At 44.7% G+C, this 109,482-nt stretch overlaps 1 protein-coding gene across 4 annotated transcripts; it reads left to right on the top strand.

Moving 5' to 3' along the window:
• Positions 1–1,767: 1,767 nt before the first annotated feature.
• On the top strand, positions 1,768–103,685 carry esrp1 (epithelial splicing regulatory protein 1). Of its 4 annotated transcripts, none has more exons than XM_072251809.1 (15): positions 1,771–2,164; positions 2,727–2,855; positions 17,367–17,474; positions 20,973–21,087; positions 34,889–34,987; positions 35,631–35,685; positions 38,131–38,241; positions 43,525–43,657; positions 51,110–51,152; positions 53,322–53,623; positions 61,526–61,744; positions 65,455–65,641; positions 72,297–72,462; positions 97,008–97,111; positions 100,606–103,685. In XM_072251809.1, exons 1-14 carry the CDS (start codon positions 2,033–2,035, stop codon positions 97,072–97,074), a joined length of 1,866 nt encoding a protein of 621 aa, XP_072107910.1. In that variant the 5' UTR covers positions 1,771–2,032; the 3' UTR covers positions 97,075–97,111; positions 100,606–103,685. The 4 variants fall into 4 exon arrangements, with proteins under 4 accessions (XP_072107926.1, XP_072107917.1, XP_072107910.1 ...); XM_072251802.1 differs by having other exon boundaries at positions 65,455–65,653; XM_072251825.1 differs by lacking the exon at positions 17,367–17,474 and having other exon boundaries at positions 1,768–2,164; positions 65,455–65,653.
• Positions 103,686–109,482: the final 5,797 nt, after the last annotated feature.

The following is a 109,482-nucleotide window of genomic DNA, read 5'->3' as shown; positions in this document are numbered from 1 at the left end:
GGATAATGGTCTGGAGTGACTGAAGTATATTTACCTGACCTGGCAGTACAGCGTTTAGTATAACTCTTTACAGGGCCGGCCATTGGGGTTCTATTCTGACCACTGTCTGTAAGGCGTTTGAATTTTCTCCCAGTAACTGTGCTGATGCTCCATTTCCGAGCTTGCTATGCTGGCAGCAGACCTTGTGGGTCGCCTCCAAGCACATCCTCGGATTGTGTTGGTTGTTGATGCGAACAATGTGTTTCACTGTACCTGTGACAAATAGATGTAATATTTATCTTTTTAAATCTGTACATGCCACACCTCTCTCAGAATTGGTCTCGGTCCCCCAAAGCACCTAAAGGTTCCCTTTATACCACGTGTTAATTTGAATTATCCTCCAAGTTCTGTATGACTTTGGTAGTAATTCTGAGACACTTTCATTCTCAGCTCCATGTGGGCTAGCTCGAATAGTGGCTAGTGTGACACTTCACAGTGCGAGCAATCGGGGTTCAATTCGCACAGCTGCCTGTAAAGAGTTTGTGTGGTCTCCCCTTGACCGCGGGCGTTTGCTCTGGATGTTCCCGTTTCCGTTCACACTGCAAAGACGTACAAATTAAGGCTAGTGAGCTGTGGGCATGTTATTTTGATACAGATAGCATGGAGACACTTGCTCTATATCTATCTTTAAATGTGTGAGTTTAACCTCTCCAATAGCTTGTTACCATGCAGCAGAGGTGAATCTATATCCTCGTTTCCCCTTCCAGATTGAACAACTCACCAATGTAGAATGTTGCACTTAATAATCGTAATAATAATGTTTTAGAATCAGAGTCCTACAAATTATATTACAACTGATCCATTACTCCAGATAGGACATCCCATAATAACAGTCTGGATATAATATTACAGGATAAACAAGCAAGAACAATTTATTTAACAGATATCGCCATTCCAAACACACATAACATACAGATATCAATAAGTGAAAAACACCAGAAATATGCTGATTTAAAAGAGGAAATTGAAAGACTATGGAACATGAAGAGGGTATACATTGTCACAACAGTAATATCTACAACTGGTATCATCCCAAAGTCACTACAAAATAGCATTAAACAATCAGACCTACACAGGAATATCAATGTAAATCTTCAGAAAGCCTCAATACTAAACATGACGAGAATAGTCTGAAAGTTCCCAGCAATTGAGAAATAAGTGTGCTTGGGTTTCATCTCAGGTTTCACCAGCATGAGCTGAGAAAAAAAAAATACAACAATAATAAGAATCTTATTTATAGAGCACTTTTCATACCGACAATGAATTCAAAGTGCTTTAGAATGCAAATATTAAAAAACAAACTAAAAAAATAAAAATATAACATTTAACCTGAAAATAAGAGACAAAAAGATGTTATTTAAAAGCAAGGATAAATAGATAGGTTTTGAGCTGGTGTTTAAAAGTGTCAATTGAGTCTGCATCCCTTATAGCTTTAGGTGCTGTATTGAGTTCCACAGGTTAGGAGCACAGCTCTAAAAAGCTGTCCTGTCAATTATCTTTTGAGGGAAATTGTTTAAATTTAAGAGACTGGCTGAAAAAGTCCTGAGAGCTCGAGCAGGATTATAAGATGAAAACGATTCTGTAATGTAGTCCGGTCCCAGACCATTGAGGCGTTTTAAAAACGAATAAGAGAACTTCAACATCAATCCTAAAAGATCCAGGAAGCTCGGTCGTGCTTGATCACAGTGCCACGTACCTGCACTAAAGCAGCCAATGGTTTTGCCTCTTTTGGGAGCCAGGTATCTGTTTCCAAACTGGCGTAGTGTGTGGGCAGGTAGATGCAAGTGGGGGGAAAAAGTATTAAAAGAAGCTCAATTTATTTGCATGGGTGGCGCGCAAGCTCAAGGTAAAGCGATCGCCTCCTCCAGTGAAGAGGCTTGCAGACTTTCTCGGTGCAGGTGTGGCGTGTCGTTCCTCTCCCGCTGAACAGCGGAAGGTGAACCGCTTGCGCGGGGCTGATTTGCGGACTTGGATTGACTTTGCACGGTGAAACATGACAGCGTCTCTGGACTACCTGGTGGTTTTATTCGGGGCGACGGCCGGGGCGCACGGCAGAAAGCTGGGATCTGACGAGAAAGAACTGGTGCTTTTGTTGTGGCAAGTAGTGGACTTGGTAAACGGAAAGGTAGGGACCAATTCCACTTGCATTCTGGAATGTTGAGGGACCACAAGACACAGGAGTAGAATTGGGCCATTCGGCCCGTCGGGTCTGCTCTGCCATTCCATCATGCCTGATAATAATCCCTCTCAATCCCATTGTCCTGCCTTCTCCCCGTAACCTTTGACACCCCAATCAAGAATATATCAGATTCTGCTTTAAATATACCCAATAACTTGGCCTCCACAGCCGCCTGTGGCAAGAATTCCACAGATTCGCCACCTCTGGCTGAAGAAATTCCTCCTCATCTTTGTTCTAATGGGCGTTCTCTCTATCCCAGGGGCTCTCAGTCTTTTTAATGCCATGGACCAATATCAGTAAGCAAGGGGTTGGTGGGCCCAGGTAGGGAACCCCTGCCCTGTTCTGAGGCTGTGTCCTCTGGTCCTAGAGTTCCCCACTCTCTCCACATCCACTCTATCAGGGCCTTTCAGTATTCGATAGTTTTCGACGGGATCGTTCCAAATGCACAGCGTGCGAATCCGCGGAAGATACTACGTTTAACCAGACATCTGATGCGACCATTTTCCAGGCAGGGGTCATACACAAAACGTTCGTAAAGCCTGGTAATTCGGAGTTAACGGAGCGATACACTGAACATACTGGCATTGCAGTGGAAAATCTGATGACAGCGGAACCTCTGGAAGACGTCCTTCAACAGGTGAGTGGGCGCCTTCCGTGAAAAGTTGCTCAGTTCCTGTTGTCAGCGGAAAAATCCAATTTGATCGGCGCTACGTCCAATCTTTGCCCTCGTTTCACCTCCTTTTCCCTCACCCTTGTTTCTAAAATTATTTCAGAATCAGGTTTTATAGCACGTGAAATTAATGGCATAGGGCGTGAAATTTGTAGTTTAGAGGCAGCAGGACATTGTGATACCTAATAATAAAATACTATAAATTACAATAAAAAAATAAGACCATAACATACAGGAGCAGAATTAGGCCATCTGGCCTATCGAGTCTGTTCTGTCATTTCATCATGGCTGATCCAACTTCTTTTCAGTACCAATCTCCTGACTTCTCCCCAAATCCCTTCATGCCATGACCAGTCAAGAATCTATCAACCTCTGCCATGAATATACCTAACGACTTGGCTTCCAAGCTGCCTGTAGCAAAGAATTCCACAGATTCACCACTCCCTGGCTAAAGAAATTCCTCCTTGTCTCCATTCTAAAAGGACACCCCTCTATTCTGAGGTTGTGTCCTTTTGTCTTAGACTCTCTCACCATAGGAAACATTCCCTCCACATCCCCTCTATCAAGGCCTTTCACCATTCAATGGCTTTCAATGAGGTCACCCCTCACTCTTCTGAATTCTGGTGAATACAGGCCCAGAGCCATCTCTTACTAGCTCTTCTTTCAGTTAGTTCTGACGAAGGGTTTCGGCCGGAAACGTTGACTGTACCTCTTCCTACAGATGCTGCCTGGCCTGCTGCATTCACCAGCATCTTTTATGTGTGTTGCTTGAAATTCCAGCATCTGCAGATTTCCTCGTGCCAGAGCCATCAAACTCTTTTCATACGACAAGCTGTTCAGTCCTGCAGTCATTTGTGTGAACCTCCTTTGAACTCTCTCCAGTTTCAGAACATTCTTTCTAAGGGGCTCAGAACTGCTCACAATACTCCAAGTGAGGCCTCACCAGTGCTTTATAAAGTCTCAACATTACATCCTTACTTTTGTATTCTAGTCCTCTTGAATTGATTGCCTTCCTCACCACAGACTCAACCTGTAAATTAACCTTTAAGGAATCCTGCACAAGGACTCCCAAGTCCCTTTGCACCTCAGTTTTTTGTATTTTCTCCCCAGTAGAAAATAGTCAACCCTATCATTGCTTCAACCAAGGTGCATGACCATGCACTTACCTATACTGTATGCCACCTGCCATTTCTGTGCCCATTCTCCTAATCTATCTAAATCCTTCTGTAATCTCTCTACTTCCTCAAAACTACCTGCCCCTCCACCCATCTTCATATCATCTGCAAATTTTGCAACAAAGCCATCAATTCCATTATCCAAATCATTGACATAAAAACGTAAAAAGAATTGATCCCAACACAGACCCCCGTGGAACACCACTAGTCACTGGCAAACAACCAGATAAAGGCTCCCTTTATTCTCACTCTTTGCTTCCAGTCAATCAGCCTCTGCTTTATCCATGCTAGAATCTTTCCTGTGTTACCATGCGCTTGTAGCTTGTTAAGCAGCCTCATGTGTGGCAACTTGTCAAAGGCTTTCTGAAAATCCAAGTACACAACATTAACTGATTCTCCTTTGACTATCTTGCTTGTTATTTCTTCAAAGAATTCCAACAGATTTGTCAGGCAAGGTTTTCTCTTGAGGAAACCTTGCTGACTATGGCCTATTTTATCATGTGCCTCCAAATACGCTGAGGTCTCAGCCTTGATAATCGACTCCAATATCTTCCCAACCTCTGAGGTCAGACTAACAACAGGCCTATAGTTTTCTTTCTTCTGCCTCTCTCCCTTCTTGAAGAGTGGAATAACATTTGCAATTTTCCAGTCTTCCAGAACCTTTTCAGAATCTAGTAATTCTTGAAAGATCATTACTAATGCCTCCACACTCTCTTAAGCTACCTCTTTCAGAATGCTGGGGTGTACACCATCTAGTCCAGGTGACTTATTAACCTTTCAGTTTCCCAAAAGCCTTCTCTCTAGTTATGATAACTTCACACACTTTATGACCCTTGACACCTGGAATTCCCACCATACTGCTTGTGTCTTCCACAGTGAAGACGGATGCAAAATAATTATTCAGTTCATCCGCCATTTTGTAGTCCACCATTTCTACCTCTCTGGCATCATTTTCCAGCTGTCTGATATCCACTCTTGCCTCTCTTTTACACTTTACTGGCTGGCTTGCTTTTGTATCCCTTCTTTACCTTCTTAATGGATTTTTTTAGTTGACTCCTGTTGGTTTTTAAAAGCTTCCTAAACCTCTAACTTCCCACTATAATTTGCTTTATTATATGCCCTCTCTTTGGCTTTTAAGTTGCTTTTGACTTCTCCTGTTAGCCACGATTGTGTCATCTTTTCTTTAGAATACTTCTTCCTCTTTGGGATGTATATATCATGTGCCTTCCGAATTGCTTTCAGAAATTCTAGCCATTGTGGCTCTGCTGTCATCCCTGCCGGTGTTCTTTTCCAATCAATTCTAGCCAACTCCTTTTTCATGCCTCTCTAATTCCCTTTACTCCTTTGTAATGTTATAATAGTCATGGGAGATTTTAACGTGCAGGTAGATTGGAAAAATCAGATTGGTAATGGATCTCAAGAGAGTGAACTTGTTGAATGCCTATGAGGTGGCTTTTTAGAGCTGCTTTTCCTGGACCCGACTAGGTGATCAGCTATTCTGGATTGGTTGTTATGCAATGAACAGAAGGTGATTAGTGAGCTTAAGGTAATGGAACCTTTAGGAGGCAGTGATTAGAATATGACTGAGTTCAATTTGAAATTTGATAGGGAGAAAGTTAAGTCTCACATAGAAGTATTTCAGTGGAGTAAAGAAAATTACTCTGGTACAAAAGAGGAGTTGGCCAAAGTAAATTGGAAGGAGATGCTGGCAGGGAAGACAGCAGAGTAGCAACTGCTTGAGTTTCTGGGTAAAATGAGAAAGGTGCAGGATAGATGTATTCCAAAAACAAAGAAATACTCAAGTGGCAAAATAATGCAACTGTGGCTGACAAGGGAAGTCAAAGCTAATGTAAAAGCAAATGAGATGGCATACAAGAAAGCAAAAATTACTGGAAAGATAGAGGATTGGGAAGCTTTTAAAAACCCATAGAAAGCAACTAAAGCAGTCATTAGGAGGGAAAAGAAGAATATGAAAGCAAGCTAGCAACCAATATCAAGGTGGATAGTAAAAGCTTTTTCAAGGACGTAAAAAAATAAGAAATATGAGAGTAGATATAGGAGAAATAATAATGGGGGACAAGGAGATGGCAGAAGAACTAAATGAGTACTTTGCCTCAGTCCTCACTGTAGAACCCACTAACAGTGTGCCAGGTGTTCAAAGGTGTGAGGGAAGAGAAGTGAGTGCAGTTACTATTATAAAGGCAAAGACCTGAAAGACCTAAATGTACATACATCACCTGGACAAAATGAACTGAACCCTAGCATTCTGAAAGAAGTAACACTAGAGATTGTGGAGGCACTAGTAATGATCTTTCAAAAATCATTGGACTTTGGCATGGTTCTGGAGGACTGGAAAATTGCAAATGTCACTCCACTTTTTAGGAAAGGGTGGAGGCAGCAGAAAAGAAATTATAGACCAGTTAGCCTGACCTCAGTGTGGTTAAGATGTTGGAGTCAATTGTTGGATGAGGTATATTAAGAGCAAAAGGATTGTAAGGAGTAAAATTGGTCCTCTTGAAGATCAGAGTGGTCGGCTATGTGTGGAACCAAAGGAAATGGGGGAGATCTTAAATAGGTTTTTGTGTCTGTATTTACTAAGGAAACTGGCATGAAGTCTATGGAATTAAGGGAAACAAGTAGTGAGATCATGGAAACTGCACAGATCGAAAAGGAGGAGGTCCTTGCTGTCTTGAGGAAAATTAAAGTAGATAAATCCCTGGGACCTGACAGGAGACTAGTGTTGAAATTGCGGGGGCCCTGGCAGAAATATTTAAAATGTCGCTGTCTACAGGTGAGGTGCCGGAGGATTGGAGAGTGGCTCATGTTGTTCCGTTGTTTAAAAAAGGATCGAAAAGTAATCCGGGAAATTATAGGCCAGTAAGTTTAATGTCGGTAGTAGGTAAGTTATTGGAGGGAGTACTAAGAGACAGAATCTACAAGCATTTGGATAGACAGGGACTTATTAGGGAGAGTCAACATGGCTTTGTGCATGGTAGGTCATGTTTGACCAATCTATTGGAGTTTTTCGAGGAGGTTACCAGGAAAGTGGATGAAGGGAAGGCAGTGGATATTGTCTACATGGATTTCAGTAAGGCCTTTGACAAGGTCCTGCATGGGAGGTTAGTTAGGAAAATTCAGTTGCTAGGTATACATGGAGAGGTGGTAAATTGGATTAGACATTGGCTCAATGGAAGAAGCCAAAGAGTGGTAGTAGAGAATTGCTTCTCCAAGTGGAGGCCTGTGACTAGTGGTGTGCCACAGGGATCATTGCTGGGTCCATTGTTATTTGTCATCTATATCAATGATCTGGATGATAATCTGGTAAATTGGATCAGCAAATTTGCTGATGATACAAAGATTGGAGGTGTAGTAGACAGTGAGGAAGGTTTTCAGAGCCTGCAGAGGGACTTGGACCAGCTGGAAAAATGGGCTAAAAAATGGCAGATGGAGTTTAATACAGGCAAGTGTGAGGTATTGCACGTTGGAAGGACAAACCAAGGTAGAATATACAGCGTTAATGGTAAGGAACTGAGGAGTGCAGTGGAACAGAGGGATCTGGGAATACAGATACAAAATTCCCTAAAAGTAGCATCACAGGTGGATAGGGTTGTAAAGAGAGCTTTTGGTACATTGGCCTTTATTAATCAAAGTATTGAGTATAAGAGCTGGAATGTTATGATGAGGTTGTATAAGGTATTGGTGAGGCCGAATCTGGAGTATTGTGTTCAATTTTGGTCACCAAATTACAGGAAGGATATAAAAAAGGTTGAAAGAGTGCAGAGAAGGTTTACAAGGATGTTGCCGGGACTTGAGAAACTCAGTTACAGAGAAAGGTTGAATAGGTTAGGACTTTATTCCCTGGAGCGTAGAAGAATGAGGGGAGATTTGATAGAGGTATATAAAATTATGGTGGGTATAGATAGAGTGAATGCAAGCAGGCTTTTTCCACTGAGGCAAGGGGAGAATAAAACCAGAGGACATGGGTTAAGGGTGAGGGGGGAAAAGTTTAAAGGGAACATAAGGGGGGGCTTCTTCACACAGAGTGGTGGGAGTATGGAATGAGCTGCCAGACGAGGTGGTAAATGCGGGTTCTTTTTTAACATTTAAGAATAAATTGGACAGATACATGGATGGGAGGTGTATGGAGGGATATGGTCCGTGTGCAGGTCAGTGGGACTAGGCAGAAAATGGTTCGGCATAGCCAATAAGGGCCAAAAGGCCTGTTTCTGTGCTGTAGTTTCTATGGTTCTATGGTTCTATGGAGGTGATGGAGTACTTGGTGACACAGGACAAGACGGGACAAAGCATGGTTTCATTAAGGAAAAATCTTGCCTGATGAACCTGTTGGAGATCTTTGAGGAGATTACAAGTAGGATAGATATAGGGGATGCAATGAATGTTGTATATTTGGATTTTCAGAAGGCCTTTGACAAGGTGCTACACGGTTAAGAGTCCATGGTGTTACAGGAAAGTTACTAGCATGCTTGGAGCATTGGCTAATTGGTAGGAGGCAGCGAATGAGAATAAAAGGATCCTTTTCTGGTTGGCTGCCAGTGACTAGTGGTGATCCACAGTGATTGGTGTTGGGACCGCTTCTTTTTATGCTGTATATAAATGATTTAGATGATGGAATAGATGGCTTTGTTGCCAAATTTGCAGATGATATGAAGGTTGGTGAAGGGGCAGGTAGTGTTGAGGAAACAGGAAGGCTGCAGAAGGACTTAGACAGATTAGGAGAATGGGCAAGAAAGTGGCAAATGAAATACAATGTTGGAAAATGCATGGTCATGCACTTTGATAGAAGAAATAAATGTTCAGACTATTTTCTACACAGGGAGAAAAATCTGAGGTGTAAAGGGACTTGGGAGTCCTTGAGCAGAACACCCTGAAGGTTAACTTGCAGGTTGAGTTGGTGGTGAGGAAGGCAAATGCCATGTTAGCATTCATTTGAAGAGGTCCAGAATACAAGAGCAGGGATGAAATGCTGAGGCTCTATAAGGCACTGGTGAAGCCTCACCTTGAGTATTGTGAAGAATTTTGGGATGCTTATCTAAGAAAAGATGTGCTGGCATTGGAGAGGGTTCAGAGGAGGTTCACAAGGATGATGCCGGGAATGAAAGTGTTATCATATAAAGAACATTTGATGGCTCTGGGTCTGTACTCACTGGAATTCAGAAGAATGAGGGGGAATCTCATTGAAACCTTTCGAATGTTGAAAGACCGAGACAGAGTAGATGTGGAAAGGATATTTCCCTTGGTGGGAGAGTCTAGGACAAGGGGGCACAGATTCAGGATAGAGGGCACACTTTCAAAACAGAGATGCAGAGTAATTTCTTTACCCAGCAGGTGGAGAATTTGTGGAATTTGTTATCACAGGCAGCTGCGGAGGTAGGCCATTGGGTGTATTTAAGGTGGAGATAGAGAGTTTCTTGATTGGGCATAGCACCAAAGGTTATGGGGAGAAGGCCAGAGAGTGGGGCTGAGGAAGGGGAGAAAAAGGATCAGCCATGGTTGAATGGTGGAGCAGACTCGAAGGGCCAAATGGTCTAATTGTACTCCTATGTCTTATGGTCTTATGGTAATACTGATACATTGAACTTTAGCTTCTCCTTCTCAAATTTTAGCGTGAATTCAATCATATTATGATCACTTGCTCCTCAGGGTTCTTTTACCTTAAACTGCCTAATCTCTCACTCTCTCTCTAAATATAAATAAATATGTGTAAGGAATAGGGAGGGTGTGGTGGAGGGCTGTGGTGTGGTATTGGCCCTGAGGGATGTTGCATTGAAAAAGATGGAGTTCTGGTCATCCTCAGATCAATGTAGTCCAGGTTCTGCCACAATGCTCCAAATGCAGCCATGTCTGGGGAATAATGAGGAGTCTTCCTTGTGGCACATGGGTAGTTATGGCTGTGGTGCCCAGTTGGATTTGCAAGAGTTCAGGGAGCGATCATTTCCATTTTGATACATCTATATATCTTTGTATATATATATATATCTGTATTATAAAATAAGTAATGCAAAAAGAGAGGGAAAATAGCAAGGTAGAATACATGTGTAGCCCCCCTGGCCACCCTCAGGGTCGCTCGGCTCGCTGTCGTCTAGGGAAACAGCCTTGGCCCCGCCAAACTGGATAATTCATTCGTGTGGATGCTGTGTGAGGTACCCCACCCCGCCCAAATAACAGACAATACATCAGATGCAATTAAATGATATACAGTTTATAGATATTACTGGAACTATATAATTAAAAGAGAATAAAATATAAAAGGAAAATAAAAGGCGCCACACTTATCAAAGTTCAATCTCTTCGTGCACAAAAACCCGTTGGAGCTCAAGGACCTTCTTCCTCACCCTGTGACCCCCTCGGACCACCTCGACCGGCCGCCTGGGACCAACAACGGTGGTCGACCAGACGCTCCACACGAGTCCGTCTCCGTCTCCTTGCCGAACGTCCCGCTCGGGGTCCGACCCCGTTAGCGGACTCACAGCACCTGGTCCATCCTCTGTCTCTCTCTCTCCCGCCTTCTGCCCCAAAACCCCGCACATACAGTATCTTCAAATACACCAAAACCATAACAACTATCCCAATTGGTTAATAACGTATTTCTTATCACCCTCTAAACCACAACAAGCTGCTAGCGCAAACTTTCTCAGCGCTTAAGACAACAAAGCCGCATTCCCCAGATTAACATAACAAAGACGCCATTTTAATTAGGCTCCGCAGTAACATAAAAATCGAAACCCCCTTACACATGGGTTCAATGTCTATTCAGAAATTGGATGGCAGATGGGAAGAATTTAGTGTTGAAAAGTTGAGTGTGTGTCTTCAGGCTCCTGTACCTCCTTCCTGATAATAGTAATGGGAAGAGTCCATGTTCTGTGTGATGGAGGTCCTTAAAGATGGATGCCATCTTTTTGAGGCATCACCTTTTGAAGATGTCCTTGATGGAGATTAGTGCCCAAGATGGAGCTGGCTGAGTGTACAATTTCTGCTACTTTGTCCAATCTTGTGCAGTGGCCCCTCTATACCAGATGGTGATGTAACCAGTTCAGCTGGTAGCGCCAAATACTGTGGCCAAGAAAACAGCTGATAATACCTCTAGCAAAACACATAAAAGTTGCTGGTGAATGCAGCAGGCCTGGCAGCATCTCTAGGAAGAGGTACAGTCGATGTTTCAGGCCGAGACCCTGAGTCCTGACTCACTTTGGAGGAGCTCGTCAATCATGCTTGGCACTTTTGTACAAGGCTGACTATTTTTTTTAAAGAACAAAACACAAAATGCTGGAGGATCTCAGCAGGTCAGGTAGCATCCATCTATGGACCGTAAGACATAGGAGTAGAATTAGGCCAATCTACCCATCAAGTCTGTTCAAGCATTCCATCGTGGCTGATTTATTATCCCTCTCAACCCCATTCTCCCTGTAACTTTTGGTGTCCTGACTATTCGAGAACCTATCAATCTCTGCTTTAAACATACCCAATGATTTGGTCTCCATAGCCATCTGTGGCAATGAATTCCACGGATTCACCACCCCCGGCAAAAGAGATTGCTCCTCATTTTTGTTCTAAAAGGGTGTCCTTCTATCTGAGGCTGTGCTCTCTGGTCCTAGACCACCCCCTCCCCTCCAACCCCACTATAGGAAATATCCTCTCCATGTCCACTCTATCTAGACCTTTAGATATTTGATAGGTTTCAATGAGATCCCTCCTCATTCTTCGAAATTCCAGTGTGAACAGGCCCAGAGCCATTAAATGCTCCTTTTACATTCACCCCTTCATTTCAACTTAATTGAAATTTAGACCTTGATCTGCAATGGGAGGGGATTAATTGTCAACATGTCAGGCCAAGAATCTTCATCAGGATCATCTGCATCTGCAGAATCTCAACAGAATAGATTCTGCAGATGCTGGAAATCCAGAGCAACACACACAACATGCTGAAGGATCTCAGCAGGTCAGTCAGCATCTGTGGAGAGGAGTAAACAGTTGAAGTCCTGATGTACGATCTCAGCCTGAAACATTGAATGTTTATTCCTCTGCAGAAATGCTGTCTGACCTGCTGAGTTCCTCCAGCATTTTGCATCTGCAGGATCTCTACATCTTTTTAAAAAAGATGGATATTGGGTGGGAAGGAAAAAGTAAACTGTTTAATTTAGTACTGAAACTTAATTTTCAAAGCTCCTGAACCTCAACACTGAACTGATTCCACAGCCACTTTCAAGGAATCTTCAGATCATGTTCTCATTTATTTAAAATTTACATTCCTTTGCATATTGGTTGTTTGTCCGTCGTTGTTTATGTGTAGTTTTTAATTGAATCAGAATCAGGTTTATTATCACCGATGTGACGTGAAATTTGTTAACTTAGCAGCAGCAGTTCAATACAATACATAATCTAACAGAGAAAAAAAATAAAATAAAACATAATAAATAAACAAGTAAATCAATTATGTATATTGAATAAATTATTTAAAAATGTGGAAAAACAGAAATACTGTATATGTAAAAAAAGTGAGGTAGAGTCTAAAGCTTCAAAGTCCATTCAGGAATCGGCTGACAGGTGAAGAAGCTGTTCCTGAATCACTGAGTGTGTGCCTTCAGGCTTCTGTACCTCCTCCCTAATGGTAACAGTGAGAAAAGGGCATGCCCTGGGTGCTGGAGGTCTTTAATAATGGACGCTGCTTTTGAGACACTGCTCCCTAAAGGTGTCCTCGGTACTTCGTCGGCTAGTGCCCAAGATGAAGCTGACTAGATTTACAACCTTCTGCAGTTGCTTTCAGTCCTGTGCAGTAGCCCCTCCATATCAGACAGTGATGCAGACTGTCAGAATGCTCTCCCCGGTACACCTATAGAAGTTTTTGAGTGTATTTGTTGACATGCCAAATCTCTCCAAACTCCTAATAAAGTCCAGCCGCTGTCTTGCCTTCTTTATAACTACATTGATGTGTTGGGACCAGGTTAGATCCTCAGTGATCTTGACACCCAGGAACTTGGAGCTGCTCACTCTCTCCACTTCTGATCCCTCTATGAGGATTGGTATGTGTTCCTTTGTCTTACCCTTCCTGAATTAAGTTTAATATCACCGGCGTACGTCATGAAATCTGTTTTACAGCAGCAGTACATTGCAATACATAATAAAACTGCAAATAACAGTAAAGAAATATATATATTTTGAAAAATTAAGTAAATAGTGCAATAAGAGGGGAAAGTGAGGTAGTGTTCATGGGTTCAATGTCCTTTCAGCAATCTGATGACAGAGGGGAAAAAGCTGTTTCTGAAATTTTCAGGCTCCTGAACCTCCTCCCTGATGGCAGCAGTGAGAAGAGGCATGTCCTGAGTAATGTGGGTTCTTAATGATGGATGCTGCCTTTTTGTGGCATCGACTTCATTGCCCTGAAATGTTCAGTGTGTATTCAGGCTCCTGAACCTCCTCCCTGATGGCAGCAGTGAGAAGAGGCATGTTCTGAGTAATGTGGGTTCTTAATGATGGATGCTGCCTTTTTGTGGCATCGACTTCATTGCCCTGAAATGTTCAGTGTGTATTCAGGCTCCTGAACCTCCTCCCTGATGGCAGCAGTGAGAAGAGGCATGTCCTGAGTAATGTGGGTTCTTAATGATGGATGCTGCCTTTTTGTGGCATCGACTTCATTGCCCTGAAATGTTCAGTGTGTATTCAGGCTCCTGAACCTCCTCCCTGATGGCAGCAGTGAGAAGAGGCATGTTCTGAGTGATGGGGAGCCTCGTGCCCATGACAGAGCCGACTGAGTTCACAAGTTTCTCCAGCTTTTTCCGATCCTTTGCAGTGGCCCCTCCATCCCTGACAGTGATGATTGCTCTCCACAGTGCATCTGTAATCTCTGGTATTTCTTTGTTCCACTGTAAATGCCTGCAAGAAAGTGAATCTCAGGGTAGTATATACATGCTTTGATAATAAATTTACTTTGAACTTTGGTTAACGCTGAAGTTAAGTATGACATCATAACATAACAAACCCTGTCAGCTGCCTTTAACGTTAAAATATTCGATAAGATTAAAGCCTCCTGATCAGTGTTATATGGAGCTCTGTTCCACCCAAAGGCCTGGAACTGTTTTCTTTTGTCTGCTGCAAACACAGCTGTAGTGTACTAACGCAGGAACTAATGGCTTTGGAGGCACCCAACAAATCACCTATGCAAATTCATTGATACCCTGAAAGTTTTATCTGTCCTTTCTGTTGCCTGTATTAGAGTTATCAGCAATTTCTAAATAGAGGAGATTTTGTAGATGCTGGAAATCCGGAGCAATATGCACAAAATGCTGGAGGAACTCAGCAGGTCAAGCTGCATCTATGGAAGTGAATGAACAGTCACCAGCAGAGCTTATTATTTAGTAGAATAATGACTATGTAATAATGTTTATAAGATTCCCATTGAAGATGCATGTGTAGGTACAGTGAAATCAAAAGCAATGCATTGGGCAGAACACCAAGAGTGTTTACTGCTTATCAATGAAGGTACTTACCTGGCTTTAGGGTCATTCGTAAGGCCAGTGATGTTGTGGGGATGGAAATGGACTCTCTGACGGTGGTGTCTGAAAACAGGATGCTGTTCAAGTTGCATGCCGTCTTGGACAATGTCTCCCATCCACTACATAATGTACTGGTTGGGCACAGGGGTACCTTCAGACAGAGACTCATTCCACCGAGATGCAACACAGAGCGTCATAGGAAGTCATTCCTGCCTGTGGGCATCAAACTTTACAACTCCTCCCTTGGAGGGTCAGACACCCTGAGCCAATAGGCTGGTCCTGGACTTATTTCCATCTGGCATAATTTACATATTATTTAATTATTATTTGTTTTATATTGCTATAATTATACTCTATTCTTGGTTGGTGCAACTGTAACAAAACCCAATTTCCCTCGAGATCAATAAAGTATGACTATGACTTATTCCTCTCTATAGATGCTGCCTGACCTGCTGAATTCCTCAAGCATTGCATGTTATTTAGTGCTTTCTAAATGATCCAAACATGGGTTTCCCTCAGCCACAACCTTCCATTGTATCTCTGACATTTCCTGCACATCTGCCCTTTTTCTCTTCTCCTCCTCTCACAGCAAGGAAATAGCTTAAAAGTTGCTCCAGCTTTTTGTCTGTGTTACCTGGTGTTAGTTTCTTAAGGAATGGGAATGGTTCCACAACAAGTAATGAGAACTGCCTTCCAGCTGCCAAGGAGGTATACAGAATACAGAAAGGTGCTGGAAATGTTCCAGTAACATCACAAAGGATCCCATCCACCCTGGTCATGGACCTTGTCCCACTCCCATCAGGGAGGAGGCTACGTAGCATCCACACCAGGACCACCAGACTCAAAAACAGTTACTTTCCCCAAGCAGCAAGGCTGATCAACACCTCCACCCACTAACCCACCCAACCACCACTATGTTATCATTTCCTGTCAGCTACCTTGTAGGATTTTGTGAATAAAACATGCCAGAGTCCTTTTATGTGCTGAACAAAAGCTACAGCCTTTTATTTCCATTACCTGCACACCAAATTTAAGACACCATCTCTTAAAGTGAACGCAATTTAATGTTGGTGTTTTTGAATTATGTAGAAGTGTTTCTATTATGAACAATATATGTTATCTGTCACCATTACATTACCCTAAATCCTTATGTACAGATACTCCTGTACCTAGTGTCACTTCATGGATATGCAATCATAAGACCGTAAGATGTAGGAGCAGAATTGGGCCATTTGGCCCATCAAGTCTGCTCCACCATTTCATCATGGCTGATCCATTTTTCCTCTTAGCCCCAAACTCCTACCTTTCTCCCGTATCTTTTCATGCCCTGACTAATCAGGAATCTATTGACCTCTTCCTGAAATATACATAAAGACTTAACCCCCACAGCTGCCTGTAGCAGAGAATTCCACAGATTCACCACTCTCTGGCTAAAGAAATTCCTCCTCATCTCTGTTCTAAAAGAACACTCCTCTATACTGAGGCTGTGTCCTCTGGTCTTAGACACTCTCACCATAAGAAACAACCTCACCACATCGACTCTATCAAGGCCTTTCACCATTCGATAGGTTTCAATGAGGTCACCCCTCATTCTTCTGAATTCTAGTGAATACAGGTCAAGAGCCGTCAAACGCTTTTCATATGACAAGCTGTTCAATCCTGGAATCATTTTTATGAACCTCCTTTGAATCTTCTCCAGTTTCAGCACATCCTTTCTCAGATAAAGGGCCCAAAACTGCTCACAATACTCTGAGGCCTCACCAGTGCTTTATAAAGTCTCAACATTACATCCTTGCTTTTATATGCTGGTCCTCTTGATATGAATGGTGACATTGCATTTGCCTTCCTCACCAGACTCAAACTGCAAATGAACCTTTAAGGAATCCTGCGCAAGGACTCCCAGGTGCCTTTGTGCCTCAGAGTTTTGTATTTTCTCTCCATTAAGAAAATAGCCAACCCTTTCATTTCTTCTACCAAGGTGCATGACCATATGCTTCCCAACCCTGTATTCTACCTGCCACTTCTTTGCCCATTCTCCCAATTTGTCTAAGTCCTTCTGTAGCCTCTCTACCTCCTCAAAACTACCTGCCCCTCCATCTATCTTCATATCATCTGCAACTTTGCAACAAAGCCATCAATTCCATCATCCCAAGTCATTGACATATAACTTAAAAATAATCGGTCCCAACACAGACCCCTGTGGAACACCCCTGGTCACCAACAGCAAACCAGAAAAGACTCCCTTTACTCCCACTCTTTGCCAAACAGCCACTGCTTTATCCATGCTAGAATCTTTGCTGTAATACCATATTAAGCTGCCTCATTTAAGGCATAGGTTAATAGATTCTGGATTGGTCAGGGCATGAAAGGATATAGGGAGAAGGCAGGAGATTAGGGCTGAGGTAAAAATTGGATCAGCCAAGAAGAAATGGTGGAGCAGGCTTGATGGGTTAAATGGCCTAATTCTGCTCCGATGTCTAATGGTCTTATGTGTGGCACCTTTTCAAAGGCCTTCTGAAAATCCTTTACAGTAAGTCTATGTTTGTAAGCCAGTCTAATGTATTTCTATTTACTGAGTTTTTATTGTGTTCTTTATGCTTATTGTGTTGTTTGCGCTGTGTTGGATCCAGAGTAGCAACCATATTGTTCTTTACATTCGTGTACTGAAGAAAGACGATAAACAATATTCAATTGTGGAAGAACCTTGCGTTGAGTTAGCGTCTTTACTGTTTTAACTTCCTTTCTAAGTCATCTGGAGGAGGCACTGAAAATGATTGCTGATTGTTTTCACACAGTTCAATCAGTCTGTGAGCAATGAGCTGAATGAGGGAACTTCGTTCTGCCTTTGTACTGACAGCCAACTGCATATTCGCCAAGTCTTCCACCCCGAGGCTTCTAGCAAGGTACTCTCTGCATTCCATTTACAAATACCCGCACACCCCTGAGAAAAGAAACACGCGTATCCAACGACTTACAATTGCTTCCCTTTTTGACACAATTTGAACTGAAACTATATGACAGCATGGAGACCAAGTCACTGGGTATATTTAAAGCAGAGGTTGATAGGTTCTTGATTAGTCGATATGTCAAAGAAGGCTGGAGAATGGGGTTGAGAGGGATAGTAAATCAGCTATGATGGAATGGCAGAGCAGACTCAATGGGCCAAATGGCAAAACTTTTGTTCCTCTGTCTTATGGCCTTATCTCATACTTGTTTAATTACTTTTAGGATTGTATTTGGTTTTTAAATAAATCTTGAAAACTTAACATTTAGAAGAGTTTTTTTTAATTATAAGAACTGCAGGAAAATACAGGGGAGATGCCAATGGTTTTTAACACTCAAGAGTGCGGTTGGTGTGGGGAACCCGCTACCGGGGTGAGAGGTGACTTGACGTATCAAATGATATAGAGCGTATATCAAGAGGACATCCTGAGACTTTTCCCAGAGAGTCAATGGCTAAAACAAACCTTCAGGTGGTTGGCAGAACGTATAGGGGGATGTCAGAGGCAGGATTTTTAGACGTCTTGCCGGGGTTGTGGTAGAGACAGATACGTTAGGGATATTTAAGAGACTCAGATAGGCACACGAATGATAGAAAAATGGAGAGCTGAGAACTATGTAAGAGGGAACATCTAGGAGTAAGTTAAAATGTCAGCATAAAATAGAGAGCCAAAGGGCCTGCACAGTGCTATAATGAGACCATAAGACATAAGAGCAGAATTAGGCCATTTGACCTATCGAGTCTGCTCCACCATTCAATCATGGCTGATCTTTTTTTCCCCTCCTCAGCCCCACTCCCCAGACCTCTCCCTGTAACCTTTGATGCCCAGCCCAATCAGGAACCTATCAATCTCTGCCTTAAATACATCCAAGGACCTGGCTGCCACCACTGCCTGTGGTAATAACTTCCACAAATTCACCACCCTCTGGCTAAAGAAATTTCTCCACACCTGTTTTAAATGGACATCCCTCTATCCTGAGGCTGTGCCCTCTTGCCCTAGACTCCCCCACCATGGGAAACAACCTTTCCACATCTCCTCTGTCTAAGCCTTTCAACATTCAAAAGTTTTCAATGAGATCCTCCCTAATCCTTCAAAATTCCAGCAAGTACAGACCCAGAGCTATCAAATGTTCCTCATATGATAATCCTTTCATTCCTGGAATCATCCTTGTGAACTTCCTCTGAACCCTCTCCGATACCAGCACATTGTCTCTTAGATAAGGAGCCCAAATTTGTTCAGAATACTCAAGGTGAGGCCTCACAAGAGCCTTAAAAAGCTTCAGTATCACACCCCTGCTCTTGTATTCTAGATCTCTTGAAATGAATGCTAACATTGCATTTGCCTTCCTCACCACTGACTCAACCTGAAAGCAAACCGTTAGGATGTTCTGCACAAGGACTCTCAAGTCCCTTTGCATCTTGGATTTCAGCATTTTCCAACACAGTATTTCATTAGCCACTCTCTTGCCCATTCCCCTAATCTGTCTAAGTCCTTCTACAGCCTACCTGTTTCCTCAACACTACCTGCCCCTCCACTAATCTCTGTATCATCTGTAAACTTGGCAATAAAGCCATCTATTCCATCATCTAAATCACTGATGTACAGCATAAAAAGAAGTCGTTTCAACACAGCCCCCTGCAGAGCACCACTAGTCACTGGCAGCCAACCAGAAAAGAACCTTTTATTCCCACTCGCTGCCTCCTACCAATCAGCCAATGCTCTAACCATGTTTGTAACTTTCCTGTAATATCATAGGCTCTCAACTTGGTAAGCAGCCTCATGTGTGGCACCTTATCAAAGACATTATGAAACTCCAAATATACAACCCCCACTGCATCCCATTTATCTATCCTATATGTAATCTCCTTAAAGAATTCCAACAGAATTCCAAGATTTTCCCTTAAGAAAACCATGCTGACATTGTCCTATTTAGTCTTGTGTCACCAAGTACTCCATAACCTCATCCTTAACAATTAACTCTAAACCTTCCCAACCACAGAGGTCAGGCTAACTGGTCTATAATTTCCTTTCTGCTACCCTCCTCCTTTCTTAAAGAGTGGAGTGCCATTTGCAATTTTCCAGTCCTCTGACACCATGATTCCAATGATTTTTGAAAGATCATTACTAATGCCTCCACAATCTCCACTGCTATCTCTTTCAGAACCCTAGGGTACAGTTCATCTGGCCCAGGTGACTTATGTACCCTTAGGTCTTTCAGCTTTTTGAGCACCATCTCCCTTGTAATAGTAACTGCACTCACTTCTCTTTCCTCACACCCTTCAAGATCAGGCACACTGCTAGTGTCTTGCACGGTGAAGACTGATGCAAAATATTCATTTAGTTCATCTGCCATCTCCTTGTCCCCTGTCTTATTTCTCCTGCCTCATTTTCTAGTGGTCCTTTATCCACTCTCATCTGTCTTTTGCTATTTATGTACTTGAAAAAGCCTTTACTGTCTACTTTGATATTCTTTACTTGATATTTCTTCTTTTCCCTCTTAATGATTCTTTTAGTTGATCTCTGTAGTGTTTTAGGAGCTTCCCAATCCTCTGTCTTCCCACTATTTTTTTCTTTGTTATATGCTGTCTCTTTTGTTTTTACATTAGCATTGACTTCCTAGTCAGCCACAGTTGTACTATTTTGCCATTTGATTATTTCTTTGTTTTTGGAATATATCTATCCTGCACCTTCCTCATTTTTCCCAGAAACTCACACCATTGTTGCTCTGCTATCATCCCTGCCAGCATCTCCTTCCAATTTACTTTGGCTAACTCCTCTCTGATACCACTGTAATTTCCTTTACTTCACTGAAATGCTGCTATGTCAGACTTGACTTTCTCCCTATCAAATTTCAAGTTGAACTCAATCATATTGTGATCACTGCCTCCTAAGAGTTCTCTTACCTTAAGCTTCCTAATCACCTCCAGTTCATTACATAACATCCAATTCACTATAGCTGATCCCCTACTAGGCTCAACGACAAACTGCTCTAAAAAGCTATCTCTTAGGCATCGAATAAACTCACACTCTTGAGATCCAATACCAACCTGATTTTCCTAATCGACCCGTATGTTGAAATCTTCCATGACTATCATATTGTTCTTTTGACCTGCCTTTTCTATTTCCCATTGTAATCTGTGGTCCACATCCCAGCTATTGTTGGAAGGCCTGTATATAACTGCCATCAGGATCCTTTTACTCTTGCAGTTTCTTAACTCAACCTACTAAGATTCAACATCTTCTGGTCCTATGTCACATGTTTCTGCCATGTTCTAAGTTCGATCAAGAAAAGCAGCCAACTGTTGTTTCTCACTTTTGCACCAACATTAAGGGTAATCTGAAAAATCATAGTCCTGATTAACTTTTGAGATATAAACATGCTTTTCATTTCTCTGACAGAATATTACGTTGCCAGAGTGCTTCTATTCCTTTTTTGATCTGCAAAAAGAATTCAGGAAATGCTGCCCAGATGCTCTGGACCTTCATGAAATTGATCTCAACATTATGTCAAATTGTATCCTTTACAATGTTTTCTTTTCCCCCTTTGTGTGTTTGTGGTTTAAAGTTACCCCTCGAGACCAAAATAATTCCAGTCTAATAATGCAACACCAGTCAATAGGGAGGTTTCTGAAGGTTGTTATAGGTGGGGGTACAATGGGGTTAAGCTCCCGCTACCTATTAAATGCTCCCAATGACGTGTGTCTCAAGTAGCCTCTGACAACCAAGTCCAGTCACTGGCCTTCACATGTGGCTTAGCTACTAAGCCCAGCAGAACTGCTTCTACTGACAGGAGAAGGAGCAAAGTTGGGTTACTGGCACCTTAAAATCAGACACTTTGAGCAGATTGGTCTCATCAGCCTTGGTTGGAACATCAATTAGGAGAAGAAAACTCTGACCTCAAACCTCCTCTGCCTTGCAATATACCCATTCATAGAGGAGGGTTCAGAAGTAAACCCGAAGAAAAATCTTGAGGTGGAATCCCCAAGACAGTCCTATGTTGAGTTCAACATTGACTGTCAGCTCCTGTGACGTTGGTGCTGAACTGTATCGGTCTCTGGCATTTATTTGGATATATCATCTGTGTGGAGAGGGGGAGCCTGCTGCATAGGCAACAGCTTGCTCTCCATATTGTACTGCCCTGGCTTGCATATTGACTGATGGTGACAATGTAGCCAGCTTGGACGACCAATGGAAGGAGCCTTGAAGTCAATAGGGGACAAGGTATGTGATTGTTGTCAATCAGGGGTTGCTGCAATGCAGTAGAATTGGGCATGTATTATTGAAGGTCACATGCTGCTACCGGGAGTCACTAAGGGACGCGGGACATCACAAGGCATCACTGAAGGACACTCTGCGTTAAGGTGAATGTTTATTTTTTGCTTACAAGCAAGTAATGACCTGAAACAAACTTTGTGACCACACATCACCTGACTAAACAAATTTTTCTTGCTCCTTCTCCCATAAACAGTGAAACCAAATCAGACGTACCTTATCTTCATTCTAAATTTATACCACTATGCAAATGTTTGAACTACTGTTTTGCTTGAAGGCAAAATTCACTGAATATTAAATATAATATATATAATGAGTATTCAGTGAAGGGCACGCCACTGGGTTCAGGAAATGTTATTACCCTGCAACCATCAGGCTCCTGAACCAGCGTGGATAACTTCACTCACCTCAACACTGAAACGATTCCACAACCTACACACTCACGTTCAAGGACTCTACAACCCATGTTCTTAGTGTTATTAATTTCTATTTGCTCTCTGGTTTTAGACTCCCTCACTATAGGAAACATCCTCCCTACATCCACTCTATCTAGGCCTTTCACTATTCGATAGGTTTCAATGAGGTTTCGTCTCCCCCATCATTTTTCTAATCTGCAGTGAGTACAGACCCAGAGCTATCAAACACTCCACATACTTACATTCTCAGAATCATTCTCGTCTTACCTGCCTGTCCTAATGCTGCATAAGTTCTTCTCAGGTTTCCAGTCAGGTCAAGGTGTCAATTTTAACCAACGTTTTGATGACAAACCCTGCCATCTTCATCAGGGATGATACCTAGGCATGTCTAGTCTGGTGGTATATATATTCAACTCCCGTCATTTGTCCCTCCTGATTGGTTAGATCTCAACCAATCAGGTTTCCGCTTATTTAAAATCTTATGCCAGTTCTTTCTTACAGCAAGACCTTCGTCTTTATTTTCTTCTTCTTTAGTCTTATTTCAATGGCTTCCTTTACCAGGCGATCCCAAAGCCCCTTGGCTACCGTGCTGATCCCTCTGTTGGGGACGGTGAGCATCACACTTGGCTGACTTTGTGAAAACAATAGCCAACATCCAGCTGACCCTGGAGGATGTCAGTTTCGTTGTGGTGTCCTTGTTCACGAGAGTTCCCATTAAGGACGCTTTGGTCTTCCTGTGGTCAAGGTTTGATAAGGATACCATTGACCTTCTTGAACACACGCTTACATCAACGTACTTCCTCTCAAAGGGGGACTACTATGAACAAACGAGTGGAGTGGCCATGGGGTCGCCCTTGTTGCCGGCTATTGCTAACTTCTACATGGCGGACTTTGAGGAGAGGGCGCTAAGTTCATCACCCTTACGCCCCAAATGCTTCTTCAGATATCTGTGACACCTTTGGTGTGTGGCCACATGGACTCCAGGCACTCCAACAGTTCCATGACCATCTGAAGCTCAAATCCCAGCTATGTGGCTCAAAGATGACCAGGGACTCAGGACGACTGCCGTTTACAGGAGTCCCTGTGAATGCAGAGCAACGTATATCGGCCAGACCGGGCGCACGATGGAAACCTGCATCAAAGAAAGTAAGTGGTGTATTCGCTTGTAGCAGAACATTCCTTCCACAGTGACCACAGGATTGACTTTGACAGCACAGAACTACTGTGCTGTTCCAATGGCTTTTGAGATCACCTGGTGAAGGAAGTCATTGAAATAAGACCAGAGAATAAGAATCTCAACAAAGTCGAAGGTCTCGCTTTAAGGAAGAACTGGAAAATGATTTTAAATAAGGTGGAACAGCAGAGACCTGATTGGTTGAGGACTAACCAATCACGAGGGCCAGGCATCATCCCTGAGGAAGATGGCAGAGTTTGTCATTGAAACATCGGTTAAAATCGACACCTGGACCCGGCTGGAAGCCCAAGACGAGTTTATGCGTTATATGCACCAGGAAAATACTAGATCCTTTTTCTGCTCACAATACTGACAGTGGGGTTGAGAGGGAAAAATAAATCAGCCTGATAGAATGGTGGAGCAGACACAATGGGCCGAATGGCCTGATTGTGTTCCAGGTGGTCTTATGATATATCTCTGAAGTAAAAGTTCAAAAGACAAAAACATTTTCTTAGTTGGCTCAGATTGTAACCAAGTAGTTTTTGGATTACTTAGTAAGACATTAACTGCTTTATGAGCATGGAAAAACAGGTAAAAGTTAATGGGGTAATTTAGAACTCTTAGAGGAGCTTTGCTTGTTTGTAAGTGAATGATTAAGTCTTGCAGATTGCAGTGATGATCAATGTACTTATCACCCATAAACAAGGGGCGGGGGTCGGGGTCAGCAGAGCAACTGAAGGTACATCATTTACTGGCTAAAGACTTTTTTAAGAGAATTCATGTTCTGTCTCGGTAGCTTCCAACCTGATGGCATGAACATTGATTTTTTTTTCAGCTTCCAGTAATTTTCCCCTTGCCCATCCATCTTCTTAAATTTCCCCACTCAGGTCTCTTCCCTCTTCTCCTAACCTGCATATTACCACCACCTCTATCCCCCAGTGCCCCATCTCCTTCCCTTTCTCCCATGATCCATGCTGCTCTCCTATCAGATTCCTTCTTCTCCAGCTCTTTGCCCTTTCCACCTATCACCTCCCAGTTTCTCACTTCATCCCCTTCCTCATCCATCCGGCTCCACCTATCACCTCCCAGTTTCTCACTTCATCCCCTTCCTCATCCATCCGGCTCCACCTATCACCTCCCAGCTTCTCACTTCATCCCCCTCCCTCATCCACCTGGCTCCACCTATCACCTCCCAGCTTCTCACTTCATCCCCTCCCTCATCCACCTGGCTCCACCTATCACCTCCCAGCTTCTCACTTCATCCCCTCCCTCATCCACCTGGCTCCACCTATCACCTCCCAGCTTGCACTCTTCCTTATTACTCTCATTTCAACTCCCTCCCTTCCCAGTCCCGATGAAGGGTCTCAGCCCAGAACATTCGACTGTTTATTCCTCTCCATAGATACTGCCTGACCTGCTGAGTTCCTCCAGCATTTTGCATGTGTTAATCTGGATGCCAGCATCTGCAGAATGCCCTGTGTTTAAGAGAACATATTCATCAGTGCTGAGCCAAGATCTAAAGAAATAACTTTTAATAAAAAATCTCAAGATGCTTCACAGTATTATTGACACAAGGAATTACTTGAGCGAGTGCACAAGCAGAGTGCTGGAGAAAAGTTTAGACTTATTTGGTGAAGCAGTTAAAATCTGAGGCTTTTAAACATCATGAATTAAGCATGACCATGAGTTTAGGAAGTTGAAGTTGGAGCTCAGGTTTAGTTATCATTCGACCATAAATGGATACAGCCAAACGATACAGTGCTCCTCTGAGGCCAAGGTGCAAAACACATTACGAGCAGCACACAGCGCACTGCACGTAACACAAATACCACATATGGGTACAATAGCAGAACACACAGAGTCAGAAAGAAAAAATATATAGCGAGTCTCTAACTGGCATGACTGTAGTTGTTCTGGTCCAGTTTGTTCTTCCACCAAGCGAACAGCGGAGGGGCCAGCTCCCAACCCGGCACCGATTTCTGCATGCCCACAGAGGCCTCTCCACACGCCCTTGGCGCCTCCTTCCCGACAGGTGACTGGAAGACTAGGAATGGTTGGGACTTTGAATTTGGAAATCAAGATCCCAGCTCTGTAAATGAGGGCGACAGGTAACCAAACGCAGAAAAAGTTTTTACCTAATTTGGTGTACCATTGTTTAGTGAGTGCAGTTCAAAGTACGTATCCAGCGTGTTACCATGTATGACCCTGAGCTCCAAGTACTCGTGGGCATTCACTGTAGATGCTAAGGAACACAATGGCATTAATGGAAAACTAACTCATACAGCCAATGTGCAAGAGAAGACAAGCTGCATTGATTGCTGACCATGCAACCTCAGTGCAAGCCACAGCAAGAAAACTGCAGACTCTGGCACAAACTTGCGTCCTCCATCGAGGTCTCAGTTCAGATTTAGTTGTTTCGTTCTTTTTTTTAGGTTTGTAGGGACGGTTTTGGGGACAAAGAGGGGAGTCAGGGATCAGATAAGAGCTTAGGGACTGGGATATGTGGGGAATTAGCAGTCAGGTCGGAGTCCAAGCCTTTGTTCCGGATCGGATTCTAAGTTTAAGCTTCTGGATTGGATGTTGGGCTGACAGATCAGTGCGAACGAGGGCAGGTGCCTTCACCCCCCACCGGGTTGGGGAGTTGTCGGTGAATTCTGGAGTCAGATCTGGACTGACGATTCAGTGACACCGGTGTTTGAGGCCTGGTGGTCGGGGTCCCGCGTTCAGTAATTGAGGCCTAGCATTTGGTGATCGACGCCCGAGGGTAGGATTGGAAGTCGAGGCCTATTGGCTGAAGCCTGAGTCTGTGAATCTCTGCGAGTCCTCTGGGGATGTCTTGGTCCAGTATCTGAGGATCAGAGTCCGATGCTGATGTCAGAGGCTGATGACGGGGTGAAGTTCTGTGTGTGTAGGAACAGGACTTGTTTTGCTGTTGCCATTTTCTTACTTGTTGTTTTGTGGTGTTCTGCCAAGCCTGGTGGGAATGCTCTGCTGACACCATGACGACCCCAGCACAGCTTCGGGTGTGTAGGCTGTTAATACAAACAACGCTTTTCATTGTATGTTTCAATATACACGTCATAACATAAATTCGGGTGTGCAGGCTGCTATTGCAAACAATGCTTTGTATGTTTTAATGTACAGGTGATAGTATACATTTGAATGATAGAAGTACCCAATTCCTTCTACCATCCAGTTCGTATGACATGGGTGATCATGGTCTTTCCATGACCAAGATTGTTCTTGCAATTTTTTCTATAGAAGTGGTTTGCCATTGTCTTCTTCTGGGCAGTGTCTTTACAAGATGGGTGACCCCAGCCATTATCAATACTCCTCAGAGATTGTCTGCCTGGTGTCGGTGGTCACATAACCAGGAATTGTGAGCTGCACCGGCTGCTCATACGACCGTCCACCGCCTGCTCCCACGGCTTCATGTGACCCTGATCAGGGGAGGAGTGGGTTAAGCAGGTGCTACACTTGCTCAAGGAGGACCTGCAGGATGGCGGAGGGAAGGAGCACTTTACATCTGCTTTGGTGGAGATATATCTCCATCCTGCCACCCCTTCCTTGGATAATTTTTAGTTCACTTGCATGAACTAGCTTATTTTTACCATGAATGGTCACTTCCTGTTAATTAATTAAGGCATCCGTTAGTCTTGCGAGACCATGGATCTGCGCCTGGAAAGTATTCACTCTCCAGGGAGCAGGCCTGGGCAAGGTTGTATGGAAGTTGCCCAAGCTGCAAGTCTCCCCTCTCCATGACACCAATGTTGTCCAAGGGAAGGGCATTAGGACCCACACAGCTTGGCAGAGCAATGTGTGATTAAGAGCCTTGCTCAAGGACACAACACACGTTGCCTCAGCTGGGGCTCGAACTCACGACCTTCAGGTTGCTAGTACCAATGCCTTAACCACTTGGCCACGTGTCCACACGTAATCTCTTCCTGTACACTGCAGGATAAACTGAAAGTCCTTTACTTCTTTGACTTGTTAGTACCTTTTCAAGTTCGAGGTTATTGTTATCTGACTGTACATATATACAGACAAATGAAACAATGTTCCTATGCATCACAGAGTACCCACAATACATAGATCTCACACAGCACATAAAACAAAATATTATACTATAAATAAGTTAATGAATTATAATTCAGAATGGATGTGAGAAAGTGCAGCACAGATAAACAGTCAGCAATTCACTGTCCTGGTGACAAGGCCTCAGTTGTGACAGGGCATTCATTAGCCTCACAGCCCAAGGAAAGAAGCTGTTACCCAGGCTGGGGCAGTCCGAGTCCTGATGCTCCTGAGCCTTGTTCCTGATGGTAGTGGGTCCAAGAGGTTGTGGAGTGGGTGGGTGGGGATTCTCAACCATGCTTCGGGTCCTTCATCTGCAACACTCCCAGTAAACCTCTTCATGCCGTATGTTGGAGTCCTGGATCTCCTAGGGAACTACAGCTGCATGAAGTGCATCCGGCTGCAAGAAGACTGTGTTCGGGATCTGGAGCAGAAGCTGGATGACCTTCGGCTTGTACGGGAGAGTGAGGAGATCAGTGATCAGAGTTACAGGGAAGTAGTCATCCTGAAGTTGCAGGGGGTGAGCAGCTGGGTGACTGTCAGGAGAAAAAAATGGGAAGGAGTATAGGCAGTTAGTGCAGAGCACCCCTGTGGCTATTCCCATCAATAATAACTACACCGTTTTGGACAATGCTGAGGGGAATGACCTCCCGGCAGAATGCCATGGAGACCAGGTTACTGGCACTGAGCATGGGTCCATAGTGCAGAAGGGAAAGAGAGAGAAGAGGGGGGCAGTAGTCATAGGGGACTCAAAAGTCAGGGGAACAGCAGGACATTCTGTGGACGTGAACGGGACACCCGGATGGTATGTTGCCTCCCAGGTGCCAGGGTCAGGGACATCTCAGTTCAGGCCCACAGCATTTTGGAGAGGGAGGGACAGCAGCCAGGTGTCTTGGTACATACTGGTGCCAGTGACATGGGAAGGAAAAGCAAAGAGATCTTTGAAGAGAGAATTTAGAGAGCCAGACGGAAAGCTGAGAAGCAGGAACCCCAGGATAGTCATTTCTGGATTGTTGCCTGTGCCACCCACGTGCCAGTGAGGGTAGAAACAGGGTGATTTGGCAGATAAGTGCATGGCTGAGAAGTTGGTGCAGGGGGCAGAGCTTCAGGTTCTTGGATCGATGAGATCTCCTCTGGGGGAAGTATGACCTGTGCAAAAGAGATGGGTTGCACCTGAATCTGAGGGGGACCAATGTTCTCGCAGGCCAAGGGGATAGGAACCAGAATGAAGGGACTCAGGAGAGGAACAACAAAGATATTGTGCAGTCAGGCTGTCAGGAAGGGCAGGTAGTTGACAGGACAGAATTGCAGCCAGCAGGGTGAGTATCAGTGCATTAAGGATGCAGAATCAGAAAGGGTAGCACTCAATGTGTTATATCTCAATTCATGGAGTATAAGAAATAAAGTGGATGATCTTGTTGCAATATTACAGATTGCCAGGTATGATGTCGTGGCCATCACTGAATCGTGCCTGAAGGATGGTTGTAGTTGGGAGCTGAATATCCAAGGTTACACATTGTATCGGAGGGATAGGAAGGTAGGCAGAGGGGCTGGTGTGGCTCTACTGGTAAAGAATGGCATCAAATCAGTAGAAAGATGTGACATAGGATCAGAAGATGTTGAATCCTTGTTGAGTGAGTGAAAAAACTACAAGAGTAAAAGGAATGACGTGGCAGTTATTTTCAGGCCTCCAAAGAGTGGCTGGGATGTGGACTACAGGTAACAATGGGAAGTAGAAAAGGTGAGTGAAAAGTGTAATGTTATGATAGTCAAGCGATTTAACATGAAGGTCGAATGGGAAAATCAGGTTGGCAATGGATCTCAAGAGCCCTTTAGAGTTGACGTGGTTAGACTTTTTCCATTGAGAGTAGGGGAAGATTCAAACAAGAGGACATGGGTTGAGAATTAGAGGACAAAAGTTTAGGGGTAACATGAGGGGGAACTTCTTTACTCAGAGAGTGGTGGCTGTGTGGAACGAGCTTCCAGCAGAAGTGGTTGAGGCAGGTTCGATGTTGTCATTTAAAGTTAAATTGGATAGATATATGGACAGGAAAGGAATGGAGGGTTATGGGCTGAGTGCAGGTCGGTGGGACTAGGATAGGGTAAGAATTCGGCACGGACGAAGAGCTGAGATGGCCTGTTTCCGTGCTGTAATTGTTATATGGTTATATGGTTTAGAGCAGTTTGTTGTTGAGCCTATTAGGGGATCAGCTATACTGGATTGGGTGTTACGTACTGAACCAAAGGTGATTAAGGAGCATAAGGTAAAGGAACCCTTAGGAGACAGTGATTAAATATGATTGAGTTTAACTTGAAATTTGATAGGGAGAAAGTCAAGTCTCACATAGAATTATTTCTATATAAACTATGTAACAGTTTCTTCCCCAAAGCCATCAGACTCCTCAATACCCAGAGCCTGGACTGACACCAACCTACTGCGCTCTACTGTGCCTATGTCTTGTTTATTATTTATGGTAATGCCTGCTCTGTTTAGATTTTTAGATTAGATTATGAGGACACTCAGTCCTCGTTTATTGTCATTTAGAAATGCATGCATTAAAAAATGATACAATGTTCCTCCAGAAAGATATCACAGAAACACAGGACAAACCAAGATTAAAACTGACAAAACCACATAATTATAACATATAGTTACAACAGTGCAAAGCAATACCACAATTTGATAAAGAGCAGACCATGGGCACAGTAAAAAAAGTCTCAAGTCCCGATAGCCCCATCATCTCACGCAGACGGTAGAAGGGAGAAACTCTCCCTGCCATGAACCTCCAAGCGCCGCAAACTTGCTGATGCATTGGAAGCACCCGACCGCAGCCAACTCTGAGTCTGTCTGAAAACTTCGAGCCCCCGACACCGAGCACCGAGCACCGTCTCTGCCGAGCGCTTCAACCCCGCCCCACCCGCCAAGCAACAAGCAAAGCCGAGGACGCGGGGCCTTCAGCAGCAGTGAAGCAGGCATTTCAGAAGTTTCTCCAGATCTTCCTCCGTGCTCTCACATCCGTCTCCATCAAATCAGGATTGTGCACGGCACCCTCCTTGACAAATAACAAATATCATCACCGGAGTGGCTGCTGCAAGCTGCATCGCGCCTCCATCTTCTCCTCCCGCTTTGTTTTGTGCACTTTATGCAGTTCTGGGTAGGTCTGTAGTCTAGTGTAGTTTTTGTGTTGTTTTACGTAGTTCAGTGTAGTTTTTGTATTGTTTCATGTAGCACCCTGGTCCTGAAAAACGTTGTCTCATTTTTACTGTGTACAGTACCAGCAGTTATGGTTGAAATGACAATAAAAAGTGACTTGACTTGACTTGGCTTCAGTGGAGTAAAGAAAATTACTCTGGTATGAGAGAGGAGTTGGCCAAAGAAACTTGGAAGGAGGTGTTGGCAGGGATGACAGCAGAGCAGCAATGGCTTGAGTTTCTGAGAAAACAGGAAGGCATACAACAAAGCAAAAATTAGTGGAAAGATAGAGGATTGGGAAGCTTTTAAAAACCCACAGAAAACAACTAAACAAATCATTAGAAGGGAAAAGATGAAATATGAAAGCAAGCTAGCAAACAATATCAAGGTAGATAGAAAAAGCTTTTTCAAGTATATAAAAATAAAAGAGAGATGAGAGTGGATATGGGACCACTAGAAAATGAGGCCAGAGAAATAATAATGGGGGACAAGGAGATGGCAGATGAAGTAAATGAGTACTTTTTATCAGTCTTCACTGTAGAACACACTAACAGTGTGCCAGGTGTTGAAAGGTGTGAGGGAAGAGAAGTGAGTGCAGTTACTATTACAAAGGAGAAGGTGCTCAAAAAGCTGAAAGACCTGAAGATGCATAAGCCACCCGAATCAGATGAACTACACCCTAGCATTCTGAAAAACATAGTGGTAGAGGCATTAGTAATGATCTTTCAAATATCATTGGACTCTGGCATGGTTCTGGAGGACTGGAAAATTGCAAATGTCATTCCACTCTTTATGAAAGAAGGAAGGCAGCAGTAAAGAAACCAGTTAGCCTGACCCTAAGTGGTTGGGCTGATGTTAGAGTCAATTGTTAAGGATGAGGTGATGGAGTTATTGGTGACACAGGACAAGATAGTACAAAGTCAGCATGGTTTCCTTAAGAGGAAATCTTGCCTGATGAAACTGTTGAAATTCTTTGAGGAGATTACAAGTAGGATAGATAAAGGGGACGTAGTGGACTTTCAGAATGCCTTTGACAAGGTGCCATACATGAAGCTGTTTACCAAGTTAACAGTCCATGATATTGCAGGAAAGTTATTCGCATGGTTAGAGCATTAGCTGATTGATAGAAGGCAGTGAGTGAGAATGAAAGGATCCTTGTCTGGTTGGCTGCCAGTGAATAATGGTATTCTGCAGGGGTCGGTGTTGGGACTACCCTTTTTTATGCTATATATAAATGATTGAGATGATAAAATAGATGACTTTGTTGCCAAGTTTGCAGATGATACAAAGATTGGTGGAGGGGCAAGTAGTGTTGAGGAAATAGGCTGCAGAAGGACTTAGACAGATTAGGAGAATGGGCACAACAGTGGCAAATGAAATACAACATTGGAAAATGCATGGTCATGCACATTAGTAGTAGAAATAAATATGCAAACTATTTTCTAAACAGGGAGAAAATCCAAAAATCTAAGATGCAAAGGGTACTTGGGAGACCTTGTGCAGAACACCCTAAGGTTAACTTGCAGGTTGAGTCAGTGGTGAGGAAGGTAAATGTAATGTTAGCATTCATTTCAAGAGGTCTAGAATACAAGAGGAGGGGTGTGATGCTGAGGCTTTATAAAGCACTGGTGAGGCCTCACGTTGAGTATTGTGAACAGTTTTGGGCTCCTTGTCTAAGAAAAGATGTTCTGACATTGGAGAGGATTCAGAAGAGGTTCACAAGGATGATTCCAGGAATGAAGGGGCTATCATATGAGGAACATTAGATAGTTCTGGGTCTGTACTCACTGGAATTTAGAAGAATGAGGGGGAATCTCATTGAAACCTTTCAAATGTAGAAAGGCATAGACAGAGTAGGTGTGGAAAGGATGTTTCCCATGGTGGGGGAGTCTAGGACAAGAGGGCACAGCCTCAGGATGGAGGGGCATCCATTTAAAACAGAGATGCAGTGAAATTTCTTCAGGCAGATTTGGTAAATTTGTGGAATTTGTTACCATGGGCAGCTGTGGAGGCCAGATCATTGCGTGTACTTAGGTGGAGATCGAAAGGTTTTTGATTGGCCACGGCATCAATGGTTACGGGGAGAAGGCCGGGGAGAGGGGCTTAGTAGGGGAAAAAAGGATCAACCATGATTAAATGGCGGAGAAGACCTGATGGACCAAATGGCCTAATTCTGCTTCTATGTCTTATGGTTTTATGGTCTAAATGTCACAACAGTGTGGATGGAGGCCTTGTTGATCCTCTCAGTAGTTTTTACTTTCATCTGTAGGGTCTCGCAGTTCAATACCTTGCAGCTTCTGTACCATATAATCATTCAGCCAGACAGGAAAGTCTTGATGATGCTACTGTAGGAAGTTGTTAGAATGGGGTGGGGAGACACTGCTGCGTTTTGCTGTCTAGTGAGGAGGTGTTGTGGGTCCAGGTTAGACCGTCTGTTATGTGCACACCAAGAAACTTGGTGCTCTTCACTCTATCCATGTCAGAGCTTTGATGTGCAATGGAAACTGGCTGACCTGTGCCTTCCTGAAGTCCACATCATTAAGACTCTTTCACTTGGTGGAACCTACCTTTATATTGAGTAACTTCTCCTTACAACTGCTGTCACTTTCTCCTAGCCAAAGGTAGAGGTGTGGCCCCAGGTTATACCTGTCTCCAAAAATCCAAAGAATTGTTAGAGACTTTCTCAGGGATGTACCCCCCACCTCCTTTTCACTCATCTCGTACCAAGAAAGGATCAACTTTATTTGCCAATTATATTTACCTGAATTAGGAATTTGCTGTGGTGTTTTGTTCAGGGAGTGACATGTAACAAAATACAGGAACTTTCAACAATCATAAGGAATTATATAATTCAAATTAAATTTCTAATAAATAAAGCTTTACAAACAGTGGTTTAAAGTGTTTGCAGTGCAGTAACTGATAGAGGAGGATGGGGGGAATTGAATTGATTGATCAGATTAACTGCCTGGGGAAGAAACTTTAAAGGTAGATTGAAGTTTTTGTTTTAATAGCCCTATAGCGCTTCCCTGAAAAGGCAAATAAAACTATTACTACATCAATGTTATGTGGACTTCGTTGCCATAGGCGGATGCATTGGGTGCATTTAAAGTGAAGGATGATAGCGTCTTGATTACTCAGAGTGTTAAAGGTTACAGGGAGAAGGCAAGAGAATGGGGTTGAGAGAGATAGTAAATCAGCCATGATGGAATGGCAGAGCAGATATGATGGACCAAATGACATAATTCTCTCCTATGTCTTTTGGTCTCTGTGGGAACCACGTAATTATTTTTCTGTCTGTCTGAGCCATGCGTCTACTTTCTGTCTGTGTTGTATTTTGTGGCACATTTATTATGATGATCTGTCTCATGGGTTGGGGTGTGGTAGAAACAAATGAGTATAGTTACATATTCATGCTTGTGGTTAGTTGTTAGAGGCAGCCGGCGAATTACATTTTTCTGTTGACCACTAAGGACACTTAAATAGACTAACTTTGCTAAATGAAGCACTAATTTAGTTTGGCAACTAACTTCGCTAAGTAACACACATAAAAGTTGCTGGTGAATGCAGCAGGCCAGGCAGCATCTCTAGGAAGAGGTGCAGTAGACGTTTCAGGCCGAGACCCTTCGTCACGACTAACTGAAGGAAGAGTGAGTAAGGGATTTGAAAGTTAGAGGGGGAGGGAGAGATCCAAAGTGATGGATCTCTCCCTCCCTCGTTGTTTGGAAGCGCGTCATACAGTGCTGATTATAGTCTCTTAGCGGTTTTGATTTGTTTTCAAGTAACCGCTTTTTAAATTAAATTAAAGGCATCCGTTAGTCTTGTGAGACCATGGATCTGCGCCTGGAAAGTCTTCACTCTCCAGGGTGCAGGCCTGGGCAAGGTTGTATGGAAGACCAGCAGTTGCCCATGCTGCAAGTCTCCCCTCTCCACGACACCGATGTTGTCCAAGGGAAGGGCATTAGGACCCATACAGCTTGGCACCAGTGTCGTCGCAGAGCAATGTGTGGTTAAGTGCCTTGCTCAAGGACGCAACACGTTCCCTCGGCTGGGGGGGTCAAACTCACGACCTTCAGGTAGCTAGTCCAATGCCTTAACCACTTGGCCACGTGCCCACCTCCGCTAAAGTGTTATTAATAGTATTTTCATCATTAAAGATGTTTTTTCCTTGATGAGTTTAATTTTGCAGATCTACATCTTGAAGATAATTCAGCCCCTTACAGATTTGGTATTTCCGATATTATGACTGCAACCAGCATTATATTAACCATTATTTCTGAACCACACAGTGAGTAATACTATTTATATGCTTTAATATGAATGGGTTTACCATTCTGGTCTATAATAGATGGGGCTGTAAGGAGAGAGCTCTGGGTGGTGGCAGAGGAAGGTTTAGAATACACTCTGACTTAGACGAAATAAACACGACAACACAAGCAATACTCAAAGGCTGAATGACAAGCAGAAGGACTGGGAATGGAACTCTGTGCTCAATCATGCGTGCTCAGCACGAACCCTTTACGTCCATACCGCCCATGAAGGAATGCGGCAGGCAATAATTGGCAGCCTGACCCTTAAAGGGACAGAGGCAGCTAACCACACTCGGGACAATTGGAGCACCGAAACATGGATGCCTGCCGCTGTTCAGTCAGGACCATAACATGGATAGCCCGGTAGCATAGCAGTTAGTGTAAATCTATTATAGCAACAGTGACCTGGGTTCAACTCCACCACAGTCCGTAAGGAGTTTGTGCGTTCTCCCTGTGACCGCGTGGGTTTCCTCTCACGTTCCAAAGACATACCGGTTAGAAGCTTAACTGGTCACATGGGTGTAACTGGGTGGTGAGAGTTCACTGGACTCGTAACGATTGTTACAGTGCTGTATCTCAAAATAAATTTTGAAAATTAAAATAATGTTTTGCACTGTTCAGACCACAGGTTTGTAGATCCAGAAAGGGTGAATCACAAATTTGAAACAGGGACTTGGTAAGTCTTCATGCTTTAATTGTGAAAATCGCTCTCTGTGATTTAAATATTTGCTTGTTTACTCTGTGGTAGTACATTTCCTTCTTTATTGTCTGTGTGCACATTAAACTTTTTTTTAACAAAAAAATGTGTATTTTCTGGAAGTCTCCTGCCTTCTCCCTGTATCTGTGAAGCCCTTAATAATCATGAAGCTATCAACATCGGATTAAAATATACCCAATGATCTGGTCTCCAGAACTGTCTGTGACAAAGTTTATTATCAAAGTACCGGATGCATACTTTATACAAGAGCAGGCTCAATGGGCTCCTATGTCTTATGGTATTGAAGGTAACTAATTAACGTTGGTGATGAATTAGACCATAAGACCACTAGACATAGGAACAGAAATAGGCTGTTTGGCCCATCAAGTCTGCTCCACTATTCCATCATGGCTGATTCATTATCCCTCTCAACCCATTCACTCACCTTCTCCCCGTAACCTTTGATACCCTGACTAATTAGTTAAGCAAGATGCCCAGTTGAGAAATGATGGCAGGATATAATTTCTTGGGATCTGCACTGGGCTCTTGGCTTTGCTGGACAGCTTGATTGGCTTAGTCTGGAGCATAGAGTATCGTACTCAGGATGTTGTCTGGTTCCTGAGCCATCTCTTTATCATGTGGACTGAACTGAACTGGTGGTGGCCTGATTATTCTGCTGGGTATCGCATGAGGAAACCAATAGAGAGGTTTATTACTGTCACATGTACCCAGATGCTGTGAAAAGCTTTTGTTCATGTGCCATTACACTTTTAAATTCACATGTCTGTACATTGTGACGGGGTCCTAATGCAAAGTCTTTTACTCCCTCATGTTGTGGGATGGATGAAAGATTTAAATAAATTCTAAACTCTATTCATCCAGACACATCGTTCCAAATATAGATCATAAGACAGAGAAGCAGAATTACTTCTTCATGAGGCTAAAGGAATTCGGCACATCCCCCTCGGCCCTCACAAACGTTTGTCACGGCACCTTAGAAAACATCCGCTCCGGACACATCACAGCTTGATACGGTACCTGCTCTGCCCATTGCCTCAGGAAACTGTACATCACAGAAACCACAGCATCAACCAATTCTCCTCTGTCTATCCTGCTTCAAAGAATTCCAACCAATTTGTCAGGCAAGACTTTCCCTTGGGGAAACCATGCTGACTGTGGCCTATTTTATCATGTGTCTCCAAGTACCCTGAGACCTCATCCTTGATAATCGACTCCCACATCTTCCCAACCGCTGAGGTCAGACTAACTGGCCAATAACTTCCTTTCTTCTGCCTTCTTGAAGAGTGGAGTGACATTTGCAAAGAACTCTTTTGATTTAGTGTGTTTTTCCCTATTATTATTTTTTGTTGTTGTTTGGGTGTATTTTTTAACATGGGGTTGATGGTTTTCTTTAAGTGAGTTCCATGGTGTTTCTTTATTTTGAGGCTGTCTGTGGGAAGATGAACCTCAGGGTTGTATACTGCATACATATTCTGATAATAAATGCAGTTTGAACATATGAGAAGTGTGAGGTGTTTCTCTTCACCTATGAAAGAGTGTAAGAGAAAAAAAGTATGATTGGAGAAAGCCTCCAATTTATATTTTGATTATCGCAGTAAATTGAATGTAGTGGAATGTTTCCTGAATCCGCCTGAACTTCAATAAAATAATAGTTTAAAAACTTGACTTAAATATTCCTGCAAAAATGTAGGATTAGGATTGAATGGTGAACTCCAAGACATAATTATTTACAACAAAACCAGTCATTCCTTCAGCAGGGATTCTATTTCAATTTGGTAATTTGATTATTTTTCTCTACATCTTAAAATTAGGAAGATTCATTCCCCTCCTTATCCTGGCTCCCCTCTTACTTCTTTCCCCCTCATCTACCAGCACCTCCCCTTTACCTCTTCCTCCTATCACCTCCCAGCTTCTCACTTCATCTCCCTCCCCTCACCTACCCACCGTCCCCCTCACCTGGTCTTACCTATCACTTCCCCTCCCCGCCCTCTTATTCTGGCTTCTTCCCCCTTCCTTTCCCGTCCCAGTGAAGGGTCTCAGCCCAAAACATCGACTCTTTATGGTTGAAGAGTAGTAACTGTTCCCTGAACTTGATGGTGTAGGTTCTGAGGTTCCCGTATCTTCTTCCTGATGGCAGCAGTTGAAGAGAGCATGCCCTGGGTGGTGGGGGTCCCTGACGATGGACGCTGCTTTCCTGTGACAATGCTCTGTGTAGGTGTGCTCGGTGTCGGGGAGGGCTTTACCAGTGATAGACTGGACCTTATCCACTGCCTTTTGTAGGATTTTCCATTGTCCTTCCGGTCTCCTCTTATGAACAGAGGAGTTTGTTCAAAATAAAATCTAACACCTAACATTGTCTGAATGGTGGGTGAAGGAATATAACTGTCTTCTTTTTATTTTCAGCAGCAAGATGGAGATGATTGATGATAATACAGTCATCAGAGCCAGGGGGTTACCCTGGCAGACGTCTGATCAAGACGTCGCTAGATTCTTCAGCGGTCTCAACATAGTTAAGTTAGTATTGGATTTTTTTACTATAATACAACTGGATAATGATAGCATAACAATTTTATTAAATTACAATATATTTAGTTATCAAGTTCAAGTTTATTGTCATACAATCAAATAGAACAAAGTTCCTGCAGATCACAGTGCAGCCACAAAGTATATCACACACAGCACACAGAACTAAATATTACCATAAATAAGTTAGTTAAATATAATTCAAACTGCATGTAGTGCGCAAAAAAAAAGATCATCTGTGCATCCTCTCGTTGGGGAACTGAACCCTTGTTATGCATGTGACAGGCAGGATTACTAACCACTATAATAACAAGGAACCACGATTGTTTACCTTGGCCTGTTTTCTGGGTTATTTATTACTTTTCCCTTCCATTTTAATCACTGTATGTTGTTTACTTCGGGTGTCTATGTACACAGTCTTGCACATGGCTGTTGAGTGAATGCAGTATTTGGCAACTTCTGGTCTAGATGCACATCTATATTCACGTCCTTCTACAGATGTGCAGTAGAGAGCATCCTAACATGCTGCGTCACTGCATGGTATGGAAATTGCACTGCGGCGGACAGGAAGGTTCTACAACAGGAAGTAAAAACTGCCCAATGCACCAGCCAGAAAAGGGCCGGCAACGTGAAGTAGGAGCCCATCCACCCTGCTCATGGACTGTCTGTCCCACTCCCATCAGGGAGGAGGTTACGTAGCATCTACACCAGGACCACCAGACTCAAAAACAATTACTTCCCCCCAAGCAGTGAGGCTGATCAACATCTCCACCCACTAACCCACCCCTCCACACCCCCAACCACCACTAATTTATCATTTCCTGGTAGTCACCTTATATATAGACACTCCTGTGTCACTTTATGGACATACAATCAATCTATGCATATAATCTACATTCTCCATTTATACTTGCAGTTATTGTGTTTTTATCTTTCTGTGTTTTTTTTTATGCTGCATTGAATCCAGGGTTACAATGAAGTAATTCTCCTTTACGCTTGTGTACTGGATATGACACTAAACAATCTTGAATCTTCAATCTTCAAAATAAACTTTTCTAAACTCCACAAGTAACAGCTTCCATGATCTCAAGCTCTGTATTTCCTCTTGAAAATCCCACTTTTATAAATGTTTCTCATGTAAAGGTATGTATTTAACAAAAGCATTAGAAACACAGAATCAGGTTTGTTACATTGATTTATCTGATGTGAAATGAGTTGTTTTACAATGGCAGTACAGTGCAAACTCATTAAATTACAAACAAATAGTGTAAACAAAAGGAATCACAAGGGGCAGTTCAGAGATTCAGAAATATGATGGTGGAGGGGAAGAAGCTGTTGAACTTGAAACAGCTCATTCACATTCAACCATCCCCATGTATACCAGCAAACAAAACAACATCCCTCTGGACCAGGGTGACAACACAGTACATATAACTCACACACAACCATCCCCATGTATATCACCAAACAAAACACCATCCCTCTGGACTAGGGTGACAACACAGTACATATAACTCACACACAACCATCCCCATGTATACCACCAAACAAAACAACATCCCTCTGGACCAGGGTGACAACACAGTACATATAACTCACACACAACCATCCCCATGTATATCACCAAACAAAACACCATCCCTCTGGACTAGGGTGACAACACAGTACATATAACTCACACACAACCATCCCCATGTATACCACCAAACAAAACAACATCCCTCTGGACCAGGGTGACAACACAGTACATATAACTCACACACAACCATTCCCATGTATATCACCAAACAAAACAACATCCCTCTGGACCAGGGTTCACAACACAGTACATATAACTCACATACAACCACCCCCATGTATATCACCAAACAAAACAACATCCCTCTGGACCAGGGTGACAACACAGTACATATAACTCACACACAACCATCCCCATGTATACCACCAAACAAAACAACATCCCTCTGGACCAGGGTACACAACACAGTACATATAACTCACATTCAACCGTCCCCATGTATACCACCAAACAAAACACCATCCCTCTGGACCAGGGTGACGACACGGTACATATAACTCACACACAACCGTCTCCATGTATACCACCAAACAAAACAATGTTCCTCTGGACCAGGGTACACAACACAGTACATATAACTCACATACAACCGTCCCCATGTATACCACCAAACAAAACAATGTTCCTTTGGACCAGGGTGACAACACAGTACATATAACTCACACACAACCATCCCCATATATACCAGCAAATACACACATAACAGAGAAAGCAATATTGCCACTAGTGATTTAACAAATAATAAGATGCATTTACTGTAGAACACAAATTAAAAAGTAAACAGTATAATGCTACTGGTGCATCACACATTGATGAGACCTGGGTGGTGGCAGGAAGTTCAGTAGTCTCACGTCCTGGGGCAAGAAGATGCTTCCCATGCTAACAGTACCTCCTGCCTGATATTAGGGGGTCAAGGAGATTGTTGGATGGACGGGAGGGATCGTTGACAATGTGTGACAGCGTTCCTGATAATGATCTCAGCTGGGTGGACCCGTGTCCCTGATGATCCTCTCAGCAGCAGTCGCAATCCTTGGTGGGGTCTGGCAGTCAGATGCCTTGCAATTTCCCTGCCAGATCGTGTTGCAACTGATCCAGACACTCTCAATGGTGCCCCTGTAAAAATTGGTAAGAATGGAGGTGGGAGCCTTGCTTGCTTCAATCTCCTCAGGAAGTGTTGCTGTGCTTTCTTAACTAAAGAGGAGGTGTTGAGGGACCAGGTGAAATCATCCACTATGAGCACTCCCAAAAACTTGGTGCCCTGACTCGCTCAACGGCCGAGCCGTTTACGTGCGGAGAGAAGTGGCCAGCCTGCATCTTCCTAAAGGCCACAATCACCTCTCTTTCGTCATATGTAGAATAATTCTTTGGTTATAAAATCTTTAAATCAAACAATTATGACTACTGATTGCTTTGCCCTTGACTGTGATGAGGTGATCTACTATAGAAAATAATCACATTTGAATTGAGATACAAATCTGTTTTGCATTGTATGATTTTGCTATTTTTTTGCTAATTGCATGGCCGTTACGATTCAGGGAATGCTCAAACAATTCGGTAAGTTGAGTGACAGTAAATTCTATGACTGCAAATTCTGTACACAAATAGTTTTCAATAGAACCTGCTAGATATTGGTTTTTAGAAACTTACAATGTAGATTTAAACCTTCATGCCTTTACCATCCCTCATTGTTCTACACCCATTATATCACCAACATTTTGTAAGCTCCTTATTCCACAGGTTGTGCATTTAATTCTAGAATTAAAGAAAAACTCCTCTCTGAAACAGTTGTTAATGGACCTTAATCGAATTTGATGTCATTGAACTATTTGCCAAAATCTTCACCTTGATACTCTCTTATATAAGCTAAAATTCAAACTTAATGTAAATTTGTCAGATCTGCAAACTTTATGAGAATTTCTGATCAGTAACTAAATAATTAAATTATTACACCTGTCTAAGTGTGGATACTTTACCCAGTTGTTCTGGGTATTTCCTTTCAATTAATTACTTTATATTCTCCACATAAATTATAAACCATGGAACATGGACCAGTACAGCACAGCGCAGGGATTTCAGCTCAAGACGTTGTGCTGATCTCTTATCCGACTCTAAGATCAATCTAATCCCTTCCCTCTCACATAACCCTCAATGTTTCTGTCATCCGTGTGCCTATCTAAGAGTCTCTTAAATATCCTTCATGTACCTGCCTCTACCACCACCCCTGGCAGGGTGTTACACGCACAAGCCTCTCTGTGTGTAAAACAAGAGACCTCGGACATCTCCCCTATATTTTCCTCCGTCACCATAAAATTACGCTGTCTCACATTAGCCATTTCTACCCCGGGGAAAAGTCTCTGACGATCCACTCTATCTGTGCCAAGTCAAGTCAAGTCACTTTTTATTGTCATTTCGACCATAACTGCTGGCACAGTACACAGTAAAAACGAGACAATGTTTTTCAGGACCATGGTTCGACATGAAACAATGCAAAATCTACACTGAACTACGTAAAACAACACTAAACTACACTAGACTACAGACCTACCCAGGACTGCATAAAATGCACAAAACAGTGCAGGCATTACAATAAATAAACAAGACAATATTCACAGTAGAGGGCAGTAGGTTGGTGTTACTCCAGGCTCTGGATATTGAGGAGTCTAATGCCTTGGGGGAAGAAACTGTTACATAGTCTGGTCGTGAGAGCCTGAATGCTTCAGTGCCTTTTGCCAGATAGCAGGAGGGAGAAGAGTTTGTATGAGGGGTGCGTGGGGTCCTTCGTAATGCTGTTTGCTTTACGGATGCAGCGTGTGGTGTAAATGTCTTTACTGGCGGGAAGAGAGACCCTGATGATCTTCTCAGCTGACCTCACTATCTGCTGCAGGGTCTTGTGATCCGAGACGGTACAATTTCTGAACCAGGCAGTGATGCAGCTGCTCAGGATGCTCTCAATACAACCTCTGTAGAATGTGGTGAGGATGGGGGGTGGGAGATGGACTTTTCTCAGCCTTCACAGAAAGTAGAGACGCCTCTGGGTTTCTTGGCTATGGAGCTGGTGTTGGGGGACCAGGTGAGATTCTCCACCAGGTGAACACCAAGAAATTTGGTGCTCTTAACGATCTCTATGGAGGAGTCATTGATGTTCAGCGGAGAGTGGTCGCTCTGTGTCCTCTTTTACACCTCTTGTACTCCTCATCTTGAAAATCTCTACCTTATCATCTCTTGGATAAGCTAAAATTCATACTTAATGTAGGTTTGTCAGAGCTGCAAACCTTTCAAGAATTTTCAATCGGTAACTGAAGAGGAATACAGCCCGCCAGCAGTGTAGTGGTATCTGTACCGGACCTCGAGGTGAGTGGTCCAGGCTTCAAATCTGGCCGGCTCCTTGCACGCTTTCCATCCGTGCTGGGTTGAGCATCAAGCTAGCAACTCGACCTCATAAAAACAGACAAAGGCTAAAGAACCAGCAAGGTTGCCACCCGATGTGCCAGTGAGGTGCAGATGGATATTTTGTATTATACTATAACTGATGAAGAAATTTTTGGTTATTACAGGTACCTAAGTAAAAAACGTTTTACCTAATTGGATTGGCTATTCATTTCCAATTAAATATTTTATATTCTTATATTTCTAATATTTGTAAATGTTGTTGTCATTGCTTTTTAAGTATCAATGATGTTTTCTTAATTTTGAAGAGGTGGTGTAGCACTTTGCCTGAATTCTCAGGGACGACGGAATGGAGAAGCGCTTGTGAGGTTCATCGATAGTGAACACAGAGACCTGGCACTACAGAGGCATAAACATCACATGGGCAATCGATACATTGAGGTATGCCAACATCTTAGCTTGCTTGAGTTTGAATTGCCAGTCAGGGAAAACTACTTTCAGGAAAATATGGCTGCAGGCTGTTCCACGGCACATGGTATTCCCAAGTGGTCTGCCATCAAAGTACTAACCAGGCCTGAACCTACATACCTTCCAAGAGTGGTTGAGATGGTACATTAATATCATGAAATCTCGCTATTCCCAAAGCAGAAGGAATAATGGTGTCAAGCAACACACATCAAAGTTGCTGGTGAACGCAGCAGGCCAGGCAGCATCTGTAGGAAGAGGTGCAGTCGACGTTTCAGGCCGAGACCCTTCGTGCTACACATGCCCTTACACTTCCTCCCTTACCACCATTCAGGGCCCCAAACAGTCCTTCCAGGTGAGGCAACACTTCACCTGTGAGTTGACTAGGGTGATATACTGTGCCCGGTGCTCCCGATGTGGCCTTTTATATATTGGCGAGACCCGACGCAGACTGGGAGACCGCTTTGCTGAACACCTACGCTCTGTCTACCAGAGAAAGCAGGATCTCCCAGTGGCCACACATTTTAATTCCACATCCCATTCCCATTCTGACATGTCCATCCACGGCCTCCTCTACTGTAAAGATGAAGCCACACTCAGGTTGGAGGAACAACATCTTATATTCCGTCTGGGTAGCCTCCAACCTGATGGCATGAACATCGACTTCTCTAACTTCCGCTAAGGCCCCACCTCCCCCTCGTATCCCATCTGTTACTCATTTTTATGCACACATTCTTTCTCTCACTCTCCTTTTTCTCCCTCTGTCCCTCTGAATATACCCCTTGCCCATCCTCTGGGTCCCCCCCCCCTTGTCTTTCTTCCCGGACCTCCTGTCCCATGATCCTCTTGTATCCTCTTTTGCCTATCACCTGTCCAGCTCTTGGCTCCATCCCTCCCCCTCCTGTCTTCTCCTATCATTTTGGATCTCCCCCTCCCCCTCCAATTTTCAAATCCCTTACTCACTCTTCCTTCAGTTAGTCCTGACGAAGGGTCACGGCCTGAAACGTCGACTGCACCTCTTCATAGAGATGCTGCCTGGCCTGCTGCGTTCACCAGCAACTTTGATGTGTGTTGCTTGAATTTCCAGCACCTGCAGAATTCCTGTTGTTTGGAATAATGGTGTCGACTATTTTCTCAGCGGGGAGCAAAGCAGAAATCAGAAATGCAGGAATCCCTAAAGGTTAACTTGCAGATTGAGTCAGTGGTGAGGAAAGAAAATGCAATGTTAGAATTCATTTCAAGAGAACTAGAATATAAGCCTAAGATGTAATGCTGAGGCTTTATAAGACATTGGTCAGACTGCACTTGGAGTATTATGAGCATTTTTGGGCCCCTTACCTAAGCAAAGAGGATGGTGAATCTGTGGAATCCATAGCTACAGGCAGCCATGGAGGCCAAGTCATTGGGTATATTTAAAGCTGAGGTTGACAGATTCTTGATTAGTAAGGGTGTTAAAGTTTACAGGGAGAAGACAGGAGAATGGAGTTGAGAGGAATAATAAATCAGCCATGATGGAATAATGGAGCAGATTTGATGGGCTGAATGGCCTAATTCTGCTCCAATATCTTATGGTGCTATGGACAGTGAGGGAGTTACCATGGTACGTTAATTTTCTGGTGATACCTCTCATACCCCAAGGCCTTCCTTCATTCCTTTTCCTCAGGCGTACTACTCAAGGTGTTTCAAGGTAAAGTTATTTACAAAGTACATGTATTTTAGCATATACCACCCTGAGATTCATTGTCTTGTGGGCAGTAAATCCAAAACACATAACAGGATCAATGAAAGACAGCACCCAACAGGATGGATAAAAAAAAACAATGTGCAAAAGACAACCAACTGTGCAAATACAAAAGAGTGAATAATAAAAATAAAAATGCCTTGCTGATCTACCCTCTGATGGGGAAGGCAACGGGAGTAAACCCTGAGGAAATATCCAGAGCTGGGGTCCCTAAAGCAGTCCCGTGTTGAGTTCAGTGCTGACTGGTAACTCCTGCAACACGGCTGGTGCAAACCGTATCAGTCTCTGCCATTCCTTTGGATTTATCAGCTGCGTGGAGAGGGGGAGTCTGCTGCATGGGCAGCAGCTTGCTCTCCATATTGTACTGCTCAGGCTTGTGTATTGACTGTGACAGCTAGGACACATCCATGTTCGACCCTAACCAACAGATGCCATCAAAATTGACGTGTGCTGGTAAAGGTTGTCCTTCATATGCAAAGGTGACAGGAAGCCTGTGCGGGAGAGTTTTTACTGTGAAAAGCTGTGTTACTGGGGCAGTTCCACTCTCGGTCTCGGAAGTCGGAGTCCAGTGGTAAGAGTAGTCATCACAAACTGGGGTCTTGGTTGCAGTGGATGACTACGATTCCTTCTGTGCCTCACCACACCCTCTGCCCTCCACTCTTGTTATCAGTCCGCCTTCCCTGCCATCACATCTCGCTGTACATCTCAGCCGCCCAATCCGCTGGAACTGAACTGATGTGTAATCCGTTTTCAAATAATCTCATGTTCACCACATAGCATGGCTTCAGAAGAAAATGTCTCTTTTTGCAATCTCCAAGCATAACCTTTCTTCAAAAAGTGACAACTTAAGTTGGACGTGATACTTTTGCTTGTGATGTAATAAGGATGTCTGGATGAGCAGTGTGATACTGAATACCTGGGGTTGAGGCAGAATAGCTGGGGGGGGGGGGTGGTGGTAACTAGAATCTGATTATCTCCTGTTGGATTCTGATGTTTTTAATCCAAAGTTCCTACGGACATCAGGAAAGAGGCACAAAACTTATTGCTGCAGAATCGTTTTATTAAGCGTTGATAGAACAATAAAATTGAAAACAGTGATAGAGGTCTAGTAAGTGAAGAGAGAGAGAAGCAAAAAAAGATGGCACTGCTGTTTAGTCAGTTATTTTAATACCCATAGATCAGAAACATCCCATTCAAATTTGTAAATAAGAGTCAGCCAATCAGAAAGCTGCTATTGAAATAATGCAGCTCTAAAAAGCTTCCAGAGTTTTCCAGAATGATACAAAAGTAACACTAGGGAGCACACTGAACAATTGCATATACACACTGTGACCACTAGGGGACACACTGAACAACTGTTATACATAGAACATAGAATAGTACAGCACAGTACAGGCCCTTCGGCCCACAATGTTGTGCCAACCCTCAAACCCTGCCTCCCATATAAGCCCCCACCTTAAATTCCTCCATATACCTGTCCAGTAGTCTCTTAAACTTCACTAGTGTATCTGCCTCCACCACTGACTCAGGCAGCGCATTCCACGCACCAACCACTCTCTGAGTAAAAAACCTTCCTCTAATATCCCCTTTGAACTTCCCACTCCTTACCTTAAAGCCATGTCCTCTTGTACTGAGCAGTGGTGCCCTGGGGAAGAGGTGCTGGCTATCCACTCTATCTATTCCTCTCATCATCTTGTACACCTCTATCATGTCTCCTCTCATCCTCCTTCTCTCCAAAGAGTAAAGCCCTAGCTCCCTTAATCTCTGATCATAATGCATACTTTCTAAACCAGGCAGCATCCTGGTAAATCTCCTCTGTACCCTTTCCAATGCTTCCACATCCTTCCTATAGTGAGGTGACCAGAACTGGACGCAGTACTCCAATTGTGGCCTAACCAGAGTTTTATAGAGCTGCATCATTACATCGCGACTCTTAAATTCTATCCCTCGACTTATGAAAGCTAACACCCCATAAGCTTTCTTAACTACCCTATCCACCTGTGAGGCAACTTTCAGGGATCTGTGGACATGTACCCCGCGATCCCTCTGCTCCTCCACACTACCAAGTATCCTGCCAATTACTTTGTACTCTGCCTTGGAGTTTGTCCTTCCAAAGTGTACCACCTCACACTTCTCCGGGTTGAACTCCATCTGCCACTTCTCAGCCCACTCCTGCATCCTATCAATGTCTCTCTGCAATCTTCGACAATCCTCTACACTATCTACAACACCACCAACCTTTGTGTCGTCTGCAAACTTGCCAACCCACCCTTCTACCCCCACATCCAGGTCGTTAGTAAAAATCACGAAAATTAGAGGTCCCAGAACAGATCCTTGTGGGATACCACTAGTCACAATCCTCCAATCTGAATGTACTCCCTCCACCACCACCCTCTGCCTTCTGCAGGCAAGCCAATTCTGAATCCACCTGGCCAAACTTCCCTGGATCCCATGCCTCCTGACTTTTTGAATAAGCCTACCGTGTGGAACCTTGTCAAATGCCTTACTAAAATCCATATAGATCACATCCACTGCACTACCCTCATCTATATGCCTGGTCACCTCCTCAAAGAACTCTATCAGGCTTGTTAGACACGATCTGCCCTTCACAAAGCCATGCTGACTGTCCCTGATCAGACCATGATTCTCTAAATGCCCATAGATCCTATCTCTAAGAATCTTTTCCAACAGCTTTCTCACCACAGATGTAAGGCTCACTGGTCTATAATTACCCAGACTATCCCTACTACCTTTTTTGAACAATGGGACAACATTTGCCTCCCTCCAATCCTCTGGTACCATTCCCGTGGACAACAAGGACATAAAGATCCTAACCAGAGGCTCAGCAATCTCTTCTCTCGCCTCGTGGAGCAGCCTGGGGAATATTCCATCAAGCCCCGGGGACTTATCTGTCCTAATGTATTTTAACAACTCCAACACCTCCTCTCCCTTAATATCAACATGCTCCAGAACATCAACCTCACTCATATTGTCCTCACCATCATAAGTTCCCTCTCATTGGTGAATACCGAAGAGAATTATTCATTGAGGACCTCGCTCACTTCCACAGCCTCCAGGCACATCTTCCCACCTTTATCTCTAATTGGTTCTACCTTCACTCCTGTCATCCTTTTTTTCTTCACATAATTGAAGAATGCCTTGGGGTTTTTCTTTACCCTACTCGCCAAGGCCTTCCCATGTCCCCTTCTTGATCTTCTCAGCCCCTTCTTAAGCTCCTTTCTTGCTTCCCTATATTCCTCAATAGACCCATCTGATCCTTTCTTCCTAAACCTCATGTATGCTGCCTTCTTCCACCTGACTAGATTTTCCACCTCACTTGTCACTCATTGTGACCACTAGGGGACACACTGAACAACCGCATATACATATTGTGACCACTAGGAAATGTACTACGTAGTTACATGTGTATTATTAGTTATATAAAATTCAAGCAGGCAATAAATTGTTAAGCTGCAAAGAAAATAACAATTAAACAGTCTAATCCAACAACACCCCCATCTACTTTTGCTTTGTTTGGAATATACAAAAACTACAGCGAACTGTCAGGGTAAAAGAATAGGTCATTGGCTGCAGGATTTGTAAGTGTCCAAGACGTAAGAATCTGGCAGGAAAATTCATTGCAGACACTATACACCCTGCAAAACTGCCTTTTACAAAAGGTCCCTTCTGGTTAACACTATAGGATTATTCAAACAAAAACTTCACATCATTGGTTACAGAGCAATCTGTATAAACTAATTTTAAGAATGATTATGAAATATGTCTCTGCCTAGACTGGGCATACAGATAAAGTGCCAGTGCTAATAAGCACATGTTTTGTAAACAAGAAATAAAATCCATGGCCTGTCAGATTGCCGCTTCTTCAGCCTTTTACCTCTTCCACCTATCGCCTCCCAGCTTCTTCCTTTATCCTCTGCCTATCACCTCCCCCGGTCCCTTCCTCCTTCCCTTTCTGCCATGGTCACTGTCAGATTCCTTCCTCTCCCGCCCTTTGCATTTTGCACTTGTCACCTCCCAGCCCCAACCTGGCTTCACATCACATGCCAGCTACTTAATTCTTCCCCCCAACACAATCCACCTGGCCTAACCTATCAACCCACAGTTTCTCTTCCTTCTCCTCTCCCACCACCTTATTCTGGTTCCTTCCCCTTTTTCTCCCATCCAGATGAGTCTCGGCTCGAAACATCGCTGGTTTATTCCTTTCCATAGATGCTGCCTGATCTGCTGAATTCCTCCAGCATTTTGTGTGTGCGTTGCTCTGGGTTTCCAGTATCTGCACGTTCTCTCGTGCTTATCACACAGAATTCACATGTTAATATTAAGCATTTCGTAGCAGAGTTAACCCTCGCACAAAATACTGGAAGAGCTCAGCAGATCAGCCAGCATCTATGGAGAGGAATAAGCAGACCAAAACTCTACTTTAGCACTTGTACGTGTAGTGCTTTTTACTACATTGAAATGTACTCAGCGCAAATTATAGAAAGGTTGAAAGAAACAGATAAAGAGCAGGGCAATTTTCTGTCCTTTTGTAATAAAATGCTGCAGAGTCCATAAGACATAGAAGCAGAATTCAGAGAATCGGTCATCAAGTCTGCTCTGCTGTTTCTTCATGGCTGATCTGATTTCATTGTAATTGCCAGTTTAAAAAGCAAACTTTGTAAGTGTTAACACAAACAATGAGGTGATCTCTAAATCACAAGGCCATTAGAAATGAAAAAGATAAGGTCTATGTTACTCAGCACACACAAATTCTGGAGTGACTCTGTAATTTGAACCAAAGGAGATTGGAGGCCCAGTGCATGTCCTGAAGTTGGAGGGTTGTAGGACTGACTGTGTGGGTGTGAGGGAGGGACGGGGCTTGTTCTGAAATTGGACGGTTGGAAGACTGACCATGTGGGTGTGGTGGAGGGATGGGGCTTGTTCTGCTATGGTTCTTCTGTTGCTTGTTGTGTTCTGTGTTGTTCTGCCGAGCGTTGTGGGCTTGCTATGTTGGCGGCAGAATATGGGAAATCTTGAGGGCCGCTCCCAGCAGATCCTTGGATGCTTCAACTGTCAACACAAACAACACATTTCTCTGTGCATTTGGGCGTACATGTGATCAATCTGAATCTGAATCTGCTCCTCAAGATCCTATTCACGTCAACCTGAATCTGAAACATGATGTTTTGGGCCAAGGCCCTTCATCAGGGCTGGAAAGGAAAGGAAGAAGACAGAATAAGAAGTTGGGGGGAGGGGAAGTAGTACAAGCTGGCAGGTGACAGGTGAGACCAGGTGAGGGGGAAGGTGGATGGGGGGGGAGGGGATGAAGTGAGAAGCTGGGACCTGATAGGTTGAAGAAATAAAAGGCTGAAGAATAAAGAATCTGATTGGCGAGAACAGCAGACCAAGGGAGAAAGGGAAGGAAGAAGGACAAAGAAAAAAGAAAATGTTAATTGTTTATTGCTTTCCACAGATGCTGCCTAATCTGTTGAATTCCTCCAGCATTTTGTCTGTATTGCTGTGGATTACCAGCATCTGCAGAATCTCTTGTGCTGATCTGTAAAGCAAACTGACTTTCATTTGAGCACCAGGATATTGAAAAGCACTTTATAAACAATAAAATATTGTGTTGTGTTGAGAGGAATGCTCAGATCGCAAACATCCTCATTGTTAACCTTTTTAAACAGGTATACAAGGCAACTGGGGAAGATTTTCTAAAGATTGCTGGAGGTAAAGAATATTTTATCCTTCATTATTAAAGCATCTACCTCAACCATTTTAACATTTTTCAAACCAGTAAAATTAAGTACCCAGGAAGTCCAATTCTTATCAAAGGAAAATCAATTTGACTGATTAGAGATAAACTCCCACCACTGTGTGTAAGAATTTGTACACTCTGCACGTGACCGTGTGGATTTCAATGTTCAAAATAAATTTATTATCAAAGTACATAATGTCACCGTGTACAATCCAGAGGTTCATTTCCTTGCGGGCATTTACAGTAAATACAAAGAAACACAATAGGATCAATACAAATTCGCTCACAACAAGATGGACAAACAACCAGTATACAACACACCGTGCAAATACAAAAAGAATAAAAAAGAAAAAATATATAAAATAATCAGAATCAGGCTAAATATCACTGGCCTTAGAACATAAGAATAGGAGCAGGAGTCGGCCATCTGGGCCATCGAGCCTGCCCTGCCATTCAATAAGATCATGGCTGATCTGTCCGTAAACTCAGCTCCATCTACCTGTCTTTTCCCCATCATCCTTAATTCCCCTACTATGTAAAAACCTATCTAACTGTTTCTCAAATATTTTTAGTGAAGAAGCCTCAGCTGCTTCCATGGGCAGAGAATTCCACAGATTCACCCCTCTCTGGGAGAAACAGTTTCTCCTCATCTCCATCCTAAATCTTATCCCTTGAATCTTGAGGCAATGTCCCCTAGTTCTAGTTATGTCAAGTTACTTGTTAGTGTAGATGCAGTACACTGCAATACATAATAAAACTAAATTACAGTAAGAAGTATATATATATTTAAAAAGTTAAATTAAATAAATAGTGCAAAAAGAGAAAAAAATGCTAGTGAAGTAGTGTTTGTGGGTTCAATTACCATTCAGAAGTTTGATGGCAAAGGGGAAAAAGCTATTCCTGAAATGTTGAGTGTGTGTCTTCAGGCTCCAGTAGCTCCTTCCTGATGTTAGTAATGAGAAGAGGGCATGTCCTGGGTGACGGGGGTCCTTAATGATGGATACTACCTTTCTGAGACATCACTCCTTGAAGATGTCTTCGATACTGGGGATGCTAGTGCCCGGGATGGAACTGACCGAGTTTACAACTTCCTGCAGCTTTTTCTGATCCTCAGCAGTGGCTCCTCCACACCAGATGGTGATGCAACCAGTTAGAATGCTCTCCACGGTCCATCTGCAGAAATAAATTAGTAATAAATATCAAGAACATGAGATGAATCTTTGAAAGTGCGTCTGGGTTTCCTCTGGGTGCTCCAGTTTCCTCCCACATTCTAAAAACATATTGGTTGCAGTTATTAAGTTGTGGGCGTGCTATGTTGATGTCAGAAACATGGCAACTTTTGAAGACTGCCCCTAGCAACCCTCAATAACATTTCATTGCATGTTTTGATGTACGTGTTTCAAATAAAGTTAATCTTTAATCTTTTATTGTCATTAGCTTTTGGTTTGACTTGGATTTTATTTTATGAACATATTTTTCCATTTTTAGAGTCGTGGAAAAATACAACACAGAAACTGGCCCTTCAGCCCATCTAGTTTGTGCTGAACCATTTAAACTGTCTCCTCCCATTGACCTGCACCAGAACCATAGCCCTCCATATCCCTACCATCCGCGTACCTATCCACACACTCATGACCCTCTGAGTGAATAAGTTTCCCCGCATTTTCCCTGTAAACTTCGCACCTTTCATCCTTAACCCATGACCTCGAGTTGTAGTCTCACCCAACCTCAGTGGAAAAAGTCTGTTTGCACTTACCCTATCCATATCCCTCTTAATTTTGTCAAATGTCCCCTCAATCTTCTATGTTTCCTGGAATGAAATCCTAACCTATTCAATTCTTCTTTATAACTCAGGTCCTCCAGTCCCAGCAACATCCTTGTAAATTTTCTCCGCACTCTTTCAACCTTATTTACATCTTTCCTGTAGGTAGGTGACCAAAACTGCACACAATACTCCAAATTAGGCCTCACTAACGTCTTATACAATTTCAACATAACACTCCATCTCCAGCACTCAGTACGTTGATTTATAAAGGCCAATATACCAGAAGCTTTCTTAATGACCCCATCTACCTGTGATGCCACTTCCAATGAATTATTGACCTGTTTTATGATGTTAATTTTGCACTTATAATTACCAGGTACCTCCAACGAAGTAGCACAATTCCTATCAAAGGAAAATCAAGTCATCATTCGAATGCGTGGTCTTCCCTTTGTGGCCACAGCAGAGGAGATCCTGGAGTTTTTTGGATCAGATTGTCCAGTAACAGGTGGAAAGGAAGGAATACTTTTTGTCAAATACTCTGATGGGAGGCCAACAGGTGATGCTTTTGTACTATTTGCCTGTGAAGAACATGCCCAAACTGCACTCAAGAAGCACAGGGGCTTGTTGGGGAAGCGCTACCTCGAGCTGTTCAGGAGCACGGTTGCTGAGGTCCAACAGGTTAGTACTGTGGTGTTCCTCCATCATATCCAACGATGACAGGAAAGCTGTTAAAATGGAAAAGCCCTTACATTGGGGCTGTTCCACTCTGTCACCTTCAGAAGTCCAGGTGCAGTGCTATGCGCAGTCGTCACAAACTGGGGTCTTCCTTGGTTGCAGTGGATGACCATGGCGACTTCTGTGCCTTGTCATGTCCTTCACTCTCCACGGAGCGTTACAGAACTGCCTTCCTGGACGTTGGATCTTACTGTTGATCTCACTTGCCCAGTCCGCCTGCACTCGCTAGGACAGGCATGTCCCTATCTCACCGGGGTATGAGGCCCACCAGCTACCCTCGCCTGGTTCAGCTGGCCTGTCGAAGCTGTCTACCAGGGTGCAGCAGCTGTCTCATGCAGAGGCACAGGTGAGAGCTGAGTGTCCAGTGGGGACCAAAGGTGAGTGAGCTGCCCCAGAATGGACACGACAAGCCCCTTTCACCAGAGATGATACCCCTCCCTAGACACCCTATACAGCCCGGTTAGGGTTCGTACTAGGGTTCTTTAATTATTCTTGGGAGCACCACAGGCTACTTATTGAAGGTGATACAAAGTGCTAGAGCAACTCTGCAGGTCAGGTAGTGTCTATGGAGGGAATACACAGTTGAGCCAAGACCCTTCGTCAGAACATGAACTCCATAGAGTCCTCTCTATAGATGCTGATGACGGGCGTCAGCCTGAAACGTTGACTGTTTATTCCCCCTTCATAGATGCTGCCTGGCCTGCTGAGTTCCTCCAGCATTCTGTGTGTGTTGCTCTGAATTTCCAGCATCTGCAGAATCTCTTGTGTTTATTGAGGTGAATGCTCCTTTCAGTACTTCTGTGAGATTGTTTTGTCTTTGAACCTGGTAAACTAACAATTGGGAAAAGGATTTTCACTCTTTATAGAACAAAAAACATGGAACAGCACAGCACAGTACAGGCCCCTCAGCCCATGGTGTTGTGCCGAAATTTAACTGACTCTAAGGTCCATCTAACCCTTCCCTCCTATGTAGTCTCAGTTTTCTGTCATCCATGTCCCTTTCTGAGAGTTTCTTAAATGTTCCAGTGATCATTCCATGCACCCACCCACTCTCTGTGTAAAAAAAACTCACCTCTGACTTTCTCCCGATACTTTCCTTCTATCACCTTAATATAATTTATTTATTTAGAGGAACAGTGTGGAACAGGTCCTTCCAGACCTTTGATCTACACAGCCCAGCAACCCCCGATTTAACCCGGGCCTAATCATAGGACAATTAACCTATCAACTAGTATGTCTTTGAACAGTGGGAGGAAACGGGAGCACCTGGAGAAAACATATGCATTCCATGGGGAGGACGTACAGGCTCCTTGCAGATGACGTCAGAATTGAACTCCAAGCTCCAATGCTTCAAGCTGTAATAGCATTGCATTAACCATTACACTACCATGGCGCCCACATTATGTGCCCTTGTATGAGCCATTTCCTCCCTGGGAAAATGTCTCTGGCTGTCCACTCGATATATGCTTCATGTCATCTTGTACACCTCTATCAGGTTACCTCTCATCCTCCTTCACTCTGAAGAGAAAAGCCACAGTTCCCTCAACCTTTCTTCATAAGACGTGCTCTCTAGTCCAGGCAGCACCCTGGTAAATCTGTGCACCCTCTCTAAAGCTTCCGCATCCTTCCAATAATGAGGTGATCAGAACTGAATGCAATATTCCAAGTGTGGTCTCACCAAGGTTTTATAGGCTGCAGCATTATCTCACCAACTCATGAAGGCCAGCCCACCATACACCTTCATTATGTATGTGTGGAATGTGCTGTTCATTTTACAGTGTGTATTTGTGAGTTTATTAAAGGTTTGATGTCAGAAATCTATCGGATTGTAAAGATCATTGCGCGGTTTCTGGACAGTTTCAAAGTTAACAACTACCATGCTGTGTACTGGGTTGCTTAGCCATTTTGACCATGATGGGATTGAATTTAAAAGTTACATTAATTAAAAAATGGATGCTCCAAATTTCTGATAATTATTTTGCCAATCCTGTTGACACAAACCACCAGCCACCTCTTTTAAGTAGCTTGGATTTATTTATCACGTGTACATTGAAACATACAGTACTGTGCAGAAGTCTTGTTGTTGAGTTCCATCAAGTCGTCACCAACCCTATGGATAGTGTAATCGTCCACAGGGTTTTCGTGGCCTTTGTTCTACACAGATACTGCCGCTGCCCAGGTTGGATCTGAACTCAGGACCACCCACCTCAAGGTCCAGTGCTGATGCCACTACACTATCAGCCAGCCCAAACATGTACACAGAGAGGGTGCCTAAGACTTTTACACGGTACTGTAATAATTTTATGTATTGCTCTGTACTCCTGCCACACAAAAAAACCAAATGTCATGACATATGGAGTGATGAAACACCTGATTCTAATATGGGTGGACTGAGAGTGGGAAGGGGGCAGGGAGAGGGGAATCATGGTTGGGAAAAGGGGTCTCAGGGCTGGGTGTGTCTGCACCATGGCACCCTTCTGACACTCCTTCTCTGCCACCTGTCCCACATCCCTCCCACGGCGCTGGGTGAGTCTACACCTGTGCCAACACCCCCTCCTGACACTCCTTCTCTGCCACCTGTCCCACACCCCTCCCACCCTCTCCATTCCCAACATCCTTTGCTCCCGCCAAACTTACAAACTCACTCTCTGCTCCACGTTGACAAATTCAGGACTGTGCTAAAGTCATAGGCATCCTAGCTTTATATATGTGCCTAAGACTTTTGCACAGTACTGTACAGTGAAAGGTGTTCTTTATGTTAACAGCCAACACCCCAAAGGATGTGCAAGGAGCAGCCTGCAAATGTCACACATTCTGGCGCCAGCACTGCGTGCCTGCCACGTTCAACAGAACACGCCAAGTGACAAAGCAAGCCCCATTCCTCCCTCCCAAATGCACACCCACCTACCTGCGCATGTAGACAGTCCTCTGACCCCAGGACGTTGGTTTCATTGATTGACTAAATGATCGGGCACCAACAAAATCTTAGGGAAAGTCAGGAAGAGCCTCAATCTGCAAAAGTAGTGATTCAATTTGGAGCAGGAACTGATATGTAATGAGTGAACATGTGCTATGTGGAACACAGAAGCCTTCAGTAAAACCATGAGACATTGGGACAGAATTAAGCCATTCAGCCCATTGAATCTGCTCCTACATTCCGTCATGGCTGATTTATTATCCCTCCCAATCCCATTCTCCTGCCTTCTACCCGTAACTTTTGATGCTCTGACTAATCGTGAATCCATCAACCTCTGCTTTAAATATACCCAATGGCATGGCTTCCACAGCCATCTGTAGCAATGATTTCCATAGATTCACCACCCTCTGACTAAAGAAATTTCACCTCATCTCCATTCTAAATGAATGTCCTTCTATACTGTGGCTGTGCCCTCAGGTCCTTGACTCCATCACCACAGGAAACATTCTCTCCATATCCACTCTATCAAGGCCTTTCAATATTTGATATGTTTCAATAAGATCCCCTTCATTCTTCTAAACTCCAGTCAGTACAGGCCCAGTGTCAGCAAACACTCTTCATATGATAACCCTTTCTTTTCCAGAATAATTCTCATGAATCTCCTCTGGACCCTCTCCAGATCGTGTCTAACAAGCCTGATAGAGTTCTTTGAGGAGGTGACCAGGCATATAGATGAGGGTAGTGCAGTGGATGTGATCTATATGGATTTTAGTAAGGCGTTTGACAAGGTTCCACACGGTAGGCTTATTCAGAAAGTCAGAAGGCATGGGATCCAGGAAGGTTTGGCCAGGTGGATTCAGAATTGGTTTGCTTGCAGAAGGCAGAGGGTGGTGGTGGAGGGAGTACATTCAGATTGGAGGATTGTGACTAGTGGTCTCCCACAAGGATCTGTTCTGGGACCTCTACTTTTCGTGATTTTTATTAACGACCTGGATGTGGGGGTAGAAGGGTGGGTTGGCAAGTTTGCAGACAACACAAAGGTTGGTGGTGTTGTAGATAGTGTAGAGGGTTGTTGAAGATTGCAGAGAGACCTTGATAGGATACAGAAGTGGGCTGAGAAGTGGCAGATGGAGTTCAACCCGGAGAAGTGTGAGGTGGTACACTTTGGAAGGACAAACTCCAAGGCAGAGTACAAAGTAAATGGCAGGATACTTGGTAGTGTGGAGGAGCAGAGGGATCTGGGGGTACATGTCCACAGATCCCTGAAAGTTGCCTCACAGGTGGATAGGGTAGTTAAGAAAGCTTATGAGGTGTTAGCTTTCATAAGTCGAGGAATAGAGTTTAAACATCGTGATGTGATGATGCAGCTCTATAAAACTCTGGTTAGGCCACACTTGGAGTACTGTGTCCAGTTCTGGTCACCTCACCATAGGAAGGATGTGGATGCATTGGAAAGGGTACAGAGGAGATTTACCAGGATGCTGCCTGGTTTAGAGAGTATGCATTATGATCAGAGATTAAGGGAGCTAGGGCTTTACTCTTTGGAGAGGAGGAGGATGAGAGGAGACATGATAAAAGTGTACAAGATAATAAGAGGAATAGATAGAGTGGATAGCCAGCACTTCTTCCCCAGGGCACCACTGCTCAATACAAGAGGACATGGCTTTAAGGTAAGGGGTGGGAAGTTCAAGGGGGATATTAGAGGAAGGTTTTTTACTCAGAGAGTGGTTGGTGTGTGGAATGCACTGCCTGAGTCAGTGGTGGAGGCAGATACACTAGTGAAGTTTAAGAGACTACTAGACAGGTATATGGAGGAATTTAAGGTGGGGGCTTATATGGGAAGCAGGGTTTGAGGGTCGGCACAACATTGTGGGCCGAAGGGCCTGTACTGTGCTATACTATTCTATGTTCTAATGTCAGCACACCATCTGTTAGATTAGGGCCCAAAACTCCAAGTGTGGTCTGACCAGTGCCTTATAAAGCCTCAGCATTACATCCTTGTTCTTATATTCTTGTCCTCTCAAAATGAATGCTAGAATTGCATTTGCCTTCCTCACCACTCAACCTGCAAGTTAGCCTTTAAGGAATCCTGCACATGGACTCCGAAGTCCCTTTGCACCTCTGACTTTTGAACTTTCTTCCCATTTAGAAAATAGTCTATACCTTTATTCCTTCTACCAAATTGCATGACCATGTACTTCCTTACACTGTATTCAACCTGCTACTGCTTTGCCCATTCTCCCAATCTGTCCAAGTCCTTCTACACTCGTCTTGCTTCCTCAACACTACCTGCCCCTCCACCTGTCTTTGTATTGTCTGAAAACTTGACTACAAAGCTATCAACTTTGTCATCCAAATCAATGACATATAACGTGAAAAGAAGCGGTCTCAATACTGACACTACTAGTCATCGGCAGCCAACCAGAAAAGGCTCCCTTTATTCCCACTCTTTGCCTCCTGGCAATCAGCCACTGCTTTATCCATGCTAGAATTTTCCTGTAATACCACTGGCTCTTATCTTGTCAAATAGCCTCACCTGTGGACTTCTGAAAATTCAGGTATACAGCCCTAATGATTCTCCTTCGTCTATCCTGTCTGTTATTTCCTCAAAGAATTGAACAAATTTGTCAGGTAAGGTTTCTCCTTAAGGAAACCATGCTGACGTAGCTCGATTTTATCATGTGCCAAAGTACCCTGAAATCTCATTGTTAATAATCAACTCCAACATCAGGCTCCGAGATCAGGCCTATAATTTCCTTTCTTCTGCCTCTCTCTCTTCTTAAAGTATTCAGTGGCATTTGCAGTTTTCCTGTGTTCCAGAACCATGCTAGAATTGAGTGATTTTTCAAAGATCATTACTAATGCCTCCACAATCTCTTCAGCTACCTCTTTCAGAACCCCGGGTCCATCTGGTCCAGGGAACTTTTCTATCTTCAGACTTTTCAGCTTCCTAAACACCTTCTCCTTAGTAATAGCAACTGCACTCACTTCTGCCCCCTGATGCTCCAGAATTTCTGGAATACTGCCAGTGCCTTCCAGAGTGAAGTCAGATGCAAAATACTTCTAATGTTCTTCTGTCATTTCTTTGTCCCCCATTACTACCCCTTGAGTGTCATTTTCCAGTGCTCCGATATCCACTCTCACCTCTCTTTTATCCTACTTTCAAAATACTTTTGGTATACTCCTACCTTCATATTTCATCTTTTCACTCTTTATGGTTTTTTTTTAGTTGCCTTATGTCCTGTAAAAGCTACCCAATCCTCTAACCTTCCATTATCTTTTTATATATTATTTGCCTTCTCTTTAGCTTTAAGCTGTCTTCGACTTCCCTTGTCACCCATGGTTGCCTCATCCAGCCTTTAGAAAACACCTTTATCTTCGGGATGTATCTATCCTGTGCCTCCCATTGCTCCTGGAAACTCCAGCCACTGCTGTTCGGTTGTTCCACCTATCTAACCCTTCCCTAATCACAGGACAATTTACAATGACCAATTAGCCTACTAACCGGTACGTCTTTGGAATGCCCAGAGAAAACCCACATGGTCACGGAGGGAATGTACAAACATCCTACAGAGGACAGCAGAACTGAACTCTGAACTATAATGCAGACACAAGGAATTCTACAGATGCTGGAAATTCAAGCAACACACATCAAAGTTGCTGGTGAACGCAGCAGGCCAGGCAGCATCTCTAGGAAGAGGTACAGTTGACATTTCGGGCCGAGACCCTTTGTCAGGACTCAGGTCCTGATGAAGGGTCTCGGTCTGAAACATCGACTGTACCTCTTCCTAGAGATGCTGCCTAGCCTGCTGCGTTCACCAGCAACTTTGATGTGTTTTCTGAACTACAATAGTATTGTCCTAATCACCACACTACCGTGGCACCCTCTTGTGTAGACCAGTATAGGAGGATATCAGAGGCAGGCTTTTTGTTACACAGAGAGTGGTGGCGTGCTGCCGGGGGTGGTGGTAGAGACAGATACATCAGTGACATTTAGAAGTCTCTTAGATAGGCACATGGACGATAGAAAAATGGAGGGCTATTTAGGAGGGAAGGGTTAGATTGATCTTGGAGTAGGTTGAAAGGCTGGCACGACATCATGGACCACAGAGCCTGTATTGTGATGTTCTGTGTAACACCATGTAACCAGCAACATGAAGAAGGATTCCACCCACCCTACTCATGGACTGTTTGTCCCACTCCCATCAGGGATGAGACTATGTAGCATCTACACCAGGACAACCAGGCTCAAAAACAGTTACTTTCCCCAAGCAGTGAGGCTGATCAACACCTTCACCCACTAACCCACTCCTCCACACCCCCAACCACCACTACTTTATCATTTCCTGCCAGTCACCTTAGGTACGGACGTTTTTGTGCCTAGCGTCACTTTATGGACATACAATCAATCACTCTTGGGCAAGGTGTAGCACCTGCTTAGCCCCTCCGATTGGGGGTCACATAAAGCCAGGGGAGTGGTGGTGGATGGTTGTATGAGCAGCTGGTGCATATCACAAGTTCTGGTTATGCGGTCACTAATCTCCTGGCAATCTCTGAAGAGTATTGATAATGGCTGGGGTCATCCATCTTGTAAAGACACTGCCCAGCAGAAGGAAATGGCAAACCACTTCTGTAGAGATATTTCCAAGAACAATCATGGTCATAGAAAGACCATGAATGCCCACATCATATAACATGACTCATAATGGTGATGATTATAATATGTTCTTTATCTTATTGTGTTTTTTTGTGCTGCATCGGATTGAAGTAACAATTACTTCATTCTCCTTTACACTTGTGTACTGGAAATGACATTAAACTATCTTGAATCTTAAATTTGTCTACCTATGCATATGATGATAACCTCAGCCTTGATTTTGCCTTCCACATTGATAACACAAAATATTCCTCATTTGAATTCTACACAGGTTCTTAACAGGTGCACATCAACACCCCTGGTTCCCGTTGCCCCTGCTCCTATCATTCCTGTGAGGCCTCAGCCATATATACCTGCTGCAAGTATTCGAGACTGTGTCCGTTTACGAGGCCTGCCCTACACTGCCACAATTGAGGATATTCTGGAGTTCCTGGGGGAATTTGCCTCTGATATTCGACCTCAAGGAGTGCATGTGGTATTGAATCACCAGGTGAGGTAGTAAAGCAAATTAAATTTCAAAGTAAATTGAAAATCCTAAGTAAATTTTATTATTAGAATACTCTATAATGAATCTCACCATATACCACACAGAGATTAATTTTCCTGTGGGTATACTCAGCAACCTGTAGAGTAATAACTATAACAGGGTCAATGAAAGATCAACCAGAGTGCAGAAGACAACAAACTGCGTAAAAGCAAATATAAATAAATAATGAGAACATCAAATAACCAGATAAAGAGTCCTTAAAGTGAGATCATTGGTTGTGGGAACATCTCAATAGATGAGTGTAGCTATCCCCTGTGGCTGAAGAGCCTGATGGTTGAGGGGTGGGAACTGTTCTTGAACCTGGTGATGTGAGTGCTGAGACTCCTGTACCTTCTACCTGATGGCAGCAGCGAGAAGAGAGCATGTCCTGGGTTGTGAGGATCTCTGCTGATGGATGTTGCTTTCCTGCGACAGTGTTCCGTGTAAGTGTGCTCAATGGTTGGGAGGGCTTTACCTGCGATGGATTTTCTGCTCGAAGGCCTTGGTATTTCCATACCAGACTAGTCACATTTAATGTTTTTTAACGATCTCTCATTATCTTTAAATGTTAGTGTTATCATGTTAAATATGATTTAGTGTAATATAAATTGTGGGGTGCCACAGTAGCACAGCAATTATCGTGACACTATTACAGCTCGGGGCGTCGAAGTTCAGAGTTCAATTCCCACACCATCTGTAAAAGGTTTGTACATCCTCATATGAACACGTGGGTTTCCTCCGGGTTCTCCGGTTTCCTCCCACAATCCAAAGGTGTACCGGTTGGTAGGTTAACTGATCATTGTAAATTGTCCTGTGGTTAGGCAAGGGTTAAATGGATGGGCTGCTGGGCAGCATGACTCAAAGGGCCGGAAGGGCCTGTTCTGTGCTGTATCTCTAAATATATATCCACCACACATCAACACTGGCCACAAATTAACGTTTCCTAGAAACGTGTTACTTCTTAGGTGTTAAATTGCATTTGTGTGTGAATTTACTCATTCGCAAGACATTTTCTGGCTTTGGTCCCTCGTGGATAGCAACTGCTTAAAATAAGTTTGATATTTCTTTATGCTATTCATGCTGTTTTGGTTTATTTAAGTTGGTTCTTGCTTAACAAGTGGTCACAGAGTCACGGAACAGGCCCTTCGGCCCATCTAGTCCATGCTGGACTGTTATTTTGCCTCTTCCCATCGATCTGCACCCTGGACCATAACCCACCACACCCCTCCCGTCCAGGTACTTACCCAAACTTCTCTAAAATGTTGTGGTTCAGCCCACATCCATTACCCTGCCACCACAGCCCATTAGGGACGAAAGAAAAAAATAGATAAATAAATGGATATATAAATAGGTAAGTGCATAAATAAATAAATTTCCTCTCACAGTCCAAAGCTTACTGGTTAGTAGGTTAATTAGTGATTGTTGATTGTCCTGCGATTAGGCCCGGGTTAAATCGGGGGTTGCTGGGAGGGGCGGCTCATCGGGCCGGAAGGTCCTGTTCCACACGATGTCTCTAAATAAACAAATTGCCATACAGTGACCTGGAGAGAAGTCATCTGGATAGTGATGGACTGATCAGAGTGACGTGCAGTACTAGTGCATGGTCCCAAGCAGGATACTGCCAGGACCTCATAATTTAGATTTTAACCAGTTTAGAGCCAATATGTACTCTGCGAGTTGCTGGGTGATACAGCTTGTTGAACGAGTAGAGCCTATTCTGAGCTATATATAAAATAAAACAGAATATTTTGCTTTGGAACTCTGAAATAAATCATATACAATTATACAAAAACTTTGCTATACTTGAACAGCAGTTGCTGGTAATCCAGAGTAACATACACAGAATTCTGGAGGTACTCCGCTGGTCAGGCAGTGCCTATGGAGGGTAGTAAACATACCAGGTTTTGGACTGAGACCCTTCATCAGGCCCTGTTGAAGCTGGAGCACTGTCAGCAATTTATGGGCCCTTATCGAAGAAAGGATGTACTAACATTGGAGAGGGTCCAGAAGAGCTTCACGAGAATTACTCTGGGAATGAAAAGGTTAACGTATGAGCAGCATTTGATGGCTTTGGGCCTGTACTCGCTAGAGTTCAGAAGAATGAGGCAGAATCCCATTGAAACCTATTGAATACTGAAAGGCCTAGACAGAGAGGCACACGTAAAATGCTGGAGGAACTCAGCAGGCCAGGCAACATCTATGGAAAAAAGTACAGTTGGCATTTCGGGCCAAAACCCTTCAGAGCGGATATATGGAGAGAATGTTTCCTATAGTGGTGGGTGAGTGTAGGACCAAAGCGCACAGCCAAGGAATACAGAGATGAGGAGAAATTTCCTTAGTCAGAAGGTGGTGAATCTGTGGAATTCACTTCACAGATGGCTGTGGAGGCCAAATCATTGGGTATATTTAAAACGGAGGTTGACAGGTTTGTGATTAATCAAGGGTCAAAGGTTACAGAGAGAAGGCAGGAAAATGGGGTTGAGAGGGATAATTAATCAGCCATGATAAAATGGTGGAGCAGACTCGATAGGCTGACTAGCCTAATTCTGCTCCTATGTCTTATGATCTCCAGCGTTTTGTGTTTGCTATACTTGCCAAGTACTGAAGGCAAGTGCACATTTTCTGCTTCCATTGTTGTCTATCTGGTCATAAACAGGGAGCCTCCTGCAGATGGTTCCAAGATTTCAGAGAAGTTTGGATAGGTACTCGAATAGAAGGGCTCTGGACGTTGATGGTGCAAGTTCCGGTTGACGATTCTAGACAGAAAGACAATCTGGCATAGACTAGATGGGCTGAAGGGTCTGTTTCTCTGCTGTAGCCCTCTATGACTCCTTCCTTCCACTAACCTGCAGGTCACCCTTGGGCCTGCTTAGCCCCCCAGTCACGTGAAGTCATGGGAGCAGGTGGTGTCACGTGAAGTCATGGGAGCAGGTGGTGGATAGTCGTACGAGCTGCTGTTCTAGATACGTGACCACTGACACCAGGCAGACAGCCTCTGAAGAGTATTGATAACGGCTGGTGTCACCTGTCTTGTAAAGACACTGCCCAGAAAACGGCGATGGCAAACCAATTCTGTAGAAAAATTTGCCAAGGACAATCATAGTCATGAGACCATGATTGTCCACGTCATTGGATATGGCATGTAATGATGATGATAATTATAAAGTGTTGGAGGAAAGTACTGGGGGGATGTCAGACATAGGTTTTTTTACACAGAGAGTGGTAAGAGTATGGAACGAGCTGCCATGGGTGGTAATAGAGGTAAATACATCAGTGGCATTTAAAGAAACTCTCACAACACACTGGAGGAACACAGCAGGTCGGGCAGCATCCATGGAAAAGATCAGTCGATGTTTTGGGCCGGAACCCTTCGTCAGAAACTCTTGGCTACTAACTGGGATGATAGAACAATAGAGGATTATGTGGGAGGGAAGGGTTAGACTGATTTTAGAGTAGGTTAATATTAAATCGATCTTAGGATAGGTTAAAAGGTCGGCACACCATTGTGGGCTGAAGGGCCTGTACTGTGCTGGATGTTGGCCCGAAACATCAACTCTTTATTCCTTTCCATAGATGCAGCCTGAGCTGCACTTTGTGTGTGTTGCTCTGTGCTGTGCTGTGGTGCTCTATCGTCTATGACCGATGCCTCGAGAGTCACATCTTGTTGTTTGCAGGGCCGTCCTTCAGGTGATGCCTTTATCCAGATGAAGACGTCGGATCGAGCGTTCCTGAGCTCTCAGAAATGTCACAAAAGGACAATGAAGGACAGATACGTTGAAGCATTCCAGTGTTCAGCTGAGGAAATGAACTTTGTGTTAATGGGTGGCACTTTAACTCGAAATGGCTTGTCACCTCCGCCATGTAAGTTACCATGTAAGTGGTTCCCTATGCGGGGTCCTGGTAGGTGATTTATCCTGGATACCCCCCTCATCCCCCTCCCCCTCCTCCCCATCCTCCTCCCCCTCCTCCTCCCCCTCCTCCTCCTCTCCCTCCTCCTCCTCTCCCTCCTCCTCCTCTCCCTCCTCCTCCTCTCCCTCCTCCTCCTCCCCCTCCTTCTTCTCCTCCTCCTCCCCCTCCTTCTTCTCCTCCTCCTCACCCCTACTGAGGCCTAGACTGCCGATAGCAGCCTGCAAAGTCCTCTGTTCTTGGCTGGAAGGTGATTGGTTCTGTAGTTTTAGCTTTCACAACAAGACTTCATATATCTTCAGGATGAATATCCTTCCTCTCCCAGAGATGAGGTCTTTGAAGCTTCTGTCAGTGTCTCTGTAGTTCTGGGTTTTTATGAATGGGGTTACTAGATCCATGCCCAACCTCCCTCCTTTCACAGCCGGGCTGGGGACCGTCCATGGCAGAGTTATTCAAAATAACTCATCTTCTGTTGTGTGTGTGTGTGTGTGTGTGTGTGTGTGTGTGTCTTGTCTAGATTGTAGTGGCTTTGACTCACATTTGGGGTGGTTTCTGTATTTCAGAAAACAGTTTTAATATTATAAGGTTTACATGGATTTGAATGATCTTTTAAATATCTGGCAATGACAGATTTGTGCAATTTGTTTGATTTGGAGAAAATTACAAAGAAATCTGTGCAGGAGAGTTTTTAAAGCAGAAAGGCATTGCACTAGGGCAAGAAAAACCTTCCCTACCATCGAGCACACTTACACAGAGTGCTGCCTACCATCAGGGACATCCACCACCCAGGTCATGCTCTCTTCTCGCTGCCACCATCAGCAAGAAGGTACAGGAGCCTCAGAACCCACAGCACCACGTTCAGGAACATTTATTACCCTTCAAACATCAGGCTATTGAATCAGCATGGATAACATCACTCAACTTCACTCACCCCAACACTGAACTGTTCCCACAACCTATAGACTCACTTTCAAGGACTCCACAGCTAAGGTTGTCTCTGTGGTTAAGAAGGCATACAGTGCATTGGCCTTCATCAATCGTGGGACTGAGTTTAGGAGCTGAGAGATAATGTTGCAGCTATATAGGACCCTGGTCAGACCCCATTTGGAGTACTGTGCTCAGTTCTGGTCACTTTTGACCATACAGGAAGTGACTGAATTTCTTGACTCCCCACACGAGGCTTAGGGCCTCTCTGTCAATGTGTGCGTAGTTGCGTTCAGCTGAAGTTAGCATTCTTGAGGCAAAGGCTATTGTTCCTTCTGAGCCATCTGGAAACTTGTGCGATAACGCAGCTCCTATCCCATGGGGTGAGGCATCACAAGATAGTCGGATAGGTAAGGAGGGGTCAAAGTGCGCGAGCACCCCTTCTGAAGTTATGAGTCTTTTAGTTTATTGACACGCTTTCTCACAGCTCTCAGTCCACTTCCATTATGTCCCTGCCTGTAATAATGCATTTAATGGGTGTAGGACTGTGGATAGGTTAGGCAAGAACTTGTGGTAGTAGTTCACTAGACCAAGATAGGCTCTCAGCTGAGACACATTTTCAGATGGTGGTGCCTTAAGCACTGCTTCTATCTTGTCTCGAGACATGTGTAAGCCATCCTTGTTGATCACATGCCCACAGTATGAAGTTTCCTTTTTGAAAAACTCACATTTCTGTCGATTAGCTCTGAGCCCATACTCTCGTAACCTGGTGAGCACTTGTTTTAGGTTAGAAAGATGTTCATTGTCATCCTTGCCGGTGACAATGAAGTCATCCAGGTGACACTGAGTCCCTGGAATCCCCTGCAGAACCTGGTCCATCGCCCTTTGCCAGATTGCAGGAGCTGATGCTATCCCAAACACCAACCTGTTGTACTGGTAAAGTCCTTTGTGTGTATTTACTGTCAGGTGTTTCTTGGATGCTTCCTCGATTTCCATTTGGAGATAAGCCTGGTTCAAATCAATTTTTGTGAAATGTTCCCCTCCTGACAGGGAAGCACAGATGTCCTCAATACGAGGTAGAGGATACTGTACTGTGAGGAGAACTGGGTTAACAGTCACTTTAAAGTCTCCACACATGTGCACCTTGCTTGGTTTTCCTGGTTTTGTGCTGGAGGTTTTCTTCATCACTGGAACAACAGGTGTGGCTCATTAACTCCAATCCACCTTTGACAGGACCCCAGTCTGCTCCAGATTTTTCAGCTCTGCCTCTACTGTAGGACGGATTGCATATGGCACTGGTCTGGCTTTGTAAAATTTTGGACAGGCATTTTCCTCAATCTCAGTCTTTGCCTTCATGCCCCAAAGTGTTCCTATTCCTTTCATGAACATCTCTTCAGAGTCAACAAGTATTTGTGACAGTCTCTCAGATGTAGCCTTGCTGCCCTCCTTTGCTGACACATCCATTGCCTTGATGGTGTGCCAATCCAACCGTATTTTCCTGAGCCATTCACGTCCCAGCAACGGTGGTCCTCCAATTTTCAATACAGAGAGTGTTTTGTCTCTGTAGGTCACTGTCACATTAATTTTACCTTTGGGACACACTTTCTGTCCTATGTAAGTCTTTAGCAGTAGTTTAGTTTGTTTCAGAGGTATGTGAGAAAACAGTCAATTGTAGTCGTGTACAGAGATCACTGTTAAAGCTGAGCCTGTGTCCAACTCCATTTTCAGTCTCACGCCTGCCACTTGTGGAGTGATCCATATTACTCTTCGATCATCTGTCTCTTTCATGCTGTGAAGTTGCAGACAAGACAATTCACTTTTGTCTGAGTCATTTTCATCAGCATTGTTTTCTTTCATTTTGTGTACATTGTTGTATTTTCCTTTCTGGGGTTTCTTGTTTCTCTGTATTTTGTCCTTTTTCTGCTGTTTACTAGCTTTGCATACTCTGCCAATGTGGCCCTGTTTGCCACAGTTTCTGCATTCTTTATCTTTAAATCAACAATCATCAGGGTCATGTGACCTGTTTCTTTCCTTCATTTCTGTTCAGTGACATTTTATTTGTAGCATATTCCATAGATTTTTGTTGTATCTTGGAAGCATCTCGTGCTGCTGTTTCTAATGATATTGAGATGTTTAGCGTTTTCTCGAATGTAAGGTCTTTTTCACACAGGAGCTTCTTCTGTGTGGTTTCACAGTGCATGCCACACATTAACCTGTCCCTCAATGCGTCTGATAGACCAGCTCCAAACTGACAATGTTCTGATCATTTGTGCAATTCAGCACAATATTCAGAAATGCTTTCATGTTTGCTCTGATTCCGTTTATGGAATTTAAATCTTTCAGCAATGACCAGTGGTTTGGGGTTTAAATGCTGTTGGAGAGTGTCTACTACTTGCTTGAACATTTTGTCAGCTGGCTTTTCCGGGCTCCGCAGCAGGCCGTATGTTTTCGTGCCCATTACACTAAGGCTACGTCCACGCAATGCCGGATAATTTTGAAAAAGCTGGTTTCAAGTAAAAACGACAGGTGTCCACACTAAGCATTTTTCAAAATATCTCTGTCCGCATTAGACGGATATTTGGGCGAATCTCCTCCACTGGGCACGCGCAGGACACACAGAAAACAAGCGAGGAGGAAACGGTATACTTGGTGTGCATTTGCCCAGTTACAGAATAGAAAAACTTAAAAGGAATTGCTCTTGGCTCTCACGCAGGAGGACTTAAAACTAAAAAAAAACAAATGCTGGAGCGTATGGAGGCAACCGACAGGGAGTTCATGGACAGTATGACCCAGCTGACGACGAACATTGAAAAACTGACTAACTCTGTTGCATTAATAAAGCACCCTGTTAAATGTATAAAACATGTCTGCATCAGTGTTATCTTGTATTTCCATACAATGTTACATTAGGCTGTTAACGGGTCTAAGTATTTGGTGAGTACATTTCTAACTATTCTGGCTTCAATCTCGTTGCCGTCTGTTCTGAAATTGTTAGGTTCTGCGAAGCGCAGAATCAAATATCGCTGTGATGATTGTACACCCTAGAATCAATTGTTTGGCGACAATAAAGTAATAATAATAATGATAAGAATAAAATAATGAAATGCCGCGCTGCCGCCATCTGTTCCGGCACGTCATGACAGCAGTTTTTAAAAGCTCTGGTTACCCTGTCCCCACTGCAACGGATATTAGGCATTTTCAGATTTATTCACTCTGGAGACCGTTTCTGAAAATCTCCGTTTTCGGGGATGAAAACGCTGTATTAGTGTGGACAGAGGGTCAAAACGAAGAGAAAAAGCTTCATTTTCAAAATTATCCGGCGTAGTGTGGACATAGCCTAAGTAAGATGCTGGCTTTCTTTTCTTCATTAACATCGTTAGCATCACAATATAACTCTATTCTTTCAATATAAACTGCCCAGTCTTCAATGCGACTATCAAATGCTGTAATGTTTCCAATTAACGCCATCCTTGTTATATTAATTTATCCTTGTTATGTGTATTTAGCCCCGGCCCCTTGTTTTCTTTTTGATTCACATGACTTTTGTTTTTACTAGCGTCGCAAGTGTACTCTGGCTAGATGCGTGCGTCGCTCCTTTTTTTTAATCTCTCTTCTGGGTCAGGCAGACCCTCAGCCCTTGAGGTCAGCGCCGGCTGTGATATCGGCTGGATGTGTTGCGGCTCCGACTGTGTCTCCCGCTTCCTTTCGGACTCATGGCCTTGCTCTCTTCTTCCGAGTGTCGTTATCACTTCCAATACAATATAGGTTCATTAACCTCGTTGCCAATTTGTTGTGTTTGTGGCTGTTTACACAACAATATCGTTAATAAAAACACTGGAGACAGGAGCTAAATCAACAGGGCTCTTTACTAACTAAAACCGAACTGAATACGCATATATATAGATCCATACGCGCCTAATAGCGCATGCTCAATATGATGTATTAGTACAACATAAAGTAGTCCTATATTATACACGCAAACACGAGGAAATCTGCAGATGCTGGAAATTCAAGTAACATGCACAAAATGCTGGTGGAATGCGTTCCACCAGCATTTTGTGTGTGTTGCATATATTAAATAGTAGGTTATATGGTACAAACTCCAACATTTTTGTGACCACTGAGGTCAGGGTAACTGGCCTATAATTTCCTTTCTTCTGCCTCTCTCCCTTTTGACGAGTGGCGTGACATTTGCAATTTGAGAACCCTTGTGTGTACAGGAGCGAGATATTTCAGCTAGTTGAGTGGAGTCACAACAACTTTGCACTCAATATCAGTAAGAACTGACTGAGGACTTCAGAGAGTGTAAAATGAGGGAACACACACCTGTCCTCATCGAGGGATCAGAAATGGAGAGACTAAGCAATTTCAAGTTCCTGGGTGCCAACATCTCTGAGGATCTATCCTGGGCCCAACATATTGATGCAGTTACAAAGAAGGAACAATAGCGGCTATATTTCATTAGGAGTTTGAAGTGACTTGTTATGTCACTAAAGACACTCGCAGATTTCTAAAGATGTACCATGGAGAGCACTCCAACTGACTGCATCACCGTCTAGGATGGGGGCGGGGGGGGGTACTGCGCAGGATCGAAAGATATTACAGGAAGTTGTGAACTCAGTCAGCTCCCCCATGGGCACTCTCCTCCCCAGTATCCAAGACACCTTCAGAAGGTGATGCTTCAAAAAGGAGGTATCAGTCAGTAAGGACACCTGCCACTACCTCTCCAGTGTCATTTTCCACGGTTCAATATCTACTCTTGCCTCCCTTTTTCTGTTCATATATCTGAAAAAAAAACTTTTGATATCCTCTTTGATATTATTGGCTGGCTTACCTTTATATTTCATCTTTTCCCTTCTTATGATTTTTTTAGTTGCCTTCTGTTGGGTTTTAAAAGCTTCCCAGTCCTTTAACTTCCCACCAATTGTTGCTCTATTATATGTCCTATCTTTTGTTTTTACATTGGCTTTGACTTCCCTTCTCAGCCATGGTTGTGTCATCCTGCCTTTAGAATATTTCTTCATTGAATTGTATCTACCCTGTGCCTTCCGAATTGCTCCCAGAATTCCAACCATTGCTGCTCTGCTGTCATCCCTGCTAGAGTTTCCTTCTAAAAAAAACTTTGTTCAGCTCCTCTCTTGTGTCTCTGTAATTCCCTTTACTCCACTGTAATACTGATACTTCTGACTTTAGCTTCTCCTCTCAAATTGCAGGGTGAATTCTATCATATTATGATCACTCTCTCCTATGGGTTCCTTTACCTTAAGCTCCCTAATCAAATTCAGTTCATTAAACAACACCCAATCCAGAATATCTGATCCCCTAGTGGGCTCAACCACATGCTGCTCTAAAAAACCCATCTTATAGGAATTCTACAAATTCTCTCTCTTGGGATCCAAAATCAGCACCAACCTAGTTTTTCCAATCTATCTGCATATTGAAACCCGCGTCACAATTGTAATGCATGCCTTTTTGACATGCCAATGATATTGAACCCAATTCTCAATCAGCAGTGTATTTCCTGATGAAGGGTCTCAGCCGGAAATGTCGACTCCTTATTCCTCTCCACAGATGATGCCTGACCTGTTGAGTTCCTGCGTGTGTGTGTGTGTGTGCCTGTGTATTTTCACAGTACACCCCTTTGTAACTGGGAACTCATTGTGGATGTTTTTGTCTTCCTTTTCAGGCTTGTCACCTTCTACATTTGCTGCGTATCCCACACAGGCATCAGTTATTTCCACTGAGATCTGTCAGCAACCTGTTTTGGTCATACCCCGAGTTCATCAGCCGCCAACAGCATTCTATCCAGCCACTGTGCAGCTCTACGTGAACTACTCAGCATTTTACCCAAGGTGAGAATTTCCAGCAGAAAGTCTGTGGTAATGAGTGAAAATGGAATTTCCTAGTGGCCAACCATTTTAATTCCTATCCCTGTTCCCATCCCAACATTGATCTTTTGCCACAATGCTGTCGTTCTCAGGTTGGAGGAGTAACACTTCATGTTCCGTCTAGGTAGCCTCTAACCTGATGGCATGAACGTTGATTTCTTCAACTTCCGGTAATTTTTCTCCACCCCCTTCCCTCTTCTTCTGTTCTCCTCTCTGGCCACCCTCTTACCTCTTCTCTAAGCTGGGGGTGGGGGGCTAAGCTAGTGCCTGTTTATTTGTTTGTCATCACATGGAGAGATGCAAATGGCTAAAGATTGTTTTTTTTTGGTGTGAAAATTTGCTGAGCAAGAGATTACAAGGTGACCTGAAATATTTTTTGCCACCAACACGGGCTTGAGAGGGTGTGGAGGTAGAGGTAGAGGTCCGAGGCCCTCCATTGGTCAGGGTCGACCATGGTTGTTGAGTCCCAGCTGTCTGCGTATATACAAGCCTGGGCAGTAGGATATGGAGAGCAAGCTGTTGCCCATGTAACAAGCTCCCCCTCTCCACACAGCTCTTGAGTCCAAAGGAACAGCACAGACCAATACAGTTTGGCACCAGGAGTTGCCAGACAGCATTGAACTCAATGTAGGACTGAGTTAGGGACGCCAGCTCCAGATTTCTCCTTGGGGTTTACTCATGAAGCCTTCCCAATGAGGGGCCATAGCTGCAAGGCAGCGGAGCTTTGAGATCAAGAGTTTTTCTTCTCCCAGATGAGCTGCCAACCGTGGCTGATGAGCCCCAGCTGCCTGTGAGACGTAGAGGCAGATGCATTCTCACAAGATTTTAACTTCACAGGTTGAACCGGTTTGTTTCCTTTTTGTTGAAGACTGTTTGTTGTTTTGGATTCGCTCTCAACCCTGAGATTGGGAATGTTCATTAAGCTACTGGCATTTCTTTTCCTCAGCAGCTTACAACTCGGTGAGGCAAGTCTCTAAACTGATTCACTGGTTGGGAAGTACAGATTTTCTCATTAGTATAGATATCTAATTATTTTCAGGTCACCATGGTCACTTGCAAAATAGTGATGACTGGATTCACAGACTGATATGTTGTCAAGTTGTAATGGAGTACATCACCTGTAGTATTAGTTATCTTTTCATACCAGTGAAGTAATTATTTGGCATAAAAGGCAGAAGGATATTATGAATTTTTGAAGTGTGGCAAGATGGTGCCAGCGACAATGTCCTGCAGACAGTTCACGAAACTACGTCTTCTTCTCCTTCTTTTAAATATACTTCTACTACTAATCTGTGTGCAATTGGAGCCTGTAATCTACGTTTTCATAATGTGCTTTTGGGCCAACTGAGCGATCTGGTGCTTTTGCTGTCTCCGAGGGAATTTGGCGTGGTTGCAACTGTCGTGGAGCCTAACGGTGGAGAGTCACCCACGACCGGCTGGCAGAGCACAGTTTGTACGGCTTCAGAGCTGTGTATCAGACACGGCTACAAGCAGCACTGGGGGCTGTATTGGCTCCCTTCCTGTTGACCCAGTATACCTCTGACTTTAGATTACAACACTGAGTTTTGTCATCTGCAGAAATTCTCTGATGACTCAGCAATAGTTGGGTGTTTAAAGGGAGGATGGGAGGATGAATACAGGGTGCTGAAGGAGGACTTTGTCCGATGGTGAAAGCTGAATCATCTGCAGCTCAACATCAGTAAGACAGAGGAGATGGCGATGGACTTTAAGAAGACTAAGCCTGCATTGCTCCCTGTTACTACTGACGATAAGGACCTGGATGATAGACTTGAGTGGAGCACCAACACAGAGGCTGAGTACAAGAAGGGCCAGAGTCACCTCTACTTCCTGACGAGACAGAGGTCCTTTGGAGTGTGCAGGCCTCTCCCTCACATATTCTACCGGTCTGTTGTCGCCATTACAGTCTTCTATGTGGTGGTGTGCTGGGGCAGTGGCATCAACATGGCTCAATAAACTGATTAGAAAGGCTGGCTCTGTTATAGAAGTCAAACTGGACACACTGGAGGCTTTGTTAGACCCTGTGGAAAATCCTGGCAATTCTATACAATGTTTGCCACCTTGGCTGAATAGCAGAGCACTTCTAGTAATAGACTAAGATTACTGCACTGCTCCAAAAAGCACAATATGAGGTCATTCTTATCCCCAGCCATTAGGCTCGATAATGAGTTAACCTATAGCCAGGGAAGTGATGACCCCCTCCTGTTAGACCGTTTGAAGTAACTTTTTTAAATTCTTTCTTGCTTCTCTTCTGATATTTGTATCTATGCACTTGTAATGTTCCTGTGACACTGTAATTTCCTTCGGAATCAATGAAGTATCTATCACTGTATTGCACTGTACTGCTGCCGCAAAACAACACGTTTCAGAACATCTGTCCGTGATAATAAACCTGATTCTGATTCTGAAATACCTGGACTCAACAATTGCCAAATGTGTCAATCCACTGTTCAGCTGTAAAGTTCCGGTTTCATATAGCAGAGCTCACTTAAGTTGAAAACTTTCCAATTTTGATGTGTTAGGGTGTATTCTGGAGTTACGGAATACGGCAAGTAATAATTTCAACAGCAACCAGTCTTCAGATTTGAATGTAGACTGTAGATTGAATTCAAAATGCGGCTGGGAACAATGATCTTCCTGAAGCTGCAGACTGGGGTTGATTGCAAACCACGAAACACCCCATTCACCTGAGACTTCGGCTTATGCATTAGTTCAGCCCGGAGACAGGAGACATTAATATTCGATTTGGGTGCCTGGACTGTTGTGTGAAGATCTAGGTGTTTGGAAGTTATATGTAACTGGAAGGAGCATTATGAATGCATTGTAACTATAGAATTGTCCTGCTGTTACCTTTGATCTTTAACATATAAAAATGCGATGCAATTTGATGTTGTGGTGTTCACCGATTAGTTTGCAGACGTTTTATCACCAGTCGAGGTGACACTCTGAGTGTGCAGTTGTTGGTGTTTCTCCCTGGGAGAGTGTGACCTCCGTCGGTCGTGGTCGACTGTGGGTACTGCGCCTCTGGTAGTCACTGGTTTGTCGAGCAGCGTCGACTGTGGCTATTGAGGCCAATCCTGGAACAACTGGCTCTGCCACAGCTGCTGCATGTGTAGGCATCGTGGAATTGTTGTCCGCTGTCTGCTGTGCTCTCTGTTCAGCTCTCCGCTCCTCAAACTGACTCAGAATTGCTCTTTCGCCTCACTCTAGGCGTTGCTGAAGAGCACCTCGCCATTTGTTGCAGTCATCTGCTGTATCCTTGATTTTTAAGGCTTTCATGTCGCGCTTGCAGAGGTCCTTGAGGCGAAGCCGGGGTCTACCAACGTCCCTCTTGCCTGTTGCACTCCCTGCGAGTGCTCACATTTATACAGACCCCACTTGCTTGCCTATCCAAACACGAGCACTCCCAGAGAGACACACCATCAACTGCGCACTGAGGCTGTCTCCTCGACTGGCGATGAAAATGTCTGCAAACGAGTTGCCAAGCTCGGTGAATACCGCAATATCAAATGCCTCAGCCAGAGCTACCAATATCCACCAGCCTGTGTTGTAATGCTGGGCTAGGGAGCCGCTCCCAGGGTGACTCCAAACACTGTTGGTTTGTGTGTGCCCAATAAAGACCTCTGCGCTACCAGCTGCGGGTCTCTCTGGTAGCTTTTGCTGACAGGCACAACAATGTGAAAACATCACCTCAAAGCTGAATATAATTCCCTGTGGTGGTCTTTAAAACTCAGCCAACACTGCAATACCAATGAGGAAAGCATTCAGTTGTTTATTTTGGACTGATTGAATGTGCCTCTAGCTAAACTGCTTAATGGCCATTATTATCTTCAGTTACTATTTTAAAATTCATGAGCATGAAAAAGTCATAAAAATAAAAATATTTGTTTAAAAAGGGCAAGTTAATGACTAAACCTCAGCGAGTAAACCAGCCTGGTTAACTTCATTGTAATGTCAAGAATTTTGACCCTCTAAGCAATAGCAAACAAGCACTTGCTTGTACGCTGACAAAATGAGATGCCCTGAGAAGCTGCTGATATTTCTCTGCCTGATGCTGGAATTCAGCCAGTCACGAATTCTCTCAATGACTCTTGCAACTCACGATCTCGGTATTATTTATTAATTCTTTTTGTGTGATTTTGATTGGGGCGGCCACAGATAATGAACGACACAGTATTAGATTAAACTAGAACTGAACTGGAACTGAATATGCCTGGACTATTTCCATGACTCTTGTGGGTTGGAGTTTTATATCCTGTGATTTTCGCTTGTTTATATTTTGCCGTTTGCGCAGGGGAGAGGGGTCTGACATTTTCTTTGAAAGGGTTCCACGGTTTTCTTTGTTTTGTGGCTGTCTGTGGGAAGATGAATCTCAGGGTTGTATACTGCATACAGACTTTGATAATCAATGTACTTTGAACTTGAACTTCAACTTTGAGCTTTTATTTGCATGATTTGTATTCTTTTGCACTTTGTCAGTCTTTGTTATTTACAGTTATTCTTAAATTCTATTGCATTTCTTTATTTTCCTGTAAATTCCAGCACAGAAATGAACCTCAAGGTAATATTCAGTGACAAATACGTACTTAGATGATATATTTGACTTTGACCTTGAAAAAAATATTTGCAGATAGTCACTCTTCCCCCTTCCCTTTCTTCCAAGGTCTTCTGTCCTCTCCTATCAGATTCCCCCCTCTCCAGCCCTTTATCTCTTTCAACAAATTTCACCTATTTACAACTGCTTTTCCCAGAGAGTGGTGAATCTGTGGAATTCTCTGCCCAATGAAGCAGTGGAGGCTACCTCTGTAAATATATTTAAGACAGGATTGGATAGATTTTTGCATAGTAGGGGAATTAAGGGTTATGGGGAAAAGGCAGGTAGGTGGAGATGAGTCAGTGGCCAGATCAGCCATGATCTTATTGAATGGTGGAGCAGGCTCGATGGGCCAGATGGCCGACTCCTGCTCCTATTTCCTATGTTCTCATGTTCAATTGACTTTGCAGCTCTTCACTTCACCCCTCCCCCTTCCGATTTCACCTACCACCTACCACCTACTACCTTGTACTACCTGGTACGGAGGGGCCACTGCACAGGATCAGAAAAACAGCAGAAAGTCATAAACTCAGCCAGCTCCATTTTGGCCTCCCCAGATCTGTCATTAAGGACCCCCATCACCCAGGACATGCCCTCTTCCATTGCTACCGTCAAGCAGGAGATATCGGAACATGAAGACACACAATCAATGGTTCAGGAACAGCTTCCTCCCCTCTGCCATCAGATTTCTGAATGGACATGGAACATGTGAATACTACATCACTATTTTTTCACTACTTATTTAATTTAATATTTTTATACATATACTGTACTTATAATTCATAGATTTTATTATATATTGTGATAATTTACAGATTTTATTATATATTGCGATGTACAGCTGCTGCATAACAACATATTTCATGACATATGTTGGTGATATTAAACTTGATTCTGATTTTGACAAAAAGTTTCAAGAAAACATCAATATAATAGAGGGGGTAATTTACAACAAACTCTGCAAATACGAAAAGGAAAGAAAAAATATATAATAAATAAGCAATAAATATTGAGAGCCTTGCATCCTGATGATGGTGTCAGTCCAAGTAGGGAAGGTGTCAGAAAATAACCCAGGGACCCAGGGGCACTACAAATAAAGCCCAAAGTTCAAAGTAAATGTATTATCAAAGTACATATATGTCACCCATATAAGACCATATGACCACAAAACATAGGAGCAGAATTAGGCTATTCAATCTGTCAAGCCTGCTCTATCATTCCATCATGGCTGATTTATTATCCCTGTCAACCTCATTCTCCTGCCTTCCCCCTCCCCCCGCCATAACCTTTGACACCCTGACTGATCAAGAACCCGTCAACCTCTGCTTCTTAATGTCTTCCCGGGGTCACAGGTAAGAGAAAATCTGCAGGTGCTGGAAATCCAGAGCAACACACACAAAATGCTGGAGGAACTCAACAGCCAGGCAGCATCAGTGGAAAAAAGCACAGTCGATGCTTCAGGCTGAGACCCTTCGGCAGAACTTGAGAAAAAAAAGCTGAGGAGTAAATTTGAAAGGTGGGGCCGAGGAGAAACACCAGGCGATAGGCGAAACTTGGAGGGGGAGGGATGAAGTAAAGAGCTAGGAAGTTGACTGGTGAAAGAGACAGAAGGCCATGGAAGAAAGGAAAATGGGGTGGGGGAGGAGCACCAGAGGGAGGTGATGGGTGGGCAAGGAGATAACATGAGAGAGGAACAAGGGGGTGGGAAATGATGAAGGGGGCTGGCATTACCTGAAGTTTGAGAAATCGATATTCATGCCATCAGGTTGGAGGCTACCCAAACAGAATATAAGATGTCGTTCCCCCAACCTCATCATGACATTGATATTAAGGAAGAGGAGGTGTTGGAGTTGTTAAAATACATTAGGACGGATAAGTCCCTGGGGCCTGACGGCATATTCCCCAGGCTGCTCCACAAGGCGAGGGAAGCGATTGCTGAGTCTCTGGCTAGGATCTTTATGTCCTCGTTGTCCACGGGAACGGTACCGGAGGATTGGAGGGAGGCTAATGTTGTCCCCTTGTTCAAAAAAGGTAGTAGGGATAGTCTGGGTAATTATAGACCAGTGAGCCTTATGTCTGTGGTGGGAAAGCTGTTGGAAAAGGTTCTTAGAGATAGGATCTATGAGCATTTAGAGAACCATGGTCTGATCAGGGACAGTCAGCATGGCTTTGTGAAGGGCAGATCGTGTCTAACAAGCCTGATAGAGTTCTTTGAGGAGGTGACCAGGCATATAGATGAGGGTAGTGCAGTGGATGTGATCTATATGGATTTTAGTAAGGCATTTGACAAGGTTCCACACGGTAGGCTTATTCAAAAAGTCAGGAGGCATGGGATCCAGGGAAGTTTGGCCAGGTGGATTCAGAATTGGCTTGCCTGCAGAAGGCAGAGGGTGGTGGTGGAGGGAGTACATTCAGATTGGAGGATTGTGACTAGTGGCGTCCCACAAGGATCTGTTCTGGGACCTCTACTTTTCGTGATTTTTATTAACGACCTGATTGTCGGGGTAGAGGGGTGGGTTGGCAAGTTTGCAGATGACACAAAGGTTGGTGGTGTTGTGGATAGTGCAGAGGATTGTCGAAGATTGCAGAGAGACATTGATAGGATGCAGAAGTGGGCTGAGAAGTGGCAGATGGAGTTCAACGCAGAGAAGTGTGAGGTGGTACACTTTGGAAGGACAAACTGCAAGGCAGAGTACAAAGTAAATGGCAGGATACTTGGTAGTGTGGAAGAGCAGAGGGATCTGGGGGTACATGTCCACAGATCCCTGAAAGTTACCTCACGGGTAGATAGGGTAGTTAAGAAAGCTTATGAGGTGTTAGCTTTAATAAGTCAAGGGATAGAGTTTAAGAGTTGCGATGTAATGATGCAGCTCTATAAAACTCTGGTTAGGCCACACTTGGAGTACTGTGTCCATTTCTGGTCGCCTCACTATAGGAAGGATGTGGAAGCATTGGAAAGGGTACAGAGGAGATTTACCAGGATGCTGCCTGGTTTAGAGAGTACGCATTATGATCAGAGATTAAGGGAGCTAGGGCTTTACTCTTTGGAGAGAAGGAGGATGAAAGGAGACATGATAGAGGTGTACAAGATAATAAGAGGAATAGATAGAGTGGATAGGCAGTGCCTCTTCCCCAGGGCACCACTGCTCAATACAAGAGGACATGGCTTTAAGGTAAGGGGTGGGAAGTTCAAGGGGGATATTAGAGGAAGGTTTTTTACTCAGAGAGTGGTTGGTGTGTGGAATGCACTGCCTGAGTCAGTGGTGGAGGCAGATACACTCGTGAAATTTAAGAGACTACTAGACAGGTACATGGAGGAACTTAAGGTGGGGGTTATGTGGGAGGCAGGGTTTGAGGGTCAGCACAACATTGTGGGCCGAAGGGCCTGTACTGTTCTCTATTCTATATTCTATGTAAAAGAGGAGAGTTGGGCATGGGGCTAGCAACCCTATCCTTCAGAAACCCAGAGCTACAGCAATGCCAACAGAAGCTGCAAAGACATCATCCCCAGGCGAGGGAGACAACCTGAAGTACTGGATGGGCCGGGACAGAGGGCTCTGTCGAGCTGCCGTCATCAGCCAGTGCCCCAGTGGGGGTGAGGAGGCTTAAGAAGGAGAACAGTGTAATACCTGCCATAAAAATTCAACTGCATAATATTCCAGAAGTTCCGTTAACAAGAAATTATGCTAATTTTATTAGTTCACAATAAGCATTTGTTATCCCTCCCTAAGCTCTCTCATTGGCCACAATGCACTAGTTTGCATAATATTCAAGAATATTAAGCCCTATTATATAATTATGCTGCATATTATTATGCAAAATATTATGCTGTATAGTATGACCTGAGGAGACCATTGCAAGTCAATTTTTCTCATTGGCCAGAATGCACTAGTTTGCATAATATTCAAGAATATTGTGCCTCATAATATAATTATAGTGCATATTATTATCTAGAATATTTTGCTGAATAATATAATATAACCTGAGGAGACTATTAAGAGTCAAGGCCAGAATTCACAAGTTTGGCAGATCTCAATCCTTGAAGGGCAGATTTTTCTTAAAACTGATAGTTTGGGAGTTTCATAGTTACTATTACTGAGACTAGCTTTAATTCCAGTTTTCCTTACTCAAGTTTAAACTTCTCAGTTGCCATACCATTTTATGAATAAATCGACACCTCTGGTTATCCTCGCCAATAATTATAGTTCTTGTTTTGTCACACTTCAAATTCACATGTAAAACTAAATTCAAAATTATGTTGACCGACTGGGCGTAATTTTCAGGTGTTGGAGGACAGTATAGAGGGAATATGAGAGATAAGTTTTTACACAGAGAGTGGTGGGATTGTGGAGCACCCTGCTGGGGTGGTGGTACAGACAGATACATTCGGGACATTTAAGAGACTCTTAGAATGTAACAGGAATGTAGAACAATAGAGGGCTGTGTAAGAGGGAAGGATGAGATTGATCTGAGAGTAGGTTAAAAGGTCAGCAGAGCATTGTGGGCCAAAGGGCCTGTACTGTACCGTAGTGTTCTGTGATCCGTGTTCCATGTCTAAATCCAATGATCACAAAGTGGACTGATTTTTTTTCTCGATCTAACTTTGCCCCATTCAACACCAGAGCAACATTCAGGCAATAAGTTTTTGACTAAATTAACAGTTTACAGAAATTACTTGGGTGAATACCTAACCAAGGCATCTACAATTAATTAGGAACACACATCAAAGTTGCTGGTGAACGCAGCAGGCCAGGCAGTATCTCTAGGAAGAAGTACGGATGACATTTCGGGCCGAACCCCTTCGTCAGTACTCAGCATCTGCAGATTTCCTCGTGTTTGCGTACATTTATTTAGGTGCTTGTTCCGACAGAACTTCAGTCAACAAATCTGAATTAGAGATTCAGCATCAGTGGAAAAGATCTCATGGCCCTGCCAGATAGAGTAATTCGGCTCTTGCTCTACAAATTAATAAAATTAAAATGCAAACACTACTTAACAGTATTCTTTCTCTCTCTTCACAAGATAGCATTTTCTTCTACATTCTCCCTGTGTCGCGTGGCTTTCCTCAGAGTGCTCTGGTTTCCTCCCACATTCCGATGACGTACGGTTAGGGTTAGTGAGTTGTGGGCGTGCTACGATGGTGCCAGAGGCATGGTAGCACTTGCGGGCTGCCCCAGCACATCCTCACTGATTTGACCTGATGCAAAAAGATGCATTTTTCTGCACATTTCAATGTATATTTGACAAATAAATTTAAAGCTAAACTACTCTGAAGGTGGACCGTACATTAAATTGGACTTGAGGAATTAACTGGCTGCCATAGCTCAATAAGATGATTTTGGCTGCTTTGGCACCTGGATTTGCTGAACAAAAGCTTATTGTATTTAGAGATACAGTGTGGAACACTCCTTTCCAGACCTTCAAGCCAGAACGATCAGAACCCAAATTAGAATCAAGTTTAATATCACTGGCATATGTCCTAAAATTTACTGTTTTGTAGCAGCAGGGCATTGAACTACATAATCATAAAAAATATAAATTACAATAAGAAGTAATTATATTTTAAAAAAGAAAATAAGTAATGTAAGAAGAGAGAGATAAAAGCTGAAGTAGTGTTCATGGGTTCATTGTCCAGTCAGAGATCTGATGGCAGAGGGGAAGAAGCTGTTCCTTTTTAAAGCCATCGCCTTTTGAAGATGTCCTTGATGGTGAGGAGGCTGGTGCTGGAGTTGGCTGAGTTTACAATTTTCTGCAACTTTTTCTGATCCTGTGCAGCGGATACGGAATTCCGATGTCCCGAGCTGTAATAACATCTCACTAACCGCTAGGTCAACCAAGTTGTACTGGTCTTTTGTAATAGATCTAGTTACCTTTATCCATGCTTAGCAACTGAAATCATCAAGAATGGCTTAAGTTGAAAGTGAAGGGGCATAATTTGATAGTGATTGGAGGAAAGTATAGGGGGGATGTCAAAAGTAACCACCTTACACAGGGAATGGTGGTGGCACGAAACTTGTCCCCATGCTCAATAATTTCTCTTTCGGCTCCTCCCACTTCCTTCAAACAAAAGGTGTAGCCATGGGTCCCAGCTATGCCTGCCTTTTTGTCAGCTATGTGGAACAGTCCATGTTCCAAGCCTACACTGGTGTCACTCCCCAACTTTTCCTATGCTACTTCAATGACTGTATTGGTACTGATTCCTGCTCCCATGCAGAGCTTGTCAATTTCATCCACTTTGCCTCCAACTTCCACTCTGCCCTTTCCGACACCTCCCTCCCCTTTCTCGATCTTCTCCATCTCTCTGTCTCTGTCTCTGGAGACAGCTTATCTACAGATGTCTATTACAAACCCACGGACTCTCACAGCTACCTGGACTAGACCTCTTCCCACCCTGTTACTTGTAAAAATGCCATCCCCTTCTCGCAATTCCTCCATCTCCGCTGCATCTACTCTCAGGGTGAGGCTTTCCATTCCAGAATGAAGGGGATGTCCTCCTTCTTCAAAGAAAGGGGCTTCCCTTCCTCCACCATCAGTGCTGCCCTCAACCACACCTCCTCCATTTCATGCACGTCTACCCTCACCCCATCCATCCAACACCAGGGACAGAGTTCTCACCTAAAACTCCACCATTCTCTAGGTCCAGCACATAATTCTCTGTAACTTCCGCCATCTCCAACGGGATCCCCCTACCAAGCACATCTCCCCCCCTCCCCATTTTCTGCTTTCTGCAGGGATCGCTCCCTACATGACTCCCTTGTCCATTTGTCCCTCCCCACTGATCTCCCTCCTGGCATTTATCCTTGCAAGTGGAACAAGTGCTACACCTGCCCCTACACCATCTCCCTCACTACCATTCGGGGCCCTAAACAGTCCTTCTAGGTGAGGCGACACTTCACCTGTGAGTCTGTTGGGGGTCATCTACTGTACCTGGTGCTCCCGGTGTGGCCTCCTGTATATCGGTGAGATCCGACGTAGACTGGGTGACCGCATTGCTGAGCATCTGTGCTCCGTGGGATCTCCCAGTGACCACCCATTTTAATTACACTTTCCATTCTCACATGCCAGTCCATGGCCTCTTCTACTGTCGAGATGAGGCCACACTCAGATTGGAGGAACAACACCCTACATTTCACCTGGGTAGCCTCCAACCTGATGGCATGAACATCGACTTCTCAAACTTTGGTAATTTCACTCCCCCCGCCCCCTCAACATTCCCCACTCTCATTCCTCTTTCCCTGCATTCATGTGATTATGGTGGGATACTTAAGTTCATTCTTTGTTATATTTTAGCCTGGGACACATGTGTGTTTGTGGCTCACTCTGACAGTAACCGGAGTGTGTGACAGTCACCTCCCCCATCTGTATGTGACTGAGTGGGTTCTCTCCCCGGGTCACAATTCCCGGACTGTTTTGTGCTTGTCGCAGTAAAAATGGTTGTGGAGTTAAACGAGCTTTTCTTGTCTATCATCGTGGACCGAATGTTGGTGCCAGGTGTCAGGGTGAAAAGGGTGAAAAGCTATGACATTGGATGGAGCTCCTGAAGGTCAAGGGATTGAGGAATAAGATTCCCGCAGACCCGGTCCGGGCTCTTGGAGACGGGACCCAGAGGGAGGATCTGGGAACCGAGCAATGTGCCTTCCCAGGGAACATACCCAGACCCTCCAACCTGAGGGACATGGCGGAGCACATCACCCGCCTCCCTTGCGGCCCGCACCAGGGAACCAAGATGCCGCTGCCACAGGGCCCTCGTGGCAGCACTGGAGTGGTGTTTTGTGCAGAGACCGTTGCAGGAAGCTATGAGGGAAGAGCTGGGCACCAGGAGGTGTCACGTGGGAGAAAGCCTGGGTGTGCTCGCAACAGATCTCCACCATTGTGTTCGGCATGGCTACTCCCAGTTCCTTCCCGCGGCCCAGTAAGAGCTTCCCTCCACACCTCTGTCAAGAGGCTCTGCCACTTCAGCAGCGTGTTCGCCTGACATCACCATCACCACTGGCAGAGGTGCAGAGGGCAGAAGCAATTTTAGCTCCCCAAGGCATTCCAGCGTTGCCCCGCACAGCGAGACCCTGGGCTTGTGTCACCGAGGCGGAGGAGGAAATTGATGAGGGAGGGTCCGTGTGACAGGTACAACCAGCCCTGCTGGGTGCCACAGAGGGATCGCTACTTCTGGTGTGGCGATGCAGGCCACGTGGCCCGAACAGCCCTGCATCAGCGCCATGCCACAGACCAGCTCAGCCACTGGGAAACGCTGAGAGGGCAGCGCCGCCCAAGACCATCAACAGGATCCCTCCATTGTCACCCCTCTGGGTGAGAGCAAGGCTCACACGTGGACTGTGTGCTGGAGGGCATCAGGTGCCGTGTGTCGGTCATCACTATCATCCGCCCTGGTGTTCTCCCCAGCACGGTCGAGCCATCTCCGCCTGGGGGGACAACGATGGCAGTCCAGTTGACTACGGTCACCGGCGACTCTGCCGTGATGCGAGGGAAGAGGAGGCCGCGCAGCGCAGTGGAGGAAGACACGGTGGAGCACGAGGTGTAGCTCGCCGACACCCGAGAGTCCTGCATCCTTGGCCTGGACCTGCTGTCCCGCTGGGGGGTGGGGGCCGTGTGGATGTGTTGGGGTCAACACTCTACCTCAGTGCTGAAGCCGTGGCTCCCCGGCAGAGCAGCTCCAGGAAACGGCCCCAGCAGGGGCAGCAACGACTACCAATGGTCTCACAGTGGCCCACTGCAGTGCAGCACACCTCCAGCACACACGGAGCAGCGACCGAACGCAACACGGAGCAGCGACCGAACGCACACGGAGCAGCGGCCGAACGCACACGGAGCAGCGGCTGAACGCACACGGAGCAGTGACCAAACGCAAGACGGAGCAGCGACCGTACGCAACACGGAGCAGCGACCGAACGCACACGGAGCAGTGACCGAACGCACACGGAGCAGCAGCCGAACACAACACGGAGCAGCGACCGAACGCACACGGAGCAGCGACCGAACGCACACGGAGCAGCGACCAAACGCAACACGGAGCAGCGACCAAACGCAACACGGAGCAGCGACCGAACGCACACGGAGCAGTGACCGAATGCAACACGGAGCAGCGGCTGTACGCACACAGAGCAGCGGCCGAACGCAACACAGAGCAGCGGCCGAACGCAACACGGAGCAGCAACCGAACGCAACACGGAGCAGCGACCGAACGCAACACGGAGCAGCGGCCGAACGCACACAGAGCAGCGACCGAACGCAACACAGAGCAGCGACCGAACGCAACACAGAGCAGCGGCCGTACGCACACAGAGCAGCGGCCGAACGCAACACGGAGCAGCGGCCGAACGCAACACGGAGCAGCGACCGGACGCACACAGAGCAGCAACCGAACGCAACACAGAGCAGCGGCCGTACGCACACAGAGCAGCGGCCGAACGCAACACGGAGCAGCGGCCGAACGCAACACGGAGCCTGACCAATCTTACACAGTCCCAGGCCGCTCCATCCAGGACAATGTCCACCTAGTACGGGACCTGATCCACCTACTCCAGGAGACTGGGACCCCGGCAGCGTTTCTTTCTCTTGACCAGGAGAAGGCTTTTGACCGGGTGGACCACAGTTTCCTGGTGGGCACCCTGCAGGCTTTTGGGCTTGGACCACACTTTGTGGCCCGAGTTCGGCTCCTGTACTCTGCCGCAGAGTGCCTAGTTAAGATTAACGGATCATTGACAGGACCTATCCACTTCCGAAGAGGAGTGCGTCAAGGGTGCCCCATGTCCAGTCAACTGTATGCGATCTATGTCGAGCCATTCCTCAGCCTTCTTCGGCGAAGGCTGACAGGTCTGGTTCTGCGCGAACCGGACATGGGGGTCGTCCTCTCGGCCTACGCCGATGACGTACTCCTCATGATGACAGACCCCTGTGACCTGCGGAGGATGCGCGAGTGCCAAGATGTTTTCTCGGCGGCATCCTCCGCCAGGATTAACTGGGCGAAATGTTCCGGACTCTTAGTAGGCCAGTGGCAGGTGGACTCCCTGCCGGAGGAGATGAGAGCTTTTCAGTGGAGCACCAGACGTCTTCTCTATCTGGGAGTCTACCTGAGTCCTTCTGGGGAGACCTGGCTGGCGAACTGGCAGGACCTGGAGACAAAGGTCATGGCCCGGCTAGGGCGCTGGTCAGGCCTTCTCAGGGTGCTTTCCTATCGAGGCAGGGTGGTGGTCATAAACCAGCTGGTGGCCTCCATGTTGTGGTACCGGATGGTCACCTTGGCCCCCCCTGCCCCTTTTGTCGCAAGAATGCAGAGGAAGCTAGTGGACTTCTTCTGGGGAAACAGGAAGCACTGGATCTCTGCAGCGGTTCTGAGTCTCCCAGAAGGAGAGAGCGGACAGTCGCTGGTGTGTGTACGCACACGACTGGCGGCTCTCCGCCTCAGGACTCTGCAGTGATTCCTGTACGCCGAGCACCCTCCCAGGTGGCACGTGTTGGCGACTTTCTTCCTCCGGAGGGGCTGCTGTCTTGCTGAAGATATGCAGCTACCACTGGCGGGCGTTAGCCATGCTGCTTTGCAGAGGCTGCCCGGCTTCTATCAGGACCTACTGAGAGTCTGGAACATGGTTGCCTCAGGCCGGGAATCCCCTCCTCTGGCAGAGGGCGGGGTCCTGGCCGACCCTTGCCCTGTCTCAACGGATGTCAGTGCGGCTCAGGTGTGTGGAACGACTCGGACTGAGCTGCTCGTCGGGCCCAGGCCCCGCAGCCTTACCCGAGAGACGAATCCACACAACTTGAGCCGTCTTTCATCAACACCCACAATCCCATTCAGGGATGCAGGCAGGAGGTACCTTTATGGGCTGCTGCTCCACACCCTCCACTTCCTAGCATTTGTCCACCGTCCCGACACGCCATGGCGGTCGGTCTTTCCACCTGGAGGTGAGGGGGGTCCCCAATGGAAGTCCCTCTACAAGGGAGTCCTTCCCATGCACCTTGGGGATCTCGGCTGGAGGGTGCTGCATAAAGCGGTGCCCTGCAATAAGTTCTTTAGTTTGTACACGGATCTCCCAGCCGTGTGTCACTTCTGTGGGCTGGAGGAGACCGTGTACCATATGTACGTGGAGTGTGTGAGGCTGCACCCCCTTTTCGCGTATTTGCGTAGGCTGCTTCTTGCCTTCTGGTTGCATTTCAGTCCCACCCTATTCATATATGGTCATCCAGTAAGGAGGGGGGCACAGAGGGATGAGGATGTCCTTGTCAACTTGCTCCTGGGGCTGGCGAAAATTGCCATCCGTGGCTCCTGGAAAAGGGTGGCAGGAGGTTCTCCCCGGGCGGATTGCCTGGCTATGTTTAGGGGATATGTTCGTGCCCGGGTGAATATTGAAAAGGAATACGCACAGTCCACGGTGACCGTAGAGATGTTCCGGGACCATTGGGCTCCGCGGGGTGTAAATGCCATCATTGATGAGGATGGCAATATATTGGTTTAACATGTATTGTCTGTTTGTAGTGTAGTAAATGTGTTAGTCACTGGGTTTGTAAATATTGTATAGCACCGACATTTGTAATAAAGAATTTTGTGAAAAAAAAAAGACCATCAACAGGATCCCTCCATTGTCACCCCTCTGGGTGAGAGCAAGGCTCACACGTGGACTGTGTGCTGGAGGGCATCAGGTGCCGTGTGTCGGTCATCACTATCATCCACCCCGGTGTTCTCCCCAGCACGGTCGAGCCATCTCCGCCTGGGGGGACAACGATGGCAGTCCAGTTGACTACGGTCACCGGCGACTCTGCCGTGATGCGAGGGAAGAGGAGGCCGCGCAGCGCAGTGGAGGAAGACACGGTGGAGCACGAGGTGTAGCTCGCCGACACCCGAGAGTCCTGCATCCTTGGCCTGGACCTGCTGTCCTGCTGGGGGGTGGGGGCCGTGTGGATGTGTTGGGGTCAACACTCTACCTCAGTGCTGAAGCCGTGGCTCCCCGGCAGAGAAGCTCCAGGAAACGGCCCCAGCAGGGGCAGCAACGACTACCAATGGTCTCACAGTGGCCCACTGCAGTGCAGCACACCTCCAGCACACACGGAGCAGCGACCGAACGCAACACGGAGCAGCGGCCGAACGCAACACAGAGCAGCGACCGAACGCAACACGGAGCAGCGACCAAACGCAACACAGAGCAGCGGCCGTACGCACACGGAGCAGCGACCGAATGCAACACGGAGCAGCGACCGAATGCAACATGGAGCAGCGACCGAATGCAACACGGAGCAGCGACCAAACGCAACACAGAGCAGCGGCCGTATGCACACGGAGCAGCGACCGAATGCAACACGGAGCAGCGACCGAATGCAACACGGAGCAGCGACCGAATGCAACATGGAGCAGCGACCGAACGCACACGGAGCAGCGACCGAGCGCACACGGAGCAGCGACCGAACGCACACGGAGCAGCGGCCGAACGCACACGGAGCAGCGACTGAACACACACGGGGCAGTGATCCAGTGCCACGCAGAGCAATGGCCCAGCGCAACACGGCGGAACCAGGGGCAAGCAGCAGTGGTGGTGCTGCAGGCGGCAGCTGGCAGCCAGGTAGACCTCCCTACTGTTGACCAGCAGCTGTACAGCGAGCAGGTGAGCGATGCTGGGTTGGCCCAGGTGAGGGGACGGCTGAGCATGGGCCGGTGGCCGGAGAGGGCAGAGCTTTCTGTCCTGGGTCCAGTGCCAGAGCCCAATACTCTCAGTGGAGTGCACTGCAGGTTGCTGTTCCAGCAGTCGCAGTTTCCCAATGGCGACAGACATCTCCTGCCGCTGGTGGTCCCCGGGAGCTCCGCGCCATGCTGCTGCAGTCGGATCGGGTCGGTGGGGGGTTGGCCATTTCCGACGTTGGGCAACCTGCACAAACACTTCTACTAGCCTGGGTACAGGCAGGACGTGGAGCTGCTCATGCGCTGCTCTAACTCCGCCAGTCAAGGGCGCCAGTACTTTGTGGGGGGGGGGGGCTCAGTATGGGTCTACCGGAAGATGGGACTATTCCCCAAGCTTGGAAGGGGCCGGGAGAGGTGCTTGACCATATCTCCCATATGGTATAGCAGGTGCTGCTGCCTGAGCATTGCTGCACTGGAATTGACTAGCACCACATGGCCCTTAGCCACCACCGACCTAGCGAGACTGAACGAAGTACGTGACACTCCAAGAGCCCTGCCTCTTGCCTCACCAAACAGTGTCGCTACAAGCAACCCCCAGTGCCCCAGTCGGCAGCGTCGACTGCCACCGGGACTCTCGGACGTTGTTGTGGACTCTGGGGTTTGCAGGGATGGCTGACCCCTCAGGTGGGGGCAGTGTAGCACTCCAAGAGGAGGCATGGTCGACAGTCCGCCCCAGCATACGCAGCGGCCAGCTCTATTTACTGTTCTTGTGTGAAAATGCATTTGTGAGATTACGGTGGGATGTCCATGTTCATTTATTGTTACATTTTAGCCCAGGTGATACAGTTACTCACCTGTGTGTTTGTGGCTCACTCTGACGGTAACCAGGGTGTGTGACAATCGCCTCCCCCATCTCTATGTGACTAAGGGGGTTCTCTCCCCAGGTCATAGCGCCCGGACTGTTTTTGTGCTTGTCGCAATAAAAATGGTTGTTGAGTTAAACAAACTTTCTCCTCTGTCAACATGGACCAAGTACTCACCACAATATGTTTTCTTAAATGGGGTTCATGGTTTTCTTTGACGAGATGAATCTCAGGGTTGTATACTGCATACATATTTTGATAATAAATGTATTTTGAATCTTGAATCTACTGCACTCCTCAGTGCCCAACCACTCACTGTGCAAGTGAGTCCTCCTAGTTAGTCCTCCCAAAGTGCAAAAGCTCACACTTGTTTACGTTAAATTCCAGCTGCTCCAGATCCCACTGCAAACTTTGATAGTCTTCCTCACTGTGTGATTTTACACCTTAGTAAACCCATAGCTCACCATCAGAGGATGCTAGCTTGGTTTGATTTAAAAACGTGACTGATTTGCTCACAAATGTCAGCTTAGAGAGTCTCTTTCTCTGTTTATTTATGGATGTGAACATATGGAACATTTTTGCACACGAGAAAACTTTAAAATATCTGTCTTTAATTTTATGTGTTTTATTTATTATTTTATTATTTTTTTACCATAAGACCATAAGACATAGGAGCAGAATTAAGCCATTTGACGCATTGAATCTACTCTACCATTTCATCATGGCTGATCCACTTTTCCTCTAAGCCCCAGTCTCCTACCTCCTCCCTGTATCCCTTCATGCCCTGACCAATCTGCCTTAAATATACATAAAGACTGTGGCAAAAAAATCCACAGATCCACCTCTCTCTGGCTAAAGAAATTCCTCCTCATCTCCATTCTATAAGGAGGCCTGTCTATTCTGAGGCTGTGTCCTCTGGTCTCAGACTCTCCCACCATAGGAAACTTTTAACATTCGATAGGTTTCAATGAGGTCACCCCTCATTATTCTAAATTCCAGTGAATACAGGCCCATAGCCATCAAATGTTCTTCATACAGCAAGCCATTCAATCCTGGAATCATTTTCTTGAACCTCATTTGAACCCTCTCCAGTTTCAGCACACCCTTTCTAAGGGGTCCAAAAATGTTCACAATACTCTGTGAGGCCTCACCAGTGCTTTATAAAGTCTCAACATTACATCCTTGATTTTATATTCTAGTCCTCTTGAAAAGAATGCTAACATTGTATTTGCCTTCCTGATCACAGAATCAACCTGCAAGTTAACCTTTAGGGAATCCTGCACAAGGATTCCCAAATACCTTTGTGCCTCAGAGTTTTGTACTTTTTCTCCAGTTAGAAAATAGTCGGCACTTTCATTTCTTCTACCATACACTTCCGGACACTGTATTCCATCTGCCACTTTTTGGCCCATTCTCCTAATTTATCCAAATCTTTCTGTAGCCTCTCTACTTCCTCAAAATTACCTGCCCCTCCACATCTCTTCATATCGTCTGCAAAATTCACCACAAAGCCATCAATTCCATTATCCAAATCAATGACATACGAAGTCAAAAGAATTGGTCCCAGCAACGACCCCTGTGGAACACCACTAGTCACCGGCAGCCAGTCAGAAAAGGCTCCCTTTATTCCCACTCCTTGTGTTCTCCCAATCATCCACTGCTTTATCCTTGCTAGGATCTTTCGTGTAATACCATGGGCTTGTATCTTGTTAAGCAACCTCATGTTTAGCACCTTGTCAAAGGCCTTCTGAAAATCCACGTACAAAACATCAACAGATTCTCCTTTGTCTATCCTGCTTGTTATTTATTAAAGAATTCCAACAGATTTGTCAGGCAAGATCTGGCTTAAGGAAACCATGCTGACTATGGCCTATTTTATCATCTGCCCCCAAGTACCCTGAGATCTCATCCTTGATTATCGACTCCAACATCTTCAGAACCACTGAAGTCAGACTAACTGGCCTATAGTTTCCTTTCTTCTGCCGCTCTCCCATCTTGAAGTGTGGAGTGGCATTTTCCCAACTTCCAGAACCTTACCAGAATTTGGTGATTCTTGAAATATCATTACTAATGACTCCGTAGTGTCTTCAGCCAGTTTCTTTCTTTGTAGAAGGAGGACATTTGCTAAGAGACAGAATCTACAAGCATTTGGATAGACAGGAACTTATTAGGGAGAGTCAACATGGCTTTGTGCGTGGTAGGTCATGTTTGACCATTCTGTTGGAGTTTTTCGAGGAGGTTACCAGGAAAGTGGATGAAGGGAAGGCAGTGGATATTGTCTACATGGATTTCAGTAAGGCCTTTGACAAGGTCCCGCATGGGAGGTTAGTTAGGAAAATTCAGTCGCTAGGTATACATGGAGAGGTGGTAAATTGGATTAGACATTGGTTCAATGGTAGAAGCCAAAGAGTGGTAGTAGAGAATTGCTTCTCTGAGTGGAGGCCTGTGACTAGTGGTGTGCCACAGGGATCAGTGCTGGGTCCATTGTTATTTGTCATCTATATCAATGATCTGGATGATAATGTGGTAAGTTGGATCAGCAAATTTGCTGACGATACAAGGATTGGAGGTGAGGTAGACAGTGAGGAAGATTTTCAGAGCCTGCAGAAGGACTTGGACCAGCTGGAAAAATGGGCTAAAAAATGGCAGATGGAGTTTAATACAGACAGGTGTGAGGTATTGCACGTTGGAAGGACAAACCAATGTAGAACATACAGGGTTAATGGTAAGGCACTGAGGAGTGTAGTAGAACAGAGGGATCTGGGAATACAGATGCAAAATTCCCTAAAAGTGGCGTCACAAGTAGATAGGGTCGTAAAGAGAGCTTTTGGTACATCGGCCTTTATTAATCAAAGTATTGAGTATAAGAGCTGGAATGTTATGATGAGGTTGTATAATGCATTGGTGAGGCTGAATCTGGAGTATTGTGTTCAGTTTTGGTCACCAAATTACAGGAAGGATATAAAAAAGGTTGAAAGAGTGCAGAGAAGGTTTACAAGGATGTTGCCAGGACTTGAGAAACTCAGTTACAGAGAAAGGTTGAATAGGTTAGGACTTTATTCCCTGGAGCGTAGAAGAATGAGGGGAGATTTGATAGAGGTATATAAAATTATGATGGGTATAGATAGAGTGAATGCAAGCAGGCTTTTTCCACTGAGGCAAGGGCAGAAAAAAACCAGAGGACATGGGTTAAGGGTGAGGGGGGAAAAGTTTAAAGGGAACATTAGGGGGGGGCTTCTTCACACAGAGAGTGGTGGGAGTATGGAATGAGCTGCCAGATGAGGTGGTAAATGCGGGTTCTTTTTTAACATTTAAGAATAAATTGGATGGGAGGTGTATGGAGGGATATGGTCCGTGTGCAGGTCAGTGGGACTAGGCAGAAAATGGTTCGGCACAGCCAAGAAGGACCAAAAGGTCTGTTTCTGTGCTGTAGTTTCTATAGTTTCTTCATTCCAGAACTACTGAAATAAAGTCTCATTCTGAGAGTAGATGTGACGGAGATGGATGAATTGGAAGAACTGGTTGGAAAAAGAGACACTCACCATTCTTGATGGTTTGCTGCTAAAGGGCTCCAGACTCGTTATTTCTGCCAAAATCAATAGTCAAATCCACCAAGGACATCTAGGCATCGAAAAATGTTACCTAAGAGCAAGGCAATTTATGTGGTGGCCTGGTCTGAGCACACAGCTGGAGATTATGTTAAGGAATGTGAAGCACACAGAAAATGGTATAACAATCATACTGATTGTCTCTGTCCCACAGAATTTCCACCCATTCCATGGCACATTGCAGGCACAGACATTTTCGAGCAGAAAAGGGACAAATATCTTCTCAATGAGGATTACTACTTACAGAACGTTGAGGTGTCCAAGCCGTCCTCTGTATCCTCAGCAGCAGTTATCCAGCACTAGAAAGCTGTATCCACTTGCCGTGGAATACCAGAGACACTTGTGGCAGACAACTGTCCACAATTCAGCTGCTCAGAATTCAAAGCCTTTGCTAGAGACTATGAGTTTAAACACCATATAGTTCGGATACATAATGGACCTCACCGAGCTGCACATGGTCTCAAACCGGTGCACTTTGCGGAGCCCAGACACTCTTGGACATCTGTGCCTAAGCTCTGTCCAAAGCTCAAGTGACCTTTTGAGTCAGTGATAAACGTTTTAAAAAAGTATTGTTGTGGACACCACATCATGGACACAAAGGAGTGGGACTTTAATGATGCCTTACACAAAGTAGGGACAAAGCATTACTATGAGATGATGTTGTCTTTTTAAATTAATTGATAGCATAGCACCTATTAGAGCTCTCTAGTTTAAAATATGCAGAAAAATATACCAATCTTGTAATTCTCATGTGTCGATGGAATGGGTCTTATCAGAGTCAACATCCTGATAGTTTTTCAATATTAATGAAGATTGAGTCCATATCTTTGTTTGTGCTGAATCTATTTTTTTTTGGTGTTGAAATAACGTCTACTTTTGCACATGGACCTTTTCAAAAAAGACATTTCTTTTTAACTTATTTTTTATGTCAATAATATTTCAACATGACATCTAAAAACTGGGAGGACATTACACTCACAGACATAACTGGAGCAAATCTGTTCAAGAGGGAGCTGTTCTACATGAGAACGACCTCTTCTGGGCCGCAGAGAACAAGCAGCATGAGTGAAAGGAGAGACTGAACAACCAAAAGACCCAAACTGGAACCACAGTCACCACTTACTCTTGTTCACACTGCACCAGAATATGTGGATCCCAGATCAGCCTCTACAGACACTCGAGGGCCCACCAGTAGACAACTCCTTCAGAGAAACTCCTGAGGAGGAAAAATGTCTTCAGTGTCTCATCACACTTGACCAGACTGATCACACTGCTATTTCTTTTATAAATTTGCATGAAAAGAAGTCCAGATTGCATGCATTTGCATACAATACTGGTCACCCCACTATAGGAAGGATATTGAGACTTTGGAGAGGGTGCAGAAGACGTTTACCAGAATGCTGCCGGGCATGTGCTATTATGAGAGGCTGAATAAATTTGGGTTGTTTTCTCTGGAGCGTTGGAAGATGAGGGGAGATCTGACAGAGGTTTACAAGATAAGGAGAGGCATAGATATAGTGGACAGAGAGTATCTGTTTCCCAGGATTGAAATGTCTAACACTAGAGGGCATGCATTGAATGTGCGAGGGGATAGGTTCAAAGGTTAAATTTTTTTACTCCTTTTCACTGAAGATAGTTCTTTTTGACCTTTGCCATGTGTTTGGGGTCACTGGCAGAGTGGTGGATGATTGGAATGCGCTACCTGTTATGATGGTAGAGGCAAATATATTAGAGGCCTTTAAAAGAGGTTTGGCTAGGCACACGGATGTAAGGAAGATAGAGGGATATGGACATTGTGTCATTGGAAGGATTAGTGTTTGGGTGTTTTTGATTTGCTTTTTACCTAGTTCAGCACAACATTGTGGGCCGAATGGCCTGTTCCTGTAACCTATATGTTACCAGACAAGCATTCCACAGTACCCACACACAAATGGAGAAGCGGAAAGAGCAGTGCAAACTGTTAAGTGTCTCCTACCAAAGGCAAACGATCCTACAAAATGTTGTTAGTTTATTATTCCACATACTCCACACCTCTCTCGAATGGCTACTATGAGCCGGAGACTGAGAATAAGCAGACAAACCAGTTGTCTCTGTCTCCCCCCATTTTGTGGACTGAACTGTTTTTAGCTCTTGAATAATCTAATCAGAGTAATTGAATGTGTACACAAGAAGCCTCAGGTAATGACCTGCTGAACCTGAGACCATTCTCAGATTATTATGTAAAATGCCAGACCTCCCAAAGAAACAATCTTTAGACTCTGCCTGGGTCACCTCATTTAACTGGTTTGGACCAGTCAGAGTTGAAGGACACAAATACAGAAGGGTGCGATGGACAGAAGCTCGAAACAATGCTGGTTGTAGCCCAGTACAAGAACCAGTAAGAAGGTGGCCCAGGTAGGTCAGGTGACCTTGAGCCAAAGGAATGGAGATCCGCCAGTTCAATTGACGAGGAACACGATAAGAGTGAAGAGCTCCAAATACGCAGGGATGATAACTCTCCAGCAACCAGAGACCAACCATTGCGGATAAGGAGGACCCCACAGATATGTGGAGATCAGTACCACAAGGAACGCTGGCCAGTGTAGACTGCTTTCCCAGATAATATCTTTTCTCTTCAGTAACGAACACAACATAGCCTAATACTGAAAAATCACTAGGAATTAAAGATACAAATAGATATCACATAAAGATAAACTTCAGAAGGAGTCCAAGCAAACCCAAAAACAAAATACTGCAACTTTTGTTTTGATGAAGCTGAAAGTAGTGATGTGAGTTTAATAACTGTTTTATCTTCAACCTTGCATCAGTACCCTGCTGAGGAATGCCGGGAATGTATGCATGCGTATGACCAGGCCAGGACACTTCGGTATTTAAATGACTCATGAAATACAATCCTTGTTACAGAAGACAGGTAAGGAACAATTATCTACGATTTCTCCAACTTCGGGACAATTTTCCCCCTTCCCCTTCCCTCTTCTTCAATTTCCCCACAATGACCTCTTACATCTTACCTGCATATCACACCCCCATACGCCCCTTTCTCCCACTATCCACACCCCTTTCGTATCAGATTCCTTCTTCTCCAGCCCTTGACCTTTCCCACCTAACACATCCCAGCTTCCTGCTTCATTCCCCTCTCCCACCCACCTGGCTTCACCTGTCACTTTCTGGCTTGTCCTACTTCCCCTCCCCCCATTTTCTTATTCTAGCTTCTTCGCACTTTCTTTCCAGTCCTGAAGAAGGGTCTCGGCCCAAAACGTCGACTGTTTATTCATTTCCATAGATGCTGCCTGGCCTGCTGAGTTCCTCTAACATTTTGTGTATGTTACTCTGAATTTCCAGCGTCTGCAGAATCTCATGTTCATTATCTCCACCTAACTAGGTCATTTGACCTTATTTAAAAAATGCCTTCAATAAATGCAATGGCGTTGGGAAACCTGATTGGTGTAAATATATGTAAATCATTGTGGATCAGGTGTCAGCTTTCTTCTTCATCTAGTCTGATTCGAAGGCCTAAAAGTTGCTGTAAGACGTGTTCAAGTGTCTCGTAAACTCAAGAGATTCTGGAGAAGCTGAAAGTAAACCAGCTGGTTGAGTGCTGTCGCATTAACAACCTTGTTCTCAACATCAGTAAGGTGAAGGAATTGATTGTGGGCTTCGGGGAGGGAACATACACCAGTTCTGATAGAAGGATCAGAAATGGAAATGGTAAGCAGTTTCAAGTTCCTGTGTATAAATATCTCTGAGGATCTATCCGGGGTCCAACGTATCGCTGCAACTACAAAGGAGAAATGGCAGTGGCTATATTTCATTTGGAGTTTGAGGAGAACTGGTATGTCACCAAAGACACTCACAGATTTCTACAAATATACCATGGAGAGTATTCCAACAGGTTCCGTCACCGGAGGGGCCACTGCACAGGACTGGAAAAAGCTGCAGGAAGTTGTAAAGTCAGCCAGCTCCATCATGGGCACTGGGCTCCTCAGCATCCAGGACACCTTCAAAAGGTGATGCCTCAAAAAGGTGGAATCCATCATTAAGGACCCCCATCACACAGGACATGCCCTCTTCTCATTGCTACCATCAAGGAGGAGGTACAGGAGCCTGAAGACACACACTCAGTGTATCAGGAACAGCTTCTTCCCCACTGTCATCAGATTTCTGAATGGACAATGAACTCATGAACACTACCTATGAACTTTTCCCTCTCTTTTTACATTTGGTATTCAATTTATTTTTTTATTTATACTTTTTTATTATAGTTTATAGTTTTTTATTATTATGTATTGCAAAGCTGCTGCATTTTCACTACACATGCCAGGGATCCCACCACTAAGCAAAACCAACGAGATCCCACCACTAAGCAAAAACTCTGTAACTTCCGCCACCTCCAACGGGATCCCACCACTAAGCAAAAACTCCGTAACTTCCGCCACCTCCAACAGGATCCCACCACTAAGCAAAAATGGATGTCCAGTCCTGATATACTTCCATCCCCCATCAGGAAGGTCTCAAAGCTCTACGCTTCTTTTTGGATTCCAGACCTAATCAGTTCCCCGCTACCACCACTCTGCTCCGTCTAGCAGAATTAGTCCTTACTCTTAATAATTTCTCCTTTGGCTCCTCCCACTTCCTCCAAACTAAAGGTGTAGCTATGGGCACCCGTATGGGTCCTAGCTATGCCTGCCTTTTGTTGGCTTTGTGGAACAATCTATGTTCCGTGCCTATTCTGGTATCTGTCCCCCACTTTTCCTTCGCTACATCGACGACTGCATTGGCGCTGCTTCCTGCACGCATGCAGAGCTCGTTGACTTTATTAACTTTGCCTCCGACTTTCACCCTGCCCTCAAGTTTACCTGGTCCATTTCCGACACCTCCCTCCCCTTTCTAGATCTTTCTGTCTCTGTCTCTGGAGACAGCTTATCCACTGATGTCTACTATAAGCCTACTGACTCTCACAGCTATCTGGACTATTCCTCTTCTCACCCTGTCTCTTGCAAAAACGCCATCCCCTTCTCGCAATTCCTCCGTCTCCGCCTCATCTGCTCTCAGGATGAGGCTTTTCATTCTAGGACGAGGGAGATGTCTTCCTTTTTTAAAAAAAGGGGCTTCCCATCCTCCACTATCAACTCTGCTCTTAAACACATCTCCCCCATTTCACGTACATCTGCTCTCACTCCATCCTCCCACCACCCCACTAGGAATAGGGTTCCCCTGGTCCTCACCTACCACCCCACCAGCCTCCGGGTCCAACATATTATTCTCCGTAACTTCCGCCACCTCCAACGGGATCCCACCACTAAGCACATCTTTCCCTCCCCCCCCCCTGCATTCCGCAGGGATCGCTCCCTATGCAACTCCCTTGTCCATTCGTCCCCCCCATCCCTCCCCACTGATCTCCCTCCTGGCACTTATCTGTGTAAGCGAAACAAGTGCTACACATGCCCTTACACTTCCTCCCTCACTACCATTCAGGGCCCCAGACAGTCCTTCCAGGTGAGGCAACACTTCACCTGTGAGTTGGCTGGGGTGATATACTGCGCCCGGTGCTCCCGATGTGGCCTTTTATATATTGGCGAGACCCGACGCAGACTGGGAGACCGCTTTGCTGAACACCTACGCTCTGTCCGCCAGAGAAAGCAGGATCTGCCAGTGGCCACACATTTTAATTCCACATCCCATTCCCATTCTGACATGTCTATCCACGGCCTCCTCTACTGTAAAGATGAAGCCACACTCAGGTTGGAGGAACAACACCTTATATTCCGTCTGGGTAGCCTCCAACCTGATGGCATGGACATCGACTTCTCTAACTTCCGCTAATGCCCCACCTCCCCCTCGTACCCCATCTGTTATTTATTTTTATACACACATTCTTTCTCTCACGCTCCTTTTTCTCCCTCTGCCCCTCTGAATATACCCCTTGCCCATCCTCTGGGTCCCCCCCCCCATCTTTCTTCCCGGACCTCCTGTCCCATGATCCTCTCGTATCCCTTTTGCCAATCACCTGTCCAGCTCTTGGCTCCATCCCTCCCCCTCCTGTCTTCTCCTATCATTTTGGATCTCCCCTCCCCCTCCCACTCACACTTTCAAATCTCTTACTAGCTTTTCTTTCAGTTAGTCCTGACGAAGGGTCTCAGCCTGAAACGTCGACTGTACCTCTTCCTAGAGATGCTGCCTGGCCTGCTGCGTTCACCAGCAACTTTTATGTGTGTTGCTTGAATTTCCAGCATCTGCAGAATTCCTGTTGTTTCCAGTGATATTAAGCTTGATTCTGATTCTGATCCGGGTCCTGACGAAGGGCCTTGAGCCAAAATGTCGACTGTTTATCAACGTCCTGCTGTGCTCCTCCAACATTTTGTATGTTGCCCATTGCTGAGTTACTGTTTCTACTTCCTGTTTCAGCGTCCTCTCGAGTCAGCGCTAATCCCACCCAGTCTGCCTGGACAGAGCAACGGTGGCACTTCTGTGTTGTTCCTATCACAGGGTGTTGCCAAGCCAGCTGTGGTAGAGAAGAACCACCAACCCGTTGGCCATCCCTGTGTGGATCCGCACGCCTTGTCAAATACGATGTTTGCTCCTCAGAATAAAATCTGGGCAAGTTGTATGTTGATGCAAACAGTAATGTCTGTAAAACATAGTTTAAAAATTATCTTAAATCTAACATGATGCAAAATGTCCAGAAATCATGCAACAATTTGTATCGCTTCTCAAATATTGTACCATTCTTATCATCATTATTTTTTAGCTTCTCCTGTAGTTACGTATGCTATTCCAATAATCTAATTAGTTTACTTGTGCACACTTTAAGTTTTGAAGAGTTTGTGGATGTAAATGGCAGCAATCAGACATACAGTAGAGTCGTAGGGCATTACAGCACAGAAACAGGCCATCTGAAATGTCCTCCTCCTTCGAAGAACGGGATTTCCCTTCCTTCACCATTGATGCTGCCCTCAGGTGCATCTCCTCCATTTCCCAAACATCTGCGCTAACCCATCTTTCCGCCACCTCAACTGCAATAAGAGTTCCTCTTGTCCTTGTCTACCATTCTGTCTGCATCCAACTCATCATTGTCTGCAGCTTCTGCCGTCTCCAAAGGGATCCCACCGCTAAAAATGTCTTTAATTCTCACCTCCCCACTGCATTCTGCAGGGATCACTCCCTTCGCAAGTCCCTTGTCCATTCATCCCTCTCCACTAATCACCCTCCTGGCAGTTAGACCATAAGACCATAAGACATAGGAGCAGAATTAGACCACTTGGCCCATCGAGTCTGCTCAACCATTCAATCGTGACTGATCCTTTTTCCCCCTCCTCAACCCCATTCTCACGGTAACCTTCGATGCCATGTCCAATCAAGAACCTATCAATATCTGCCTTAAATACACTCAATGACCTGGCCTCCACAGATGCCTGTGGTAATAAATTCCACAAATCCAGCACCCTCTGGCAAAAAAAAATTCTCTGCATCTCTATTTTAAATGGATGCCCTCTATCCTGAGGCTATGCCCTCTTCTCCTAGACTCTCCCACCATGGGAAACATCCTTTCCACATCTACTCTGTCTAGGCCTTTCAACATTCGAAAGGTTTCATTGAGATCTGCCCCCCCCATCCTTCTGAATTCCAGCGAGTACAGACCCAGAGCCATCAAACATTCCTCGTATGATAACCCTTTCATTCCCCAAACCATACTTGTGAATCTCCTTGGGACCCTCTCCAATGTCAGCACATCTTTTCTAAGATGAGGAGCCCAAAACTGTTCACAATACTCAAGCTGAGGCCTCACCAGTGCTTTATAAAGCCTCAACATCACATCCCTGCTCCTGTATTCTAGACCTCTTGAAATGAATGCGAACATGGCATTTGCTTTCCTTACCACTGAGTCAACCTGCAAGTTAACCTTTAGGGCGTTCTGCACAAGGACTTCCAAGTCCCTTTGCAGATCAGATTCCTGGATTTTCTCCCCGTTTAGAAAATAGTCCGTACATTTATTTCTACTACTAAAGTGCATGACCATGTTTTTTCCAACATTGTATTTCATTTGCCACTCTTTTTCCCATTCTTCTAATCTGTCTAAGTCCTTCTGCATCCTACCTGTTTCTTCATCACTACCTGCCCCTCCACCAATCTTCGTATCATCTGAAAACTTGGCAATAACACCATCTATTCCTTCTAAATCACCAATATACAGCATATAAAGAAGCGATCCCAACACTGACCACTGTGGAACACTACTAGGCGCTGGCAACCAACTAGAAAATGATCCTTTTATTCCCACTCGTTGCCTCCCCGCAGGCAGCCGAAGTGCACCACCTGCCCATACACCTCCTCACTCACCTCCATTCAGGGCCCCAAACAGTCCTTCCAGTTGAGGCAACACTTCACCTGCAAACCTGCTGGGCTCATATATTGTATCAGGTGCTCCCAGTGCAGCCTCTTCTACATTGATGAGACCTGTCATAAATTCGGGGACTGCTTTGTCCATCACCTCCGCTCGATCTGCCAAAAGCAGAACTTCCTAGTGCCCAGACATTTTAATTCCGATTCCCATTCCTGTTCTGACATGTCGGTCCATGGCCTCCTCTTGTGCCAAGATGAGGGTGAAGATGCAATACCTTATATTCCGTCTGGGTAGCCTCCAACCTGATGGTATGAATATTGATTTCTCCTTCTGGTAAAAACATTTTCCATCCCTTCTCTTTTTCTTCTATTCGCCACTCTGGCCTTTTACCTCTTCTCATCTGCCTATCGCCTCTCCCTCAGTCCCCTCCCCCTTCCCTTTCTTCTACGGCCATCTCTCCTCTCCTATCAGATTCCCTCTTCTCCAGCCCGTTACCTTTCCCAACCTCCTGGCTTCACCTATCCTCCTCCCCCTCCTCCATCTTTTTATTCTGGCGACTTCCCCCTCCTTTCCAGTCCTGATGAAGGATCTCGGCCCAAAATGTCGATAATTATTGGGAACTAATTCACAGTTTTATAGTACTGTAGTAGTATTGATGTTCTAATTTGCTCTGTATTTCACTTAAATACATAACCTGTTACTCAGCTAACTGGTAGTCTGTCTTGTGTATACCTCTTTAAATACTTCCATGCAAATTCAGCTAATTGGGGCAGCTGCTCAATTGGGTCAAAATGTACTGGTCCTGTTGCGTCCCATTTAACCACAATCCACTGTATACACACTGTTTACTCTAGTTAGGCTGCATCTGGAGTATTGAATAACGTTCTGGTCACTCAGTTATAGGAAGGGTGTTGAGGATTTGGAGAGGGTGCAGAAGAGGTTTACCAGGATGCTGCCTGGGTCAGAGGGCATGTGTGCTATCAGGAGGGGCTGGACAAACTTGGGTTGTTTTCTCTGGAGCGCCAGAGGCTGTGAGGAGATCTGACTGGGGTTTATAAAATTATGAGAGGCACAGAAAGAGTGGACAGACAGTATCTTTTTCCCCAGAGTTGAAGTGTCTAATACCACATGACATGTATTTAAGGTGGGAGGGGTTCTTCATGAACTAGATGGGCTGAAGAGCCTGTTTCTGTGCTATTCTATGACTCTATAAGATGTGAGGGGCAGGGTTTTTTTTATACGGAGAGTGGTGGGTGCCGGGAATGCCCTGCCTGGGGTGGTGGTAGAGGCAGATACATTGGGAACTTTTAAGAGACATTTGGATAGGCTCATGACTGTGAGGAAAATGGAGGGATATGGACATTGTGTTGGCAGAAGTGGTTAGTTTAGTTATCCATTTGATTGCTAATTTAACTGGTTCATCACAACATTGTGGGCTGCAGGTCTGTTCCTAAACACAAAGTACTCTGCAGATGCTGGGGTCAAAGCGACACTCACAACACGCTGGAGGAACTCAGCAGGTCGGGCAGCATCAGTGGAAATGATGCTAGCGTATGGTATGCTAGCGTTTCCAATGAAATACTGTTCCTAGTTACCACCAAGATTCAAGATTGTTTAACGTCATTTCCAGTATAGGAGAGATCCAGAGTTACAAAATAATTGTTACCCCAGATCTGGTGCAGCACAAAAAACACAATAAGATAAAGAACACAATAATATTAATCAAAGCACAATAAATATAAATACATAAGATAGCTTATATACACAGATTGATTGTATGTCCATAAGGTGACGCTGGGTATAGGAGTGTCTGTACACAAGGTGACTGACAGGAAATGATAAAGTAGTGGTGGTTGGGGGTGTGGAGGGGTGGGTTAGTGGGTGGAGGTGTTGTTCAGCCTCACTGCTTGGGGAAAGTAACTGTTTTTGAGTCTGGTGGTCCCAGCGTGGATGCCTGATGGGAGTGGGACAATCAGTCCATGAGCAGGGTGGGTGGGATCCTTCATGATGTTACTGCCCCTCCTCCAGCACCTGCTATGTGAATCAAAGCAGAATTTCATTTTTCAAACTTTTAAAAAAAACACGCATAAGGCACAAGGTCAAAAGTGTTAAAACTCTAATAGAGTAATTGATCTACAACTCAAATTAATCAAATATCCATGTTTAGTTCATAGATTTCCAAATGTTTCTTTAATCCTCGATTCTTTTAAAAAATATTGTTGGGCAAACATTTCCAGTGTGCTTGTATCAGATAAAAAATCTTAGAAATTAACATCTGTAAGCTATAATGTGTAGAATAAACATTTTCTGCAATGAACCTTAGCTCGGGAGTACAATACCTGAGTGCAGTTCAGAGTTCAAACATACTCAACTTTTATCCAAATGTTTAAGTCCTTTAGATGTTACACTATTTTTAAATGACAAATACAATATTCCCAAATCTATATTTGTCAGAACATTTGTATATTAAGTTCTCCACAAAATAAAATGCAGAAGATTATTTTGGTGATTTTAGCATCAAAATTAGGTTTAGAAATGAAATAAATTTGACTAAGAGTCATAGAGCACTATAACACAGAAACTGGCCTCTCGGCTCAGTCAAACTATTATTCCATTTTCATTGCATTAGGGGCATTTAAGAAATCATCAGACAGGCAGACACTTGCTTTCTTGGGCCCTTATTGCCCAGTGGAGCATAGATCATCGTCCTCCCGTCTCCATTGTCCTCTGAAGTCGGTGGTATGGTTGGAGTTTGTCAATGCTTCTGCAACCCAATGCATCTGTCTTACAGGGGATTGGCCTGTACAACTTCGGTTTTCTGTTGGCTGGCCTTACCCAATTCCTCCGCACACGACGGGCACGTAGGGTTGAACTTTGAGAGGCAGACAGGCACATGGATGATAGAAAATGAAGGGTTATGTAAGAGGGAAAGGTTAGGCTGATATTAGAGTGGGTTGAAAGGTCAACATAGCATCGCAGGCTGAAGAGCCCGTACGGTGCTGCAGTGTTCAATGTTCCACGTTCTATAGTAATCAGAACCTACAAACATCACTGGCATATGTCACTGCACATAATAATACAGAAACTTTAAAGGCATCCGTTAGTCTTGCGAGACCATGGATCTGCGCCTGGAAAGTCTTCACTCTCCAGGGTGCAGGCCTGGGCAAGGTTGTATGGAAGACCAGCATACATGCTGCAAGTCTCCCCTCTCCACGACACCAATGTTGTCCAAGGGAAGGGCAAGGGCTGATACAATTTGGCACCAGTGTTGTTGTAGAGCAATGTGTGGTTAAGTGCCTTGCTCAAGGACACAACACATTCCCTCGGCTGGGGCTTGAACTCACGATCTTCAGGTCGCTAGTCCAATTCCTTAACCACTTGGCCATGTGCCCAGAAAAGAGAACCAAAAAAAAAGATTGGTAGTGTACATGGGTTCATTGTCTATTCCGAAATGGTGGAGGGGAAGAAGCTGTTCCTGAAATGTTGAGTGTGCGTTTTCAAGCTCCTGTACCTCCTCCCTGGTGGTAGCAACAAGGCATGTCCTGGGTGATGGGGTCCTTAATGATGGACGCCTCCTTTCTGAGGCATTGCTCCTTGAAGATGTCCTGGATGCTGGGGAGGCTGGTGCCCATGATGGAGCTGGCTGAGTTTACAACTTTCTGCAGCTTTTTCCAATCCTGTGCAGTGACCCCTCCGTACCAGGCGGGGTTTGAAAAATACTCCTCCTCAAACAGCTCTACCACATTGGCCTCCGCAAATCAAAGTGTTGAGTTCAGCAGATGGGATGTCATGTTGAAGATGTATAAGATGTTGGTGAGCCATATTTGGAGTACTGTGTCCAGCTATGGTCTCCTACCTACAGGAAGCTTACTAATAAGATTTAAAGAATACAGAGAAAATTTACAAGGATGTTGTTGGGACTCGAGGACCTGAGTTATAGGGAGAGGGTGAATAGGTTAGAATTTTATTTCCTCGAGCATAGGAGATTGAGGGAGATATGATGGAGGTATACTAAATTATGAAGGGTAGAGATAGGGTAAATGCAAGCAGGTTTTTACCACTGAATTTGGGTGAGACGAGAACTAGAGGTCATGGGTTAAGGGTGAAGGGTGAAATGTTTAAGGAGAAACTGAGGGGGAAGTTTTTCACCCAGAGGATGGCGAAAGTGTAGGACGAGCTGCCAGCGGAGGTGGTGAATGCAAGCTTGGTTTCAACGTTTAAGAGAAGCTTGGATAAGTACATGGAGGGATATGGAGGACTATGGTCCAGGTGCAGGTTGATGGGACTGGGCATGGACTAGATGGGCTGAAGGGCCTGTTTCTGTGCTGTAGTGTTCTATGACTCTATAGAATTCAGCTAACAGGTCAGGAATTGTAAAATGGGAGTGGGATGGACTGAGGAAGAGGTTTTAATTGAAGCAGATATAACACACAACATCTTCTCAAGAGTTCAAAGTAAATACAAAAAACACAATAGAGTCAATGACAGACTGCACCCGACAGGGCGGACAAACAACCAATGTGTAAAAGACAACAAACTGCAAATACAAAATAAATGCACTTTATTATTTGTTAATTTATTTGTGGTAATACTATTTTATGTGCCGTGGGTGAGTTATATGTACTGTGTTGTGCACCTTAGTCTGGAGGAATGTTGTTTCGTTTGGACATTTACACGTGTGTCACGATGTGCACTGGCAATATTGGAACCCAAGTGCAGAAGAAAGGCAGTCTTGGATGCAGAGACAGCAATCAAAGTTTATTCATAAGAATTCCAAAAGAAAATTGGTGGCTCAGCCAAATGGTACTGTGAGTTGTAACATTCTCAAATCTAGGACCCCATGATTAGCACTATTCTGGCATCCACATAATTAATACAAGTAACATGGTACCCCAAGCCTATCAAAATAAACTTAAGTTTAAGCAGAAAGCTCCAGGAGACTGCATTACAAAGAGCAAATCACTTAAGAAAAAAACAAAACAAACCCTAAATAATTTTATCCTCTCTTTAAACAACAATTAACCAATTCAAGTGCTCTTAAAACCTTGGAGCCCAATTCTCTCTGGCGCCCCACACAGGTCAGAAGAGCTCATTACTGTACCCCCTCTCTCTGACCGGCATCTGATGGCCCAGGGAAATCTGGGGAACTTCAGGAGCAGTGGAACATTGAATTAGTGTGGGAAACCTGGAGAGCCAGAAACTTTGACTACCTGGAGGGTCAGGAACCTTGATGACACGGAAAAGGCCTTGAACATAGAGTGGAGAAGCTCAGAACATGGACCTAAGAAACTTGGAAAGTTGACAAGAAAAGTTCAGGACGTGGACTTGAGAAAGTCAGAACATAGACTAGAGACACTTGGAACATAGACTCAGAATGTGGACTTGAAAATAGATGACATTCTCACGTACAGCCAACCGATCTCAAACCGTCGCCGTTTAACCTCCACTGGGTCCACTGCATAGCGGGCCCTTCTGTCTCAATGCGCATTGGCAATGTTCAAACCCAAGTGCAGAGGAAAGATAGACTTCAATCCAACCACCCCAGACATTCCCTCTCCTCCCCTCTACAAAAGCCTGAAAGCATGTACCACCAGGCTCAAGGTCAGATTCTACCCACTATTATAAGAGTAGGGTTGAGGGATTTGGAGAATAGGAGTTTAAGAAGACTTGGTGTGTCACCATGAATTCTCACAAATTTCTACAGATGAACCGTGGAGAGTATTCTGACTGGTTGCATCACCGTCTGGAGGGGTCGTTGCACAGAATCAGAAAACCCTGCCGAGGGTTTTGCAGATTCTGACAGCTCCATCATGGGCACTGGCCTCTCCAGCATCAAGAACACAACATACGGACCCTCATCACCCAGACGTGCCCTCTTCTCATCACTACCATCAAGGAGGAGATACAGACAGGATCCTGAAGGCACACACTCAACGTTTCAGGAACAGCTTCTTCCCCTCCGCCATCAGATTTCTGAATAGACAATGAACCCGTAAACATTACCTCGATGCCCTTTCTCTTTCTTAGCACTACCTATTGCATTTAATTTGTTTAAATATATTTCTTATTGTAATTTGTAAAAACAACAAATTTCATGAAATATGCCAGTGATATTAAATGTGATTCTGATTTTGACTATAAGACGGTTCCCTAGAATGATAAGATGGACTCATAATTCACCTCATTAAGCTCTTACACTTTAACATTTACCAGCACTGCACTTTATATGTAGCTGTTACACTTAATTTTGCATTAGTATTGTTTCATCTTTTTTTTCCACCTCAGTGCGCTGTGTAATGATCAGTACTGCATGAACAGTGGACAGGACCAGTTTTTCATTATATCTTGGTGCATGTGAATTCTGCACACAGACAGTCCCGAGCCCGGCTGTGAAAAGAGGAGGGTTAAACATGTGGCTAGCAACCCCATAGAACATAGAACATAGAAATCTACAGGCCCAAAGTTGTGTCGAACATGTAACCCACTCTAGAAACTGCCTAGAATTTCCCTAGCACATAGCCCTCTATTTTTCTAAGCTCTATGTACCTATCTAAGAGTCTCTTAAAAGACCCTAATGTATCCACCTCCACCACCGCCACCGGCAGCCCATTCCATACACCCACCACTCTCTGTGTGAAAAACTTACCCCTGACATCTCCTCTGTACCTGCTTCCAAGCATCTTAAAACTGTGCCCTCTCATGTTAGCCATTTCAGCCTTGGGAAAAAGCCTTTGACTATCCACATGATCAATGCCTCTCATCATCTTATACACCTCTATCAGGTCACCTCTCATCCTCCGTCACTCCAAGGAGAAAAGGCCAAGTTCACTCAATCTATTCTCATAAGGTACACCCTCCAATCCAGGCAACATCCTTGTAAATCTCCTCTGCACTCTCTCTATAGTATCCACATCCTTCCTGTACTGAGGTGACCAGTAATC

The sequence above is a fragment of the Mobula birostris genome, chromosome 1 (assembly GCF_030028105.1).
Source record: "Mobula birostris isolate sMobBir1 chromosome 1, sMobBir1.hap1, whole genome shotgun sequence".
Taxonomy (NCBI): domain Eukaryota; kingdom Metazoa; phylum Chordata; class Chondrichthyes; order Myliobatiformes; family Myliobatidae; genus Mobula; species Mobula birostris.
The sequence above is the reverse complement of the archived record's forward strand: the minus strand, read 5'-3'. Positions and strand labels throughout refer to the sequence as shown.

Bases quoted from the DNA above. Each gene is read 5' to 3' on its own strand.
- esrp1 (XM_072251802.1), top strand. From the start codon at position 2,033: ATGACAGCGTCTCTGGACTACCTGGTGGTTTTATTCGGGGCGACGGCC. The intron at 17,475-20,972 runs GTACTCTCTGCA...TTTCTCTGACAG, and splicing joins ACCCCGAGGCTTCTAGCAAG to AATATTACGTTGCCAGAGTG. The intron at 53,624-61,525 runs GTTAGTACTGTG...AATTCTACACAG, and splicing joins CGGTTGCTGAGGTCCAACAG to GTTCTTAACAGGTGCACATC.